The sequence below is a fragment of the Mercenaria mercenaria genome, chromosome 7, assembly GCF_021730395.1.
Source record: "Mercenaria mercenaria strain notata chromosome 7, MADL_Memer_1, whole genome shotgun sequence".
Lineage (NCBI taxonomy): Eukaryota > Metazoa > Mollusca > Bivalvia > Venerida > Veneridae > Mercenaria > Mercenaria mercenaria.
Window position 1 is genome coordinate 86970307 of NC_069367.1, and position 127632 is coordinate 87097938.

Below are 127632 nucleotides of genomic sequence, written 5' to 3' on the forward strand. Positions count from 1 at the left end.
TGTTTAATCAATTGGAAATAGAGCAGACTAAAAATATATCCTTTCTTTTTCAGTGCCTGAACAGTGAGAGCTTCCACAAGGACTGCCTCTTCAAGCCGCTTCGTCAGTACCTGAACCAACATCTTCAGCAGTCTCAGGTGGTTATACAAATAAATACATGATAATGATAAAATGTACACCAAACTACTTTTGATGATCACAAAACAAATTATAGTTGATAATCCTGGTATTAATTTCATCTGGCAAGGACAGAATGCTTAGAATTATATATGACATCTGCTCTATGTTGCTTTTATGACACCAGTGTTTTCATTGTGGCAGCCTGAACACTGCTTCTGAGAGGAAGATAACTCAGATTTTATTAGAATGTTCTGCTGATGATTTCACTGGTAACATGGATTGTTTGCAAAATTTTGATGCAAAGCACTACATTGACTGCATTCCGATAATCTGTGTTTCATAATGAAGATAAGCCTGATGAGCCTGATAGATAGTAGGGCAAGGTCAGCACTACCAGAAAAAAACAAAAAAAGTACCAATCAAAGCCTTGAGATGTCTGATGGTTGTGGGTTTTTCGGTAGATTTATTTTCTGTTTAAATGCCAGTCTATGAATAAATATGAAAATACATGAATGAGAAACAAATACAAATTTACTGTGCCTCATATCTAAGATGAACTCTGCCTGACCTAGTTTGTGATGTAACTATAGGCCGGAATAACTTATCATTGATAGATCTTCTAAATGGTCAGTGTGAGTGGATACAGGTAGAATAAGAACTGCTTGTTCATTGATAATTCATCTGCATCATGAATGGGACTATTTTGTGTAGCACATGAACATCCTTTCGATGTGATTCAGATAAAATAAAGATGCTATGATTGTCAGAAATACACTTAAACTTTGGTAGCAGGATAAACCCGCAACCAAAAATGGTTCTCACATATGTATATGTACAATGAATGTACAGAAAAAGAATTCATTTCATCTCACAGCACAGTATTTTATATCTGTTTTTTTTTTGTCTTTAATCAATTTTTGTAGCAATTTCGCTCTTAATGATAAAGACACTATATTTGAATAGTTAACTGATTCAGAAATGCATAAATGTTACAGACAAACCACTGCTGTATGAAGGATGGCAGTCGGCCTTGACAGCTGTGGAGTGAATTATGTTTGGGTATCCAAAAGATAAAAGGTAAGGGTAGATTTCTTGGAAGCATAGAGCACCACAAATACAGCCATGAGAGCCACGCATTTGCAAAGTAGGCCCACAACAAAAAGAAGCTGTAATGGAAAAATATTATAGATGGGTTGCTTCAAAAATCGAACAAATGCAGGGGAAAGTAGAAGGATGAATATACAAAGGGAATGCTATGTTCCTTTATCACAGTTTCATTACAACGTAAACCACAGTAGCGCAGACATTTATGTATGAAAGACAAACGCACACACACCCACACACAACTAACTAACATGGATAAACAGACAAGTAAGATATAACAACACTGTAAGGCATCGCCCAAGACAAACAGACGCACAAGCACACAAACGCTCACATATAAGTAGGAAAAAACAACAGTCGTGTACCGCCTTAGGATTCTGGCAGCCATAGTTACAGTGGGTATGAGTATTTATTCATAGTTAAGAGGGAGGGGATGCAAAAACAAGGGAGCGCATTTGCAAGGGGAAAAGATTCTTTGCACTGACTGAAAAGAACAAGATCCAGTTCAAGACAGAGAAGATTTGAGCCACTCCAGCCGAGTGTCTACACCAGGGCCAAGAACTGTGTCCAGAGATCCTTTGCTCATCCTTTGTTTCTCTGGATGCCAGTTAACCTCTGGGGTGCCAAGTTGCATTGCCTGCATAAGGATCCAGGAACCAAGGTTGTATGCAATGGTTCCCTCACCAGAGTGGACATGCATCAGATAACTCGCCCTGTGAATGTTTAAGAATAACCTTATTTTCCATGTAAACTACTTGATGCAAAAATAGATAATAACATAATTATTATTTAATTCTACTAAAATTTAGAAGTAGAGGATCTTGTAGTACCTTTTCATTATAAATATATATCATAAAATGTCAGACTCTGGCAAAGAGTTGAATAAATTCCATATAGAAAGACTGAATGTAAGATTTATCTCTTGTTACCTATTGCTGCTTGGACATTGACCTTTCTTGTTTTTTTTTCGTGCATGTTGATATTTTTGCATGAAAGAATGTTTTCTTTTATGGAGCGTGTTATCTCATTGATGGAAGGTTATGAAAATACCTTTGCAGGAAGAAGTGCTAACTTAAAGACTAGTATGTGGGCAACCAATGTCAGAAATGAACATGGACAAGTGATCATGACTTTCATGACTACAAGTGAAGGCTATGGTCTGTCTAACATGATACAAGACCTGTGTGCATGCTACCAGAATGCCTTAGGGCCATCTCCTCGGATCCTGTATGTTGATAGGGACTGCTGTGGTGCTGCATATATTGGAAAATACTTTAAAACCTGGCCATGCATTATAGTGAGATAAGTAATTCTTTTTTATACTTACATAAAACCCCTTTACAAGCTTTAAAATACTTTAAAACCTGGCCATACCTTACAGTGAGGTAAGTGATTCTTTCCTATACTTACACAAAACTTCTTTACAAGCTTTTTCAATAGTTTTCAACTTCATTTAATTCAAAGATTACAGTGAATAGTTGAAATGATTATTTCTTGTGTTCTTTTCAATGTCATTTCTTTGGTATTTCTATTATGTTCTTTGGGCTGGAGTGTGTCTGTGACATAATTCATTTAGTTTTAATTTAGTGTTTGATAATTTTAGATTACAAAATGTCTAAAAATAAAATGTGCACATATTCGGAAAAAAGTATTATTACACAATTGATTAACCATTTTCCTGTATGCTGTCAGTGAAATATCTTTAATACACATACACTTTAGAATATTATGAATACAACATCTAACATATAATCACAAATGCTTCCATGCAGTATTTACAGTAATTTCCTATGAGCAGAAATATCTTCTTATATAATTATTGTCTTGTGATGATAAAGGAGATTTCCAGCCAATAACAGACCTATTCTGGACGTTGCATTTTCATAGAATGCTTGTATTTGATGAATTTAGTAAAATTACATTGGAATGAAAAATATAAGCATTTGATAATTTCTTATTTACAGACTGGATATCTGGCATTTCATGCAGAGATTGTCTGTCGGATGCACAACTGATGCCCATCTATTGTACGGGACCTTCATGGGTTGTCTCAGCCACTGTATCTTCAAGTGGGAGGATGAAGCCATCAAGACACTCCCAGTCCTTTTGACAACTGGCAGGCTCGACATGTTGCCCTTTGGCATCTAGTGTTAGTTTTATAATATTTAGCTAATAAGACTGGAATTTTGACCAAATTCAAAGAATTTTGACTCTAAGGTGAAAAAGTGGACTAACTGCATAATAAGACATCTATACCTTTGCACAGGCTATAAAGAAGTGTCATCTGTTTTCATGGGTAGTTCCGAGTATGTTATTTGATCGAGGATAAATTACATATTATTGTACATTACGTTTTCATCTGTCGGTGATATTTACATATTTTCATGAAATTTCCTTAAAACCATGTGTATTTACAATATAAATATTTCTTGCATGAGTTCTTTTGACCGCTTTTTTTTCTGTCAGCAGTTGAACTTAATTTCATAAAAATATTTCTTATCAAATACTGCAAATGTGATTATTTTTGCACGGAAAATTTTTACAAAATAGGAAAAGTAAGCATCATGATGAATTTCATTCTTTGTGTATGTGAATATTTCAGCATGTTATTCAGACCAGAAGTACCATTTTCATCATTATTTAAAAATTGATACCATGAATACTTTGAGCGTTTGGAGAAATAGATAATTCATCTATACTAGCTTGAAGAATAGTCCTTTTTGTATTTCAGAACAAAAATGTAGCTGATTACAGTTTTTAAAAGTTATCAATTCAAGAACAGGAGCTATCCATATTAGACAGCACGCTGCTTGACTCTGAATTAGAGCTTTGCCAGTAAAAGGGTCATAAATCTGTCAAAACTCTAATCAGAGTTATGGGGATTGTTATGTCTCACCCCTTCTGGGGGAGACATCTTGTTTTTGCCCTGTCCGTCCATACGTACGTCACAGTTCATTTCTTATCAATAACTGGAGAACTATTTGATCTAGAACCTTCAAACTTCATAGGGTTGTAGGGCTGCTGGAGTAGACGACCCCTATTGTTTTTTGGGTCACTCTGTCGAAGGTCAAGGTCACAGGGGCCTGAACATTGAAAACCATTTCCAATCAATAACTAGAGAACCACTTGACCCAGAATGTTGAAACTTCATAGGATGATTGGTCATGTAGAGTAGATGACTCCTTTAGTTTTTAGGGTTACTCTGTCAAAGGTCAAGGTCACAGGGGCCTGAATATTGAAAACCATTTCTGATCAATAATTTCAGTACCACTTGACCCAGAATGTTGAAACTTCATAGGATGATTGGTCATGCAGAGTAGATGACCCCTACTGATTTTGGGGTCACTCTGTTAAAGGTCAGGGTCACAGGGGCCTGAACATCGAAAACCGTTTTCGATCAATAACTTGAGAACCACTTGACCCAGAATGTTGAAACTTTATAGGATGATTGGAATGCAGAGTAGATGACCCCTGTCAATTTTTGGGTCAGTCTATTGAAGGTCAAGGTCACAGGGGCCTGGTCATGTAAAATTCTGGAAAGTAACTTGAGAACCACTTGACCTAGAATGTTGAAACTTAAAAGGATGACTGGACATGCAGATTAGATGACCCCTATTTATTTTGGGGTCACTTGATCAAAGGTCAAGGTCACAGGAGCCTGAACAGTGACTTGAGAACCACTAGGCCAAGAGTGTTGAAACTTAGCGGAATGACTGGACATGCCAAGTAGATGATCCCTATTGCAGCCAACCATCAGTGTCTCTTTGACTTTCGCTCCTGACCCCTATTGACTTCTTGCCTATAGGACTTTGCATTGGGGAGACGTGCACTTTTTTACAAAAGCAATTTCTAGTTTCTTAAAGTGTAGCCTTTGATAGTAAATAACTATTTTAAGTCAATAGCTTTGATAGTAACAGAAATATTGAACGTTATATAAAACTTTAACCAAAAAATTCTAAGTTAAAAAGGGACATAAATCTGTCAAAATTTAAATCAGAGTTATGGGGATTATTTCTCCTGGTGTAGACTGTGAAAGTAGTTTCAAGTCAAAAGCTTTATAAGTAACAGAGATATTTGACTGTATCAAAAACTTTAACCAAAAAGTTCTAAATTAAAAACGGGCATAAATCTGTCAAAATTCAAATAATTTCAAGAAATTTCTATGGGACATTTGCGACTTGTGTGCTAGGAATTTGCACTGTAGTAGATCTATGTATTTATTTCAGATTAAAGAAGTTGTTAATTAAATACAAGTATAGCAACTAAAACTGTAACAGCTTATTAATAAAATTCAATGCAGTTTACAATTGATACTGGGTAATTCGTAGTTCGTTTACTCTACTTTCCTAGTAGAACTGAACAGTACTCCTTTACACCATTGATAATAAATGTAAGTCTTCCGAACAATGCTGTAATCATACCCTGGATAACATTCTTAAAAGAATTTTACAGCATTGTACCTGTATGTGATAAAAGTAAAATTTGTCAACATTTAATACTTTGGAAGAAGAAGCAGACAAAGTGTACTGTTACTTCTATGAACAGTTACTTAAAAGCACAGAGAACTTTACGTGTAGCAGTAGACATCCACTCAGTTTTAGACTAGGTTATACACTAAGAGAACAACCTGCTTCTTTACTTATTATAAAAACTTCCAACAGAAATAAATATATTTAAAAATGGGGTGTTTTCATCACAAGTCAATTTCTCATTATTGATGATATCCTTTTTGTAAAACTTAGAGGTAACTTTTTTTTGCCCTTTTACTAGCAACAATTTCCTCTTTCTTGGGGACAAATTGAAACTGCCATAAAAATCAAAGTCTAGAATAAAATACTATGTTAGCACATGTTTTTATCTATCAACAATATAGGCGTTTTTTTCAGACTTGGATAATTTCTTGTTTTTGAAGCTACACAAAAGAGATTTGAACCACCTGTATAATTTTTTAACAAATTTCAGTACTTATCTTGAAGAATCTTGACCATGACCTTCTCATCTAGTTTTTGTTTGTTTTTGCAGCATTAGCAAAGAAATTTGTTTAACCAAGCAATTAATTTCAGGTTAGCGATATAGGGCCATCATGGCCCTCTTGTTATACCTTTTCGAACATTTAGAATTAGGTAAATCTTTTTTTCCAGCCTTTTTTCTTTTTTTCCACCATGTTTTTCTTCTCCTTTTTAGCTCACCTGTCACAAAGTGACAAGGTGAGCTTTTGTGATCGCGCGGTGTCCGTCGTCCGTCGTCTGTCCGTGTGTGCGTGCGTGCGTGCGTCCGTAAACTTTTGCTTGTGACCACTCTAGAGGTCACATTTTTCATGGGATCTTTATGAAAGTTGGTCAGAATGTTCATCTTGATGATATCTAGGTCAAGTTCGAAACTGCGTCACGTGCCTTCAAAAACTAGGTCAGTAGGTCTAAAAATAGAAAAACCTTGTGACCTCTCTAGAGGCCATATATTTCACAAGATCTTCATGAAAATTGGTGGGATTGTTCACCTTGATGATATCTAGGTCAAGTTCGAAAGTGGGTCACGTGCCTTCAAAAACTAGGTCAGTAGGTCTAAAAATAGAAAAACCTTGTGACCTCTCTAGAGGCCATATATTTCATGAGATCTTCATGAAAATTGGTCAGGGCGTTCACCTTGATGATATCTAGGTCAAGTTCAAAACTGGGTCACGTGCCCCCAAAAACTAGGTCAGTAGGTCAAATAATAGAAAAACCTTGTGACCTCTCTAAAGGCCATATTTTTCATGGGATCTGTATGAAAGTTGGTCTGAATGTTCGTCTTGATGATATCTAGGTCAAGTTCGAAACTGGGTCAAGTGCGGTCAAAAACTAGGTCAGTAGGTCTAAAAATAGAAAAACCTTGTGACCTCTCTAGAGGCCATATATTTCATGAGATCTTCATGAAAATTGGTCAGAATGTTCACCTTGATGATATCTAGGTAAAGTTCCAAAGTGGGTCACATGCCATCAAAAACTAGGTCAGTAGGTCAAATAATAGAAAAACCTTGTGACCTCTCTAGAGGCCATATTTTTTACGGGATCTGTATGAAAGTTGGTCTGAATGTTCATCTTGATGATATCTAGGTCAAGTTCGAAAGTGGGTCACGTGCCTTCAAAAACTAGGTCAGTAGGTTAAATAATAGAAAAACCTTGTGACCTCTCTAAAGGCCATATTTTTCATGGGATCTGTATGAAAATTGGTCTGAATGTTCATCTTGATGATATCTAGCTCAAGTTCGAAACTGGGTCATGTGCGATCAAAAACTAGGTCAGTAGGTCTAAAAATAGAAAAACCTTGTGACCTCTCTAGAGGCCATACTTGTGAATGGATCTCCATAAAAATTGGTCAGAATGTTTACCTTGATGATATCTAGGTCAAATTTGAAACTGGGTCACGTGCCTTAAAAAACTAGGTCAGTAGGTCAAATAATAAAAAAACCTTGTGACCTCTCTAGAGGCCATACTTTTTATGGGATCTGTATGAAAGTTGGTCTGAATGTTCATCTTGATGATATCTAGGTCAAGTTCGAAACTGGGTCAACTGCGGTCAAAAACTAGGTCAGTAGGTCTAAAATTATTAAAATCTTTTGACTTCTCTAGAGACCATATTTTTCAATGGATCTTCATGAAAATTGATCTGAATGTTCACCTTGATGATATCTAGGTCAGTTTCGAAACTGGGTCACTTGCGGTCAAAAACTAGGCCAGTAGGTATAAAAATAGAAAAAACTTGTGACCTCTCTAGAGGCCATATTTTTCATGAGATCTGTATGAAAATTAGTGAGAATGTTCACCTTGATGATATCTAGGTAAAGTTCAAAACAGGGTCATGTACCTTCGAAAACTAGGTCAATAGGTCAAATAATAGAAAAACCTTGTGACCTCTCTAGAGACCATATTTTTCAATGGATCTTCATGAAAATTGGTCAGAATTTTCATCTTGATAATATCTAGATCAAGTTCAAAACTGAGTCACATGAGCTCGAAAACAAGGTCACTGTCAAATAATAGAAAAAACGACGTCATACTCAAAACTGGGTCATGTGGGAAGAGGTGAGCGATTCAGGACCATCATGGTCCTCTTGTTTCTTTTTTTCCTTTCTTTCATTCTTGTGAAATTCAGGAGTCAGATTCCAGATCTTTTTGATAAAATAAATGGACTTGTGTGTTCACATGGATATCATGTTGTTGAGCATGGTTCCCCTATATATTATTAGTCATGGCGAAAATGTTTCAAGACTTGTCTGATGACCCAGGATGAACCGTCTTTACTGAATGGAATCTTGTCTGACCTGATGTAACAACAAGAGCTGTCCGTAAGACAGCGCGCTCCACTATTCGGTGATTTGACAGTAAAATGAATATATGTCTTAGTAAGAGATATCTACTTTAAAAGGAAGATACACCAAGGGGCATAATTCTGTCAAGAACAGATACTTAGTCTAGAGTTCTTGGAATTGTTACCACACATGCAGATCATGATGATAAAATATATTTTGAGTGTCAAGTCATAACCTTATATAGTATCAAAGTTACGTCCAGAAAACGATGTGTCAAAAAATTTTGAGTATGAAAGGGGCATAACTGGTAAAAAAAATACAAATCAGAGTTACGGGGATTATTACCACTCATACAGATGATGATGATAAAGATATAGTTAAAGTTTCAAGTCTTTTATCTTATATTGTACTGAAGTAACACCAAGAAAGCGAAGATTGCCAAAATATTTTAAGTATGAAAGGGGCATAATTCTGTCCAAAATACAATTAGAGTTATGGGGACTGTAACACATATTATAAAGAAATTCAAGTCATTATCTTTTAAAGAACCAAAGATATGTCAAAGGTTGCCAAAAAACGTTAACCTTAAAAATAACCTAAATATAACACCTTGGTGACCTTGACCTTAGGTATAATAGGCCCAGCCCCAACACATACTTTGTTTGTATGCTGGACAATGTTTATGTGAAATTACAGTAAGATATAAGCAATAGTAACAAAGATACAGAAAAACGAAGGTTGCCCAAAAACTTTAACCTTAAAACTAACCAAAGTATAACACCTTGGTGACCATGACCTTTGGTATAATGGGCCCAGCCCCGGCACATACTTTAGTCTTATTATATTGCCTGAATAAAAGTATTGATGTCAAACAATTAAAATCTTGTTTATTTGTTGGTTCTGGTTGTACATGTATGTGCCTGTGGGACACACTGGAAATCGGTCAAATGATTGTCTAGAGCCAGATTATTGACTTTATATTCTCCCTTTGCCTTGTAGAGAAATCTATGTATAGTGATCTCCCTTTGTCCATCCCATAGTTCTTGGTTTTAATAATAGAAGTATGGAATTTTATGTATAATGAACAAGCTAATTCTATGAACTGGTATCCCCCACTGAAAAGGTTTGTTGTGAGGAATTGCAAAAAAATATATCTGGCAAAAAGTTAAGGATGTTACTAAGAAGCAAATAATTTCATTAGTCAAAACCAATTTAACAGAAAATGAATGCTATTTTTTGGTGTGTGTGGGGTGGGGGGAGGTCAGCGGGGATGACTGAGTGGTGATACAAAACATCACATATTGATTATAAATATTGATGGAAAATTAAAGAGGGGAAAAAAAACAAGAAAAAACTGTGTGTTTGGGGGGGGGGGGGGGGGGGGGTGATGCATTATCAGGGTGGTGGACATGACCGGGTGGAGGACTGAGTCTGAGGAACAGTACAACTTAGCATGTTGAACGTGTTGATAAATATTAACTAAAGGTTTGAAAAAAATAATAATAACAAGGCAGTCTGAAGACAGCTAAATCCCCCGTTACTGTTATGGATAGTGAAAGGGTAAACCTTTGACCTTTAGCTGTGACATTGACCTTGAACTGATATGGCTGACTCATGAATTCTGCACAATGTTTTGATGAGGTGATGATTTGACCCAAGTTTCATGAAAATCCTTCAAGGGGTTTAGGAGATACAGAACTCAAACCTTTGACCTTGAGTTGTGACCTTGACCTTGAGTTGACATGGTCGACTCCTGAGCTCTTGATGAGATGATCATTTAATCCAAGTTTGATGAAAATCCTTCCAGGGGTTTAGGAGATACAGAGTGGACACAAAATGGCAGGCTCAAACCTTTGACCCTAAGATGTGACCTTGACCTTGAGCCAGCATGGCTGATTCTTAAGTTCTGCACATCAATTTGATAAGGTGATCATTTGACCCAAGTTTATTAAGTTCCTTGAAGGGAGTTTAGGAGATGTAGAGCAGACACAAAATGGAAGACTAAAACCTTTGACTTTGAGTTCTGACCTTGATGTTCAGCAGGCATGGCTGACTCATGAGTTTTGCACATCGCTTTGATGAGGTGATCATTTGACCCAAGTTTGATGAAAATCCTTCAAGGGGTTTAGGAGATATAGAGCGGGTACAAAATGGAAGGCTCAAACCTTTGACCTTGAGTTGTGACCTTGATCTTGAGCCGGCATGGCTGACTCGTGGGTTCTGCACATCGTCTTGACGAGGTGATTATTTGACCCAAGTTTGATGAAAATCCTTCAAGTGGTTTAGGAAATATAGAGCGGACACAAAATGGAAGACTCAAACCTTTGACCTTCAGTTGTGACATTGACCTTGAGCTGGCATGGCTCACTCATGGGTTCTGCACATCGTCTTGATGAGGTGATCATTTGACCCAAGTTTATAAAATTCTTTCAAGTGGTTTAAGAGATATAGAGCGGACACAAAATGGAAGGCTCAAACCTTTGACTTTGAGTTGTGACCTTGACCTTGAGCCGGCATGGCTGACTCATGGGCTCAGGACATCGTCATGATGAGGTGATTATATGACCCAAGTTTTATGAAATTCCTTCAAGAGGTTTAGGATATGTAGAGCAGACACAAAATGGAAGGCTCAAACCTTTGACCTTGAGTTGTGACCTTGACCCAGCATGGCTGACTCATTGGTTCTGCAAATCGTCTTGATGAGGTGATTATTTGACCTAAGTTTTATAAAATTTCTTCAAAGGATTTAGGAGATATAGAGTGGACATAATATGGAAGGCTTAAACCTTTGACCTTGAGTTGTGACCTTGACCTTGAGCCGGTATGGCTGACTCATGGGTTCTGCAAATCGTCTTGATGAGGTGATCATTTGACCAAAGTTTCATGAAAATCCTTCAAGGGGTTTAGGAGATATGGAGCGGACACGAAAGTGTTACTGACAGACGGATGGAAGGACAGAAGGAGACTATTCCTATAACCTCCACCACTTGTGGCAGGGGATTAAAAAGGAATGATTTGGGGGGGGGGGGGGGGTAAGACCAAGGCAAGGTGGTGTTTATAATAAATGTTCATGGAAAAGAATGAAAGAAGTCTAATGAAATTCTATCAACTGGCTGGTTTGTTATGTACAAATCTGTAGATTTTTAAACAATTAAAGGGCAATAACTCTAAGGAAAATCATATTTATTTCAAGTTTCATGAAATTCTACCTGCTTGTTACTGAGAAATGGCTGCAGACGTGGATTTTTCATTAAATCAAGGGCAATAACTAAGGGAAATTGATCAATAATAAAAAAACAGGCATAATTGTAGTGTGTTGGTGCATGTTTATTTCAAGTTTTGTGAAATTCTACCTGATAGTTACTGAGAAATGGCTGCAGACGGACATTTTTCATTAAATCAAGGGCAATAACTCTAAGGGAAATTGACCGATCAATAAAAATCTTCATGGGCATCATGGCAGTATCTTGGTTCATGTTTATTCTAAGTTTCCTGAAATTCTACCAGTTAATTACTGAGAAATGGCTGCGGACAGACGAACTAACAGACGTGACGGACGGACAAAGCCATTTCAATACTCTCTCCCAATTTCATCGGTGGGGGATAATAATGATTTTACAATAATCATTTTGCACTGAGAAGGATATACCAGTACATCATCCCAAATTTCCATTTGTTTTAGCTGAAAATATAAAGTCATATACCTTTATTGAAACTTTTTGATAAAACAACAGGTGTGTATTGTGAAATCATTAATATTCGAGGGGGGATTAATTTTCGTGGATTTTGTGGTTGAGTCAATCCACGAAATTTAATCCCAAAAACAAGTAAAATTCTCATTCTCACTCATTTTATGTTCAACAGCTGAAATCCACGAATTCATTTCCCCACGAAATTGCCATTTTGACTAAATCCATGAAATTTCATGACCACGAAATTAAATGATTTTACAGTATGTATAAAGACAAAGCCTGTTAACATTTGAGAATAATTTTTACTCATTGAAATGAATGGTTGAAAAAAAACCAAAACATTCAGGATCATTTACATTTGTTTAGACATTTATACTTTTTCATTTATAAACATATTGAACAAACAACAACAATGTAAAAAGATCTTAACAACTTACTTTGAGAGTATTTAAACTTTAAGATAATCAGGGCTCAACCCATTTAAAGATTCACCAAGATTGCTTTTTTTGTAGTCAATTAGATCATGGAATTTCATCCAGGTGAGCTCCTTAAATAGTTCTTCTGATTGTACATGAATGGTTGATCCAGTATAATACATATATATAGCTCAATACATGACACAATATTGGTACTTTTGCAAATGTTTGATCTTATGTCAAAATCTATATTTCATTACACAGTAAATTCTTTAAAAACTACGATGTTACATCAGACTGTTAGGAATGATGAGGTATTGTGATTTTTCAAAGCAGACTCACAAAAATCAAAGATTCCAATCAATACTTTTTGCTGTCTATACAGTCCGATTCATATTAACTCAAAATATGTACTAAAGAAAGAATATAATTAGATCTTTATATTTCGACACAAAACAAGCCTCCATACATATAACGACTGTCAGTTGTTAACTACATCTCATGAGAACTGCAAAACATGTGCAACATTACAAAAATTCAAAGACTGACGTACAAAAATTCGAATACTGACAAAGGTAAAGTCCCTACAGTAAGCCCAAGTGCATCATTTTCACAATACATTGATCAGTTTAAAATTTATGTAAAGCAATCAAACAATATGAAATTTAAGTAATACCCAAGTCAATTAAAGGGCCTTTGGTAAAAACAACTACCAAAATTTTTAAGACGGGACATGCAAGGTATTTTTTTTACAAATAATAAATTTTTTTTTTATTCAAACAACATTATTCCAGTTTTCAGGGTGTCCAGTTTGTGGTCCATCATTATTTTCGACTGTGCCAAACCAAAATGTCACTGGTCTTTGTTCAAATGTCCATAGCTTACTTCCTTATGATTTCTTATTTTCAGTCTCACTGTGATAAAAACATTTCTTGAAACATTTCAAATTTGAACAGTGGCAGTTCATATTCATTGTATTTCACACACATGTCTTCTATATAAGAATGTCGCAGGCTGCACATCTGCAAGATATAGAGAACTTTTAAGCAGTCCAAGTTATTTCTATTTGAGACTGAATCTTGAGAAGGCCATCAGTACAAAAAGAACTGAGATCTCCTGGCTGCATACAACTGTCAATATCTCCGGACTGCATACAGCTGTCAAGATCCCCGGACTGCATACTACTGCTGCGATCCCAGGGCTGCATACAACTGTCGAGATCTCCTGACTGCATATTAACTGTCGAGATCTCCGGACTGCAAACAACTGTCGAGATCTGACTGTATACAACTGTCAACATCTGGCTGCATACAACTGTCTTGATCTCTGGACTGCATCCAACTGTCGCTGAAAAATAGAGAACTAAGATTAACCATTTGATTTTCATTCTTTGACTGCTGGTGGTGTAGTAGTCTTCAGCTATAATATTTGTGGCACCTTGTTATTGAATAAAATTACTGACCTATAAGCCAGCAGGAGGGCTTCCTCTCACAAACCTGAATTGCATAAAGTTTACATGAACCCAAAACATTTATAAAACTTCATAAGACTAAATGTATAATTTACAAAAATATATGTATAACATTAAACTTTCTAGTGCTTATTGTGAAGTTTATCACATAATATATACTTGTTTTCTATATATTTTGATGTGACACTTTCAGAGAACTCTGTAGTTGCTATACTTTGATTGTAAACAGTGAATACAAAAGTCAAACAAGAGGGTCATGATGACCCTATATCTCTCACCTGTTAAACGTGGCTTTGGAATCATCAAGATAAACATTCTGACCAAGTTTCAAGATGATAGGGTCATGAATGTGGTCTCTACAGTGTGTAAGCTTTTCCTTTGATTTTAGCGGGTGACCTGGTTTTAGACTCCACATCATCCAGATTCTAACTTGATCTAGGAATCATCAAGATAACCATTCTGATCAAGTTTCAAGAAGATAGGGTCATAAATGTGGCTTTAAAAATGTTAACATGCTTTTCCTTTGATTTGACCTGGTAACCTAGTTACTGACCCCACATGACCAGTTTCTAACTTGGCCTAGAGATCATCCAGGTAAACATTCTTTACAAGTTTGTATCAAATCAGAGCATAAAAGAAAACCCTATATGGCTGAAAGGGCCAAAATAGAAAATTGTCCCCTTTCAGGGGCAGCAACTCTAGAACCCATGAAGGAATCTAGCCAGTTTTTGAATGGAATTCATATTTTATTGTGACATAAGCTGTGTGTAAATGTGGTTAAAATCAAATGTAAAATGTCACTTCTATCATGTTCACAAGGTAAAAATTAACAAATTTTGGCTCTTTAAGGGGTCAATCAGGGACCATAACTCTGGAACCTATGACTGGATCTGATGGATTCAATAATATGACATGACCTATTGTTGTTAAACATATTTTGCAAGTTTGTGTATCAAATCAAACTATAAACAAGAGCCCGTTGAACACGAAATGCCCCCCTTGATGCATTCAGTAATTGCACAAGGAACAGAAATTATATGCTCACTGTAAACAAAAGTTCTATCGTTCTGGTTCAATCTGACCTTGACCTTTAACCTATTAACCTAACAAGATATCACAGAGTGATCTTGGCACCTACCATTTTTGAATGTTCCAAGTTTAAAGACTTGACCTCAAAATCAAGGTCAAATTTCATATCTGTACAAAACACTGTGCATGTTGTCCAAATTTGAAAGCTGTGGCTTGAGAAATGTGAAAGACGGTCACTAGATCAATATCAAGGTCAAAGTTCATTTCGGTAGACAGAACTATGCATGTGCTTCAAATTTGGAGGCTGTAGCTTGAGAAATGTGAAAGTAAGTAATAGGTAAAAATCAATGTCAAATTTCAATTCAGAACACAACTAGAGCTATCACTAAAGGTGATGAATGTACCCCCCGCATGCACTGACACAGTACATTGCAATTTGACGCACACAAGATTGCATAATTATGTGGACTGTATGTATATAGACTGTATGTATACAGTATAGTAACAAAAAAAGTCCCATAACTATGCAGAATATTTATCTAAAAGAATGTAACATGCACCATGCACAACTAGGGTTGGTACTGATCACTTGTGTGAAGTTTCATTAAATTGTGTGCAAGGGTTTGGTAGATTAGGCATGCACAAGATTGCATATGCAGACTGTATGTACATAGTATGTTAACAAGAAACAAAGTCCCATAACTCTGCAATTTTTGTCGCTGAAAGAACCTAACATGCCCCATGCACAACTACTGTTGTTACTGATCACTTGTGTGAAGTTTCATTAAATTGTGTCAAGGGGATGAGGAGAGATGGTGCACACAAGATTGTGTCTATGTATATAGTATAGTAACATAAAAACAAAGTCCCATAATTTTTTTTTCTAAAAGAACCTAACATGCCCCATGCACAACTACTGTTGGTACTGATCACTTGTGTGAAGTTTCATTAAATTCTGTCAAGGGGATAAGGAGAGATGGTGCGCACAAGATTGTGTCTACGGACAGACAGACAGACAACCTGAAACCAGTATACCCCTCCCTTACAACTTTGTTGTCGGGGGGTACAAAAATATGTATGCAGTCAAAATTTGAAGCTGTAGCTTCAGAAATGTGAAAGTAGGTCACCAGGTCAATCTCAAGATCAAAGTTCATTTCGGTACACAAAACTATGCATGGGGTTCAAATTTGAAGGATGTAGCTTTAGAAATGTGAAAGTAGGTCACTAGGTCAAAATCAAGGTCAAATTTTATTTTGTTACACAAAACTATGCATGTGGTCCAAATTTGAAGCCTGTACCTTTAGAAATGTGAAAGTAGGTCACTAGGTCAGTCTCAAGATCAAAGTTTATTTCAGTACACAAAACTATGCATGTGGTTCAAATTTGAAGGCTGTAGCTTGAGAAATTTGAAAGTAGGTCACTAGGTCAAGATCAAGGTCAACTCATGTCAAGCTTCACCTTGCCACTCAAAACTATACATGTGATCCAAAGTTGAATGATGTAGGTTATGGACATGAAGATTTTTGCCTATACGAGTCTTTATGAACCATGTGACCCCCAAGGCGGGGCCAAATTTGACCCTAGAGGGATAATTTGAACAAACTTGGTAGAAAACCACTAGATGATGCTACATTACAAATATCAAAAGCCTAGTCTTTGTGGTTTGGTCAAGAAGATTTTCAAAGTTTTTCCCTATATAAGTCATGTGGCCCCCAGGGTGGGGCCATATTTGACCCTAGGGGAATAATTTGAACAATCTTAGTAGAGGACCACTAGATGATGTCATATACAAAATATCAAAGCCCTAGGCCCTGTGGTTTATGGACAAGAGTTTTTTTAATCCCCCGCCGTGGCGGAGGGATTATAGGAATGGTCTGCGTCCGTCCTTCAGTCTGTCCTTCCGTCCGTAACAAATTCGTGTCCGGTCCATATCTTTTGAACCCATTGACATATTTCCATTATATTAACAACAAATGTTAAACTCACCAAGGCGATGTGCAGAACCCATATTCCAACTGTGCTGAGTCAAGGTCACACTTGGGGATAAAAGGTCATGGGGCGATATTTCGTGTCCGGTTCTTATCTTTTGAACCCCTTGACATATTTCCGTTATATTAACAACAAATGTTAAACTCACCAAGACGCTGTGCAGAACCCATGTTCCAACTGCGCTGGGTCAAGGTCAAGGTCACACTTGGGGATCAAAGATCATGGGGTGATATTTCGTGTACGGTCCATATCTTTTGAACCCCTTGACATAATTCCATTATATTAACACCAAATGTTTAACTCGCCAAGGCGATGTGCAGAACCCATGTTCCAACTGCGCTAGGTCATGGTCAAGGTCACACTTGGGGATCAAAGGTCATGGGATGATATTTTGTGTCTGATCTCTAACTTTTTAACACCTTGAAGGATTTTGAAGATACTTGACACAAATGTTCATCACATCAAGATGACTTGCAGTGCGCATGTTTTGGATGGCCCGCTTCAAGGTCAAGGTCAGAGGTGAAAGGTCATATATGTATATTGCTCACCACTGCCATGGTCTTGGTTTTTATTAATTTTTGTTTTCCTTTCGCAGATCTCTTTTCTGTTCACTTACATTTCTTTTTATTAAATATCTTCCCTTTAATGATACTATAAATAGCTTTTTTGCAACATTTTTACTATTGGTTGTAGGGAAAAATCGAGACCACTTTTATGTGGTACAACATGGATGGTACTTCCAATTGTTAGGTGTAATTTGACGTTCGGAAAAACTACAGAACATGGACTGGCTATCTATGTTAAACATGGTTTACTGTCAACTAGTCTCATCACCAGCAATGAAATACAAGTTATGGGAAGAACTTTCTTTTTAACTTCTCATGGAAGAGTTCATGTACTGTTGTCGTACAAACAGCCGAATCTTCGATCCACTTTCTTCTTCCAAAAACTGATTGAAGAACTTGAAAAACTGAACAATAACAATAAAATAGTACTTGGCGGTGATATGAACACAAATGATGACCGTGTTCTGTGCAGGCGTGGATTCCATCAACATCTTAATGCACCTACTCATATTCAGGGAGGAAGGATAGATCACATATACTCCAACTTTGTGTGTCAATCTGGAGTATTTCCTTTCCCATATACAGACCATTTCCTCACCTGGATTGTTTTGCCGCATAAAAATTGGATATATATGAGTTAGTAGATTTATTTATAATCAACTTACCTAAGATTGAACAATAAACATTAACCCTTTGGAAGGGTCCTAGTGCTAAACCATAATGTTCCACAAAAAAGAATAACTCTTGCATAGGATTAATTAGGTTTAATGATGGTTTTGAATTGAGATTTCAAAGCCTCCATCCAAACGCATAAACCCCTACATTATCAGTTAATTTGGCAGGGGATTATAGCTGTCTTTTAGACTGCATTGTCCTATATAATTCTATATAAACCATTTGACAACCGGGGTGGGGCCATATTTGACCCCAGGGAAACAATCTGAACAATCTTGGTAGAGGACCGCTAGATTTTGCTACATACCAAATATCAAAGTCCTAGGCCCTGTGGTTTTAGATAAAAAGACCAGAAACCGTTTAACTGTTCCTGGCCAATGTGACCTTGACCTTTGACCTAATGACCTCAAAATCAATAGGGGTCATCTTCTGGTCATGACCAACCTCACTATCAATTTTCCTGACATTAGGCCCAAGCATTCTTGAGTTATTGCCCGGAAACCATTTTCCTGTTCCTGGTCACTGTTTCCTTGACCTTTGACATACTAACCTCAAAATCAATAGGGGTCATCTGCTGGTCATGACCAACCTCCCTATAAACTTTCATGACCCTAAGCCCAAGCGTTCTTGAGTTATCATCCGGAAACCGTTTAACTGGTCAGGGTCACTGTGACCTTGACCTTTGACATACTAACCTCAAAATCAATAGGGGTCATCTGCTGGTCATGATCAACCTCCCTATCAATTTTCATGATCCTAAGCCCAAGTGTTATTGAGTTATCATCTGGAAACCGTTTAACTATTAAGGGTCACTGTGACCTTGACCTTTAACATACTGAACTCAAAATTAATAGGGGTCATTTGCTGGTGATGACCAACCTCCCTATCAACTTTCATGATCCTAGGCCCAAGCGTTCTTGAGTTATCATCCGGAAACAGACTAGTCTACATTCCAACCGACCAACCGACAGACCAACCGACCGACATCTGCAAAACAATATACCCCTCCTTCTTTGAAGGAGGGCATAATGAAGACTCTGAAATGAATTATGGCTACAAAAGCCAAAATAGCCTTAACTTTGACAATGATGGGATCTGGTCAGTTTTGGAAAGGAACCAAGATATTATGCAAATACAAGTTGTGTGCAAGTTTGATTAAAATCTATTACAAAAAAGGTCTTTATCATGTTCACGAGCCATTATAGCAAATTTTGGCCCTTTAATAGCCATAACTCTGACACCCATGATGGGATCTGGCCAGATTTCGATAGGAACAGAGATATTATGCCAATACAAGTTGTGTGCAAGTTTGATTAAAACTGACTGCAAAATGTCGTCTCTATTGTGTTCACAAGAAATTGTGAACGGATGGACCAATGACGGACGAAGGATGATTACAAATGCTAATCTTGACTCTACATGGCAGGTGAGCTAAAAAGACAGTAATTTTTATTTCTTATTTCAAATTTAATAATCCAGAGTTACACAAATTTTCAACATGGATGCCATTTGACCCTATAATAATGCTTTATGGAGTATTTATAAGCAGTAACAATCTTCTCTCTTTGAATGATGTATGATACATTAACAGTAAAACAAGGCTTGCTTGAGCATCAGAAGCTTGAGCATCCAGGCTTCCTCAGCACCTGGTTTTTTTTGGTGGTGTTTAACGTCACACCGACACAATTTTAGGTCATAATTATGGCGACTTTCCAGCTTTGATGGTGGAAGAAGACCCCAGGTGCCCTTCTGTGCATTCTTTCTTCACGAGCGAGCACCTGGGTAGAACCACCGACCTTCCGTAAGCCAGCTGGATGGCTTCCTCACATGAAGAATTCAACGCCCAGAGTGAGGCTTGAACCCACACCGATGAGAGGCAAGTGATTTGAAGTCAGCGACCTTAACCACTCGGCCACAGAGACCCCTACAGCACCTGAAGTGGTCCCTGGGTGTTTTCCTTACATTTTCTATATCTGGATCGTTTGAAAGCCGGAATAACTCCAGCCTTTTGCTCATTCCCTTGCAGCCTCAACTATCTGATGTTTTACTGTATTTCAAAAATACAAAATAACTGGGATGTTACATACCTGGAACAACTCCTCAAAGATATCATCCTCCTGTCTCGAGATGATTCTCAGATCATTGTTAGAGAGGACCACCCTTGTCTTGTGTGTGCGGGCCTACCATGGTGTTCATACTGTTTGTATGCTGTAGTACTTCTGCCGCTGTTTGTGGGCTCAGCAACCTGGAACATTACCAAGAGCATTCTTCTATCAGAAATAAATTAGATTTAACTGAAGATAATTTTTATCTTTTTTTCATTATAACTTTCTAAGTAGACAGAAGAGTGTTTAACTTAATTGCCTGCTTTGCTAAAGTAAGGTAAAATGTATACCACATGTAATGTTGGAAACTCTTACTTCAGGGTCATGCCTACAAATACACTTCACAACATTAAATTTTCTAATTCTTATTCAAAATCACCCATAAATCAATACCATATGATTAGAAATCTCATTTTTGCGAACAACTTTCTCCAGTTTAGCTTGCTAAATTTCAAAAATGGACTGGTCCATCATTCCATTTGGGCAAAACAATTTATTATTAGAAGAGGTGTTCACTGAAAATTAACTGACTGAATCAGACTGCACAGGTCACAAAGGCAGAATCAGTTGCCACCAGCAGGCTGAAGGTTAATGAGTAACAAACAAACACAAACCAGCAGCTTTTCTATATATTTTTTGACTGCAAATAAATCTATTTATATAGACAAATATACCAAAGGACTCGATGATTCACTTTTTTCAGCTTCCGTGTTATATTACTAATAAACAGAAGTAACTCTGGAGACGTCTCCTTTAAAGAGGACGTATCGTTATTAAATGAATTTGACACTGACATTCCAGTTTCTATGATGGACGAGCACTCCAGATGCCACTTTAAGCTGCACTTACGCAAGAGCAGGTTACAACCATGTATTCAGCTAGTGTAGATTTTGTCAAGACAAATCACACAAGGCGCACTAGAGCAAAATGTGATTTGACCTGGCAAATTCTACAAGAGTTGAATACAAAATCCCAGATCTAGCTACTGTGATAATGACCCTTTTATTACACACATCCACCTGCTATGCTTTGCTATGTTGTTTTGTTATCAAACAAAATCTTCAATATGTATTATGTTATTTAACCGAATGTAGTTTTTGTGCATTATTCATAGATCTGTGTCTGGTCATGCATATCAAATAAAGATAGTCCAGCAACGTACAATACAGACATTTTTCTGCCTGTTCGTATTTACTGGTGAAATACAAGCTGTTTTTTTGACAGAATTTATATAGGTATATTATAATGATAATATATATAGCCGTAGCTCTCTTTCCAGTATGACTGTAGTGCAAAACTCCTGAAAATATCACTCATAGTTTAACATAGCCCTATCACCTATGAAAAAGTAACGACTAAATGCAGTATACAAACTAAAAACAAAATTGTAACTGATCCATACCTCCAGACTTTTTGTCAGCATGGACGACAAAATGATTGTTAAATGTCTGACCAAAGAAACCACTCTCTGGCTGGAAATCAAAGCTATTCGCTTCCATATCTGATCCCTGCAAATAGTCTACATGCAGTCTCTAAACAATATCATATTTGAGTCGCGCCATGAGAAAACCAACATAGTGGATTTGCGACCAGCATGGATCCAGACCAGTCTGTGCATCATTGCAGTCTGGTCAAGATCCATGCTGTTCGTTAACAGTTTTTCTAATTCCAATAGGCTTTAAATGCGAACAGCATGGATCCTGACCAGACTGCATGGATGCGCAGGCTGGTCTGGATCCATGCTGGTTGCAAACCCACTATGTTGGTTTTCTCATGGCACGGCTCATTTATAGATTATACAAGGAGTGCGTTCAGTAAACGCTTGATGCCCCCGGTGGTATCCTTGTCGATACAAAGCAACCTAAGTCCAAAACGAGGTCAAGGTCAAACTGAGGTCAGGTGATGTTTGAAGATGAGGAATGGTCACAGGTTTCATCTGTATTAGTATCAATTGTAAGCGGTATTAATGCTAGACGAAACGGTCCCATTTGGTTAACCAAGAGATGGCCCATATAAAGCAACCTAAGTCCAAAATGAGGTCATGGTCAAGGTCAAACTGAGGTCAGGTTATGTTTGAAGATGAAGAATGGTCACAGGTTACATCTGTATTAGTATCAATTCATTCTTGTAAGCGGTATCGATGCTAGACGAAACGGTCCCATTTGGTTAACCAAGAGATGGCCCATATAAAGCAACCTAAGTCCAAAATGAGGTCAAAGTCAAGGTCAAACTGAGGTCAGGTGATGTCTGAAGATGAGGAATGTTCACAGGTTACATCTGCATTAGTATCAAGTCATTCTAGTAAGGGGTATTGACACAAGATGAAACGGTCCCATTTGGTTAACCTCGTACGGACGGATGGACAGATGGACGGAAGTTCCCACAGATGGACCTTTATTGGGTATTTCTTTTGTTAAAAAGTACCCAATATGCTACAAAAAGTACCCAATAAACACTACGGAATGAATAGAATTTACCGTTACCTATTGTTCTCTATACCCAACAAATGTTCATTTCTGGGCTCGGACGGACGGACAGGACTATCACTATATGCCTCCCACATCAGTAGATGCCGGAGGCATAAAAAATTTTATCAAGAAAAAATATCATTATGATGAAAATACAATACATTCTGTAAAAGGTAATAATCAAAACAAAAACCTCCCGAAGCCCATAACTCACATTACCTAGTAAGATTAGATTAAATGCTAAGATGTGCCAAGAAAGTCACATACCAAACTCAGAAGCTATTTTTTTATGACATCAATTACTGGTGAGCTGCTCTTTCCTTCCTGTTTTATATCACTGACCATATTCTGTTTTTGCCAGCTGGTTTAGTGTCTGCAAAAGTGTAAGGTTCATGAGTCTGTTTATTATACATGTACTTGCATTAATTACTGCTTGTACAAAAGTATTTCAACCATTAGCTCAATAAATACATTATATTTTGAAAATTTACTAGGAAAATGTCTGCTTTTTTAAGACAGGAAATTTTTTTACTGGATAAAGCAGTATCAAATGTCCGTCCCATTTTGAACCAGAACACTTAGTTATGTCTAGTATAGGTAATCTATATACAGCACAATACATCAATCTTCAGTATAACAGCAATAACAACACTCTATATCAAATATATATATGTAGTTCTTGTAGCCCCTAAAATAGCAAAGTGAAATCATTAGATCAAATTGAAGAGAAGTTCATACAAGGATGCAGCTTGCTAACAACAAGGTCTGATGAAGTTCATCAATGGGTTCATGAAAACAAATTGTTAAGGTTTCTTTTCTTGTGTTTTTCGAATGGTTATGGGAAGAAGTATGGTTGCAATAAACTCAGTGCACTGAGGTGAGTATCAGGCAGTAATGTATCGGTAGCCTTCTACTTGAACAAAGAAATTCAGAATTCTCTAGCTGATTTTGAGACATTTCAATATTGGTATCCAAGAACTCCATAATCCACCACTGTATCAAATGGTTATGGGAAGAAGATAGTTTTTATGTAACAGTAGCCTTATGTCAGTATCTGGTAGCAAAGAGGCCTTCAACTTAATCTAGGAAATTCATAATTTCCCACCTTATGTGAAGAAAATAGCTATTAATTAGGGATGGGAACGAATATTCGGATATTCGAATATTCGAAAATCGGCCGAATATTCGAATATGAAAATCAAATTCGAATATTCGTAAATTAATTTTTCAGAATAAAACCGTTTGTTCTGTCGTGTTTGTTAATCGTATATCAAAAGATGTCCAATTAACAAGAAAAATGCTATGCATAATTGTCAGGGGCTACCGTTACGGATTAACAGTTTGCAACAGATGTAAATGTGATACATGTCAAAAATGGTCCAATTAACAAGAAAATTGCAATGCATAATTGACAGCGAGGGGTACTGGTCAGGAACCAAGGCAATCCTTGCGTGTATCAGTGCTATACACTGGGCACGTTAAAGAACCAGGCTGTCTATTCGAAACGAGCTAGGCTAAGTTAGCCGGATAAGCCTGTATCTGATTTCTGATCTCTCTGTCGTGGGGGCTTTGTCTCACTCTGTCCCTCTGGTCAGATCGTTCTGTGTCTGTACTAGTAGAGGATGAATTGTGCGCCCTGTGTAGCTGCATTTGAACTATGTAAATCTGGTATAATTTAATGTACAACGCCGGTGAATATACTATGTGTAAAATTAGGCGTTTAATCAAATAAAAGCAGTTTCAGTTTCAGTTTCAGGGGTCATCGTTACGGATTAACAGTTTGCACCAGGCGTAAATGTGATATCTTTTTATCTTTTGTTCATTTTTATTGGCGCCTGTTTTATGTAACAAATTTTAGATTTTTTTTTAAAAAACAATACCAAACTTGTAGATATTGGCGATCTTTTTGCAAAATTTTGGTTAACATTTCATACCGTCCACTGAAACGGTTTTCATCCACAGCGCCCGGGCAATCGGTCGTATTTGAAATAAATTTTGAAGTAGTTTATAATAAAATCAAGAAATAATATATGATCATGTTGAAGGAGGTTAAGTCTGCCTTCGTTAAGTTTGTCGGCTTTTTACACGCCGATTGAAAATTTTCAAAATGGCGGCGGTAATACAACAGCGCGACACGTGCTTGAATTGGACGACGTGCAATTTTTAGATAAAGTTGCGACGGTCTAAATTTTAATCGATTTGAATGTTTCTTCTAAAAATCTGAATTAGTTAAATATGTTCATGATTATACTCACAGAGTCGTGAAATAAAACACTAAGTTGGCGGGTCTAACTAGGTAGGATCGGGTTACCCGAAACAAACATTTTTAGGCCTTATTACGTACGATGATTCACGTTTTAAACAGCGGAATATATTGTGTATATGCCAATCACTTAATAAATATTTTAAAGTTCCATTAAAACATGCCGAATATTCGAATATATTCGAATATGGCAAACCGAATATTCGAATATTGATTTCAGTATTCGTTCCCATCCCTACTATTAATACTTGGTGCTAAAATAAATCACTATCAACACACTGTTACAGACATAACTTCTCTTACAATAACCAATTAGCTCTACTACTTACTTTATACTACTACACACATTTCAATTCAGTCTTAAAACTTACCTAATCATCTTCTTCTTCATTATCATCATCATCATGATCATCATTGTCATTTTCTTCATCATCATCATCATCATCATTTCCATCTTTACGATTATCATCAGGGTCCGAGGCACTATCTGAGTCTCCTCTGCATCATCAATATGGTCTGCCTATCTGAATCACTTAAAGTTTCATAAAGCTTCAACTTTCTGTTTCAGAAATACTTCATTTTTATATTGATAATATGTAGGAAGACCCCAGGTGCTACCCTGTATCAGGACTAACAGGCAATCCATTTTTCCCTATAGTCTGAACAGTTTCCTCAAACTCTGACACGGCTTAAACCAACATCTGCTTGGATCAAATGACTGAATATTGTTGTAACTTTGGTTAGAAAAATCCTCTTTAAAGAGGTAGATTATTGTAAACAACATGTTAGAATTGATATACATATGCCATTTATGCCTTTTTAAACTTTTGCATTTTTTTAATACTTAGTGAAAAACTATCCCCACAAAACTTGGGTTTCAACTTTTAACTGGAAAATTTAAGGCTTATATAAAGATAAAACCTTATAAGCCCGATTTAAGATTTTCTTAGAATGTTGCTCACATGTAAATTTATGATACTACATATTGTATGAATTTAATAAAGGTTATATACCAACAAATTATTTAAAACAAGAGGGTCATGATGACCCTGAATTGCTCACCTGAGTAATATGAGCCACATGTTTAAAATGGCAAACTGATGCTAAAATATTAGAAAGTAGGTCAGTAGGTCACATTCATGGTCACTGAAAGTCAGTTTTAAGATCGGTGTGCAAAACTGTACATGTCATCCAAATTTCAAGGCTGTATCTTAAAAAACAAGAAAGTAGGTCAGTTGGGGTCATCAGGTAATTATAATCAAACAGACTAGGAAATTTTATCTGATATTTTTGGAAGTATTTATTCCTATATAACTCATATAACAAGTGACCCTAGGGCGGGGCCTCTTTTCACCCCAGGGACATAATTTGAACAATCTTGTTAGAGATCCACTAGGCAATGCTACATACTAAATATCAAGGGCCTAGGCAATGCCCATACACATTTAACCCTTTGTCATGTATTTGCAGAATATATTTTAAATATTTGTTTTCTCAGAAACTATATTCCAAGTGATTGCAAAGTATTTGCATCAGACTTTCGCAAACAGTCTGCAAAACGTATCACACTGAAGCAAAGGGTTTGCAAATAAACACTTAGATAAATTACAGACTGCAAAGGTTTTGCAAGTAAATACTTTATTAAATTAGCAGACAGCAAAGCATCTGCAAAGAAACACTTAGCTCATTTACTTAGCAAAGGTATTGCAAATAAACACTTTGTACAGAAATTAAAGAGCAAAGCATTTGCAAATAGTTAACATAGATGAATTTGCTTTCCTGGTAGAATCTAGGTACAGAAAGTAATTAACCATTCTGTTTTCTGATTGGTCTATATTCAAATGGCAGGATTTTTGAAAATATTGTGAGGAAATGTTTACACATCAGTTAGTAGAAATATTTTGGTGATGCAAACTTAATTGTGTTAAACAGATTATTTATATAATATTCTAAATTTTTTTCTGGATATAAACTTTGTTGAATAAGGATAATGCAATACCATGTTGTTAAGCAATAAGACTTCTAAGAACCAGAGAATATTGCAGCATGTGGAAAGGTAATGTTAATCAATGATAGTTATATAAAACACTTTTTACTCAAGCAATTGTTGAAACTTACATTATTACATGATTTTAGTTATTGTTACTGAATGATCACTGAAATGATTGACTTTTAATATTTATTTAAACTGCAAAATTTTAATGGTTTTGTAAATTTACACCAGATTCTGTTTTTCAGATATTAAACAAAATCCTTTTCTTTGAACCTCAGAAATACATTTTATTGTGTTTGTTACGTATTTGCGAATACTTTGCATATTATTCGCATGCAAGTTGCAAATACTTTGCTATCAGTTTGCGCTTACTTTGCTATCAGTTTGCGATTTATTTGCCGAAGTTTCAGCTGCAAATTGTAAATTGTTTGCAAAGTATTTGCATTCTGTGTGCGTTATGTATATTTGCAAAAGCTTTGCAGAATAGTTGCACGTTTCGTTCCATTTCTACTCGTCTGTGGAATATATTCAGCAATCATGTGCTGCAACTGTTCTGCAAAGGTTAAGGCAAATATTTGGCAAGGATAAAAAGTATATTCTGCAAAGGCCCTGTTTTTTGCATGGGTGACGGACATTGAGTGGTCACAAAAGCTCACCATGAGCCTTTGACTTTGGTGAGCTAAAAAACATGATCCTTTGCATAAAACGTAAACAAAACTTTTGAAAACTTACTAGTTGTATCATTAATGTCCAGGTCAGCTTTGGACAAGATCTGACTGATCATTTGTGGGTCCTGATAATCATCAATCTCTCCCTCATCTATATCAACATCAACCAACACATCAGGCTCCTGATTCTCATCTGAAACAACAGTTCACAATCATGAATTGTTTGCACTTTGTACTTTCAATTGTAGCTGAAACAAAGTGACATCCTCTATTTTCTCCACCAGACTAAAATATTACCAAATCATAGAAAGTTAAATTACCTATGCTAAAATATTAGATAGACGAATACTAATCTAAATGCACATGCCAACCACTGAAATTCCAGACTATTTTTTGTTTATTTACTGGCTGACTCCATGCAAGAGATCGCGAGGCTATTGCCTGTTCCATATTTTATATAACAAACTTATTTGAGAAATACTTTCTCAGAAACTGGTTTCTTTCTTAAAAGCTGGTATTCATACACTTGAGGCATATGAGAGAAGAAAATAAATCAACCAAGGCAACTAAGGCAGAAAAATTGACTGAGGCAAATAAGGCAGAAAAAATGACCAAGGCAAGTGCCTTGGTTGCCTTAATATTTGTTATGGCTATCTTGGCCGCAAAAGTTTGCAGGAAATATTAATACTGTAACATCTAATTTTAATTATTACTATTTATGTTTATCATTTCTATTTATTTATAATTACGACTGCATCTATCATGTTTCACCCATTTGTTTCATTGTGTGAGATAGTGTATGTTTCTGAAATATTGTCACACCAAGTCTTATGTGGTACATGATGGTACATAAGTCTTATGTGGTACATGATGGTACACAAGTATTATTTGGTACATGATGGTACATAAGTCTTATGTGGTACATGTTGGTACCTAAGTCTTATGTGGTACATGATGGTACCTAAGTCTTATGTGGTTTTGTTTGTTTGTTTTGAGTTTAACGCCGTTTTTCAACAGTATTCAGTCATGTAACGGCGGGCAGTTAACCTAACTAGTGTTCCTGAATTCTGTACCAGTACAAAACCTGTTCTCCGCAAGTAACTGCCAACTTTCCCACATGAATCAGAGGTGGAGGACTAATGATTTCAGACACAATGTCATTTATCAAATAGTCACGGAGAACATATGCCCCGCCCGAGGATCGAACTCACGACCTCGCGATCCGTAGACCAACGCTCTACCTCCTGAGCTAAGCGGGCAGGCTTCTTATGTGGTACATGATGGTACCTAAGGCTTATGTGGTACGTGATGGTACCCAAGTCTTATGTGGTACTTGATGGTACATAAGAGTCTTATGTGGTACATGATGGGACCTAAGTCTTATGTGGTACATGATGGTACCTAAGTCTTATGTGGTACATGATGGTACCTAAGTCTTATGTGGTACATGATGGTACCTAAGTCTTATGTGGTACATGATGGTACCTAAGTCTTATGTGGTACATGATGGTACATATGTCTTATGTGGTACATGATGGTACATAAGTCTTATGTGGTACATATTAAGTCTTATGTGATACGTGGTAGTATTTTGAAACTTGCTATTAATACAAACAATACTAAATCAAACATGGCATGCAAGATCACAACCCCTCGACTGATGCCAAAGTCACATTGAACAGGTCAAACATTTAAGGTCTTTCAGCTTAAGGAGGTAGGTTACCTTGTTACCAGGGTAAATTCCAATTAGTTGAACTGGCACAATTTTTTGTATTTCGTTTAATTTAATGTTTTAGCTGCTACAATCTCAATTTCGTTTATCTCTGTCTCTGAAAGTAAATTTTTTTATCTTGGTTTGAAGTACATGACCCTCCAAAGATATTTTATATTAAAAGAAGAAGGAAAATATGGATATTTAACACTTTTCATTGTATTGGGGTTTCCTTGTTATCCATAGAAGCCTTCACATTTGAAAATTTTACTAGTATGCGCATTAGCTTTCTAAAATAAGCTTAAAATGTATATGTCGCGGGGCTTGTGTTTCCACGGTAACGCATTTTCATTCATTTTTAAACAACTATGTATGAAATTTTTTTTTTTTCGAGGGCTTCAGTGTTATTCTGTTAATAACCAATATGGAATACGATATTTAAGTAATATTATCAGCAAAATACCAAGCAGTTTACAAGGTACCCTATTTTTCTTAAAGTTTAAAGTAACCATGGCAACAGAGATGTTTAAAATCGCTTATGCCTTGCATTTTATCACAATTTCTTATAAAAGATATAAAATCAAATTATCTTTCTTGTTAATGTAGCTTTAAAACATCTTATTTCTAATGTAAATAATATTTTCGTATTATTTGCATTTTTTAAAACAAATTTCACAGCTTAAAATACTTACAGCAGTACCCCACATCTGACATTTTTTACGGAAAAATTGTTCTGCATGCCGCTATTGTTCTCATGGATATTGTCGAAATGCAAATAAAAAGCTGAAGATTTGTTACTTAGATATACCAGTGTCAATGCTTTTGAATTTTACATTTAGATATATAGGTCACAGGCTTCGTTTCCATGGTAACATCATTTTAATTCAAGAAACCACAATTTTCTACTGAAATTTGAACAATTTTAGAACTTAGTTTTAGTATATAAGTAATAAATTATCAACAGAATCTGAAAAATAGGTATTTCAAATCAAACTGCCCAATATTTATTTGAAAATGGCCGTAAAAAAGTAACCTTTCATCCAACTATATTCTCAATAACATCAGTTACCATCATCAATTATCTTACATTCCGCCAACATTTCAATATAACTACATAAAAGAAGCAAAATATTGGTAATTATGAGCGGAAGAAAAATATTTCAGCAAATATTGGCTGCTTAAGAATAGTTCAAATAAAGACAAGAGCTGTCCGTAAGACAGCCAAGCTCGACTATTCGAAATATTGTCCCAGAGGCAGGGAAATATTACCTAAAAAGGTTAAATATCAAAAGAGTTTTAAGTTCAAAAGGGGGAATAATTTGACCAAAATGCATATCAGTTATGGGACTTGCTGCTATCAACTAGTTTTATAACCCCTAAGGCACATGTGAAGTTTCAATTCAATATCTGCATTAGTTTTGGAGATAGAAACTCGCATGTAAAACTTTAACCAGAATTTTCAAAGTCCAAAAGGGGGCATAATTTGCCCAAAATACATGCCAGAGTTATGGAACTTGATCCAGTGAGGTTAGTAATTGATCTAGAAAAAGAAAAAATAAGTTTCAAATCTATAATTTTATTCTGCCTTTTAGTAATAGCTGTATGTACTTGCACGCAAAACTTTAACCAGAATTTGCTAAGTCCAAAAGGGGGCATAATTTGGCCAAAATGAAGGTCAGAGTTATGGGACTTGCTGCTATCAACTAGTTTTATAACCCCGAAGACACATGTGAAGTTTCAAATCAATATCTGCATTAGTTTTGGAGATAATAACTTGCATGTAAAACTTTAACCAAAATTTTCTAAGTCTAAAGGGGGCATAATTTGCTCAAAAAACATGTCAGAGTTATGGAACTTGACCAAGTGAGGTTGGTAATTGATCTAGAAAAAGAAACAAGAGGGCCAAGATGGCCCTAGGTCGCTCACCTAAGAAACACTCCATAACAGTGTAAAACATGTTTGACCTAGTGATTTCATGAAAACAAATATTCTGACCAATTTTCATTAAGACTGGACCAAAAAATTGGTCTCTTGCGATAAAACAAGCATTTTCTTAGATATGACCTAGTTTTTGACCCTAGATGACCCATGTTCAAACTCGACCTAGATTTTATCAAGGCAATCATTCTGACCAAAATTCATGAAGATCAACTGAAAAATACAGCCTCTATCACATACAGAAGTTTTTTCTTTGATTTGACCAAGTGACCTAGTTTTTGACCTCAGATGACCCATATTCAAATTCGACCTAGATTTCATTAAGGAAATCAACCTGACCAAATTTCATAAATATCAACTGAAAAAAACAGTCTCTATCGCATACACAAGATTTTTCTTTAATTTGACCTAGTGACCTAGTTTTTGACCTCAGATAACCCATATTCAAAACTGACCTAGTTTTCATCAAGGCAATCACTCTGACCAAATTTCATGAAGATCAATTGAAAAATACATCCTCTATTACATACACAATGTTTTTCTTTGATTTGACCTAGTGACCTAGTTTTTGACCCCAGATGACCCATTTTCGAAATCAGCCTAGATTTTATCAAGGTTATCATTCTGGCTAAATTTCATGAAGATCTGTTGGAAAATACAGCCTCTACTGCATACACAAGGTTTTTCTTTGATTTGACCTAGTGACCTAGTTTTTGACCCCAGATGACCCATTTTCGAACTTGGTCTAAATTTCATCAAGGCAATCATTCTGACCAAAATTCATGAAGATCAATTGAAAAATACAGCCTCTATCGCATACACAAGGTTTTTACGCGATATGACCTAGTGACCTAGTTTTTTACCCCAGATGACAAATTTTCGAACTCGGCCTAGATTTCATCAAGGTAAACATTCTGACCAAAATTCATGAAGATCAATTGAAAAATACCGCCTCTATCGCATACACAAGGTTTTTCTTTGATTTGACCTAGTGACCTAGTTTTTGACCCGAGATGACCCATTTTCGACTTCGGCCTAGATTTCATCAAGGCAATCATTCTGACCAAAATTCATGAAGATCAATTGAAAAATACAGCCTCTATCGCATACACAAGGTTTTTCTTTGATTTGACCTAGTGACCTAGTTTTTGACCCGAGATGACCCATTTTCGAACTCGGCCTAGATTTCATCAAGGTTATCATTCTGACCAATATTCATGAAGAAGAATTGAAAAATACAGCTTCTATCGCATACACAAGGTTTTTCTTTGATTTGACCTAGTGACCTAGTTTTTGACCCGAGATGACCCATTTTCGAACTCGGCTTAGATTTCATCAAGGTTATCATTCTGACCAATATTCATGAAGATTAATTGAAAAATACCACCTCTATCGCATACACAAGGTTTTTCTTTGATTTGACCTAGTGACCTAGTTTTTGACCCGAGATGACCCATTTTCGAACTCGGCCTAGATTTCATCAAAGTTATCATTCTGACCAATATTCATGAAGATTAAATGAAAAATACAGCCTCTATCGCATACACAAGGTTTTTCTTTGATTTGACCTAGTGACCTAGTTTTTGACCCGAGATGACCCATTTTCGAACTCGGCCTAGATTTCATCAAGGTTATCATTCTGACCAATATTCATGAAGATTAATTGAAAAATACAGCCTCTATCGCATACACAAGCTAAATGTTGACAGACGACGGACGACAGACGCCAGACGACGGACATCGAGCGATCAGAAAAACTCACCTGAGCATTGCTCAGGTGAGCTAAAAATAAGTTTCAAATCTATATGCCTTTTAGAAACAGCTGTATGTACTTGCACGCAAAACTTTAACCAGAATTTTCTAAGTCCAAAAGGGGGCATAATTTGGCCAAAATGAAGGTCAGAGTTATGGGACTTGCTGCTATCAACTAGTTTTATAACCCCGAAGACACATGTGAAGATTCAAATCAATATCTGCATTAGTTTTGGAGATAATAACTTGCATGTAAAACTTTAACCAAAATTTTCTAAGTCTAAAAGGGGGCATAATTTGCTCAAAAAACATGTCAGAGTTATGGAACTTGACCCAGTGAGGTTAGTTATTGATCTAGAAAAAGAAAAAATAAGTTTCAAATCTATAATTTTATTTTGCCTTTTAGTAATAGCTGTATGTACTTGCACGCAAAACTTTAACCAGAATTTGCTAAGTCCAAAAGGGGGCATAATTTGGCCAAAATGAAGGTCAGAGTTATGGGACTTGCTGCTATCAACTAGTTTTATAACCCCAAAGACACGTGAAGTTTCAAATCAATATCTGCATTAGTTTTGGAGATAATAACTTGCATGTAAAACTTCAACCAAAATTTTCTAAGTCTAAAAGGGGTATAATTTGCTCAAAATACATGTCAGAGTTATGGGTCTTGACCCAGTGAGGTTGGTAATTGATCTAGAAAAAATAAGTTTCAAATCTATATGCCTTTTAGAAATAGCTGTATGTACTTGCACGCAAAACTTTAACCAGAATTTTCTAAGTCCAAAAGGGGGCATAATTTGGCCAAAATGAAAGTCAGAGTTATGGGACTTGCTGCTATCAACTAGTTTTATAACCCTGAAGACACATGTGAAGTTTCAAATCAATACCTGCATTAGTTTTGGAGATAGTAACTTGCAAGTAAAACTTTAACCAAAATTTTCTAAGTCCAAAAAGGGGGCATAATTTGCTCAAAATACATGTCAGAGTTATGGAACTTGACCCAGAGAGGTTGGTAACTGACCTAGAAAAAGAAAAAATAAGTTTCAAATCTATATGCCTTTAATTGATGGCTGTATGTACTTGCATGCAAAAACATAACCAAGGTGTGACGCCGACGCCAGGGTGAGTAGAATAGCTAGACTACTCTTCGAATAGTCGAGCTAAAAATGCATGTAATTAATTACTTTCAAAATAAAATCTGTTGTTTTTGTGCAGTAATCGACACGTAATGTCATGAGGTCAATGACGTCATTTTAAGGCAACAATGTTTTGAAGCATTTCTGCGGCAATTTAATAATAATTTCTGCATTATTAAACCACAAAGCATCAGATCGGAGACAGGTCCATGATTATTTTTAGAAGAATGGATATTCAAACACATTTAGTTTGTCGTAAACGTTGTCATAAATTGTTATGTAAGCTTTCGGTTGGGCATGCGCACATACAAATATTAAGGTAACCTACCTCCTTAACTATTCAGTTCAAATGTACAGGATTTTTTTTGCAATTTTTCTTGTATAACTGGCGATTTATATATTTGTATGTTTTGTAATCTTCATAATTTCATTTTCCTGTATTACTGCATTGTTAGTTATAACCCTTACCATCATGGACACAACTGATTCTGCCTTCCGTGCAGTCTGATCATGATCTGCACTGTTTGTTATTAAGCCAGTATTTTTTTGGTATTCAAGTGTCAGTGCTTGTGGCTGGCAATACTGATTTATCTTGGCATTGTTGTCTCCTTTTCATGCTTATTTCTGCATATTTGACAGTATGGACATCAGGTGTAAGTCCTGTATTACAGCTCACCTAGGTGACAAATGGGTAAAAATGTCAACAAAAACTTGTAAATGTAAATATTACAATGTCTTTTAATTGACCTAAAGGTAAAATTACTATGCTAAAATATCATTTGTCTTTACTTTCTTTCTATTATGAATAATGAATAAACACCCAGCCTGCATGATGCTATCTCATGATGGTTAACCACTAAATTCTTCTACACATAGTAATGACAGTATTGTTCGAACTTTTTAAGATAAACTTACTTCTACAAATAACTCCTGGAACTGGGAACCAACTGCAGAATAAAACTGGAACAAACTAATGGAACAAACTGCAGAACACAGCTGGAACAAACTGCTGGAATAAACTGCTGTGGCAGACTGCCAAGTTATTTAAGAATTCCTTGATCCGTGGATAAGTTACACCTCGGACAAACTCACATGGACGGAAGAACATTGACCGCTGCAATATTATTGGTGTGGTAACCATTATCATTAACATTCACTCCGCACTAGAAGTTATAAAATATACACAAATAAACATAGAGTAAATAAATCTATTAAGATTTTGTTAATATAAACTTTCAAATCACTTGCACTGATTATTCAAAACAAATGTATTAACTTTTATGAGCAAATCTTAATGATTAGATCATTCATATAAATTAACAAGTTTTACAAGAAATTAAAAATTGCAGTTTACATATATTCCGTAATCAAAATTTAAAACTTTGGTATGTATAACTACCATAGTAGGAGACAGTACCGTTGTTAAGGAGAGATCTCTGCAGCTGAATCTGACCATTGTTGCCATGGATACAGAATGTCTCTCTACAGTCACTATTTCTGTCTCCAGTCAAAAAGTATGTCAGATAATCCTGGAAAGAAATTTTGTAATAGTATTTTAGAGATGAGTACTTAAAACTGAAAATGTTACTAAGTCATCTTATTGACAATATATTTATATCCTGTAATGTACAATTCATTTCAAAACATTTTGCTTAACATCAATAAATGAACTGTTCACAAATTAACATTGTAGAACTCTTTACAATATTATTTACAGGTCTTCACTTGATGTAATATTCATAAAGACAATTATAGCTGTCACTATTAGTGAGAAATGCCCAAGAGCATTTATTAATTTTATGCCAATTAATTCTAAAGTCCCTTCACTGATGGCAGATGAATGGACTGAGCAAGAAACAGACCATGTTAACCTTTGACCTCTGCATGACCTTGACCTTAGAGCTAGAGGTCAGAATCTTGCCCATGACACGTAGTCTCTTAAAGAGGAATATTTTCGCTGATTAAATTCAAATCCCTTGATGAATGGCAGAGTTATGAACCTGACACAAAACAGACCCTGTTTACCTTCGACTTCTAAGACTGACCTTGACCTTGGAGCTTGGGTCTTGTGCATGGCAAATCGTCTCATTATGGTATTTACGCCAAATTAACCCTTATCATGCTGGACACGACTGTAACTGCCTTTGTGGCCAGTGTAGGTCATGATCAGCCTGCACATCCATGTGCCATTCAGCCAGTATCTTTTTGGTAAACACTCCTTTAAACTGTTAATGGTAGACTACTAGAGTTCAAACTGAAAGAAAGACAGGTTCATTATAGAAATTTAGCAGGGTAAGGGTTAAACATACCGTAAGGAAAAATATTCCACAGGAGCCAACTGCCTGTCTGTTCCTATCAGTGCGGACTGCAGTCCATGGCCGAAGTTCTTCATCTCTTTCAGTGTGTGAGTCTCAGATCTGCATGTGCTGTCTGTAACAAAGCAAAATTCATCACTGATTAAAGTCAAAATGTGTAAGTAAATGACCACTTTAACCAACCATTCATTATCAGTGTCTATTTTGCTCAGCATAGTATTACATGGCTTCTTATGTAATAATACATGTATGTAACAAGAGGGCCATGATGGCCCTATATCGCTCACCTGAGCTTAATTGCTTGCTTAAACAATTTTTTTTGGCTAAAACTTCACTAACAAATACTTGGTGAATGGGTCATGGTAAAGATTATTTAAGATAACTCCTGAAATCTGATTAAAAATCAAATTGGTGGTACAAATTTCTTTGCTGTAGCTTCAAAAACAGGAAAGAAGGTCAGCAGGTCATTCAAAATGAATATTGAAATTTGTATCAAACATTATGCTTGTGATCCAAATTTCTTTGCCACTGCTTCAAAAACAAATAAATCTATGTAAAACAAGGGAGCATCCGAGCGTAGCTTATACTGACACCAGGCTCATGATTTGAACAATCTTGGTAGAGAACCACTAGAGCATAACAGATACTAAATATCTAAGCTCTAGGCCTTATGGGTTAAGACAAGATTTTTGTAAAGATTTTTCCCTGTACTGGTCTATTTAAACCATGTGTCCCTAGAGCAGGGCCATCCATATTTGACCCCAGGGGGATAATTTGAACAATCTTGGTAGAGAACCACTAGATGATGCTGCATACAAAATATCAAAGCAACATGCCCTGTGGTTTTGACCAAGAACAGTTTCAAAGTTTGCTCTATAAAAGTCTGTATAAACCATGTGACCCCTGGGGCAGGGCAATAGTTGACCCTAGGGGGATAACTTGAACAACTTGGTTGAGGACCACTTGATGATTCTACATAACAAATATAGAAGTGCTAGGACCTGTTGGTTTGGACAAGAATAATTTTACAGATTTTCCTTTCGGTTGCCATGGTTCTGTATGGAATTCAATTCTTTGAATAATTTTTAAAGAAGACCATCCAAGGAACATCCCTCTGTGTAAAGTTTCATCAAAATTTGCTTGGTGGTTTAGGGGGAGATGTTGTTTAAGGAAAGTGTGGATGGACACCAGACAGCAGACAGATGCACAGAAAAACGCCAGACAGTGAGCAATCACAATAGTTCAACCTGAGCACTTTGTACTCAGGTGAGCTAAAGACACAGACCTGCAAGGGAGATATGGAATACTGTCAACATAAGTAAACAAGAGAGTCATGAAGACCCTGGATCGCTCACCTGAGGTATATGAGACACATGTTTCAAATGTCAAACTAATGCTAAAATATTAAGAAGGTAGGTCAGTACTAAGGTTACATTCATGGTAACTGAAAGTCAGTTTGTGCAAAACTGAACATGTCATCCAAATTTCAAGGCTTGTCTTAAACAACAAGAAAGTAGGTCAGTAGGTCAAGGTCCCTGATCACATGGGGTCATCAGGTAATTATAATTAAACAGTCTAGGAAATATGATCTGATAATTTTTTAAGTATCTTTTTTCCTGTATAACTCTAATCTTAACAAGTGACCCCCAGGACAGGGCCTCTTTTCACTCCAGGGGCATAATTTAAACAAACTTGTTAGAGATCCACCAGGCAATGCTACATACCAAATATCAAAGGCCTAGGCCTTGAACTTTCAGACAAGAATATCTTTTTTTTTTCCCTATATAAGTCTATAATAAATTTGATACCCCTAAAGCAGAGCCTCTTTTCACCCCAGGGACATAATTAGAACAATTTTGGTAGAGAAATACTAGGAAAGGCAACATACCAAATATCAAAAGCATAGGCCTTGCAGTTTTGGGCAAGAAGATTTTTAAAGTTTTTTTTCCTATATAAGTCTACGTAAATTGGAGACCCCCTGGGGCAGGGCCTCTTTTCCTTCAAGGGGCATAATTTTAACAATTTTGGTAGAGGACCACAAGGCAATGCTACATACAAAATATCAAAGGCCTAGGTCTTGTGGTTTTAGACAAGAAGATTTTTAAAGATTTTTCCTATGTATATCTATGTAAATCTTGTGACCCCAGGGCGGGCCTCTTTTCACCACAGGGGCACAATTTGAACAATCTTGATAGAGGACCATAAGATGATGTCATAAGCCAAATATCAAGGCTCTACGCATTGCGGTTTATGACAAGAAGATTATTAAGGTTTTTCCTTTTTCGGTTGCCATGGCAACCAGAGTTTTTGAATAGTTTTGAAAGGGGACCACCCAAGGATCATTCCTGTGAAGTTTGGTGTAATTCTGCCCAGTGGTTTTCAAGAAGATTTTTTTATAAAATGTTGACGGACGCACGACACATGACACACAACGCACGACGGACATTGAGCAGTCATTTTCAATACAGACTCTGATACAGATGATGGAAGCATACATGGATGACATAGGTTTGGTTGTTTGTTGTCAAACTGTCATAATTTACGTACATGCACAGGTCAATGGACATGTCTCCATTACTTTCATTCATGGAAACCGTTAAGGTTCTGTCTCTCACACTTGCTACTTAAAGTACCAAATGATTGTTGCTGACATCTACAGGCATTTTGTATCTGTACTTTCTAAACTGCACCTAAAATACAAACACAGATTGCTTAGAAAGATGCTTTGACAGGTCAATTGAATATAAAATCTGTTCTAAATGTATGTCATTTCAATTCTTCGAAATCCATTGTTACTGCAATTTTTAATCTTGCATACTTGAAAAAATGTAAATAAAGAGTAAAGAAATTATGTCCCTTAAGTCAATTTTGCCTTCATTACTTTGAGTGTTGGTGAAAAGTATGCTCGGTCTTCAAGCATGGTATTTTCTTCTATACAAGGATAGTTTTATGCCTTGAAATTGTATCAAGTGAGCACTACACTGATGCCACTGCATTGTGTGCATGTAGTCCGGTTTAACGCCTTTTTCAACAATTTTTCAGTCATATAAATGACGTTGTCTACTTGTAGCAGTGAGCACAATGCCCAACTTTATAGCGCTGCCTCACAGGAATATCACGCTGTAGACACGTGACAGGATACCCCGCCCAGTCACATTATACTGACACCGGGCTGACCAGTCCTAGCACTACCCTCTTAATGCTGAGCGCCAAGTGAGGAAGCTGCTAGTACCATTTTTTACGTCTTTGGTATGACGCGGCCGGGGATCAAACCCACGACCTCCCGCACTCGAAGCCGACGCTCTACCACTAGGCTACCGAGGCAGTTTTGCCACTGCATTGAACCATGCATCAGGTTTATCACTGGTATGTATACATTTGGCATATTACTGTAAAATCTGGTAAATAAGCGTATACGCTTATAATAATTTTAGTGACACTTTTATGCGCCTATTTTTGATATGCGCTTATACTTAAGCCAAAACTATGCTCTTATATTTGATATACACTTATAGACAAGCTGTGTGCGCCTATTTTTGATATATCAAGACTATTGACGGTGCTTACCTTGGTTGAGAAAACGAAAGTAAAACATGGTCATGGACGTGCGCAGTGGACTACCTCCTATTATTGCATACATTATTTAGACATAATGAAAGCATAATGAATACATAATTTGCAAATAATGTTCAATCTCTCGGACTATTCAATAATTGTTCAACACTAAGATTGTAGTATTTTATCCATATTCTTTTCACAGATTTACAAAAGAATGACAAACAAACAACTTATTCGTTATTCAAACTTTCATTTACTGAAAACAATTCTATTCAAAAAGCATGATTATCGTAAACAATTATAGTTTTATGAGACAATAGACGTTAAAATCTTTTAACACCTATCGGCTTTTCAAAGGTAAGAACACTTGCGGTCTTATTTATGATAAAAAATTTTACGGTATAATACCTTTAATTAGTCTTTGTGCTTTTTTTTACCAGTAATCGGAATGCGCCTATTTTGAGACAAAATTTGGAAAGGGCATGACAGCGTTATTATCCCCATCGGAATAAGGGGTAAGGCCTATGCGCTTTTTTTAATATGCGTTTATATTCGAATTACACTTATTACCAGATTCTCAGTATTTATTATTAGGTAATATCTGACATTGAAATTAACAAGGCAGTCAGAAAGACAGCTATACCCCTCACCATTGTTATGGAAGTAAAGGGGTTGATGGTATTGGGGGAAAGCATGGAGGTTTTTTTAAGTATATTTTTTATTCCGAGAGCCCATTTATGAATTTAAAAAACCTTTTAGGGGGTTTTTGGAAATCCCGGGCTAAAATTTTTGACCCCTAATTGTGAATTGACCTTAAACCCAACAGCCGCACGGTTCTGCACATCGTCTTGATAAAGTGATTTTTGCCCCAAGTTTCATGAAAATCCTTAAAGGGGGTTTTTGGAGTAAGAGGGAACCATGTGTTACGAAGGAGGACAGTTAGACCATTTTTTAAAAACCCCCCCCCCACTTGTGATGGGGGCTTAAAACAAGAGCGTCACAGGAGACAGCGCGTGACTTTTGGATGCTGGATAGTGAAACTGGGCAATCTGAGGAAACTAGAGCTGTCACTGGAGTTTTTAAATGACCCAATTTGGGGGTGAAGATTGCACATAGCCGAGCCTATGTAAAAAATATCAATTAAAAGAAATAAGAGAGGTAAAGATAAAATGTTCAAAACATTTATATAAAAAATTCCTAAGCAAAAGGGGAAAAAGTCATTAAATACTGGTCCCCATAGTTTTCCCCTTTTTTCTATGGGTTGGGTGATTGTGTTGAACAAATTTTTAAGTCGGAACCCAAATCCTTTAGTAAAAATGGGACAGAGTGAAAGTGCTCAAAACTTTAAACCAAATTTTTTTTAATAAAAAGGGGAAATATTCATAAAAAAAATTGGTCCCGGTTTTAGGCACCCTTGTTCTTTAGAAAAGGGGGCAATGATTTTTAACAATTGTTTAATTTAAATCAACCATTATTTTATAACAGAGATAAAATGAAATGCAAAAAACCTTTTAAACCCCGGGAAAATTAAAAAAAAAAAGGGGAATAATTCATAAAAAATTGTTCCAAGTTATGCATCATGTGTCAATGATGGGGGTTTGTAAAAATTTTAAGTTTGAATCAAATCCATTCGTAAACTAAAACAAGGTAGAAGTGAAAGTGCACCAAAATTTAAAAACCCTGAAATTCTAAGTAAAAAAGGGGGAAAAATTATGAACAAATGGTGCCAGAGTTTTCCACCTTGTGTCATATGATGTGGGTGAGGGTTTTGAACAACTATTTTAATTTTTGAATCAAATCCAGTCAGTAATAACTGAGATAAAAGGAAAGTGCTCAAACTAACCCTAAAAAATCTGGTCCCAGGTTAGGCCCTTATTTTTAGATGATGTGGTGATGTGGGAAAGGTTTTAAATTTGAATCAAATCCACAAGTAATTAAAAGATAAGTTGAAAAAAGGAATGTGTAAAAAACCGGTGGGGCGCGGAAAAAGCCGACACCTGGGCGAGGAGATAGCTCTCCTTATACTTTTTATAGTCGAGTAAAAATTTTCTTAACCTTTTTAAATAGCCGTGGTCTTTGTCACTAGCTCCCCCAATGCTGGTAAGAAGGGAGCAAGAAAATGGGGGTCTTGTGAAAGACTCGCACCTTAATCTCCCCAGGGGTGCATTTTAATCTGAAAAAAAAAATTTTGTTTACCCCTTTTGTTTTTTCCCGGGCATCAACTAAAAATACTAAGGGGAAACACATATAAAGAATGTCAAAAACTGCCTAAAAAAAAACACCCGACCCAAGTGTTATATTCAAAAAATTTTTTTTTTTTTATGTTAACTTTAAGTTTACATAGCAAAAAATGATATCTGAAATAGGGTTTTAATTTTGACAAATTTTGTCAATTTTTGACCATCCAAAACAAAAAATTCAAAGACTGTATGGGAATCTGGTGGTTATTGAACCTTTGTGAGATATTTTGCCAAGCAATTGGGTAATAAGTTTTGGATAACCCCGTGAAAAGTTCCACTAAAAGATAATTTCAACTGTTTTACAGAGACCTTTTCCACGATGTTTCCTAATAGGTCCCCTCTTATGAATGTGTTAACAATACTTTTCAAACCCCAAAAAAAGCCATTGTTTAAACCCTCATATACATTTTACAATGGTTGCACAAAAGTTAAAAAATGTCCTAGTCCTGAAACATTTAAAATTTAATTTTTGTGTACCCTTCTTTTTCCCCAAAAGTAACTTTTTATTCTGACTGATTATGCTGCCTTTTTCCCGTGGAGGGAATTCCCCATCGGGAAAACGGGGCTTTCCCCTTTTTTTTTTTCTATTTTAAGACTATTTTTCTTGTTCGGGAAAAAAAAATTGCTGCTTTTTAAAGGGTCAAAAAAAATGATCGTGCAAAGGATATTCAAGTTACAGAGTAATGATAAATCAGTGTACACAAGAAATGTTGTTCTATAAATTTACTGTTAGAATTTTTCTAAAAGGTCTTGTTTTTTTTTTTTTGTCATCGAAATAACATATTTGCTCAAAAGCCTGCATTTCCCGAATTAGAAAAAGCAACTTTTGTTTGGAAAGTAGAGTTTACTGTTTTACCTTTATTTCCCCTTCATCACGTTGCATATCTTAATTTTTTGCCGTACAAACAACCCCAATTAAATTTTTAAAATTGCTTCTTAACTGGTTATTTATTTCTCTCTTTAGTTAGTCTTTCAGTGGGTGGACTCACAGGACCTCGCCATTCCTGTGATATTACATTGTCAAGATTAACGTTTGAGATAGAAACCAGAAAACAAAAAATTTAAAGTGTTAACTGGCTTGTGATTTTTCCCTTTTGGGTTTTCTTCCCCTTTAAAAAATGTTCCATATAAAAAAAAATTTATTTTAAAACTAAATTTGTTTTTATCCAAATGGGTTTGATAATGATCATTAGGTTCATACTTAACCTTCTGTCGGTTTATACAGTGATTGGTTTTTTCCCCTTTACTCATTTGTTTTTTATCCCTTTTAGAAAGTGATGTTTGTTCTTAATGACCTCCGACATAAAGGTAATGATCCAAAAAGAAATATTTTCAGCATCGCCCCGATTTTTTTTATTATCACGACAGGTTTTTGGGACAATTTAAAGCTTTTTAGACTTAAACTAATCAAAAAAAGCAAGACTTTTTAAATGGGGTTTAAATTTAATAAAAAATCATGTCCCTTTCAAGTGACCTTAAGGTAAAACAGCCCCCCAAGTTCAAGATACATTTATGCAAGCTCCGTGCATTGCCCATTAACCAAGGGATTTTTTAAACTCACTTTATGAGCTCTGTTTTATGATGTAGTAAAAACAATCAAAAAAACCAAAACGTATCTTTGATTGAAATATGTCATTTAATATTAAATGACGAATTTGAAAACACAATTAACAATAAATGGTTCTGTTACAGCATCATACATAATTGTGATAGGTGACTAATTTTATCAAGAAAAGACAAATATTAAACAGTTGATATGCATCATCAAAGGTGGGGATCTAACCTTTATGCCAATAAGCAATGAATGATAGCTTACATCTAAGAAAATACTGAAATACATATTTATTAATTAACAATGATCAGTATAATATTATGTTGAATGTCAGTCTTATAGTCAAGAAGTAATGGCACAATGACTAGCATTATAATAATAGTACGATGAATGTCAGCCTTATAGTTAAAAGTAATGATATCAATATATAATATATTTACATGTGAAGTACAATACAGCATTTATAAATGTATGTTGTAATGTCATTCTAACAATTAATAAGTATGAGAAATATCTATTATACAATGACTAGCATATGTTTGAACATCATTTTTTACAATGAAATTGTAATGGACATATCTATGAAGACAACAAAAATGACTGGCACATGTTGAACTATCTACAACTATTGGTATACTGAGCATACTAGGGACGGGGAGGGAGGGTTTGGAAGTTTCTTGATAATTTGCGCGTAAGCTTTTCGTGCTCCGCAATTGAATAATATTAAAACCCGTACCGTCCTGTACTTGCATAAATATATTTATTTTTCAATAAAATCTGTATTTATGCAAGCTCCGTAGCATTAGCTCCATATAACCAAGGTATATATCTTACACTCACTTTATGAGCTCTGTTTGATGATGTAGTAAATCAAATCAAAAACCAACACGTATCTTTGATTGAAATATGTCATTTAATATCTAAATGACGAATTTGAAAACACAATTAACAATAAATGGTTCTGTTACAGCATCATACATAATATGTGATAGGTGACTAATTTTATCAAGAAAAGACAAATATTAACAGTTGATATGCATCATCAAAGGTGGGGATCTAACCTTTATGCCAATAAGCAATGAATGATAGTCTTACATCTAAGAAAATACTGAAATACATATTTATTAATTAACAATGATCAGTATAATATTATGTTGAATGTCAGTCTTATAGTCAAGAAGTAATGGCACAATGACTAGCATATATAATAATGTACGATGAATGTCAGCCTTATAGTTAAAAGTAATGATTATCAATATATAATATATATTTACATGTGAATATCAAACAGCATTTATAAATGTATGTTGAATGTCATTCTAACAATTAATAAGTATGAGAAATATCTATTATAACAATGACTAGCATATGTTTGAACATCATTTTTACAATGAAATTGTATATGACATATCTATGAAGACAACAAAAATGACTGGCACATGTTGAACTATCTTACAACTATTGGTATACTGAGCATACTAGGGATGGGAGGGAGGGTTTGAAGTCTTGATAATTTGCGCGTAAGCTTTTCGTGTCCGCAATTGATAATATTAAAACCCGTACCGTCCCGTACTTGCATAAATATATTTATTTTTCAATAAATCTGTATTTATGCAAGCTCCGTAGCATTAGCTCCATATAACCAAGGTATATATCTTACACTCACTTTTGAGCTCTGTTGATGATGTAGTAAAATCAAATCAAAAACCAACACGTATCTTTGATTGAAATATGTCATTTAATATCTAAATGACGAATTTGAAAACACAATTAACAATAAATGGTTCTGTTACAGCATCATACATAATATGTGATAGGTGACTATTTTATCAAGAAAAGCAAATATTAACAGTTGATATGCATCATCAAAGGTGGGGATCTAACCTTTATGCCACATATTGCAAAAACATAATAAATGGATTTCATTTATTAAGTTATTAGCAATAACCCCATCCGAAGAAAGTGAGTGTATCAATTATTATCAACAGCTTACTCATGTGTTGTGTTACACCCTCTAACATGCAGAATTGTAGAAAATGGTATATTTAACATGACAAATAGAGGTGAGCAACCTTTGGCACCATCACTCAAGCAAAATATCAGTAACTCTCATAAAAACATGCAAAATTGACTACTATTAACTTTATGTACATGTAACATGATTAAAATAAGTGCGAGAGACCCATGACCCCATCGCACCATTAGCAATAAGAATTATAAACATAAGAAAACTAAATATGTTACTTGATAAAAATCATCCACACCAAACAAAGGTGTATGATTTCTAAAATCCAATACTGATATTTGTCTTAAGAGGATAACAGATAAGTGCGAGAGGACCCATGACCCCATCGCACCATTAGCAATAAGAATTATAAACATAAGAAAACTAAATATTTACTTGATAAAAATCATCCACACCAAACAAAGGTGTATGATTTCTAAAATCCAATACTGATGTTTGTTTTAAGAGGATAACAGATAAGTGCGAGAGAGACCCATGACCCCATCGCAACCATTAGCAATAAGAATTATAAACATAAGAAAACTAAATATTTACTTGATAAAAATCATCCACACCAAACAAAGGTGTATGATTTCTAAAATCCAATACTGATATTTGTCTTTAGATGATAACAGAAGAATACTTGTTAAAGTGATGCACCCTCTAACATGCAGAATTTGTAGAAAATGGTACATGTATATTTGACATGACAAAATAGAGGTAAGCATCCCTTGGCACTACCACACAAGCAAAATATCAGAAACTCAAAAATACATGCAAAATTGCCTACTAATAAACTTTATGTACATGTAACATGATAACTTAAGTGCGAGAGACCCATGACCCCATCGCACCATTAGCAATAAGAATTACAAACATAAGAACACTCGATATTAACTTGATAAAATCATCCACCCCAAACAAAGGTGTATGATTTCTAAAATCTAATACTGATATATTTTGTCTTAAGAGGATAACAGAAGAATACTTGTTAACATGATAATCACAAGGTGAGAGGACCCTTGACCCCATCACATTTTGTGATCATGATGTACCTATATTGTTGGAGCTTTGGACCCCATCTGATTGTTCTCCCATAGGAATGCGAATATACTTTTTATAAGCGTTTGAAAACCACCTGCCCAAAGGTCGTTTTTTTTTTTTGAAACTCCCCATAAACCTCTTTGCAATGCCGCTGCAATGCCGCACCAATGCGGAAACTATGACCTTTGTAAAAGTCAGTACTATAACCTAACCGAGTGAGTGACATTTGCAGCTTGGTACAAAAGAAAGATCTTGTCACTGGATTATTTTCAAAAACGAAAATAGTGGGCCAAGGTTGGAGCGTTACTTAATGTATAATACGAGTACAATGCATGCAATGGGCGCATACTTAATTCATGGTGACAACATGATATATACAGTTTATGGGTCTTGCCTCGACTATTATTTATAGCTTTTCAAAACCAAGTCAAAGCTATTTAGTTCGATTGAATGTTATACATACATGTTCTACTACTATAATATACGAGTTCAGGAGAGGAAGAAATAAATTCTCCAACTCGAAGGAAACATGAAAGGTCAATAAATAAATAGCTGTTAGCAGTATACGTAGGAATTGCGAATTGCAAACTACGTCCATTGACCGTATTAAGTTATGCAACTGGCAACCGTGTGTCTGTTTCAGGAACTAAATTATGATAACCTTGCAATGCTTTTAAAATGCGTGTCTTAAAACAAAAAGTTATATTTCAAACATTGTAGAACTAATCTTCTGACCATGCATATAATACTTAGGTCATGAGATGTTTATTTACCAAGCCTACAACTGCATTGGAATGATTTTAAATGCACTTTGGACATAAATTTTGACAGAAGCGCACCAGGTCCAATAGTTTTCACAAATTCTACTGCATCATCAATATTTTGATATTGAACAGAACGGATTTCTGATGGGATTCCAGCCTTAACAGATTGACCTTCTGGAAAAGATAAATGATGTATTCCACGAAATTCACTGGGTTCCTGTTTTGGTACTAAACCCAGAGTTGAGGTCAGGTGGTTCATTGAAAGGAACCGGAACACGATCCGCATCAATTTCAACAGTGATTTATGCCCTCTAAATTTTCAGTCGCAGATTTGAAATTCCCAGGAAATTTATTAGAATGAGTACCTGTAAAAGGTATTTTAAAGCCCTTTGTGAAACCGTTCATCAAATATTCAGTTAACTTCAAGTCGTACCTTGGAGTCAGTATCATAGGTTCTCAGAACTCTCTGAAATTTGATTGCACCTTTTTAAAACATACAATTCGTCCAGGACCGGGACACTTTTGACATCTGTGCTGAAAGGTGCACTATTTTCTTACACAAGACCCGTTGTTGAAATCAAAGCACGGTTTGTTTTGGTGGGATCTTGCGCCAAGAAAGGACTATTTTTGTTTTGGGTTAATTAACCCCATGGCCAGTGCCTGCGTTTATAAATGGGTATCGACTTCCCCATATGAAATCAAAGCAAATCTTGCTTCTTTTAAGAGACGAAATTGTCTATCGTAAAAATGGCAGCTGAATCCCCCGATTGCTTTGCAAGTTTATGAACTGTGTCGCAATGTTTCATTAAAGTAGCAGCAGATGTTGGGTGTCTGTCTGTGTAAACACTTGTAGAAATATGAAATGTATTAAACCCTTGATCCGTTTTTATACTGGTCGGGGATTTAAAACTTTTTTGAACGAGGGTTCCCCACTGCCATTTTCGACTAAACGATATTTATAATCACCTTAAAGTTTATTTTATATGGAATCTAACTCCACAAACTGATCTGATACAATCTTAGCTTTGATTTTTTCATCAATACCAAGAAAATGTGGACGCGAAAATGTGGCAGAATTTAGATTCATAACTGAAACTGCCAAAGTTGGTGTTGGAGCAGATGTTGAAGTGTTTAGTGTGGATTCCAAAGGTATCTGTTGTTTTCCGAAGTTTTGGTTCTGAATAATGTCAGGCGGTAGTATCTTCAAGTCTTTTAAAACCTACAACATACCTTGTGTGACAGCAGGAACAACATGTGATATAATTGTGTTCAAGTCTTTTTCTGATAAATACGATGTGTTAGCTTCTGAAACCTGCTCAATTTAGTTTGTTCTTCGTTTGGTTTTTGCAGCTTCCTCAGCTGCAGCAGCCTTCGCTGTCTTGGTGGCATATGAAATAGAAAACCATATACGAGAGCATGTAAACATCAACTTCCACGAGAAATACTGTATTTACAACAATCTCTTCTTGTAACATTTTACAAGTGTATGGCAGTAATCCTGTGTTTAACCATACATCAAAAATAATCCATCGACTAAATAAAATAGTCCATATGACTACATATAGTCCATTTGACTATACGAAGAAGTCCATCTGACTTTACAAAGTAGTCCATCTGACTACACTGTAGTCCATTTGACTACATTAATACGGACATAATATCTGAGTAACATAGACTTAGTAGCACGTTTGACTCCATGCAGTCCATTTGACTACATAAATGTAGACAGCTGTCAAGTACAATCATTTTTTGTTGTTGTTGTCCATTTGACAACTTGCGGTGTATTTGACTGTAGATTATTTGTCTATAACCATTATTTATAGAGTGGAACAGAATATAAGAAAATAAAGACAATGTGTCTAGATTTTATAATTCTAGTAGACCATTTAACTACATTTAAACTAATCGGCCACAAACGTATAAACAAATACAGACAATCTGTTTAGACTTTATAATTCTATTAGTCCATTTACTTACATTAAGTCTTTTACCACAAACGGGCAGAAAATTTGTGATAGACAAGATCTGCCATGTTCATAAGCCTGCAGAAAGACTTGTTTATCTAACTGAAATGGACCCCATATGGGTTTGGTTCTATCATATATGACAGGCCAATACACTTACTATGTCTATACTTACTAAAAGAGCATGTAAACATCAACTTCCACGAGATAATACTGTATTTACAACAATCTCTTCTTGTAACATTTTACAAGTGTATGGCAGTCATCCTGTGTTTAGCCATACAGTAAAAATAATCCATCGACTAAATAAAGTAGTCCATATGACTACATATAGTCCATTTGACTATACGAAGAAGTCCATCTGACTATACAAAGTAGTCCATCTGACTACACTGTAGTCCATTTGACTACAACAATACAGACAAAATATCTGAGTAACACAGACTTAGTAACCCAATTGACTCCATGCAGTTCATTTGATTACATAAATGTAGACAGCGGTCAAAAGCGATCATTTTTTGTTGTCCATTTGACAACTTGCGGTGTATTTGACTGTAACCATTATTTATATAGTGGAACAGAATTTATTTTATGTTTTTCGGTGGTTTATCGAAATATAACGGTGAATTATATCCTGATAAACTCACTGGCCACTCAGTGAAAATTATCAAATCTGATACCCGGATTAACGTCAAAAAGTTTACCGAGCGTACTGAAAGCCGAAAACAATATGACGATGACGTCGTTAAAATGACGTCATCTTTGCGATGCTTCCTGATAAAATTTCCCGCAAATTTCGACACTTTATTGAAATAAACACAACAAAAGTAGAGTTTTAGACATAAAATAAACAGAAAAATTGTTGGTATCGATGTAATATCACGGTAATTTCACTCGTGAACACCAAAAGTTGTTATTTTCACTCGTGGCTGCGCCACTCGTGAAAATATCACTTTTGGTGCCCACTCGATGAAATTATAACGTGATATTACACCGAAACCAACAATTATCCTCTATATAAACAAATACAGACAATGTGTCTTAGACTAGCTCCCAGACTATGATATATATATATATATTTTTTTTTTCCCTACATTTTTATGATTTCATGTAAGGAGCTGAGCCAGTCTATATCCTATGTCCAATATCATGATAATTTTAACATCAGTCCTCTTAGAAAATCTCTAGAATAGACTGGCTTTTGTCTCTATGAACATAAAAAAAGAAGAAAAAAAAAATCATAGAAATATCTTAATTATCAGTCTAGTGGCTAGTCTAAATGTGTCTAGATTTTAAAATTCTAGTAGTCCATTTAACTACATTTAAACTATATAAACAAATACAGACAATGTGTTTAGACTTTATAATTCTATTAGTCCATTTAACTACATCTAGTCTTTTACCACAAACGGACAGAAAATTTGTGATATACAAGATCTGCCACGTTCATAAGCCTGCAGAAAGTCTCGTTTCTCTAACTGAAATGGGCCCCATATGGGTTTGGTTCTATCATATATGACAACTCAACTAATACACTTACTATGTCTATACTTACTGTTATATGATAATATAGATACAGATGTGCCACCAATTATAATACAGTATCTTCCAGTACATGTGTGAATTACATATCTGTTATGCACTTCAAAATTATTCCTCTCACATTGCGGAAAAATTTCAAATCCCAGGTTGTTGAAATGAACACCATCTATCTGTAAAATGTTAGCATTAGAATGTTTCATTCTTTTCAAATTTCAGTACGTTCAATATTCCAAGTTCTTGCTTAAACACCATGTCTGCTTCTCTCAGTAATAATAAAATCATTGTATATGTACACTGGGATGTGGCGGGTGTGTTGCCTTAGAATAAATTGGCAAATAAAGATATGTTTCGGTTTGTAGCAAGTAAGAAAAGTTTAGCAATTGTAACAATTCGTAATACTATGGTCTCTGCATTTACTGCAGTAGAGCCTGGTTAATCAATGTCGTTACCACCAATGAACATGACACCATAGTCAGGACGGTGCTTCACTAATCAATCTTGAAAGAACAGGACATGGTTCGAGTTTGTTAAACAACCGCCACTAATTCCACAGAACTTCACGTCAATTGCTGAATGAATATTAAATAGATCATATCTTTGCAGTTTAAAAATATACCCCACAAATTGAGCTCTATGAGCATCTCTCATGAACAGCAAAGACATCTCTAGCGCCAAGTAAACTATATTACTGGGTCGAAAATGACCGAGTACGAAAAAGAAAATTAAAACCATACAAATACGATTGTCCCGAGTTGTACACTACGGCGATGTCAGCAGCATAACATTACATTGCGTTGGACATCAAAATGTAGTAAGACATCAGAACTGTACGCGCTAGAACCTCTTCTATTGACAATTTTGAAGTTCTTGATAATTTGCGCGTAAGCTTTTCGTGCTCCGCAATTGAATAATATTAAAACCCGTACCGTCCCGTACTTGCATAAATATATTTATTTTTCAATAAATCTGTATTTTGTGTCATCCCTTTAAGTTGTGCTGTTTAGTTATAAACTTTCAATACCACGGATGGAGTCACTACATTTTGTCATGTATAAGCTTATTTGCACATATGGTAAACTGTCACACAATACCGAGAAATACCCAGTGCCAACTCTATTTTGGTTTCTAGTGACATAGAATATCTTTCAACACCAGCTTCTAAACCATTTCAACGATAAAGTACAAGTCTAACTGAATTGTATCACTAACACCAGTGACATGACTGTGTACCTGCGTTTGCTCTTCATTAATGATATTTTACAAAATTGTACAAACTTTTATGTAACTCAAGCATTAGCTACTATACAGTCAACATTTAGGAAATGTAATGTAATGTAATGTAATGTAATGAGACAGTTGTTGGATAACTGACAGAAGGACCTTATTTTGCATTCAGATTAATGACAAATTTACTCTGTGCAGTTTCATACTGAATTAGGTTCGAAATAAAAGACAAAGTTGCTACTAAGTAAGAGTTACATAAACTGTAAATATGTTCAACTGCAATGCACTTGTTAAATAAACAAGGCTTAATGCTAATTTCTGAAGTAATGCCCTCTAAAAAGGCAATAATAGCTTTACTCCACTTCCATTTATATACTTTCAAGTTGAACTGCCATAACAAATACACATCTTTGTACATGGAAGATACTATTTTAGAGTTATCTGTTACAGATTTGCTTCTGATTTTCCAACGGGGAGGACAAGATTTTCTTTTTCCAGACCAGACAGAGATCTAGACAGAAAAAAAAGGTTTAATATATTTTGACATCATCAACTGGAACAAAATACCTTAAATATTTTACCCAATACTAAAATAATCCCATTAAAATGCTATTTTCATCAGAGCATATATTATATTCTATAATTCTGTGGTCTCATTAAGTCCTTTTATTTGCTTATATGACCACCTGTTTCAATGCAAAATGTACACAATACCACACACTGTAAAGTACCATGTACATCTGCCATATCTGCAAAATTCATAATAATTAAATATTCTAGATGGAAACAATTGTTTCATATCTATGTCATTTGATTTGATCAAACCTGAATGATTTTTCATCGCAGATATCAACACCTAGTATTCGTGAATTATAATTACTTTTTAAAAAAAATCTTGGATGAAGAAAACAGATTTAAAATAGAATTCAATCAATAAAAAGTTTTGAGGCAATCAGGGATCATCCTAGGTCAAAATTTTAGGGAGAAGTGACTCTCCACAGAATTTAGGGAGAAGTTGACTGTTGAGGATTTTAAGGAGAAGAATCGGCATAGCATTCAGTTTCCTGACTATATATATCCACTTTCTGTCACAGGGTCTAGCTGTAACTTATAAACTGTAATTATTTAAAGAAACAGATTCTTGCATTTATTATCATTTTCATGAATTTCTAAATAAAATATAAACTTAGCTATAAAAAAGTCGCCTTTAAATTTTTATCCGAAATTTACATGTCCGAAACTCGTAAAAATAACAGGTGCACGATCAAAACACCGTAAAATTTTCATTCATGTTTCGATTCTCGTGCTTTTATAATGCCCGATTTTTGCATCAACTTGTTCAGATTTATACATTTAATTTATTTATCTATTATTTCTTTTGAAAATAATATCAAACTCGTAGATAAATGGCGATCTTTTTACAATATTTTGTACGGCAGTTCTGACGTCCGCGAAGTCATTTTTATCCACAGTACCCGAGCAATTCATTTACAAAAATTGACCGAAATCCTGGTAATTGAAATAATTTTTGAAGTAATCTTTAATAAAATGAAAGAATAATATAAAATTGTTGCATAAGATCATGCTCTCGTTAAGTTTATCGGCTTTTTACACGCCGATTGAAAATTTTCAAAATGGCAGCAGATTACAATATTATTGATTGACACCGTGGGATATTAAAGCTACGCTTGGCTGAAGTTTGACAGGCGAGTAGGCGGGGTTGACTATGGATTTATCGATAATTTTATCTAGAATATGCATCAAGTTTTACAACTTTAAGTAAACAGATAATAACTCGCTGAAAAACTCAGTGATTTGGATTTCGCCTGGAGGCGATAATTAGGCGAAGTGGCTGACTTTAAAGCGACTATATCGCTCAAATCGCCTTGTAGGATGATCCCTAGCAATACGAACAGACCCTAGTAAATTATGGTTTGTTTTTCTCAAGAAGATAAAACATGTATATAGCAAAAACAGTCATACAGAAAACAGACTTCTTATTTCAGCTAACAATAGTATGATCTACATTTTCTATACCCCCACAAACTTATGTGAAGGATTTTAATGTTGCTGCTGACCGTACGTATGTCCGTCTGTCGGACCGTACGTCCCGAAATCTTGTGTGTCGAACTCCTCTCACGCTATAAGCCTAATTTGCTATTTTGCTTCATACTTTCACAAATGAGCAAGCTAGATATGCAGATAAAGGAAGCTATTTTTACTGCAGTTATTGCCCTTTGATGTTTTTGTTTGCTATACTGAATGAAGAGAAAAGTCTTGTGTGTCCAACCTCTCCCATGACATTAGCATGATTTGCATCAAACGTTAACAGATGAACAAATCTGATGTGCAGATGTCCGTAAAGGAAGGCTTGTTTTCTGTGAATGTTTTACTGCAGTTATGGCCCTCTGATAGTTTTTGTTATACAGACAGTATGAGGGGCATGGCATCTGTGTCCTATGGACACAATTCTAGTCCTATGTAAGTTTTTATCTCCATAACCTTTGGTTGGAATGGATTGAAACTTCACACACTTGCCCACTGTACAGGTTTTGTAACTCTTGCTTTTTTACAAAATTATGTCTTTTTTCAACTTTAAGAGAATTTTTTTCTTAAGTTTTTAGCTCAGAGTGCTCTAGTTTAAAACAGGTTGATAATCAATGCACAAACAGACTGAAATGTCAATGGCTTTTGAATGCTATGTTTCATTTTTCATACCAAATGAATGAGTGGTCTAAGTTCTCAAAATGCAAATAATGATTTCACTTCTTACATTAGAAAAATACTCGTACCGTACTAATCGCTTTAAGATAAAATTTACATTTCTACATCATTTGAAAAGGAAACTTGATTATAAGATCACCCAATTATTTAAAGAACAGCAGTTCGGACCTGAGAAAATTATGGTAAATTGTATATAAGCTGCAACTATAGCAACTTAATCACAGCATTTGCAATGTATGTAATTCTGTAATGACAGTGATCTTTATATCAGTAGTTACATTGCTATTAATTATATTTGCCCATCATACCAAGCCTCTGTTTGTGTTTCTAAGCTGCTGTTGTTGAGTATTGTTCAGCTGTGCAAATTCTATACAATGGCATCAACGTACTTCAACGTACAATCGACTTTGTATATTTCACTTGTTTCTCCGTATTCCAATACTTCCGGCATAGCTAATATTTCACAGAAAATAAATGAAATGGGTTCCACTTTATTTTAGCAAAATTATATCCAGCACTTTTGGAAGCCATTTACCTTTCCCAAACGGGAAATTGCATTTCTAATTCGGGAAATGCATATTTTGCACTAAATCTAAGTAGAAGTGCTAACTTTTGAGGACAATATAAAGATAACAAGAACATTAAAACAAATTCTGAACGGTAGAATTTTAGAACTACATTTCTTCTGTACAATGGTACCATCAATATTTCTGTAACTTGAAAATCCTTAAGCACTGATCAGTTTTTCTGACCCTATTAAAAAACTGGGATTTTGTTTCCCGAACGGGAAAAATGTCTTAATATAGTAACAAAAAAGGGGGAAGTCCCGATTTCCCGATCAGGCAGTTTCCCCCACTGTTTTCTATACTTACATTGTTTACAAATTCTTTTCCCTGGTCAGTGAGTTCACAGCACCACATCTAGAAAAAGCTTTTGGAAGCACTTAACAACATCTGAGGCCTGCTTTGATGGAATAAGAAATGCCTCAACCCACTTTGTGTAATAGTCTGTTGCAGTGAAGATGTAAAGACTCTTGACTAGTTGTGAAAGATCCTATCAGGTCAACTCTAATCAGTTCAAAAGGACTTAACACCAGCCTGTAAACATATGAAAACGTGTGGTTCATCTATGCTGTCAATAACTATAGGTTATTTACTTTGTATGTGGATATATGCATGAGTTCTGCAGTGGTAATATTGCGCGACTTTAGGAGCGCAATATTATCCGCGAAGAACAAGTGCATATATCCACATACAAAGTTGATAACCTTTTTATTACATACCCACTGTCAAATAATTGATTTGTGTCTTAATTATCGTTCTGTAACGAAAGACTACGACTAAAATTTCTCCGAAAATGCAATGAACAAATCAAACTGATGTGCATTAATATTATTCCGCAAAAAATGTTGACGTCAACTTGTTGCAGCAACGTGCGCATGGACGCCATGGACGTCACGCGATTCTTTCCATTACAATGTTAATAAAACATTCCACGTCCGATAAGAAAACGTTCCACATCATGATATGGAAAAATATTACACGATCGTTGTCCATTGAAACTCAATGGAAAATAATTTTAGGTATGTAATAATGAAGTATGTCTATCTGTTTTGATTTTTACGTTAAATATGACCAACACTACAGATGAACAGTTACTGTAGTTAGAGACACTACCGGTTCTTCATCTTGTCAGACAAAGGCATCCATGCATTAAACCTCAGTCCAAAAGACTGTAAGTAATTCACATGTAGTTGGTCAGCCCCAAGTATCAAACGTGCAAATCGGAGATAAATAAGTAACAACTTTATGTATAGTAGATGACATATTTGGCAGAGCCAATTTACAATATGGTCCACTGTATAAATATGTACAATATAAATGATTATTGACAATAATGAGAGAAAATTTTACAAAAAAACATGACAAAGTTATGATATGATCCATAACCACAATTACAACACAAGCAATATGTACTGAAATAAAATTATATACATGACTATTATTAAGTAAAATATTCTAAGTAAAGTTAATGACATACTGTGAAATCATTTAAATTCGCTGGCATGAAATTTCACGCAAACGTGAAAAAGGACTGTTTCATGCGGGCTTTAATTCGCACATTTTCAATTTTAGTAATGAAAAAATAATAGCGCGGTCTTAAATTCGCACATTGGTCCTTGCGCGAAATATGCAAAAATTCGTCCTACGCAAAAAATATGATTTCACAGTACTGCAAAATCATTTAAATTCGCTGGCATGAAATTTCGCGCAAATTGTAAAAGGACTGTTTCGCACGGGCTTTAATTCGTGCATTTTCAATTTATAAATGAATTTTTTTTTTAAAAACTAGAGATGCTTTTGAGAAAAGTGCATGTCTCCCACAACTACTCTTATGAAAAATGTCTAGTGTCTCTAGATGGCTTAGATGAGTGGATCCAATTAGATGGTCTGGATGAGTGGATCCAATCAGTAATTCAAGGGCCATAAATCAAAAAAGCCTGGGCGGATTTGGCTAGTTATCGAACTTAGCTAAGGTCTTATGGCCAAACACATTTTGTTCAAGTTTGGTGAAGTTCGGATGAGAAATGTTCGACTTAGCTCAATTCGCCGTAAAACCAACTTACTCACTAAGTAAACCAACGTACAACAATGTCATTTGAATATAAATAATCACAATGTCACCTATTTTCCCATAAACAGCAAGATGAAACCCTGATTTATTGTTGCTGCTTTTAAATTAATGTTCAATTACCTTTATTTGCTGCAGTTCAGGTTTCTGTGCTGGTTTAAGTGGATCTGACTTCTTGCAGGTTATACATCACTTTACCTAATGAAAAAAATCAGAATATGAAATAAAATCAAAGCAATTTGTAACATTTATTTTTCTTCAATTTCAATCTCTAGTTCTAAACTTTAAACTTTCTTAACAGATTAAATTTGTTGAAACAAAGTCTCAGTTAAGGTCTGAAATGAAGATTAACGTGCTTTAATATTATTCTACTCCAAGATTAAGGTTCTTGTCAAGTCTTGAGACCACCCCTCGAGTGAATTTTTGTTTTAGTTTTTTACACCACATATACCTTGGTTTATCATATACAATATACCAAACTATTTATAATAAGTAGAAGAAACTTTCACAACAGGTTATATTTTATTAAACAGCACATTTTGTCCTATATCACATGTACTTTGACTGTTCATGTTCTATTTTGTAGAGGATATCCAGCTTCTTTTTCGGAAGAATTTGTCATTACTTTTATGAATACCGAGTGTCTAAAATATTTCTCCAGGTACTCCAGGTGTTGAAAGTGTTACAATGTACATTTTAAAAAATACAAAAGTTGCAAAATGAAAGTGAAAGTTACATTATTATAGAGCTGTCAAAATGACCAAAAACTGCAATCAGTTTTCATTTCCTGCAGTACTTAGGTAAATATGTTAGACACACAAAAGAAACATTTAGAGAAAAAATTTGTTTAAAAAAGAACTTTGATATTTTCTATAAAATAGAATATGGACAATTGAAGTACATGTGTTTTAAGAAAAAATACATGTTACCGAACAAGGTAACCTTTACAGAAAGTATTTTCTACCCCTTCTGAACAATTCTGTATATATGTTATGAATATTACGGGTCTGTCAGTATGATTTCCAAAAGGAAGTGTCTAAGGGTACGGATCCGTACCTCTAGACAAGACTGTAAAGGGTTTTCTAGGGGTACGGACCTCCATTTTTCTAGAGATTAAGTGTCCTTTACATTTAAAATTTTATTGAAAATGAAAAAACAAATAAGACTTCACCAGTATTCACCTTAAACTTGGATCTAAGTGGTTTATAGATAACAACATTCATCCGATTTGTTACATTTTCCTTTGAAACGTAAATAACCGAGGAACACCAAATAAATCACGAGGATTCGAACTGGCAGAAAAAAAAGATATAAAGATTTATAAAAAAAAATAGCAATGTAATTCTACAACATACACAGTATCTAGGTTTACACGCCACTATTGTTTTCATTTATTTTTACCGTTTAAGGGAGTTTACAAGAATTTATCTGTAAGTAGTCATTAGTTTATATATTGAAGAGATAATTCGTCTTAGATTTCATCAGAAAGTGTGTTAAGTACCGTCGTTATGTTACCGTAATCAAAAACAATCACCAATTTCTGTTGAAACTTCAGAAAGTGTCACACGAATAAATAGTTTTCCCATCCAGTTGATAATGGACATGTACAAGATTCATATTAAATAAGTTCAGCTTTGAAAGTTTGTCAATAAATTGTTCTTGTACTCATTATTTTGTTGCTAGGTATTTGTCATTCATGTAGAAATATACCGATATCTGTAGTCAAGGTTTGTGAACGATATGTTGCGATTTTATTAATAAAATTATAGCGAATAACTGGGAGTGATGACAGTAATTCTTTTTCATTTAACTGTTGAAATTGCCAGAGGTATTGGACCTGAAAGAAACTTAAACGTTTACATGCAGTTCTATCAAATACAAATGCACAAACAATAACTAAGTTGTACAATATTTGTTTGTAATTTGGCAGCTGTTTAGTTTTAGTGCCAACTGGGTAACGTTTAGATACATATAGTTATAGTTTACTAAATACATGTATATAAGAACAAAAAGGCAATTAGATTCTTCGAATTCGGTCGGCTAGTTCACTTTTCTGTTGTTCCATACAATCTAACCAGGTATAAGAATTCTATCAACAGGCGAATGACTCCTTTCCAAGTTTTGAAATGTGTAAACTGCGGACAAATTTCTGTCCAAAATCTTTATCAGACAATATTGTGTGTGTTTGTCATCTATTTGTTTTGGGGTGAGGTCTTAGTGGCTTTTTTTCTCTTCCTGGGTTAATCTTTTTATCAAATGGCGAAAACACACCCTGTAAACACTGGCTCCACCTCATTTTCATGTAATAGTCTACAATATGAGTGGTATTCCAACATATAGATTGTACATCATCCTTAGCATTTTGAAAATTTAAGTCATTTTAAAACACTTTCTCATCTTGTGTTTTTCTATTTCTCAGGTTATAATTAAGCAGCTTAATTTTTGCGGCGGGCCGCTTGCGGCCTCTGCCGCTTAGTTAACACTCACAGTTTCAAAGTGTGTCATCGCGCGGAAGATCGAAAATTGGAGACAATCCGAATAACACATCAAATTGAAGCGTAATAATTCTTGTAAAACGGATAGTTTAATGAGAAGAAGGGTTAGTGGTTACTGCGTGATGATTTATAAAGTATTTATGTCTTGTATGGTAAACCTATTTTATACAGTAATAAACCCGTCAAACTAGTTCAATAATAGAACTATTTGACTTCGCGGAATGTCATTGGACAAAACCAAACAACACACTGAGACAAAATAGTCCAAATTTTCATTGTTATTACACCGTAAAAATGCATTTGATGAAGTTTGTGTATTATCCTACTTTCGTGCATTTTAATAAGAATAAAGAAGAAAATCTAGGCGAATGATATTTTTTGTTTTAATAGGTATTACCGGACTTCTTTAATTATTGTTGTTTATGACGCCATCTTGTTTTTGTGAATGAAACAACAACAACAACTTTTAAAGGACATATCTGTTTATGCGGTGATTTTTTTTATGAAATGAGCTTTTAATAGGAACGTGAGACCGTGTCAAGGTGTCACTAATATATAGCGTATGCCTGCCGTATTTGCAATTACCACAAAATAGTTTTTACAACGGAAACGTTCGAAGAAGCGGAAAATGACTCATCGATAGCATTATAGATTTCTGCACTAACAGTTTAAAAAAGTCTCAAATCAAGGAATATTGCATTTGGAATGGAATGTTATTGAGGAAAGGTTATCTATTTTTCTATCAAGCAGCGTTATGGCTTGTGTATAGATTTAAATCGGGCCTTACGTTTGCTTGGTAAGAATGGGTATTCCAAATTGCAACTAGCAGAACTTCGGATACTTCACAAGTTTGGCATCAAATTAAAAGAAGATTTCTACGTCATTCATGTTCAGCAGGACACAGATTGACAGAAGGTTGTTAGCCATTGATTTTTTTGCTTTTATTTGTAGATATTTGGGATTTTTTGTCAGAGCTATTTTATGAAGGTTAATAATTTGTAGGGTGTATTGATTTTTAGCAAAGAAGTATAACTATAAATATAGCAATGCAAACTCCGCTAGATGGCGCTGGCGTAGTGTTTTTCCCGTACTATTTTTGGCTGACCTCATTTTTGGTATCATTTCTTACGGTCGATTTCGCTTATAAAACATGCAAAAAGCTGGGAACCACCGTGCCATATATGGAGAAAAAAGAAGTCCGCAGCGGGAAATGGTATCTCTTTGTAAATTATTGCGCAAAAACATAAACAAATCATTATATAAAGTTTTCATCAAGTCGGAAATTTGTGAAAACGGTGCCTTTCGCGGAAATTTCTGGCTTTAGGAGGTATATCGATCATTGTTCTACTTAAAAAAACATAGTTTCCCAACGGAAACCACCGTAAAAGAGTAGTATTTTGTCATTTTCTGAAGCCTGTGCAGATAGCCACGAACGGCAACTCTTCATGTTCCGAACGTAAAACGCGCACCTGCTACTGACACCGGTACGAATAATTTCATAACATTGAATCGAGTTTGCAGTATTTTATACCATTGAGAATTAGTTGTAAGTGTTTTTACTGGAGTTGTAAATGCAAGTGTACATAAATTACACAATGCAAATAGAAATTAACAAAGTAAACGAGAGAATGCAACAAAATCACGGGTAGAAATTGTCGAGTTGTTTCGTCACCATAAACTTTCGTTCCAGTTATGTAACAACTACGCCGTAGTAAATATTTACGGTTTTTACAGCTTTCATGTAGAGTAGAAGCCCGGAACGTCATTAGATATTAAGCGTTGTCGCTTCTTAGGCCCATTTGTATTTGTTTTCCCAATTTGGTACTAAATTATTTTAATTATGGTTATTATGAGTTATCTTTATATTTATTCTATTCCATTTAATTGTCATAATATTGGTATGTACATTCTGACATATATTATATTACTACTATTTACAGTTAAAATTCCTTATAATGGTGTGTTCTTAAAAAGATAAAAAGTCACAGCTATTTAGCACAGTCTATACAATATATACTTGTGTATGTACTATCAATTGCGTATTTGGGCACAGTATGATCTATCCATTGTTTGAATTAGACTGCTTTACATTTATATAGTAAAAACAAGTTATTTTGGTGTTTGTTTTTGTTGTTGTTTTTTTTTAAAATAACATAATTTATCTTCACAGTCATATAGTCTAGATTTTACAAGTTAAGACCATAGCACCTATGCTTGGGTTCAGACTGGCCTGACATTTAAAAATATCTATCAATAAAATTTCTAAAAAGGAACATTGTTCCCTAGCACAGTCTTATCACCCTTTATGTCAATATACAGAACTTTTACTGAAAGGGGCTGTAGCACTTAGCTATGAATTTTGACCGCCCTGACCAGTGCTTATTTAGCCTTGATTTGAATTTGAAACTGTTGAGAGTTGGAGCTTCAATTGTACGGGAGGGGAGTGCATTCCATGTGTCAATTACTCTGTGACTGAAAGTATTTTTTCTTGTGTTAGAATTGGCTCTAGGCTTGAATAATTTCTGTGTGTTCCCCCTTGTATTAGTATTAGTAAGTTCTAACAGTTAGCAAGTTTGTGGGAGTTTTATCTAATTCATTCTAGCTTAAACAGTAATAACAACGCATAATACATGGAAGACTATTTAAAATGTTAAATACATCATGTTTTTTACATTTAATTTTACCTTTTTCAGTGACAATAAATTGAAAAAATGTTGTTCCCAATCCACACCCCGTCCCAGTCTCATAACCTCTCACTTCAGTGACTGCATGACTGTCTGGTATGTGTTATATCATGAATCTAGCATGACCCAGTAATGAAGCCATTTGTGAAATTTACTGAATGTTATGACAAAATAATAAGGTTCCATTAATGTCAAATTGTTAAAATCTTTATCGACTGTTGAAAGGAAAAATGTATTAAGAAATGCTAGAATCAAAATATAGCATGACATAAAGCCATATTAGAATAATCAGTAATACATAATTTAAGTCATTACATTTTCAGCGCTGTTCAACTTGTTCTAGTTGAGTTTTTAATACAATCATTTTTGTTCATGTTACAAAGCATGCATTTTCCATCAGTTCCAGTTAAACAATTCTTACAGTCAAACTGTGCTAAATACCACCCAGAACAATAGCATCTTTCCAGAAAGACCACTCTGAAAGTCTCCCTGAATATTACTCTTCAGTAAGTTATACTGCATACACAATATATACAACAGCCTGGCTCTTTTAGTAGTTCACAGGGTGGTCTTTAAAGACAGATTTGACTGTAAATACATTGGATAAGATTATAATTTTCTCAAGAGTTACTAAATTAACCCCTCTATTGAAAACTGGACTTAAAAACTTAGTTTTGGCTGTGATTGTTTCATCAGATTTTCACACATAAAAAAACACCATAATTTTATATAATTTCCTATGATATTTATTGATAATGCAGCAAATAAAACCTGATCTTAGACAATATTCCAATGAAAACAACATTCAATAGTTAGTGATAGAGTAACTTTTTTTGGGATTTACTTGAATATTTGTGGCCTACTGAAAACACGTTGTCTGATACACTATATTTGTGACCAGAATACGACCAAGGAATAACAGAAAAGGCCTAGGTATATAGACTTTTGGTGCTCTCTTATACTATATATACTACTGGGGTCAAGTATGATTGTTTTTGTGTCAGATTTTTAGCTCACCTGAGCACGAAGTGCTCAAAGGTGAGCTTTAGTGATCACCCTGTGTCCGGCGTCCGTCGTCCGTCCGTCCGTCGTCAACAATTTGACTGTTAACACTCTAGAGGTCACATTTTTGACCCAATCTTAATGAAACTTGGTCAGAATGTTACCCTCAATAAAATCTTGGACGAGTTCGATATTGGGTCATCTGGGATCAAAAACTAGGTCATCAGGTCAAATCAAAGGAAAAGCTTGTTAACACTAGAGGTCACATTTTTGGCCCAATCTTAATGAAACTTGGTCAGAATGTTACCCTCAATAAAATCTTGGACGAGTTCGATATTGGGTCATCTGGGGTCAAAAACTAGGTCATCAGGTCAAATCAAAGGAAAAGCTTGTTAACACTCTAGAGGTCACAATTTTGGCCCAATCTTAATGAAACTTGGTCAGGATGTTACCCTCAATAAAATCTTGGACGAGTTCGATATTGGGTCATCTGGGGTCAAAAACTATGTCACCAGGTCAAATCAAAGAAAAAACTTGTTAACACTCTAGAGGTCACATTTTTGGCCCAATCTTAATGAAACTTGGTCAGAATGTTACCCTTAATAAAATCTTGGACGAGTTCGATATTTGGTTATCTGGGGTTCATAAACTAGGTCACCATGTCAAATCAAAGGAAAAGCTTGTTAACACTGTAGAAGCCGCATTTATGACTGTATCTTCATGAAACTTGGTCAGGTTGTTAATATTGATGATCTTAAGGTCCAGTTTGAATCTGGGTCATGTAGGATAAAAAACTAGGTCACCGAACCAAATCAAATGAAAAGCTAGTTTACACTGTAGAGGCCACATTTATGACCATACCTTAATGAAACTTGGTCAAAATGTTAATCTTGATGATCTATAGCTCAAGTTCAAATCAGGGTTAGGTGGGGTCAAAAACTAGTCACTAGGTCATATCAAAGGAAAAGCTTGTTAACACTCTAGAGGCCACATTTATGACTATATCTGCATGAAACTTAGTCAGAATGTTAAACTTGATGATCTTTAGGGCAATTTTGAATCTGGGTCATGTCGGGTCAAAAACTAGGTCACCAGGTCAAATCAAAGGAAAAGCTAATTAACACTGTAGAGGCCACATTTATGACCATATCTTAATGAAACTTGGTCCAAATGTTAATCTTGATGATCTTTAGGTCAAGTTTAAATCTGGGTCAGATGGAGTCAAAAACTAGGTCACTAGGTCATATCAAGGAAAAGCTTGTTAACACTCTAGAGGCCACATTTATGACTATATCTTCATGAAACTTAGTCAGAATGTTAAACTTGATGGTCTTTAGGTCAAGTTCGAATCTGGGTCATGTCGGGTCAAAAACTAGGTCACGGGGGTCAAATAGAAGGAATAGCTAGTTAACACTTTAGAGGCCACATTTATGACCATATCTTAATGAAACTTGGTCAGAATGTTAATCTTGATGATCTATAGGTCAAGTTTAAATCTGGGTCAGGTGTGTTAAAAACTAGGTCACTAGGTCAAATCAAAGGAAAAGCTTGTTAAGACTCTAGAGGCCAGATTTATGACTGTATCTTCATGAAACTTAATCAGAATGTTAATCTTGATGATCTTTAGGTCAAGTTTAAATCTGGGTCATGTGGGGGCAAAAACTTGGTCACCGGGTCAAATCAAAGGAAAAGCTAGTTAACACTTTAGAGGCTACATTTATGACCATATCTTAATGAAACTTGGTCAGAATGTTGATCTTGATGATCTTTAGGTCAATAGGTCAGGTGAGCGATACAGGGCCTTCATGGCCCTCTTGTTATATAAATGTCATTGTTTTGGAATCAGGTTGTTTTTCGGGCTAAATTTTTGAAAAACGGCTTTATGAGCCTTAAAACGCCCATATTTGCATGTATATATTTTTTCTAAGTATTGTGGTAACTTTTTTTTTTCACTTCCATGTTGTTCTGGGGTACAAACTCTTATGAAAAAATGACATTTTAAGCGTAAAAGTCTGGTTTATAAAAATCTCATTGCATTGCTAATAAATATACAGAATCACAACTGGAGATCATCTCCCGCAGGCACATATCCCCGCGATAACAGGTGTTATCATCTTGAAGGGTTAATGCAGACTTGATCACTCCTGATCAAATTGATAGACGCTTATTAATTTAAAACTGGTGATACATGTACGGCCGTCACCTAATAAACCGAATCGGGTCCAATTTTCAAACGAGCACTGTTGATTTCTCAGACTTCCAATCATAAACTCATTTCTTCCCTGTGATCTTGTAGAAAATACTAACAACATTAAAAAAAAACACCATTAACATTATAACAAACAATCTTAAAATAGAAAGTTTTTCACGATACAAATTTTTATCCTTCTGCTTTCTGTTTCATACACTGGTAACGGCTGACCGAATCGGGTCCAATTTTCAAAAGACCACTTCTGAATTTCCAGACTTCCAATCATAATTTATTCCTTCCTTCCCTGTGTAAAAAATACTAACAACAATATATATATAATATATAGACAACAGGGCTCCGGAAATTTTGATAACTCAGTCGGTCCAAAACGAAAATCCTGACATCGGCGCTACCCCACCCACTGCATTCCCAATATTACATATTTTGTAAAACGTGATAGAGTAAAGATATAATCATGTCATGCATTAAAACTGAGTTACCGGTCACCGCGTGTTTCCATACAATGAAGACAGTTATTCAGTGTTATGTGTGATTGTTACTTTGTTTAAATTTCGATTTTTTTCCGAGAAAATACTTGTAAGGATAAAATTACCGAGGCATTGACACCGTGTGCGTAACTAGTCTAAAAGCCAACGCACGTGACCGGTACCGTATACACGGCAGATACTTTGTGATGTTTCCTCATTCTTTGACGGAATTCTATAAAATACAATTATATGACACATATTCTCTGCTAAACAGTCTTGGTATTTTAAGAATACTCTGCCGCGGACCGAATGTGTACGTTATATGAACGCTGAGATCGAATTTCCCGCATGTATAGTACCGAATGGTCACGCGTGTTGGCCATGGATATTTCATTTCACTTATGTTGTACTTCAATAAGCAGCTACATTTTAAAAGTTATATGTTCTCTTCTGATGTAAACAAAATTTCATTTTGAAACGTTTTTTAAAAGACCGATTTGATAAACAGCACCACTCCGGTTTTCTTTATCATGAACGTGTTTGCCAGTCCATTTTTTTTTCTTTTTCTTTTTTGCACCGTCGGGTTGCAAAGACGATTTTCTGCACTTGTTTCAACTGGAGCCCCAACAAATGAATCTTGTAATTTTTTCAAATCAAGTAATTATAAAAAAATACTTTGATTGGTTTTCCGTGTGATGTCTCATTAAATCAAAGACCTATAATGTACAATTATAGCTTTTTGATTAAATGCAGTGACCATTTGTTTTTTACCATGATGAAACATAGCCTTTTGAAATAAACCATCCGTCGGATTTTAAATAAAAGAAGTGGATCCCAGTCGAAATGATTTGGATCCAGTCAGACATATTTGGAAACCAGTCAAAAATGTTTAATACATTGCAGTCGGCTGTCTGCAAACATTAAAGGATGTGCCGCGCTAGTACTGATTGCGTCACGTGCTAATTACGGACCGATTATCAAAGTGACAGTCAGACTGTTTGACACGTTTATTGATTATCTGAGGGTGCGACCAACAATTTCCTGCTTGGCAGTAGATGGTGTATTGAGATATCAGACAGAAATTTATACTTTTCTCCATTTTTACGGGACCGATTTTTTTTGTTTTTTCACTTTATGAATCGGTCTGAAAAGTAAAAAATCGATCCAAAACCGACAAACCGGCAAATTTCCGAAGCCCTGATAGTCAACATTAAAAAACACCATTATCATTATAAACAAACAATCATGACAATCTAATAGAAAGTTTTTCATGACAAATTTTTATCCTTCAGTTGTATGGTAAAAAATTTCATACATTGGTAAAACGAGATCTCATTCAGTTACCACGTGATGTTTGTGAGATTAGCTCTATGTGCCTTTCAAGTTGTGGGTCTGTTTATTCTTATAGGCTTAGCGCTTTGTTTTTAGGCAATGATTAGGGGTCAAGACTCCAGTACCAGACATCTAGACAAGTTCCATTTATCTCTGGACAGATGAATTAAAAATAAAATAATAAACAATGTTTTCTTTAGTATTTAAGACATGGATTGTGCTCATGAATTGTTGAATTGGTTTAAATAATGGTGACAGTCATTAATTGCTGTTAAAATTTTCTATTCAATATGCCTCAGACCTTCGAGTGAGAGCAACATACATGTAATTATGATTATAAGATAAAAAGAATTAAATGAAGGCAACTTTAGGCTAGGCTTAATATACTCGTTTGGTTTATTGGGATGACTTATTTTATGATATGATATTTTTTTATCCCTCTAAGCCTTACCCATATCAGCATTTTAATGTTAGGAAAACGAAGACATTAAAACATAAAAAAAATGTCATATATACTGGTCAGACTTACTGCTACAGTACATTAAACATTAATATATTCATGTTGAATTTAACTAATAATTTTAAATAACAGACATAAATCAATATAGACATAAATCTATATAATAAAATGTAAACAGGTGTGAGGAGATATTTACCCCGACACCTGTTTCAATACGCAGCGGACGTGAACAACACTAACTTGCAGAAAGAAAACACATATACATTAAGAAAATGTCAGTGATGCAATTTTATGCTTTAATGTCGACATAAATTCATTATCAGAGATGTAATCTATACAAATACATTGTACGTGTACCAGAAAACATTCACAACAGATTTCACTGGGGATTTCTTAAGTTTGGACGTGACGGGACAGCGACAGTCAGATTTATGTTATCACGCTGTCCCAAAACGTTCTGCTTTATGACAAGAAATCAGAACTTTTACCAGCAATTACCTTATACACAGTAATACAGTACATAATAAATTAATAGTACATGTACATGTTGTATATTGATGCCCGGACTAGGGTGTAGCGATATGCTTAGTCTCACAATACAATACATATCATGTGACAAAATTAAAAAAAAAATAATGTTCCTTCTCTTGGAAAGTACTTGAAATTTTGCTTTAAAGTTAAAGAAATTGTAATAAATGATACATTTGTTTAGTTGCTATCTTCAACAGTGATTGTATGGAAGTTTTCATTCAATGTCGATCTCTACTTTCCACTGTATCGTAAAACAGACCTATGATACGATACGCCAGACTAATATATAATGTATCGTGATACAGTGAATTTCGATATGTCGTTAATTACACCCTTAGCCCGGACCTCTAGACCTTAATGTCTTTATTGTGTGAAGTTGTGCATTTCCGTTTTGCTAAATGAACATGTACTATGATCCATAAGACATAACGTGATGAAAAACAAAAAACTTAAAATGTCATAAAAAATGATGTTTAAAGGTAATATTAAGCATGTTATACTAAGCTTACTTATAGAAGTAACACATACCTGGATACCAGCTGCTAGTTACTCTGGTTGTTGGGAAATTTTATATTAAATCAGACGATAAATAGAACAGTAGGTTTTTATAGTCCCCTACAGGTGGAACACCAGAGTGGATTATAGGAATGATGCCTATTAGAGCGCAATAAGTAGATATGCATGTACTTGACTTATGCTTATAGGTCAAAGGTCAGTGTCACTATTGAAGGTCAAGAAAAATTTGTTTCTGCTGATGGATTATCTAGTGCTACACAAAAATGTTCCCCATGATGAGACAGTGTGTCAATGCTTGATCTATGCTTGTCAGTTAAAGGTCAAGGTCACTGTTCAAGATCAAGTAAAACTTTGTTTCGGCTACATTAATTGCATCAAAGGACATTTTTAGTACTACACAGAAATGTTCCCCATGATTATGCTATATGACATTGGTGTTGGTCTTGATGTTCCAACTTCCAGCCAGATGATTTTTCACTGACTTATTGCCCTTTGGTAATTCAACTTAGTTTACTATAGTACTATTTCTTGTCCAGAGTATTCCTCAGCAACCACTGGCTGGAATTTATAGTAGCTTTATAGGAAGCTTCACTGCCAAGAGGAAATGCGCGTTCGAGTCAGATGATTCACTGAGTTACTGCCCTTTGATAATTCAACTTTAGTACACTATAGTACCATTTTTTTGTCCTGGACTGGAATCCATAGAAACTTCATCGGAAGTTGCATATTATCTTCATGTTTTGGTCGAATGATTATCACTGAGTTACTGCCCTTTGATTATTCAACTTTAATGAACTATAGCGCCATTCTAGTCAGGATATTTCTTGGCAACAAAAGGTAGTGCGCATTTTTAGCTCATCTGAGCACAAAGTGCTCAAATGTGAGCTTTTGTGATCGCTCTGTGTCCGTCGTCGTCCGTCTGTCTGTCAGTCGTCCGTTGTCAACAATTTGACTGTTAACACTCTAGAGGTCACAATTTTGGCCCAATCTTAATGAAATTTGGTCAGAATGTTACCCTCAATAAAATCTTGGATGAGTTTGATATTGGGTCATATGGGGTCAAAAACTAGGTCATCAGGTCAAATCTAAGATAAAGCTTGTTACACTCTAGAGGTCACAATTTTGGCCCAATCTTAGTGAAATTTAGTCAGAATGTTACTCTCAATAAAATCTTGGAAGAGTTCAATATTGGGTCATCTTGGGTCAAAAACTAGGTCACTAGGTCAGATCAAAGGAAAAGCTTTTTAACACTCTAGAGGTCACAATTTTGGCCCTATCTTAATGAAACTTAGTCAGAATGTTACCCTCAAAATAATCTTGGACGAGTTCGATATTGGATCATCTGGGGTCAAAAACTAGGTCACCAGGTCAAATCAAAGGAAAAGCTTGTTAACACTCCAGAGGTCACAATTTTGTTCCAATCTCAATGAAACTTAGTCAAAATGATACCCTCAATAAATTTTGGACGAGTTCAATATTGGGTCATCTGGGGTCAAAAACCAGGTCACCAGGTCAAATCAAAGGAAAAGCTTGTTAACACTGTAGAGGCCACATGTATGACCATATCTTAATGAAACTTGGTCAGAATGTTGATCTTGATGATCTGTTGGTCAAGTTCAAATCTGGGTCAGGTGGGGTCAAAAACCAGGTCATATCAAAGGAAAAGCTTGTTAACACTCTAGATGCCACATTTATGACTGTATCTTCATGAAACTTAGTCATATTGTTAAACTTGATGATCTTTAGGTCTAGTTCGAATCTGTGTCATGTCACTTCAAAAACCAGGTCACCGGGTCAAATCAAAAGAAAAGCTAGTTAACACTTTAGAGACCACATTTATGACCATATCTTAATGAAAACTTGGTCAGAATGTTAATCTTGATGATCTTTAGGTCAATAGGTCAGGTGAGCGATACAGGGCCTTCATGGCCGTCATGTATCTTCATCTTATGGTGGGATAATATTCTGGACAGTGAGATTCTAATATTTTATTAATTCAACATGAGTATTTTTTAAAACTATATCTGCCCAGTCAGCGGATTCCACTTTTTAGCTCACCAGAGCACGAAGGGCTCAAGGTAAGCTGTTGTGACCAGTCATTGTCCGGCTGCGTTCGTCATGCGACATGCATCATCCGTCAACATTTACCTTGTTAACACTCTAGAGGCCACATCTGTCACCCAATCTTATGAAACTTTGTCAGAAAGTTTGTCTTGAAGATCTCTTGGTCAGGTTCGAAACTGGGTCATGTATGGTCAAAAACTAAGTCAGTAGGCCAGATCAAAGGAAAATCTTGTAAACACTCAAGAGTCCACAGTTTAAGTTGGAAATTCATCAGAATTGTTTAAAGTGTTTGTCTTGATGTCCTCTAGGTCAAGTTCGAATCTTGGTCAGGTGGGATCAAAAACTAGGTCACCCGGTCAAATCAAAGGAAAAGATTGTTAACACTCTAGAGGCCACAGTTGTAACCCAACCTTTTGAATCTTGGCTAGAATGTTTGTATAGATGATCTCTAGGTAAAGTTTGAAACTGTGTCAGTTAGGATCAAAAAACAGTTTAGCAGGCCAGATCAAAGGAAAATCTTGTTAACCTCCATAGTTTAAGTTTGAAACTCATAAGAATTGGTCAGCATGTTTGTCTTGGTCAAGTTCGAATCTGGGTCATGTGGGTTTAAAAACTAGGTCACCCGGTCAAATCAAAGGAAAAGCTTGTTAAAACTCTAGAGGCCACAGTTGTAACCCAATCATCATGAAACTTTGTCAAAGTGTTTGTCTTGATGATTTATAGGTCAAGTTTGAATCTGGGTCATGTGAGGTCAAAAACTAGGTCAGAAGGCCAGATCAACTCTGGTGAGTGATATAGGGCCATCATGGTCCTCTTGTTTCTTTTAATATGCAATAATCTTATTTTGGTGAGCATCCATTGGGTTTACCATTATTTTCTTGTTATTCTATGCCTTTTATTCTCGGTAAAAAAGGAAAAAGACAATCAAACAGACATGAACTCATCTTTAGACGTATGTAACATTGCATTAAGTTGATATTCATGCGGATACTTTCATCGGTTTATGGCTTTTATTGTTTTGCTAACATGCAGATTAGAAAAAAAAAATTGTCTAGTCAAATACGGAATATATAATTGATCCAATACAGTAATATATTGGACAGTCACGTGGTACAAATGTGATTCGCTGAGAAAAATATGTATTCAATGATATGTGTATATTCTAGATGCAAATTTATAATTAAAATTCAAAATCTCACTGTTTTGAGAAAGAGAAATTTTAAAATATAATCTTCCGTTATATTTCATGTCTTCTATTTAAGCCCGCCGCATTCAGCACTTTTAGTGCTTTGATTTCGAGTGTTATTAGTTTGGACTGCTTAACTTGCCAAAGCCTTGTTTTTTAGTTTAAACATGGTTTATTCCCAGTAATACATGTACAAATTACATTGTAGTCTGAACAAGATAAGTAGGAAAGGATAAGAATTAAATTCACATTGTTGTTGAATTCTTCTCCTTAAATTTTTCGAGTGTTATTAATTTGGACTGCTTAACTTGCCTTAGCCTCTGTATTCGTTTGCTCAGCACCAGTATAATTTGGTACATTTTTCAAGGGTGAATCCAATTTACTAGCGAATTTTGTTATTTTTATAGTTCCTTTTGTTTCTTTAATTGGTATTATCATTCTATTAATTGCTATTGTTAACTTCTTTTAGGATTATTTGGAAATCTTCTGTGAATAAAACTGTCATCTTAACGTTGTTGTGTGTTTCAATGTTATTCTATGTTTTCGTCAGTTTTGAATCAAGTTGTGTTTAATTATGTTTTCAAAGCCTGGTGTCATTTCTTTGCAATAATAACACTTGTATTGCTTTACTGTACATAAAACAGACAGACATCAGAATTTAATCGTAATAATAATAACAATATGCCATTCAGTATGGACACAATCGTATCAAAATATTTGCAATAAATAGTACAATCTTGTATGTAAGAATCAAAATAACAATGTCTGGAATAAATGGAATACTAGTTAATGGAACCAAAACTAACTAGAAAATGCTTTTGTAAAAAAGCGCATGTCTCCCCCAATGCAAAGTCCTATAGGCAAGAAGTCAATAGGGGTCAGGAGCAAAAGTCAAACAGACACTGATGGTTGGCTGCAATAGGGATCATCTACTTGGCATGTCCAGTCATCCCGCTAAATTTCAACACTCGTGGCCTAGTGGTTCTCAAGTCACTGTTCAGGCTCCTGTGACCCTGACCTTTGATCAAGTGACCTCAAAATAAATAGGGGTCATGTACTCTGCATGTCCAATCATCCTATTAAGTTTCAACATTGTAGGTCAAGTGGTTCTCAAGTTATTTCCAAAAAATGATTTTACATGAACAGGCCACTGTGACCTTGACCTTTAATAGACTGACCCCAAAATCAATAGGGGTCATCTACTCTGCATGTTCAATCATCCTATGAAGTTTCAACATTCTGGTTCAAGTGGTTCTCAAGTTATTGATCGGAACTGGTTATCAATGTTCAGGCCCTTGTGACCTTGACCTTTAACGGAGTGACCCCAAAAACAATAAGGGTCATTTACTCTGCATGAACAATCATCCTATGAAGTTTCAACATTCTGGGTCAAGAGGTTCTCAAGTTATTGATTGGAAATGGTTTTCCATGTTCAGGCCCCTGTGGCCTTGACCTTTAACAGAGTGACCCTAAAATCGTTAGGGTTCATCTACTCTGCATGACCAATCATCCTACGAAGTTTCATCATTCTGGGTCAAGTGGTTCTCAAGTTACTGACCAGAAATGGTTTTCAATGTGCGGGCCCCTGTGACCTTGACCTTTCACAGAGTGACCCCAAAATCGTTAGGGGTCATCTACTCTTTATGACCAATAATCCTATTAAGTTTCAACATTCTGGGTCAAGTGGTTCTCAAGTTACTGACCGGAAATAGTTTTCAATGTTCAGGCCCCTGTGACCTTGACCTTTAATGGAGTGACCCCAAAATCGATAGGGGTCATCTACTTTGCATGTACAATCATCCTATGAAGTTTCAACATCCTGGGTCAGGTGGTTCTCTAGTTATTGATTGGAAATGGTTTTCAATGTTCAGGCCCCTGTGACCTTGACCTTTGACGGAGTGACCCCAAAATCAATAGGGGTCATCTACTCTTCATGACCAATCATCCTATGAAGTTTCAACATTCTTGGTCAAGTGGTTCTCTAGTTATTGATCGGAAATGGTTTTCAATGTTCAGGCCCCTGTGACCTTGACCTTTGACGGAGTGACCCCAAAATCGATAGGGGTCATCTACTCTTCATGACCAATCATCCTATGAAGTTTCAACATTCTGGATCAAGTGGTTCTCTAGTTATTGATCGGAAATGGTTTTCAATGTTCAGGCCCCTGTGACCTTGACCTTTGACGGAGTGACCCCAAAATCAATAGGGGTCATCTACTCTTCATGACCAATCATCCTATGAAGTTTCAACATTCTGGGTCAAGTGGTTCTCTAGTTATTGATCGGAAATGGTTTTCAATTTTCAGGCCCCTGTGACCTTGACCTTTGATGGAGTGACCCCAAAAACAATAGGGGTCGTCTACTCCAGCAGCCCTACAACCCTATGAAGTTTGAAGGTTCTAGGTCAAATGGTTCTCCAGTTATTGCTCGGAAATGAAGTGTGACATACGGACGGATGGACGGACAGGGCAAAAACAATCGGCCATATTTCTCCATCTGATCGGCGTAAAATTCACCGCTCAAACAATGTTGGAACCACTTGATCTGATAAAGCTATGGCCAGTGTGATCAGACATTAAACTTAATACTCATAAACTTTATTTTTACTCATGACATTAATAGTGTCAGGAAAACTTAAAACAATTTGGGCCGAATAAGCCAAGTAAACTTGGTCCGAATCAACCATGGTCCGAGCCAGCCTGTATTCCTTTTCTTTGAACGACAAAAGTGGGACATTTACCTGACCAGTGTTTTGATGTCGCTGACAAAATTTATGACGTCATGTACTAGTCATAGCCTCTATGCCGTCTAAACAGCTGATCGCACATATTGACATGCTGCCGTCTGACTGAGGCCCGATACGGGTAGCCGAATTCAGAGCTCTATGTATAGATCTACTTCGAAACCAGTAAGTCAGACACGCCAGTCAGAAATGCTAAGTATAAAATCATTTTTATATAACTCTTTGGAAATGACCCCGCTCTACTCCACAGTATATAAACGAACTGAACCCCAACCGGATCTTGCGAGCAGATTTCAGATTGCAATAATGCTAAGGCGGTATGTAAACGATTGTATCATATCAAGAAATACTTTATCTTTCCGGATAAATACATTCTTTACCAGTTTTTGTCCTATAATTGCCGATAAAACGCTGTACTCTTCTCCACATGTTTTGTTTATTTCAACACTCGCCGATTACACAAGGAATTTTATGCATAAAATCGTTTATCTATGCCAATACTCTTGTTTGAGGTGTTGTATAAATGTATTTCCTTCACTAAACTGGCGACATATACCTACCAGGACATGTTTGTTATGTAGAAAATTATGGAAAGTAAACAAGGCAACTGTTTGAATACTGAACCTGTCTTGCAAATATCAATCTAATGATCTGTACCTCACTTTTGAGTTCACTGAACGATATCTTGCGAGTCACGTAGGGGGATTTCCATTGCCTTTATATCCACTTTTTGTCTTTTATCGTACAGAATGTGAAGTTACTGTGTCCACAAACAGTTATATGGCGCATCTGAAGTTGTTTTCTGGTACTATATGTACTATAAGTAATGTTTAGCATTTAGCTGCACATAGAATGACTGGTTATTGCTTAAACGCTTCCATACCTGGAAACGAAAATATTTACATGAAGCTGGTAATTGATTATGGAAAGAGAAATTATATCTTGATATGATAACTAGAGCTATCACTAAAGGTGATGAATGTACCCCCCGCATGCACTGACACAGTACATTGCAATTTGACGCACACAAGATTGCATAATTATGTGGACTGTATGTATATAGACTGTATGTATACAGTATAGTAACAAAAAACAAAGTCCCATTACTATGCAGAATATTTATCTAAAAGAATGTAACATGCACCATGCACAACTAGGGTTGGTACTGATCACTTGTGTGAAGTTTCATTAAATTGTGTGCAAGGGTTTGGTAGATTAGGCATGCACAAGATTGCATATGCAGACTGTATGTACATAGTATGTTAACAAGAAACAAAGTCCCATAACTCTGCAATTTTTGTCGCTGAAAGAACCTTACATGCCCCATGCACAACTACTGTTGTTACTGATCACTTGTGTGAAGTTTCATTAAATTGTGTCTAGGGGATGAGGAGAGATGGTGCGCACAAGAGTGTGTCTATGTATATAGTATAGTAACAAAAAAACAAAGTCCCATAACTCTGCAAAAAAAATTTCTGAAAGAACCTAACATGCCCCATGCACAACTACTGTTGTTACTGATCACTTGTGTGAAGTTTCATTAAATTGTGTTAAGGGGATGAGGAGAGATGGTGCGCACAAGATTGTGTCTATGTACATAGTATAGTAACAAAAAAACAAAGTCCCATAACTCTGCAAATTTTTTTTCTAAAAGAACCTAACATGCCCCATGCACAATTACTGTTGGTACTGATCACTTGTGTGAAGTTTCATTAAATTGTGTCAAGGGGATGAGGAGAGATGGTGCGCACAAGATTGTGTCTATGTATATAGTATAGTAACAAAAAAAACAAAGTCCCATAACTCTGCAAATTTTTTTTTCTAAAAGAACCTAACATGCCCCATGCACAACTACTGTTGGTACTGATCACTTGTGTGAAGTTTCATTAAATTGTGTCAAGGGGATGAGGAGAGATGGTGCGCACAAGATTGTGTCTATGTATATAGTATAGTAACAAAAAAACAAAGTCCCATAACTCTGCAATTTTTTTTTCTAAAAGAACCTAACATGCCCCATGCACAACTACTGTTGGTACTGATCACTTGTGTGAAGTTTCATTAAATTCTGTCAAGGGGATAAGGAGAGATGGTGCGCACAAGATTGCGTCTACGGACAGACGGACAGACAGACAGACAGACAGACGGACAGACAACCTGAAACCAGTATACCCCCCCCCTTACAACTTTGTTGTCGGGGGGTACAATAACTACTAGTTATATGTCTCCTCTGCATTTGCAACCATTGTTCTTTTGTATTTTAGCTGGACGATTCAACGAATAGTCTGAGCTATTCTGCATGTGTTCATGCATCGTCGTTGGTGTTGACGTTGGCGTAATGCTTTGCTGAATGCTTTGCATGAAACTTTATATCTTCAAGAAAACTGAAGGTATTTGGTTGAAACTTTGCACATGTCTTCGGGGTCAACAGTATCTTGCCATCAAGGTCCATAACTCTTGCCAGCATTTGACTGACTGATCCCCTTTCTACATAGTAATGCTGGTTCAAGTTTTGCGTGCCACTTCATGTCTTCAGTACTGCTGAAGGTAATTCAATGAAACGGTCGGAGGGCAGTGTCATGCCATCAAGACACATAACTGTGTCAGGCATATTTACTGGATTACCCCCTTTTTGCAGTTATAAACTATTCATCCGAGGTTTGCTTGCAGGTTCAAGTATTAAACTTGCTTAAAAATTCCCATATATGTCTTCAAGGTCAATGGAAATTTCCATTCCATCACGGTCCATAACTCTGTCAAGCAATTTTACCGAAATATATCCTCTTGTTTGACAAAAAAGTATTGGCTCAAGGTTTGATGCAAGTGTCCAGTACTACTACAGGCTGAATTCCAAATAAATGTAGATCTTTCGAAAGCAAAGACATCAAACAATATACAGAAAATAGCAGACTCGGTTTTATTGAGTTTATTCATGGGAATTATTGGGCAGTAATGAATATGAAACACTGCCCATGCAACTTAACACTTATCTACGAAGTCAATGGACCTTTCAGTCCCATAGAATTATCCGCTAGTGTTTTTGATTTTGGAGCTTTTTTAATAGCTAAAACGTCTTCTAGCCTTGAAACTCTCACTGTTTTTGTGTCATCATTTGGAATTAAAGTCCTTTTTGAGTGTTTTAAATCTTTTGGAATAATTTTGAAGTCTTTTGAGTATGAAATAATATCCTTTCTTTTTGAGTCGAATTTTGAAATTTTGATCTTTAAATTGTTCTGTTCATGGGTTTCCAGATTGTGAAAAACGATATCGCTAAAGTTGTCAATAACTTGCAGTTTATGCAGCTGAATTCTTCCATTTTGCCTAAAAATAAACAAAAATGTTTTAAATCATAAATGTCTTCTCCCAAGAAACGAACAGAATCTTTGAAAATACTCCCAAGACATGGTACAGATAGATCGCGTAAACTCACAAGCGAGGTTCAGAATCACCGGCAAGAAACGTACAGTAGGCCTATTTTACACCCTGGCTTTAAATCTTGTTTTTATGTTCAAAATCGTTCATTCATATTACAAAAAACCACAATTCCTTTTGTTATTAAATAATTGCAGCGGTACAAACTCAAAACTCAGTTTTCAACCAATCTAAACTTGATAAAACCCAATTTTCTTTCGTGTGTAGTGCTGATCTTGTTCTAGCCTGCGGCGAGTTTCATAATTTTATTGTCTTAATGCTTAAAATGATAATGTTGCGTATCATAGGTCAACAATAAAGTTTGTTGGCTACAATATATATACAGATTGACTTACGCACCATTCAACAGTATCCTCATGAACACGAATCTTTAACTCAATTGCCTCGACGCAAAATGGCTGACACTGAAATCCGCTCGCAAGATCCGGTTGGGGTTCAATTCGTTTATATACTGTGTACTCGTAACAAATTGATGTTATCAAAAAATTCAAATAAACTGGTAAGTTTTTTTTTTTCATCCAATGTTTAATGAAAAACAAAAATCCGACTTTCTTAGCAACTTTTAAAGTCCTTTGTGCCCATTGTGTGGTCAAGAAGATGAGACATTGGAACATTTTTTATTACGTTGTATCAATCTGCACTCAGTTCGTGATCCAATTATACACAATATTTACAACATATTGAGAGAAAATGATTTGTGCTGTATTGAAAGCCCATCAGATCTTGTGAAACTGATTATAGACTTTTCGTGTGTATTGCCAAGTTATTTGCAAATAGACAGCTGTGGTAATGAGATAGAGTTCAATGTTAGGAGGTTAATTTATAACCTAGATGTTATGAGATATCGCCTATTCAGAAATCTGAGGTAGAGCCCTCCTGCATGGTCACTTGCTATTAATGTGTGATCTTCTATACAAGTAAAGACAGCTTTTATGATTTTTAGTGACTGAGCTCAGTTTTTAATGTACAGTGCTTTAGTGTATATATTCTATTCTGTGGTGGAGGTTTATATCTGGATTTACCAAGTTACCCAGCAGAACTGGTTGGGGATCGTCATTTCTGGCGGTCAAGATTTCAACAACAACAATAATGGCGTAACAACATAAAGGGGAAATAACTTTCACGCGACTAAATAACTTTCACGCGACTAAAAAGTAAGTAGGGCATTGTAGCGTAACACAACACAACACGAAACGAGTCTGAACGTTTTTGATGTTTATTTGCACAATGGAATATTTCGTACATACTTTCATAATTTATTTCGTAACTTCTTAAGCCTTAACAAATGTCATATCTAAAGCCTAACTTAATATCCGCGAGACCCATTCCTAGGTCTAAGTCCAGCCGGACTTCTAAGCCCTTCTGACTTCTTCTCCCCGAGATATCTAAAAACAGCCAAATATATAGCATTCTCTAACATCATATATATGTACTGTCTGACAATTTGACGTATAAAACGTGTGGGTTTGATATAATAAACAATTACAAACATGCATCATATAACAACTTGACAGGTGTGTAGCTGGTGTACTGTCTAACCCAACTGATTATTTTACACTCGTTACCCACCGAAAGAAAAAATTTGAATTGCAAATTTAAATTTTTCAGACTTGAAGTACTATCTCTCGCCTTACAATATGACATGTAGAATACTATTTTATGTAATCAAAAACATTAGAATACTATCTGAAGGAATGATATTAAAGAACAGTGTTAAAGAAAAAATCTTAAGTCATTTATGCAATTAATGTAAACAAGAACAAAGGAGAATAGTATTTAGAACTAAACAATTTTCACATTTCATAGAAAGTCTTTTTATTTTTTCATTTTATATCGGCCTTTGTAGTGGCACTTCTCCTTTCTTCCTCCAAGACTTTTTCTTTAACCCGTGTTACATCCATATTTCACAAAACCAATATCTGTAAAATAAAGCAAAACACAGGTGAGCATCTTTTAGAATATATGCTATATAAGAGTTAGGAAAAAGATAAAAAGTCGTTTAGTAACATTGCTAAATTGCTTGTTATTATTGTCGCGTGTATAGAAATTTATCATATTTAAATTTCACTTATTTATACAAAGATTTTATTCAGCATATTTATCTTACTTTCGAAATATTTTGATATTTGACTACAGGTCTTAAATAAATTGTAAAATCGATATGTAATGACCAAAATATATGGATTATGTACTGATAAGTAGAAAGAAAGAAAAAATAATAAGTTGTTTTTCAAGTGTTCTGCAATTCTCCAGCTGGACCATTTTCTTCGCCAAACTCCACAGGCTTCCCAGCTTGCAGTCCACTTTCGCCATTGTCGCTTGGTTTCGCCATCTTTCTACACATTTGTCCTTGGTTCCGACATTCTTATACAGCGTAACGCATTACCATCAGTCCTCAGTAGCTAAAAATCTCCCGTCATAGGCCGTAACGTTGTACTGGGACTATCCAAGTTTATGATGTTCATTCCATCTAATTTCATTTGCTAACTTCTGAAATTATCTAGAGCTCTCCAAGTTATAATATTATTGTTTCATTAACGTAATGTTCAATATTTCAGATGCATTTTCTAGAGTTCTCCAAGTTATAATATTACTGTTGTATTAAAGTCATGTCCAATATTCCGATGACCTCCGAAAATACTTTGTTATTCATTGTTCCCATTTGTCATAAATGACAGTTTATGACAGATAAAATCAAGTCTGCAGTTTACACATTGTCATAATACACAATGCAAATGTCATCATTTTGCTTTGACGGGTTTACTTCTCATATGTAACCGTTAGGTATAATTAGTTTCCCTTTGGCTATTACATAATGACATTCACAATACGACAAGACTTTAATGTTGATTTGGGAAATACACTTTTTCCCATGTAATTGACAGTTTGTTGGTATTTTATTTCGGACAGTTCGTATTTTATTCAAGGCAGTTCGTTCGCTACTTTCTTTTCATAAGTGGTATCTGTACTTCGAATAAACCGTTTTTGTTACCGAAAACCTTTACTTCTTTGTACTTTGTTTGCAGCAATGTCCTTTACGTTTTACATTATTCGAAAAATAAAGATATCAGCCAAAATAGTTTCAAACAAAAAGCAAACATGTTCTCAACTTTAAAAATATACTTTTTAAAAATGTATAAGAAAGCTATAAAAATTCAAACAAAATAAAGCATTTAGTCTTTTCCCAAATACAAACAGACATACATACAAACCAACACCAATATATAAACAGAATAACTGTTTAATATTTCTTCCATGCTTATTTTTACACAATGTAACCTTTCTAGATGATTCAACAAAAAATATTATGTCGTCGCGAGAAAAAAAAAAAAATTTTTCCGGCAAAATTCCCTGCTTAAAACCATGAAGGTAACCTAAAAGTAACAGCACATTCGACTGTTTTTGCAACTCTTTGACAAAAATACTACATCAGGTCTCATAAAACAAAAAGCTATTGCGCTTAAAATTTTCTGGTACACACATGTACTCATAATGCAATATATGCATCGATTTCACCTATGATAGTAATGACTCCGATTTAAGATTTCGGAAGACAGTATCGTGCCCTTTTATAATAGTATACATCTTACAAAACAACGGGGTAACAACTTCCAGTCTCACAAAGACAATAAAAGTAACTCTTAGTATCTCACAATAAAATATAAATTTAACCTTAATGGAATCCATATGTTCCAGCGACAATATCAAATCATTTTTTACGTAAAAAATATATTCCCTTTTGCCATATCAGGCTTCAAAATATTTCCGCGCAACGACCAGACCAACCTTTTAATTTACTGAGACCTGAAGTACCATATGGTTAGAAATAACCATGTACAAATTTTTATTCAGCAATGAAATTTAAAACCCCGCAACGCATTTTCATGCATAAAACATCTTAAACACGAATTCCACGTATTTAACTAGTTTTCAGCCGTTCCTTTATTTTCACATATATTCGTGATGAAATATTACCCATAACCTCAACAGAAACTAATTTACAACTCATTTGGCGCTATCTATGACTATAACAAAAAGTTTCATAGGACAATCCATCTTCCTTCATTTAAACAATTTGTCAATGCGGGGAAAGCTCAAAACTGTTTAAATGTGGCCATAAGGGAATACAAATTTCATATGGAACAAGTAAAATAAAACATAATAACAAGTAAAATTTCGAAAAACAAATATTTTCACATTTGCATTTCTTAATTCAGTGTCCTGGTATTTTCCTCCATGCATTGTTTCTTATTGTTTACGTTGTTTTTTCTATTTATTACTCTTTTTTTTAAGAATTTTGTATTTATGAGTTAGGTTTTAATTTATTTTATAAATTTGAATTTTTTTTCATGTCTAACAATTGGGTCAAAATAAATTTACCTTTAAATTTTGTTCAAAAATAGAAACCAAAATTTAATAAAAAAAAAGACTAGCTTGCAAAATTATACAAGAAAATAGGTAAGGGTGGTAACTTACAGTTTCTCTTCATTCGTCTTGGCAGCGTGCCGTCGTTGGGAGTAGTAAATTCGCTTGGTAAAGTCGCAACAACCCATCTTGAAATTCGACATCCTGGTCACGGCACCAAAATTTAATGAGGTTGTTAGCGTAACACAACACAAAAAAAGAAACGAAAAAAGAAATTGGGGATAGAAAAGGTAAAAACCTGAATTTTTCGAACATATAATAAAAAAGGATACAGTCAAAATTATGTGAAGGGAATAATTTTAAAGGAACCCGCTTGTACAGTTTTTTTCTGGGAAGAACTCTCGCGAATTTTGAAAAAAATTTATTTTTAAAGGGTAATTATGTTTTTTTTTCTTAAATATGCAAATAGGGGAATTTTATATTTTTTGGCCAGCTTTTACAGTATTATACCAGTTCATTTTTCATTCAGTTTGGGCTGAAAGGGTAAAGCAAAAATGGTGTCAAGTGTCCCCCAAAATGCAGTCCTGGTTTTTCCGGAAAATAAAAGAATGTTGGAAAAATGACTGTGTTCATTTTACGTTTTAAAGTGAAAAAATAACAAAAAATTTAACATTGGATTATACTTTTTGTGGGGTGGAATTTTCCCTGTAAAAACCATTTTCCCCACCTACCCTTACTCCACCAGGCCCACCCACCCCGTTTGGGTTCCCCGTTATTTCATATAATAAATAATATAGCATATTTAAAATTAAAATATAAATGTAGAACAGGCCACAAATAAACAGAGAAAAGATGTGTATAATAAATTTTAATATGAAATATGTTGATATAAAATCATGTCTTATTCATGCAATTGACACTTTCTATATTCAGACTAATGAAGTGGGAAAAGTACACTTTTTTATAAGGAAAAAGTATGTATATGATAGAAAAGTCGAAAACTTGAATTTTTCGAGACATTCATAATAAATTATTATGGTACAGGTCTATTATGGAAGTGGGAATTTAATTATTAAAATCTGGAACCAAAGCTTGTACAGTTTTTTTAGGAAGTTACACTCTCGCGATATTTTGAAAAGAATATTTTTTAAAGGTAATTATGTTTTTCTCTTTCTTAACATTTTATGCAATTACAGGAGTAAATTTATATTTCTTGAGCCATGCTTATTTACAGTACATATATCAGTTCATTTTCATTCATTTGAGCTGCAAGTGAAGCAAGAAAATGGTGTCAGGTCAAGGGCAAGCCCAAAGGATGCCGTCCTGGATTTTCCTTGGAAAGTATGAAAGAAAGTCTGTAAAAAAAGTGACTGTGTTGTTCATTTGCAGTGTTTTAAAGTGAAGAAAGAAAAAAAGTTTAAGACAGCAAAGAAGACCATCGAACTTAAATAATTATATCCGATCTTGTAAGAAAGAAGCAATATAAGGCAGTGAACTGGAATTTATTATGAAAGCAAAGAAAAGACATCAAAGTGCAGAGGGACGGAATAATTAAGGAACACAAAAGGCTGACACCAAGTACAGTGAATGGAAATTTTATTATGAAGAATGGAAAATATACACCAAAGTCCAATGGACTGGAGACTACTTTGCAAGAAGATTTGGCTTTAGTGTTTTATTTGGCAGAGTTGCTTATGCCAACAGGTCAAAGCCTGAACAGAATTCCTTTACTATTGATTGAGACATGCTAAACGTTGCCTCCGAGGACAAATCCGTGGTCTATATGTCCGCTAGATTGGCGTTTTTTGGAGCGACTAACTGGTCTGCAACATTGTGCCGGCAATGTTGTTAAGATAATGGTTTTCCTCTGTTTTGAGAGAGGAATCAGGGAATTGTGAGGATTTGCATTTCTTCCATATCCAACAGAACTTGCCTGAATGACAACTGACCTTTATGGTCCGTTACTATGTCAGTCAGCGATCGATTTGACTTATATGAAGGCAGTAAAAATATCAACAAAGTGCAATAACTGGAATTTAACATAAAGCAAGAAGGGATTATCAAAGTGTTATGATTAAAACTTTTTTCAGGACAGGATCGAATAAACAACATCAAATTCTTATTGACTGCATTTTATCAGGAAGATAATAAAAACATGCGAAGGAATCATAAAAGTGCAATTAATTTCATTATTATTAATGGAGCAAGGGAAGAAACATCAAAGTGCTATCTGACTTGAATTTTATTTAAGTGCAGTGGATGGACTGGATTTTCCTCAGAATAGAAGAGAGGATATTCGAGTGTTAATGTGACCCATAAAGCTGATTGTATTCCCATGTTTAGTGGTAGAAGTGAAAAATAATATACAAAATGTTAATCATAGAATTGATACTTTTGTGGGGTGGAATATCAGTCCATGTGTAAAACGCATTTTCGTCCCATTCATCCTATCTTATTTCGTCCTGAACCAGGCCCCATCCCCATTCCTGATTGTAACCCCTCCATAAATGATTGGTACAAATTTAATATATAATATAACATATTTGAATTTAAAAATATAAATGTCAGACATTGGCACACAAAATAAACAGAGAAAAGATTTAATATGAAATATGTTAGTGTGAAAATATAAACGTAATTCATTGCCATTGACACTTTCTATATTCACACATTATATGAGTAGTGTAAGTACACTTCTGATATACAGTAGATGAATTAAATGATAGAAAAAACATGATTTTTTCGAGACGTTCATAATATTAATTATGGGAATACAGTTTTTCAGAGTTTACACTCCAATGATATTGAAAAGTCTGGAAAAAAAATTGTTTGAAAGGTAATAAGTATATTCTACTTGATACATATATTCAGAATTACTGAGAAATTTTATCTGTGTTGTGAGCATGCTTATTACGTACTATATACGCAAGTTCATTTTTCTTTCAGTTTGGAGCTGCAAGTTGAAGCGTGCAGGAAAATGTGTCAATGTCGAGGGCAAGCCAAAGAGCATACGGATTTTTCCCCCGGAAAAGTATGGAAGAATGTTTGTGAAAAAGTGACAGTGCACGAATTTTTAGTATTTAAAGTGAAGAAAGAACATCAAAATTTTAATCATTGGAATTGATACTTTTTTTGTGGGGTGGATCTGTGTCCTTATGTAGTCCAGTTCCTTCCAATCAGTTTCCTAAACCTCATTTCATCTTGACCCGGCCATCCCAGTTCCTGATTTATAATCCAGTATGAAATGTACAAATAATATATATATGATTTAAATTAAAATATATTAATATAGAGCATGCACAAAATAAGCAGAGACTATGTATATAGATGAATTTAATATGAAATATTTAGTTTTGAAATATGTCCTTATGCATGGAATTGACACATACAGTAGTAACCAACTTATAAAAAATTGATAAAAATACACTTTTCTTTGTAAGTAATTTATTGTAATGATAGAAAAAAAGGTTGAAAAACATGAGTTTTTTAGGAGATGTTTTTATAATATTGTTACGGATTCAGTAAATTATAAGAATAATTATTGAAATCGTAAATTTCTATCCGACCCAGGCCCCATCTCATCATTTGTAAGTAAATAATGTGTATGATAGAAAAGGTTTTGAAAAACCATGAGTTTTTGAAATGTTTTGTAATATGTTTCATGGAGATTCAGTCTATTATCTTATATGAATAGAACCAAAAGTGGAAAACTTCACAAGGTCGCTTCAACAGGATAAAAACAAAATGTTGCAAGGCTAGGTTGGATTTGAGCTGGTTCATAGGACTGTGAGTGGAAATGCCATGCTACGTTCCCATGCCCTCGATAATAGGTGTTAGCCCTGGTTGAGCAGAACTCAACATTACACTATGCCTAAAAAGAAGTACAAAAAAAGCAATAATTATTGAATCTGGAAACCAACTCTTGTAAGAGTATTGAACAAAATAAGCAGAGAAATGGATTGTATAAATGATTCAATATCAAATAATTGTTCATCTGGAAAATATGTACTTATAATGCAATGAACATTTGCTATAGTTTAAAACCTTGATTAAAGGGTAAAAGGTAAATTTCTTTGTAAAAAATGTATATATATATAGAAAAGGGTTCCAATAGACTGCCAATGACAACTGACATTATTTCCCGTTCATATGTATAGTCAGCATTGAATGACATTATTATGAGGGCAGAAAAGGAAAATTAAAGTGCAATAGAAAAGGATTTTAATATGAAGCAAGAAAGATAATATAATGTTATAACAGTGACATAATAATTTAAAAATGTAAATTATTTGAAATTGAATACTTTGGTGTGTGCATCTCTTGTCCTGTCTATACCATTAAGTTCTATTCATCCCTAATCCAATTCCAACATGAACCCTGGCCCATGCTCCCATTTCTGATTGGTTACCACCCTGATATGAATTGTATTAAATAATACATAATATAGCATACTTGAATAAAAAATTAATGTGGAACAATGGCCCAAAAAAATAAGGTCGCGAAAAGATTGTATAATCATTTAAAATATGAAATATGTTATGTGAAATCCAGTCTTAATCATCCATTTGTGACACTTTCTATAGTCACAACATTATATAAAGTGTTAACTTAACACTACCTTTATAAGGTAAGATAAATGTATAATGATAGAAAAGGTTGAAACATGAATTTTTATTCGAGACATTCTTAATATTATTATGAATAGTTTTATATCTAAAGTGGAATAGTTATTCAATCTGGAACCACACTTGTACAGTAGGTACGCACCAACAATATTTTGAAAGTCTTGGAAAAAGAATTGTTTGAAAGTAAAAAATGTTATTCTACTTAGTACTATATGCAGAATTTACAGGAGGTAATTTAATATTTCTGTTTGCCATGCTAGTATACAGTACTTATACGACCAATTTTTTTTCTCTTCAGTTTCGAGCTGCAAGTTGAAGAGAAAATGTGTCAAGTGTCAAGGCAAGCCAAAAGAACTGTACTGGATTTCCTCCCCCCAGAAAAGTAGGAAGAATATCTGTGAAAAAATGACTGTGTTCTTTGTAGTATTTAAAGTGAAAAAGACACATAAAAATTTAATCATTGGAATTGATACTTTTTGTTGGGGTGGGAATCTGTTCCTTTGTAGTCCAGTTCCTTCCATCAGTAGGACCTGGATGGAAGGAACTGAACTACCCCAATTCATCTTGACCCAGTCCCATCCCATTCCTGATTTTTTGTAACCAGATATGACTGACAAAATTATATATATCATAATTGAATTAAATATTTATATAGAGCAGGGCCACAAAAGAAGTAGAGAGATGTGTACAATGAATTTAATTATGAAATATTTAGTATGAAAATATGTCCTTAAGCATGCAGATTGTCACAAGTCAGACAACCGTCGTTTGTATTATATGACCTGAAAAAACTGTTGAAAAAGACGTTAAAACCTGAACACAACACACACACACAACACTTTATAAGAATTATAAAGTACACTTCTTGAAGTAATATATGTTAAAACAAGTAATTTTAGTAACAGAGTTTTTGGAGACATTATAATATTGTTACAGATTTCAGTCTATTATCTTAATGAATAATTTTTGAATCTGAACCACTCTTGTGTAGAGATGTAGTAATAAAATAAGCAGAGTATGATTTTGTCTATAAATGATTCAATATGAATATTTGTTCAATGTGAAAAATATATGGATTTGTATAAATGAATTCAAATGAAAATAATTGTTTCATTGAAAATATTTCTTATTAATGCAATGAACATTAAATTTTTGCTATAGTAAACTTGATTAGAAGTGGTAAAAGTACATTTCTTTGTAATAAATGTATATATAGTATAGAAAGTCAATATACTGCTGCCAATGACAACTGACTTTAATGGTCCCGTTCTTATGAATATGTCATGATTTAAATTGACTTTAATTATGAAGCAGAAAGGAGTATTAAGTAGCAATAGAAAGGATTTAATATGAAGCAAGGAAAGATAATATAAATGTTATAAAAAGTGACATAATTAAAAATTGTTAATTATTTGAATTGATACTTTTTGTGGGTGAATCTCTGTCCTGTCTATACCCTTTATACCTGATTATCATCCCGTTTCCCATTCCCCAACTTGACCCTGCCCATCCCATTTTCCTGATTGTGATCGAGAATGATATGATTGTATAAATAATACATAATAAGCATACTTGAATTAAAATATTAAAATATGGAACATGGCCAAAAAATAACAGCGAAAGATTTGTAAAAAATATATAAATCAATTTAATATGAAATATGTTAGTGTGAAATCATGTCCTTATTCCCCATCCATTGGACACTTTCTATATCACACATTATAAATAAGTGTGAGAATAGTAAGCACTTACTTTTATAATTAGATATATGAAAATGATAGAAAAGTATGAAACCATGAATTTTTTCTAGACATTCTTAATATATTATAAATAGTTTAATAATCTAAAAGTGAATAGTTATTCAATCTGGAACCACACTTGTGCTCAGTTTTTCAGAAGTTACGCTCCAACGATATTTTGAAAAGTCTGGAAAAAAGAATTGTTTTGAAAGGTAATATGTTATTCTACTTGGTCATATATGCAGAATTACAGATTAATTTTAATTTCCTTGTTGCCATGCTTTATTTACAGTACTTATTAACCAGTCCATTTTTCCCTTCAGTTATGAGCTTGCAAGTTGAAGAGGAAATGGTGGTCAAGTGTCCAGGGGTAAGCCAAAAGAAGCAGTACTGGATTTTTCCCCCAGAAAAGTATGAAGAATGCCCTGAGAAAAATGACTGTGTTCATTTGTATATTTAAAGTGAAGAAAGAACATAAAAATTTTAAATCATTGAATTGTCTACTTTTTTTGTGGGGTGGAATCTGTGTCTTTGTAGTCCAGTTCCTTCCCACAGTATAGGACTGTTGAAGAGTCCAGATTCCTCCATCAGTTAGGACTGGATGGGAAGGAACTGAACTACCCATTCATCTGGCCCTCAGCCCTCCCATTCCTGATTTGTAATCCAGAATGGACTGTACAAAATATTTAAATATACAGCATGACCACAAAATAAGTAAGAGATGTTTACAGATAATTTATTATAAATATTTTAGTTTGAAAATATGTCTTATGCATGCAATATTGGCACATACAGTAGTAACACCTTTTATAAAAGAAATTGATTAAAAGTACACTTCTTTTGTAAGTAAATATTATGTATATGAAGAAAAAGTTGAAAACATGAAGTTATTTGGGAGACATTTATAATATTGTTACAGATTCAGTGGTCCTATTATCTTAAATGAATAATTATTGAATCTGGAACCACTCTTGTGTAGAGCATGGGAACAAAATAAGCAAGTAAAATGATTTGTATAAATGAATTCATATGAAATAATGTTCAATGTGAAAATATGTCTTATTAATGCCCATGAACATTAAATTTTGCTATAGTTAAAACGAATTAGAAAGTGTAAAAAGTATACATTATCATTGTAAAAATGTAAATGAAAGAAAAGGTCAATAGACTTGCCACTGAAACAGACTTTTAAGTCCCGTTCCATAATGTATAGTTGGTGATTGATGAACATTTAAAAATTATGAAGCAGAAAAGGAGTATTAAAGTGCATTAGAAAGGTTTAAAATAAGAAGCAAGAAAGAAAATATAAATGTTATAAATTGACATAATAAAAAATGTAATTATTTGAATTGATACTTTTGTGGTGGAATCTCTGTCTGTCTATTTAACCATTTATTTTCCGATTCATCCTATCCAATTCCAACTTGACGCCTGCCCATCCCATTTCTGATTGGTTACCCAGAATGATAAGAATTGTAATAAATAAACTAAATATAGCATACTTTGAAATTAAATATGAATGTGGACATGGCCAAAAAATAAGCAGCGAAAAGATGGTGTATAAATCACTTTAATATGAAATATGAAAGTGTGAAATCATGGTCTTATTCATCCAATTGAACTCTTTATATAGTCACACATATATAAAGTGTTTAATAGTAACACTTCTTTATAAGTAGATATATGTATAATGATAGAAAAGGTTTGAAAACATGAGTTTTTCGAGAACAATTCTAATATTTTATAAATAGTTTATTATCTAATAGTGGAATAGTTATTCAATCTGGAAACCACACTTGTACAGTTTTTCAAAAGTTACGCCGCCAACGATATTTTGAAAAGTCCTGGAAAAAGAATTGTTTGAAAAAGGTAATATTTATTCTAACTAGGTACATATATGCAGAATTACAGAGTAATTTATATTTCTTATTGCCAATTTGCTTATTTACCAGTACTTATAACCAGTCCAATTTTTCTTCAGTTTTGAGCCTGCAAGTTGAAGGAGAAAATGGTGTCAAGTGTCAAGGGCAACCAAAGAAGCCAGTACACGGATTTTCCCCCAGAAAAGTAATGAAGATGTCTGTGAAAAAGTACTGTGTTCATTGTAGTATTTAAAGTGAAGAAAAGAACATTTAAATTTTAATCATTGGAATTGATACTTTTGTGGTGTGAATCAGTGGTCCTTTGTAGTCCAGTTCCTCCCATCAGTGTAGGATCATTAGGACTGATGGAAGAGGTCCCATTCCTTCCCATCAGAAAGGACTGAATGGGAAGGAACTGAACTATACCCCATTTCATCTTGACCCAGGGCCCGTCCCATTCCTGATTTGTAATTCCCAGATATGACTGTACAAATTGATATATATCATATATGAATTAAATATTAATAAAGAGCATTGCCACAAATAAGTAGAGAGATGTGTACAGATAATTTATTATGAAATAATTTTAGTATGAAAAATATGTCTTAATGCATGCAATGTCACAATACAGTAGTAACACTTTATAAGAATTGATAAAAGTACACTTCTTTGTAAGTAAATATTATGTATATGATAGAAAAAGGGTATGAAAACATGAGTTTTTTTTGGGAACATTTATAATATGTTACAGATTCAGTCTATTATCATAAATAGAATAATTATTGAATCTGAACCACTTCTTGTGTAGAGCATGGAACAAATAAGCAGAGTAATGGCTTTGTTATAAATGAATACAATATGACATAAATTTTCATGTGGAAAATATATGGGATATTGTATAAAATGAATTCATATGAAATAATTGTTCATGTAAAATATGTCTAATAATGTCCCATGAACATAAAATTTTGGCTATGTTAAACATGATTAGAAGTGGTAAAATTACATTTCTTTGTAAAAATGTATATATGATATAAAAGGTCAATAGACCTGCCCAATGACAACTGACTTAAATGAGTTTTTTTTTGAGATGTTTATAAATATTGTTACGGGATTCAGTATATTCTAAGGAATAATATTGAAATCGTAAATTCTATCCTAACTCCTGCCCCATCACATTACTGATTGGTTGTCCTGATATTTTGTCTATACAAATAATATATAATATAAACAAACCTGAAGAAAATATAATGTAGAACATAGTTTTATTTATAAGCAATAGAAAAGACCCTAGAATAGATAAATAAATAAATTATTGTGTGAAAATATGTCCATATTCATGTAGTTGACACTTTTTGACACTTCTATAGTCCACAGCTTTTATAAGTGTAAAAGTATACCTACCTGTATAATGGTATAAATTATATGATGTTTATAATAGTGTTTAGAGTGAAGAAAGACCATAAAACTGTTAATATTGAAATGATACTTTTGTAGGGGATGGGACCATTGTCCAGTCTATTTTTCCAGTTTCCTTCCCATTCAATGCTATCCTAAGCCAACATGACCCGTACCATCCCATTTCTGATGGTAATTTCGTGTGCGAGATAGACAAATAAATATAACAATAGCGTATTAGAATTAAATATTTAGTTGGAGCATGCCCCAAATGAAGGAAGAGAAAATATGTGTATAAATAGAATAAGGATGTTGAGGGGTAATTGTGCATGACAACTTACTATGGTTTACACTATATAAGAAGTGGTAAGTACACTTCTTTATAAGTAGATATATATTTTGATAGAAAAGGTTAAAACATTTGGTTTTTGAGCTGTTCATATATTATTATGGAAACCCTCTATTACCCTAAAGACAAATGATTGTTAAATCAGAACACACTTGTATGGGCAAATGAAGGTCCCCCAATGTACAGTTGTTGATATGACAGATCCCTTGCTGTATTTTTGAGAAGTATGGAAAAAAGAATTGTTTGAATAAGCGTAAGAATACATTTTTTTTGTTTTAAGTATCTTTACTGAAATTGCTGACAACAATGTTTGAAGCTGTGGATGATTCCCTGGGGAAAGAATGAAGAATGTTTTACAAGAAGAGACTGTATTCATAATTAGTAGTGTTTTGAAGTGAGGAAAAGCATAACAGATTGGTAACCCTACTGAATATTATTTTTTGGTGGAGTTGGGAATCTCTGACCTGTCTATTCCGTTCCTCCCCATTTTGTCTTGTCCCATCCTGACCTGGCCCCATCCATTCCTGAATTGATAAGTGCGTAGAAGTGTTTGTAAATAGGAACATTTTGCATATTTTTGCATGGATTTGCATACTGTAGTTGTGTTTTTAAAATATGCCACAAAATATACTGGAAAAAAGACAGTGTATAAAAAAATATTATACCAAGTGCGCTTTATTAAGCTATGGATACTTAGTTTAGATTATTATTAGTATAAACTAAAGTGTGTTTCAGGAAAGTATAATTTATAAGTCTTAACGATTTTTGTTCAAACATATGGATACAGATATACATATTATAGTATATTACAGGATATAAGATAGAATAAATATTAAACCTGGAATGACATTTGGAGCAATAGTAAGGAAACTATTGGGTATATTAAACATTGAATTAACAACATGAACAAGTCTCCTTACATTTATCCTGTTTTCTAGAGAACAAAGACCAAAGATAGTTGAATGAGACAGCTGGAAATGTAAGTAGCAGGCTACAAGACTGATTTTCAAAACCAAATATGATAGCAGCTGTATGTATTGGCTGTTTATAATTATAACTTGTAGTGTTGTTTTTAAAAAAGGTTTCATCATGTGATATGTTTCACCTGTTCAAACACAAGTTAAATGTTAACTTCTTCTCTTCTCCTCCACTCATTAAATAGAGGTGGAGGATGATTGATTTAGACCTTAGTTTAGGATGATTTAACTAATATATTCCCATGTAACCTTTTTAACCAAGATTTAGATGCTAAGTTCCAAAACATAAACAACCTTATTAGCAGAACGCCGATGATGAGAAAACAGAAGGCCATTAATCAACGGATGGTGAAAATGGTCACATGCTGTAAGAAAAATGCCCAGCTGGAAAAGTATAATTCCCTCACACACCATACGTAGCCAACTCGGACAGATGGTATCTCACATATCGTAAGATTCACGTGATAAAACATCCATAGAACAGATAAAAGCTGGTCACATCTACAAGAAAATGTTGTTGTAAATGAAACTAAATTCATTTTAAATTATTACTTCATAAACAGGCCATTTTTAACCTTTGAACTTCTGCAGAAAGGAGTACACACGAGACCATTTTAAACTTTCACCTCCTGCCGGCATAATGAGTCTGCTTTTTTGTTGATGAACAGTGCAGAACCAAGATCAGCCCGTACCCTCAGTTGGCTATACACAGTAAATTTCAGCAGATGGACCACCCCATTGAATCAAAAAGTGGTACTGCCGCAAATAAAATTGATTGACCATCCATTATAGAAAAAAAGCAGGTAAAGGTTAAAGCATATTGCCATTGCCAAAAAAGGTGAAGTAAACTGTTAAAGGTTCTAATGCTCACTGCTACAAAGTTTTTATTGCAACAGAAACTACAATCGTTATTAAAAAATTCAAAATTGAATCAATTCTTTGTCAATACAGGAACTCTCCGAGTTCAACTTAATTAGAAATACAATTCAATCAGTCACATTCATGGATTGTACAGGTATAGCTTCCTCTCACGTAGCTATATGCTGTTAATGGAGATAGTTTTAACAAACCAAAAAAAAAAAAAACCCTGTAACAACTAGAAAGGTACATATATCTGTATTCGTTGTCTATTGGGTGCTAAAGTTAAATCTGTTACTAAAATACTGAACTTATTTCACATTCTTAAAAATGGTGGGTTGAAAGCTTTCGTATGTGTGCAAATTGACTTAAAAACAGCATTAATGTAATTAGTGTCTCTGCGCAATGGCCGCTTTACTGCTGACAGGCCGCCAGATCCAAATCACTTGAGCAGAAAGTTTTACTTTGGACAATCCGCCATAGCTACAATTTAGCATACTGTAAAAACCACTGCTGGGTTGCCTCATTTAGCAGCCCAACCTGTCTTAAGCTGCCAGTGCCGTCATTTTCCCCTTCATTTTATAAATGACATGCATTAAGCAGCGACATGCGCTAAACAGCCACTTTTTCCCCTCTCTTACTGTATGCTGATTTTAAAGACAATGTCACTTCTTTTAGAAATGTTGTTGCTTTTTTTGTAAAAATAGAGTGTTGATGATACCTGTTCTGTTTCTGGTAAAGGACAATGAATGCTAGGCAATTTTCTCAAACATTATCTTCTTTCCCAGACAAAAAACATTGATACGAACAAAAACATTCATTACTTCAGACATGATCGTTGGTTTCCTGCAAAGAAGAATGTAATAAAGTAACACCAGTAGCCCAAGAGTTCGGAGAAGGGGATCAGCTCAAAGAACATTGGAGGGTCTGAATGACAATATTTGATAAAGGTTTAATGAAGGTAGTCTGGTATCATTTAACGCAAGGTTTTTTTTGTTATTAAAATACTTGGTGCGGCTGTATATTTACTTTACAGTCTGAACGGAAGTGTGCACACTTAGTTTCCCAATTTTCAGCTAATTGAATTATCAAGTTTCATCATCGAACCTTTTAAAGACAAGAATGGCGACCAAAGCGTAAATAGTAGCAGATAAACCAAATATGATAATACCACTGAACAAATTCTGTGAAGATTCATCCAACCCATTTGTGCATTAAAGAACACAGAGTTGTGTTTTGTCTTGATCGTCATTTCTTAATTAATAATTATTAATATAATGGCATGTAACCAATTAAAGAAGTACTTTTGTTATTTTTTGTAGTAACTTTAACTCATCTGGCCCCTAAAACCTTATCGCCACAATAGAACTGCTATTCTGAAGTTTCCCCCTTTCACCCACGTTGACCAAGGAGGTATATTGAAAAAATTGTCAATACATAAAATTGTAAGCCAAACCAAGAGTGGAAAAAGTGGCTGCATAATACAGTCGTTTATAGAATGATGACCATTTTGGAAAATGAGACACTGGCTGCTTAAGACAGGTTGGCTGCTTAATAGAGGAGACTTGCAGCAGGTTTTAATGTATACCACTGAATACCTGGAGATATTATGAGATTTGTAGTTTGTTGCTTGGGGTATTTTTGTTAATTTGCAACATGACATTGTATATCAAATTTTAATAGGTATGGAATTTGTACTGTGAAAATTAATTTAATGCAGCTGTGCAGTACAGTAAGTTTTTAATTGTATCATGTTGGACGTGTGACCAGTGCAGATCAAGATCAGATTGCACATCCATGCAGTCTGATCATGATCTGCACTGTTCGCCATTTAGTCCGTACATTTTAAGTATGTACCCCATGTAAATTTAGCAGTGTAAGGGGTAACAGACTGTTGAATTAAAAGACACATGGAAATAACTATAATCTCTCATCAGAATTTGTTGGGCTACAAAATAAACAGCTATGATAAATTGCTAAGTTTCATTATGCACAGATTTAAGGAACAAAATTTTAATGAAAACATTATTCTTAAAAATGATTTTAAATAGGTATTATTGTAATTTTATAACATTGATTTTACTAAGTGAATAATACATCCAGTCAATCAAAACACATCATAATATAGAGGATATTTGTTTTGAAAGAATATGGAATATATCTCACTGAGAAGTGAGAAAATTTCAGATATTTTCATGAACGTGTAGCGTGAGTGAAATTGTACCAATTCTCATTGAGATATTCTGTATTCACGAAAAACAAACAGATTTGCTTTTTATTTTATGCTTACCAATACTTACGTCAAGATATGCATTTTGAAATAGATTTTAATCTCGGCATGGGAAATAGACGGACGTATACTAACGTGACATCAGACATAATGTGATTTTAGAAAGACACACACAATATAAAGTTCCATTTTATTTTATTTCTTGCTGCATAACGTTATGAAATTCTTGTTAAGTAAAATAATTTGAATCAAGAAATATACTGTAAAGAACAAAGTGCAACTACAATTATCAGCCTGTTTTAAGCAAATGATTTAAAATTTGTACACAGTGTACAAGTAGATCTGCAAAGCTATATTATTTTTACAAGGAGTGATAAAGGGTAAGTGATATGGATTATATCTCACTGATAGAATACAGTATTTCATCTTATTCATCTTAAATATTAACCCTGACCTGCTGACCTACTTTCTTGTTTTTGAAGTTACAGCAAAGAGGCATGGACCAACTGTATATTTTTTTAACAGATTTCAGTACATATCTTGAAAAATCTTCACCATGACCTTCTCACCTACTTTTTTTTTTGTTTTTGAAGCTTTAGCAAAGAAATTTGTTCAAGCGAGCAATTAAACTCTGGTGAGCAATATAGGGCCATCATGGCACTTTTAAGAGCATTGAAATGTGATGACTGAAAGTGTCACTCAGAATTTAGAGCTACTGCTGTAATGACACATTTATGCAGCATGCACTGGCCTAATACCACTGAGAATTGGAATGCAGTACACTGATAACAGTGGGACGATGCATTCATACAAAATGAGTTAAAAGCACAGGACTAAACCATGTGTTAACAAATTTTGAAATTGTTTCAGAAGATGATAAAGGAAAATTGGCAGAGGTAAAGGAGACAAATTATGGTGCCAAAAGTATAAATATCACAAGTTAACAGTCAATAAGGGATTTGACTCCAGCCAGTAACTCCACAAGTCGTGAGCTTGCAAGATATGTCACAGAAAGGCGGGTTTATGTAGCTGCTGCAGATTAACCCAGTCTTGCTGAAACCAGAAGTTGTGAGTATTTAGTCAAACATTTAAGTTAATCCATTAGCTCACCTGATTTACTATGTCTCCCCCATAGGTCAAGAATGCTTACTGTTTTTGCCTTCGACGTCTGAATGTCCATCCATCTGCATTAAGTTTGTTCAGTGTTCACAGGTCAAACTGCTTGCCAGATTTCGGCAGAGCTCCAAAGGAGTGATCAGTAACAGCTTTGCATATTGCTAAAAATAGAAAATCTTGTCCAGCTTTCACAGGTCGAAGTGCTGGCTGGATTTCATCAAAACCACAGGAACAATCAGTACCAAGCTTAGTTATATACGTCTCTGCTATGTTCCACTTCACTGCACAAAATGCCCGCCAGAGCTAAAAATAAAAAATCTTGTCCACCTTTCACAGGTCAAACTGCTGGCTGGATTTCTACAGAACATCAAAGGAGTGATCAGTACCAGCCTTAGTTTTGCATATCGCTGGCACGTTCTGCTTCACTGCAAAATGGCCACCAGAGCTCTAATAAGAAAAATCTTGTCCGACTTTCACTGGTCAGACTGCTAGACAGATTTTGTCGAAACATCACATCAGTACAAAGCCTAGTTGTGCATACTGCCGACATGTTCTGCTTTGCTGCAGAAAATGGCCACCAGAGCTAAATGTATACATAGGGGTGAGACATATGTTTTTGTGTCAAAAACACCTAGTTATATTTCTGTTGTCGAGCCCGCTTGCGGATGCGAAGACATAGTTGTCCAAATGGCTGTTCGGTGTATGTGAGTGCGTTCGTACGTCCGTCCGGATTTGTTTGTCCAGACCATATCTTTGATATGCTTGGAGCAATCTTGTTTATATTTGGCATGGATGTTAACCTCAGTGAGACGAGTGTTATGCGCAAACCCCAGGTTCCTATCTTAAAAGTCAATGTTACAATTGCAGGTCAAATTCAAAAATGACTGTCCGGAGCATTTCTTCGTCATGCATGGAAGAATTTTGATGTTACTTGGCACGATTGTTCACCATCATGTGACGGAGTGTCATGCACAAGAACCAGGTCCCTAGGTCTAAGGTCAAGGTCACACTTAGAGGTCAAACGATACAAGAATGACTGTCCGGAGCATTTCTTCTTCATGCATAGAGAGATTTTGTTGTCGCATGGCACAAATTAATGTTCACCATCCTGAGATGGAGTGTCATGCGCAAGAACCAGGTCCCTAGGTCTAAGGTCTAGGTCACACTTAAGAGGTCAAAAGTCAGATATAAGAATGACTTTGTCTGGAGCAGTTCTTTTTGATGCATAGAGAGATTTTGATGTAACTTGGCATAACTGTTCATCACCATGAGAGGGAGTGTCATGCGCAAGATCCTAGAATTACTTCCCTTTTGTTGTTACTTTAAATAATTTATATTGTAATATTTTGCAATCACTTTTTTTTTTTTTTTTGGCATAAATGTTTGCCTCCGTGAGACCATGAGTGTCATGTGCAACTCCCAGTCCTTTTGACAGCTGGCGGGCTTGACATTTTGCCCGAGGGCATCTAGTTTTCATTTTATTTTTTAACACTATGTTACAGTATATTTGTAAGGTGCTGTAGTCAGAGTATGGTAATCACTAAACTGAACTTCCTTTGACATGGTCTGCAATTGTCCTTTAGACTGATTAATTGAAATGCACTTGCATGTTGATAATGGACTCAAATGGAAATACAAGTTCACAAAACACTTAAGAAATGCAATACACAATTATATTTACACTATCTTGATCTGAATACAAGGAAACTATTTTGGAATGCTTATAATACTTCCACACTTGGACTATTGCTGCACAATTTGGGGAAACTGCACTGACGATCATATCTCAGAAGTGATTAAATTCCAAAAGAGCTGCTCGATTAATTCTTGATAAAAGTTTTGACCCCACATCTGCAGCTTTATTCAAGGAACTTAACTGAATGGAATTAAATTTTATTGAATAAATAAAAAAGGCAATATTTATGTATAAATCTATAAATTTTGAATTAATAAATGAAGGCAATATTTATGTATAAATCTATAATTTTTTGAAACAACATCTGACTATTTGAAAGAAAAATTTCAAAATGAAAATCAAATTCATAAATACAACCTACGAAGAATAGGGGAGCTATCCTACTTGCCCCGGCATCGGCGTGAGCATTAGCGTGAGTGTAAGCGTCACACAAATGTTAAAGTTTGCGTACCACCACAAATATTTTCGAAGTCCATTGAGATATTGCTTTGAAATTCATATTTTGCATACTTGTTTACTATCATGACCCCAGTCTGTAAAAAGGAGGAGGCAACTCTATCAAGCATTTTGACTGAATTATGGCCCCTTTTCGACTTATGCTTATTGTAATTTTAAAGTTTTACTCATAGCTTATATTGTACTATCGAGCACTGAGAATAGTCGAGCTCACTGTCATCTGACAGCTCTTGTGCATTAAACAGTTAAAGGAACCATCGCTATCTCAAACAGTAATTCCAAGTCAAATAAGAATGCATTTTTATGTTCCCGAAGGGAGGCATATTAGTTTTTAGCTCGACTATACAAAGTATAAGGAGAGCTATCCTACTCGCCCCGGCGTCAGCGTCTTTCCGTGTTAAAAGTTTTTTACACTTTCTCTTTTTTCAACTTATCTCTGTAATTACTTGATGGATTTGATTCAGACTTGGAAATACTTATTCCTAATTATCATCTACATCATCTGACATAAGGGCCATAATTCTGGCACTAATATTTCATTAATTATCCCCCCTTTTCACTTAGATTTTCAGGTTAAAGTTTTGATGCACTTTCACTCTATCTCTGTTATTACTGAATGGATTTGATTCAAACTTGAAATAGTTGTTCAACATCATCACCCACACCATAATTTATGATGCAAGGTGCATAACTCTGGCATCAATTTTTCATTAATTATGCCCCTTTTTGCTTAGGATATAAAGTGTTTTGATACATTTTATCTTTACCTCTCTTATTACTTTAAGTTGATATTTTTGACATAGACTCAGGCTATTGTGCAATACCTTCATCCACAATTGGTGTCATTAAACACTCCAGTAACAGCTCTGGTTTCCTCAGATGTGCAAAGTTCCACTATCCAGCATCGAAATAGTCGACAGCTGTTGTAAACTGTCTGTTCGTTCGTTAGTTTGTCACAATGTTAAACTTTTTGCATGTAGGCACTTTACTCGCGAACCACTGCACCCAGGACCTTCAAACTTTACTTGCTGATAGTACTTATTGAGTACACGAACCATACTGACTTTGGGGTCACCAGATCAAAGGTCAAGGTCATAGGGGCCAACGTTAACTTTTTGCATGAAGGCACTTTACTTGCGAACTACTGCACCCAGGATCTTCAATCTTCATGCTGATAGTACTTATTAAGTACACCACCTCTACTGACTTTTGGGTTCACCGTTTCAAAGGTCAAGGTCACAGGGGCCAACGTTAACTTTTTGCATGAAGGCATTTTACTCGCGAACCACTGCACCCAGGACCTTCAAACTTCACTTGCTGATAGTACTTACTGAGTACACCACCCCTACTGACTTTGGGGTCACCAGGTCAAAAGTCGTGGTCACAGGAGCCAACGTTAACTTTTTTCATGAAGGCACTTTACTCGCGAACCACTTCACCTAGGCCCTTCAAACTTCACATGCTGATAGTACTTATTGAGTACACCACCCCTACTGACTTTGAGGTCACCAGGACAAAGGTCAAGGTGTTGTGGGGGCATTTGTCACCATTAGTGACAGCTCTAGTTTATTTTTGTTGTTGGTTTTGGATTATAACTACCTCATTCTATATCTTTTTTCTTTGGCTTGCTTGTTTAAATCCTGTATTGTACATTTTGTATTAATGATATTCTATGCTTGATAATGTTTGTCTAATGATGTGTATATACTGTATATATTATATTGAGGCACACATGGCAGATGGGGAAACCCAATGTGTAGCCTCTGGAAATAAAGTTGTTACTTACTTACTTACTTACTCACTTTACTTACTTACTTACTTACTTACTTACTTTACTTACTTTACTTACTTACTTACTTACTTACTTTACTTTACTTTACTTTACTTTACTTTACGTTACCTTACCTTGCCTTGCCTTGCCTTGCCTTGCCTTGCCTTACCTACCTTACCTTACCTTACCCTTACCCTTAGTATTAGTATTAGTATTATGTTTCAGTGCAAGCTTAAATTGTGTGATGCAATAAGGTCACAATTTAGAAATATTTTTTTAGCATACAAAAGAAACAGCAATATTTTCTGGTTTATTCAAAGGTGATCTACAACATGATTCTACAACTGCCAATGAACTTCGGTAGAAGAGCTCGAGGGGAGTGGAGTGAGCAGATTGCAGTACAGTCAAACCTGTCTATAAAGACCACCCTTGGGAGAGTCAAAATGTGGTCTTTATTGGGAGGTGGTCATTATTCACAAGTTAAAATATAATGTAAATGTAAAAATGGGAAACAAAACATGTGTTCTTTAGAGCCATGTGGTCTCTGTTCAGAGGTGGTCTTTAACACCGGTTTGAGTGTATACACATCAGTGGGAGTGAAACAGGCAGATTTCAATACATACTACATCAGTGGGAAAAGCACAATGAAGTTCAGCTGTTTCCAGCTTGAAACACATGGTATGATTTGTTTTTAGCCCAACTATATGAAGTATATGGAGAGCAATCCTACTTGATTCAAACTTAAAACAATTGTTTCATATCATCACCCAGATCATTCGACACAAGATCCATAAATCTGGCATCAATATATTATACATTATGCCCCATTTTTTTCCTTAATCGGGAGGTTGTAAGTTTAATGTCACAAATGCAGAAAGTTTACCTCCTTGTGAGACACCTGTACGCTTCTTATCCCACTGCTAGAGGAATCAAACTTATGAAAAACGATTTCAAATTTTCTTCACAGTCCAGCTAAAATACATTTTAGTAAACTATTAAGATAAAAGAATTTGTATACTGTGAAATCATAAATATTCGTGAGGGACTAATTTTCATGGATTTCTTGGTTGAGTCAATCCACGAAATTTAATCCAAATGAACAAGTAAAATTCCTATCCATTTTATGTTCAGAATTTGCCTCCCTTTGTTTCAAATTAAAATGGCTGTATCTCGGTAACCAATAAAGATACTGATTTGAAATGTCATTTGTGCCATCGGATTGACTCGGACAATCAGAGTAGATAACTTGACTGAATTTTTGACAAATTAATCTCCCTTTATTTTATGTATTAAATGAATATACCTCAGCAGCATCAAATGAGGTTGGTTTTAAATGTTATTTATGTCTTCCAGGGTAAGGAATGGTCATGCTAGTACAAAAATGCAGCATTTGAACCTTGGACCCTCAAACTTTGTTTGGAGATTGTCCCTGATTAGTGACTCATAGGTCAAAAGAGACTGTTACAAGAAAATATTTAGCCTGATGATATTTAATGTGTATGCCTATGTGATCTATGTCAAAACTTCTTATCATTAAGAGCAATGGTACTCAGGTGAGCCATATAGGGCCATCATGGCCCTCTTGTTTTAGTAGGACTGGGATGATTTAACCAGTAAATCATTTGTTTGAAATTGTATCGAACTGGTCAATCAGCCGCTTATTAAAATACTGTTTTCTTTCCTGACAACCGTATCAAGGTACTTCCAGCAGCAACTTCATAAGAAACTGATATAAACATGAATTCTGGGAGAGGACTACCCAAAGGGGTCACACTTCCGGACAGTCAAACGCCTTTAAAAAATCACCATTTTCAAAGAACTGTTACATAATGTCGTTTTGATGCATTTGCAATAGCGTACAAATTTCACATAACTAGGTGGATCACAGTTTTCAGCAATTGTTTATTTTTATTTCTTTACAAATGGCATTCATTTTCAAAGGGGGCCAATTTTTATGCCCCCGAAGGGAGGCATATAGTTTTTGAACTGTCTGTCGGTCTGTCAGTCTGTCGGTCTGTCCGCAATTTCCGTGTCCGGTCCATATCTTTGTCATCGATGGATGGATTTTCAAATAACTTGGCATGAATGTGTACCACAGTAAGACGACGTGCAGTGCGCAAGACCCAGGTCCGTAGCTCAAAGGTCAAGGTCACACTTAGACATTAAAGGATAGTGCATTGATGGGCGTGTCCGGTCCATATCTTTGTCATCGATGGATGGATTTTCAAATAACTTGGCATGAATGTGTACCACAGTAAGACGACGTGCAGTGCGCAAGACCCAGGTCCTTAGCTCAAAGGTCAAGGTCACACTTAGACGTTAAAGGATAGTGCATTGATGGGCGTGTCCGGTCCATATCTTTGTCATCGATGGATGGGTTTTCAAATAACTTGGCATGAATTTGTACCACAGTAAGACGACGTGCAGTGCGCAAGACCCAGGTCCGTAGCTCAAAGGTCAAGGTCACACTTAGACGTTAAAGGATAGTGCATTGATGGGCATGTCCGGTCCATATCTTTGTCATCGATGGAAGGATTTTCAAATAACTTGGCATAATGTGTACCACAATAAGACGACGTGTCACACACAAGACCCAGGTCCGTAGCTCAAAGGTCAAGGTCACACTTAGACGTTAAAGATCATTTTTCATGATAGTGCATTGATGGGCATGTCCGGTCCATATCTTTGTCATTCATGCATGGATTTTAAAATAACTATGCATGAATGTGTGACACAGTAAGACGATGTGTCGCGCGCAAGACCCAGCTTCGTAGGTCAAAGGTCCTAAACTCTAACATCGGCCATAACTATTCATTCAAAGTGCCATCGGGGGCATGTGTCATCCTACGGAGACAGCTCTTGTTTCAGAATATTTTAAGCATCTGCAGCATGGGACAGTACGGCAGAACATGTAATGGTCAGGTAAAATATTGGTAAAGATGGTGTTCGTTTATCAAATATTTCTGTGTGTTGATGATAATACTCCTAACCCTTAAATATGATAAAATCCTAGTAAGTTTATTAGTGTATTACTGTGAAATTATTTGTATTGCCGTAGGACAAATTTTTGCATATTTCGCACGAGGACCGATGGGCGAATTCAAGACAGCACTATTATTCTTCTTGAAAACCACTGGGCAGAATTACACCAAACTTCACAGGAATGATCCTTGGGTGTCCCCCTTTCAAAATTGTTCAAAGAATTAAATTCCATGCAGAACTCTGGTTGCCATGGCAACTGAAAGGAAAAACTTTAAAAATCTTCTTCTCAAAAACCAGAAGCCTAGAGCTTAGATATTTGGTGTGAAGCATTGCCTAGTGGACCTCTACCAGGTTTGTTCAAATCATGACCCCGGGGTCAAAATTGACCCCGCCCCAGCGGTCACTTGATTTTACATAGGAAAATCTTAAAAAATCTTCTTCTCAAAAACCAGAAGCTCTAGAGCTTAGATATTTGACATGTAGCATTGCCTAGTGGACCTCTACTAAAATTGTTCAAATCATGACCCCGGAATCAAAATTGACCTCGCCCCAGGGGTCACTTGATTTTACATAGGAAAATCTTCAAAATTTTTCTAAAAATAAACCAGAAGGCCTAGAGCTTAGATTTTTCACATGTAGCATTGCCTAGTGAAGCTCTACAAAATTTGTTCAAATCATGACCCCCGGTGTCAAAATTGACCTCGCCCCTGGGGTCACTTGCTTTTACATAGGAAAATCTTCAAAATTTTTCTAAAAATAAACCAGATGGCCTAGAGCTTAGATATTTCACATGTAGCATTGCCTAGTGGACCTCTACAAATTTGTTCAAATCATGATCCCTGGGGTCAAAATGACCCAGCCCCAGGGGTCACTTGATTTTACATAGGAAAATCTTCAAAAAATTTCTAAAAATAAACCAGAAGGCCTAGATCTTAGTTATTTGACATGTAGCATTGCCTAGTAGACTTCTACAAAATTTGTTCAAATCATGATCTCCGAGGTCAAATTGACTCCGCCCCAAGGGGTTTTTTTTTTTTTTTTCTCTTTGGAACCATAAGATATGGCCCGTTTATTTTGTAAAACACACACATACATATATACATACAAAAAAAAAAAAAAACCAAAGCATAAAGTTTGTACTACATGATCTCACTTATTAACTGAAAAAAAATCCAACTAAAATATATAGTTCTATTTTCAATTTTCAGTTCTAACTCGTTTTTATATATAATGTACAGTACTTGGATTAACGAGACATTTCATTCTGAATAAGAAAATTTGATGTCTTGTAGAGTGTTATAACATTTCCAGACATAACAGAATGTAGAAAATTAAAGTCTTTAAAACTAATAATCAATTAATATTCATCTTCGAAGGTACAGTTAATCTTACAATTTTCAAATGTGTGTACGATATTAATATTTTGTTTTAAATGAAATATAGTGATTAGAATATACAGCAACTTAAAGTACAAAATAATCAGACGTTAGACTAAAACATTATTATAGATTCTATTAGAATTTAAAATACAAGTGGAGGTACTGAAAAAAAACATTAATGCGACTGTTACAGAAAGTCTTTACTTTAAAGACATTCACGACGCAAAGTTATGTTCCTTCTTACAGACAGTAAGGACATCAGATTAAGTTATCTATTGTCGAAATCGAAATAATAGAGTAACAAGATGTGCACAATTACTGTGTGTCAGTACTTAAAATATACTTTATTTCTAATCAGTATGTGCTTCTTTCAAATACTGGAAAAATTTATTCAGAATAGGATGATTGTACTTCTTATTCTGATAATAATTTTCCAATACTAAAAATTCATTATACAGTACTTTCATCATATTAATAATTCTTGCCCTGTTATCACTTATCATATAAGATTTATAAATACTAAAGCCAATATGACTTAGAATAATATTAACATCTTGATAAGCTGTGAGCTCTGTTTTATATCCCACGACAAAGTATTCTAGATCATCAAAACGTTTACATATTTTAAGTTTTTGGAAAATGGAATGAATTACATCCCAAAGTGGGGTGACATATGGACATCTAAAAAGAAAATGTTCAATTGTTTCAACGTTCTGACAGTGATTACAACAAGGGGAGTCAGATATTTTCCAAGTAAAAAGATTTTCTTTTGTTGCAATTATTCTATGTAAAAGTTTTAATTTAAATTGTTTCACCCTATTGTCTATGATAATCCTATTCAACATATAATATACGGAATTCCAGTGTATAGACCTTTTAAATGCCTGTTCCCAATATCTATGAATATATGGTTTTTCACTCTTTTTTGATAAAAACATGCTTTTTACTTGTTTATTAGTTAAATTGTGTAAATCAATATGTGTCTTTAAACAAGTTTTAACTTTAGTTTGCTTCGACGCTGACTGTTTCAAAGTATTTTTCCAAATTGAAGGAATAGCTTTAACAATCCTAGAATATTCTGAAATCCAGTTAGATTTGTTTTTTAGTTGATTTAAGATAACTTCTTCTTTAATTTCACCATCTTTAATTATTTGATCAATAAAGAGTATATTGGATTCTATCCAATTATTATATATTAAACATTTTCCTTTATATTTTATAAACTGATTGCCCCATATTACCTGCGTTCTTATATCATAAAATGATTTTGGATTACAACTTTTATTTACATTGCATAATTCTATGTAATCCATAACTACCTCTCGATAAAACCGTGGTATAGTTCTTTTTGCAGGGAGGGATTTAAAGGAATCAATATTCATCTTAAAAATTAAAAGATCTCTGCCATACTGGTTTAAAAACAAAGTCGGGATAATTTTCCAATTTGCACCATCTTCTATACATAAGGATCTAACCCATTTCATTTTTAACGTTTTTATATGAGATTAAGTCAGGTACTTCTATTCCACCATCACTTTTATTTCCAATCAAAATTGATCTTTTAATTTTTTCTTTTTTATTACTCCACAAAAATTTAAATATCATAGAATTAATTTTATCTATAACAAACTTGGGTGTTGGTATTGATTGAATTAAGTAGGCAAGTTTTGGTAGGATTAAAGACTTTATAACCGTCAGTTTTCCAAAGAAAGTTAGATATCGATTACTCCATCTATTAAACAAACTTTGACAAGTTTCAAGTTTATTGTTCCAGTTTAACTGTTCACATTCAATAGTATTTGTTCCAAAGTACGTTCCAAGAGCTTTAACATTTTTATTGAACTTAATGCTGTGCAATGGCAATTGGTGAGCGTTTTTTGATTTCCCAATTAAAAGGCCTTCTGTTTTAAAATTATTTAATTTTAGTCCTGAATGACATCCAAATTCTTCAATTATTTTTAACGCTCCTAATATTTCATCTGTATTTTTCAAGAACAGAGTAGTGTCGTCAGCTAACTGTGTTATTTTGATATTTTTTACGTTTTCTGGGTCTACTTTTATAGATATTCCATTAATATTGTCAGATTGTCTTATTTTGGTAGATAAAATTTCAGCAACAGTGATAAATAAAAGAGCAGAAAGCGGACATCCCTGTCTAATGCCACGATGTACTGGGAAAAAACGTGATTTCCAACCATTATTTATGACCGAAGAACATATATTATTGTAAAGCACTTTTACCCAATTTATAAAGTCTTGTTTAAATCCAAATTTTACCAAAGTATCTATCATGAAGTTCCATTCGATTGTATCAAAAGCTTTTTTAAAATCAAGAAATAATATTACCCCATCTATATCGAACAGTTCTGCGTAATCGATGATGTCTTGTATTTGTCTTATGTTGTAACCAATGAATCTATTTTTAATAAAACCTTGTTGGTCTAGACTTATAATTTTTGGTAGTATCTTTTGTAACCTCTGCGCTAATACTCTGGCAATAATTTTATAATCTATATTAAGAAGAGAAATCGGTCTCCAATTTTCTAAGTTTTCAGGGTCACCCTTTTTATACAATAAAGAGAATATACATTGTTTCTGACTTCTTGAAAGCTCTTTTTCCTTGAAAGAAGTTTCATAAGATTTTAGTATCAGAGGTGACAATTTAGTCCAAAACTTTTGATAAAATTCCACTGTTAGGCCATCAAGTCCTGGGCTTTTATTTGTTTCATACTGTTAATAGCTTGGGTGCATTCCTCCAGGGATATTGCGCCTTCACAAATATCAGCTTCAGCAAGGGTTAGTTTATTTTCTAGATTTAATTGATTGAGATATACGTCATGGTCACTAGCACGTATAGACGACTTATATAAGTTTTCGTAAAAATTAACTTCTTCGGACAGAATGTCTTTAATACTTGAAACACGTTTATTATTTGTTATCAATGAAGTAATAGTTTTTCTATTTTGTCTAGATTTTTCAAGGTTTAGGAAATATTTTGTATTTTTTTCTCCTTCATTTAAAATTTGTACTCTAGATCTAATTTGGGCTCCAAATAATTTATAATCATAGACTTTTTTTATTTCGCTTTCAACCTCAGCAATTCGCTTATTATCTCCTTGTTCTGTATACAATAAATTTAATTCCTTTTCTAAATGATACAGTCTATTGTGCCTTTCTCTTGATTTCTTTTTTGAATATTTAATGGAGCATTCCTTTATTTCATACTTACAAATTTCCCATTTAACTTTGTTATCTAGTGTTAAGTTATTACATCTGTCAATAATGTCATGAACAAGTTTACAATATTCTTCATCTTCAAGATAAGTATTGTTAAGTTTCCAATAGCCTGGGCCTCGTTTTAATGGAGTTTTTAATTTGATGGATATTGCTAAATGGTCAGTACTTTGAATTATTGCAGGTCTAATGTCTGTAGAGTAAACCAAAGGGATTATATTTTTATCAATTAGCCAAAAATCAATACGACTCTTTTCAGTACTGTTTTTTCTCCGCCAAGTGTATTGCTTTTTATCTTTATTAAACTCCCTCCAAATATCAGAAAGGTTATTACTCTTAATTAGTTTGTTAAGGTTACTACTAGAAACTATGTTCTGATTATTTGTATTCGCAGACTTTGTAATTCTATCTTGAAGCTCAAGAACTTCATTAAAGTCTCCGCCAATTACCTTTATACCAAAAGAATGATCTTTTAAAACTGTTAAGATAGTCTCAAAAAATAGGTTTCTTGTCTTTTTATCGTTTGGTGCGTAAATGTTTAATAAAGAATAAAGATTATTATTTGCTTCTATATCAATAAGAACATATCTTCCATTTTCATCACTTGAAGTATCAATTACATTAAAATTTATCTGTTTACTTATTAAGACAGTGCACCCTTTACTATTAGTTTCTCCAAAAGAATGAAGCATTTCCCAGTCACTCAATTCTTTATTTAAATTTGGCATTAAGTCTTTCGTAAAGTGCGTTTCTTGCAATAATACAATATTAGCTCTTTGTTGCATTAACCATTGGTGAAGTCTAGCACGTTTTAACCTGTCTCTTAGGCCTTGCACATTAAGTGAAATTATATGCAAGATTTCATTAGAAGAAGTCATAAAAAGGTTATTTACATTGTTAATTTAAACTGAAAGATGTATTTTTTTTAACTACATGACATCCTTAATAGAACATAACACAAAGGTTACATGACACTTCCGTATATAAATAACTGTTAAAAACATGTACATAATTGCATATTCATACTTTGAAGCGAATAACAAGTAATGGCATTGCAAAGTTAATCATTTTGGACCTTGTTTTCATTAAAATTGTGTAAATTAAAATATAAAAGGTCTGAACAATGCGCTGTGAATAAATGAAAAAAAAAATGTACATTTATCTATATCAAGCGCGTGATATTATAGGCTACTATATACACAACCGTGCCTATTAAGTTCACGGTCAATACACATGTGCTTTAAATGACATTTAAATATACAATACAATAAACTGTGCTTTAAGTGACTATATATTAAGATTTTATCATACATGGTCTGGTCTATACAGTAAATAAAGCTATCGAGTTCATGGTCAATACACTACTGAATTTACAGTCAGTACACATGTGCTTTAAGTGACTATATGTTAAGATTTTATCCATACATGATCTGATCAATAGACAGTACATAAAATTTATCCAGTTCACGGCCAATACACATATGTGCTTTAAATGACCTTTATATATACAGATGTAGAGTAAGGTTTTATATATACATTCTAAGTTTTTTAACAGAATATTTAACAACGTGATTTTATTTATGTGCAATATGTAGAGTAAGGTTTTTTTTATATATGCAATACATATGCAATATATCTATCATATTACAAACTAAGTGCAATATAACTTTTTTAAATAGTTTTAATACATGTCCTTTTACCTATTATTACACTTGTCGTATCTATCAAATAGATCACGACGAAATTCTAACTGTATAACCAAATCGTTTGAGCAGTATTCGCAGTCGATAATACATATCATGAAAATCAAGTAACAAATTATGCTTTTAACAGTTACAGCCGACTGATAGAATCATCTGATCGCGATTTTTTTGCATCATCGTTCATTTTCTCCGCCGGTGTAGGAGGTGACCTTTCTGTGACAATGTTCTTTTTTCCTTTATTTGGAGTCTCATTGTTATTGCTCGTGCTTTTCATGAAGCATTCAATATTTTGCTGGCCACCGATTTGCGGTTTTCCTTCCTTTCGCCTGCCTTTGCCCGATTTTTTCTTCTTTTTCACTGTGTCATCCTCGTGACACTCGTGATCGCTAGCTAACGGATCGTCTGTCGGATTAGGATCACATAGTTGTGTCTCATCTATGTATCGCACGCGCTCATTTTCGGAGGGCGGGGGCTCTGAAGGAGATTTGTCAACGATGCATTGGCCTCTTTTATGACCAAATTCATTACAGTCAAGACACTTCCAATTGTTTGTACATTCCGATGCTTTATGCCCATCTTCAAGGCACTTTTTGCAAGTGATAGTTTTGCCAGTATTATTTGTTTCTTGTCCTTGATGGAATACACGACCCGTAAAGTGACCGAAATGCATAAATTTTGGAAGAGGGTCCTTGAGGGTACTTGCTTTTACAACACATAATCTATCACCTGTGTCACAATTTGTCAACTTTCCTTTAAAACGTAATTTCTCTCGACTTGTCGAGATAACTTCGAGATCTTTGAGCACTAATGAACGAGTTATTATACCGTCATCTACAGACAATGGAATATCTTTAATTCGCACCCGTACGGTGTTTTCTCCGTCAAGTCTGTTCGGGTTTGTATTCAATAGCTTTACCTCCTTACCCCTTAAGCGTACCCCTTCAGTTAATAAGGCAATTTTATCGTGAATGTTGTCTATATATATTCTCCACATACCTCTTACTCTCTGGATCCCGGTAATATGAGAACAATCAATATTTTCAGACAAAGCTTCATAAAGTTCCGCGTGTTTGATCCAATCTTGTTTAGCAGGAGGCGTATGTCCAAAGATACTACTCTCTTGCATAAAAACAACAGGCGGTCCGCCATATTGATTTTCCTTACCACTATCACCAACGTGAAAAGGATAGTCACTGGTCGTATTTTCAGTCATTTCGACAGTTTCAAACCTCCGAGTATCAAGCAAAAATACTCCAGAATTCAAAGCAATGAAAATCACGATGAATGTTTTGATTATATCCAAAGATATATGATATATTGTGAGACCATAAACAATCACTACCTTAGTCAGTGGTCGCTTATATCTTACTCCGCCCCAAGGGGTTACTTGATTGTACATAGAAAAATCTTCAAAAATTTCTAAAAATAAACCAGAAGGCCTAGAGCTTAGATATTTCACATGTAGCATGACCCTGCCCCAGGGGTCACTTGATTTTACATAGGAAAATCTTCATAAATTTTCTAAAAATAAACCAGAAGACCTAGAGCTTAGATATTTCACATGTAGCATTGCCTAGTGGACCTCTACAAATCATGACACCTGGGGTAAAATTGACCCCGCCCCAGGGGTCACTTGATTTTATTTTTCTTTTTGGTTAAATTTTTTCAACTTCTTGTCCTTAAGTGCAGTGATAACAGGTGAGCGATATAGGGCCATCATGGCCCTCTTGTTACTTTATTTCTTCATTTCTAAAGTAAAAAATGCGCGAATTAAAGCCCGTGTGAAACAGTCCTTTCATTTCAGCCAGTGAATTTAAATGATTTCAAAGTATATGTTTATTTTGATGGAATCCATTTTACAAGCTACATATTTGTATTCTGCAGTATGTATGTACAAGAATTATTTTTCTTCAAAGGTTGAAGTTGCAAGGAGAGACTGATGGAAAATGACAGTGACTGGACAGACAATGATGATGGTGAAGAACTATAGAAAACTTTGGAAAACTTTTAATAGCAAGCAGTCATTGATCCAGTATTCCAGCCAATGTATCCCTCTCGTAGGTAGCAACATGATTAAGATACTGTTTGTCAAGTTGTTTTTTTTAGACTGCTGTTTCAGAATTTTATTTTTTTACATTAGCCATTACCCTGCTAAATTTCTATAACGAACTTGTGCATCTTCCAATTTGGACAGTGCCATTATCTTTTAAAAGGGTTGCATACCAAAAAGATACTGACTCAATGACTGTGCAGGCTGGTCATGATCTTCACTGGTCACTAAGGCAGAATCATTTGTGCCAGCAAGGTTAAAATTATAAGATTATTAAATTTAATGCCAGCTTGCACATTTTTTAAAGCTCATGAAATTCTCTGTGGAATAAATTCTTTGTTGAGTTTAAAAGAATATTGTAGCATGTGTAAATGTTGAGTTCTGCTCACACAGGGCTAGAGGGTGTGGACAGTAGCACTCACAGTGTAAACTCAGAGCCTGAAACATTTCCATTTGTGTCAAGTTGCACGACCAGTATTTTTCTACTTTTTCTATTTTATTAAAGTTTTTAATGTTCAGTTTATGTGGAGAACTTGTCAGTTACTTGCTCATATTCAGAGTTCAGGAATCTTGGTTAAAGGTGGTCAGTCACATTTGAGCAACATGTTATGGTATTTTTAACATTTTTAATCCCCCGCCACAAGTGGTGGGGGGTTATAGGAATGGTCTCCTTCCGACCGTAACACTTTCGTGTCCGCTCCATATCTCCAAATCCCCTTGAAGGATTTTCATCAAACTTTGGTCAAATGATCACCTCATCAAGACGATGTGCAGAACCCATGAGTCAGCCATGCCGGCTCAAGGTCAAGGTCACAACTCAAGGTCAAAGGTTTGAGCCTTCCATTTTGTGTCCGCTCTATATCTCCTAAACCCCTTGAAGGAATTTTATAAAACTTGGGTCAAATGATCACCTCATCAAGACGATGTGCAGAACCCATGAGTCAGCCATGCCGGCTCAAGGTCAAGGTCACAACTGAAGGTTAAAGGTTTGAGCCTTCCATTTTGTGTCCGCTCTTTATCTCCTAAACCACTTGAAGGATTTTCATCAAACTTTGGTCAAATGATCACCTCATCAAGACAATGTGCAGAACCCATGAGTCAGCCATGCCGGCTCAAGGTCAAGGTCACAATTGAAGGTCAAAGGTTTGAGCCTTCCATTTTGTGTCCGCTCTATATCTCCTAAACCCCTTGAAGGATTTTCATCAAACTTGGGTCAAATGATCACCTCATCAAGAACTCGTAAGTCAGCCATGTCCACTCAAGGTCAAGCTCACAACTCAAGGTTAAAGGTTTGAGCTCTGTATCTCCTAAACCACTTGAAGGATTTTTATGAAACTTGGGTCAAATGATCACCTCACCAAGACGTTGTGCAGAATTTATGAGTCAGCCATGTCAGTCCAAGGTGAAGGTCACAGCTAAAGGTCAAAGGTTTACCTTTCACTATCCATAGCAGTGGCGGGGAATTTAGCTGTCTTTAAGACTGCCTTGTTACAAAATAATGATTGCAACTAACTAAAGATATAGCTGGTAAATTTTCTGAAGTGGAGCATACAGAAATTAATTATTGCAACATAATACATTTTCTTCAATTTCCTTTACAGGAATTGGCCAAAAAGGATGTTGATATTGATGCACTTCCTTGTAGCAACTTCAGTCCTACAGAACTATAAGGGGAGGCAACAATTATCACTATTGACCTAGAAACCGTTGACCTAAGTAAGTTGCTTCTAATGCTTTTTAGCTCACCTGAGCCAGAGGCTCAGGGTGAGCTATTGTGATCGCTCACTGTCCGGCATCCATCTGTCCACACTTTTCTTTAAATAACATCTAAACCACCAAACCAATTTTGATGAAACTTCATAGGGATGATCTTTGGAAGGTCGTCTTTAAAAATTATTCAAAGAATTGAATTCTGTACAGAAAAACTTGAAAAATTTGGTTGTGCAAAATCACATGACCTAGGGATATTTGGTATGTAGCATCATCTAGTCAGCCTCTACCAAGATTGTTCAAGTTATCCCCCTAGGGTCAAATATGGCCCCACCCTGGGGGTCAAATCATTTATATAGACCTATATAGGGAATAACTTTGAAAATCTTCTTGTCCAAAACCATAAGGCCTAGAACTTTGATATTTAGTATATAGTATCATAATAGTGGGCCTCTACCAAGATTGTTCAAATGATCCTCCTAGGATAAAATATGGCCCCGCCCAGGGTGGTCACATGGTTTATATAGACTTGTATAGGAAGAAAACTTTAAAAATCTTTTTATCTGAAACCACAAGACCTAGGCTTTTGATATTTGGTGTGTCGCATTGCCATGTGGTTCTCTACCAAGATTGTTCAAATTATTACCCTGGAGTGAAAAGAGGTTCCTAGTTTTTTTATATAGTCTTGTATAGGAAAAACTTAAAAAATATTTTTGCCTGAAACTGCAAGGGATCCGCCCACTTAGCTCAGTAGGTAGAGCGTCGGTCTACAGATCGCGGGGTCGTGGGTTCGATCCTCGGGCGGGGCGTATGCTCTCCGTGACTATTTGATAAACGACATTGTGTCTGAAATCATTAGTCCTCCACCTCTGATTCATGTGGGGAAGTTGGCAGTTACTTGCTGAGAACAGGTTTGTACTGGTACAGAATCCAGGAACACTGGTTAGGTTAACTGCCCACCGTTACATGACTGAAATACTTTTGAAAAACGGCGTTAAACCCAAAACAAACAAACAATCAAAATGAAACTGCAAGGATTGTGCTTTTGATATTTGGTATGTTGCATTGCCTAGTGGTCTACTACCAAAATTGTTCAAATTATGCCCCTGGAGTGCATAAGGCCCTGCCAAATTTTACATAAACTTATACAGGAAAAACTTAAAAAATCTTCTTGTATGAAAATTCAAGGCCTAGGCCTTTGATATTTTGTATGTATCATTGCCTGGTTGATCTCTAACAAGATTGTTCAAATTATGCCCCATGGGTAAAAGAGGCCTCGCTTCAGGGGTCACTTGATATATGAGTTATATGGGAAAAATACATCAAAAATTATCAGATCATATTTTCTAGACTGTTTAATTATATTCACCGGATGACCCCATATGATAAGGGGTCACCCCACTGTGCCCTTGACCTACTGACCTACTTTCTTGTTGTTTTTTTTTAAGATAAGCCTTGAAATTTGGATGACATGTACAGTTTTGCACACCCATTTTAAAACTTGAATGTGACCTACTGACCTTTCTAATATTTTAGCATCAGTTTGCCATTTTCAGCAGGTGGCTCATATTACTCAGGTGAGCGATTCAGGGTCATCATGACCCTCTTGTTTAAGCTTTAGCAAAGAAATTTGTTCAAGCAAGCAACTTGACTCAAATGGGTGATATAGGGCCATCATGGCCCTCTTGTTTTCATCCATTACAGCATCAAGTGAATTGATATGCAGTGTGTGCCATGGTCAATGCTTCTAGGGCTTATACCATAACTATTTTAGTCGCATTGTGTTTTGGTGGAGTTAAGATTTAATGTTTAATTTCATAGCTGTATATACATGTAATTGATTTTCAATTGGTGGAAATTTATTGGTTTTCAACCAATTATTCAACCAATTAAAGAAATAAAACTTGTTTCTGCTCTTTTAAAGATTTGTCTGTTTTGAATTTTATACATTTTGTCTAAGTGCTTGTCAGTTTTACTCGTAGTTTATTTTATAGTGATATACAGTAAATTGAGATATTTCTTTTATATAGTTCAATATGGGAAGATTTCACATCATACAAAGCCACATACCACAACAAATCACTGTAGCATAGATATCTATGTTGCGCCTAAAAAAGGAAATTTAACCAGAGGCACAAAGGATCCCCAGGATTGCATGGAATATTCAGACACTATGATGATAAAAAGCACAATAGTCCAACACATCTGTACCTGGAATTAAGTTGACTGTAGAGAAATTGTGTACTTGACTTGAAAAGATCCTAAAGTGATTTTGGTAGCCCATTATGGAAGACAATTTGATTTTCCAGTTCTTGTCTCAGCTCTACTGTGCACAAAAATAACTAGGACAATATTCAGCTGAGTTTCATCTATAGAGTATTCTTTTACCAGTTTTCAAAAAACTGTACCCTAAACAGTCATACTTGCTATGACACTACTTGGTATCAGGTATAATGCCTATAACTGACAGACAGATAGACAAATTTATTATGAAAAACTGAGAAGGCCTGCCAATGGTTTTTTAGATGTTAAAGAGAAATTTTAAGCAATGAGGTATACTCATGATAAACTTGATACCATAATGTTCATTATCTAAAGTAGAAAATGACAATTATAATTTGAAATTCGAATTTTGTTATTTAAGTCTATATTTAAGAAAATTAATATATCCAGACTTGTAAATTTTACCATTTTTTACAGTGTTACATTATAGCTTTAAGCCTCAATACCCTCTTTTTACAATCTGCCTAAAAAACACTTTAGTTGTTCTTGTTTATTATTTAACCATTTCCTTGATTAAAAATACACAACAAATTTCTAGCTTTAGACTGCCTAAGGTTGACAAGTTTACTTTCTTTGATTTTGCTTAAGTTTGTTAATTATTGTTAAATACTTTTGTTCAGAATTTATTAAGGTGTATAATGTTATCTTTTAATAGTAAAGTAAGGAGAAGACAACCTTTACTGTAAACTTTCTGTACAATGCCTGAAATGTTTTTTTGTAAATATTTCTCGACTTCCTGAATGAAAATGTTTAAATTAAAATTATAAGTAAAGTATATAAACCCAAACTTCTATGGAGCAAGAAGACAAAATTCCATTTCAGCTCTTGTATAAAATTAACTTTGTGATATTTTTCTTAGTGATAAGTTTCTCAGTGATAACTAGACATTTAATTTTATATCTTTGTAGATTTTTGTACAGTTAATTCAGGTGTATACAAGACAATATTTATAAAGATTTTTTATATGTTTTAAGCTACCTAATTATTTATATTAGAGAAAACTGTTAAATTTTAATTACTTTATAAGTGTACATGTAAATTCTACTTCACTATACTTACATATTACTGAAAATTGGAAATAAGCGAAATTGTTACTTTCATGGTTTATCCCAGGCAGAAAAATCATCATTTTTTCCTGATATTTATGTATTAGTTTGATTACACTTGTAAAGTACAAACATATAAGGGTTTACTGCATATTTATTATTTCTAATATTTTTATGCCCCCGGCATCTACTGATGTGGGGGGCATATAGTGATTGTCCTGTCATCAATACCCCTGACTAGAATGACTTGATACTAATGCAGATGTATCCTGTGACCATTCCTCATCTTCAGACATCACCTAACCTTAGTTTGACCTTGAACTTGACCTTGTTTTGGACTTAGGCTGCTTTGTATCGACAAGGATGCCACCGGGGGCATCAAGCGTTTATTGAACGCAGCTCCTTGTTGATTTCTGTACCAGGTTGTATTTCTGTTATAATTGGATTTTATGCCTGAATAAAATTGAATTGAATTGAACTGAATTGGATTTTAAACTGAAACTGAACTGAATTTTAAACTGAAACTGAACTGAATTTTAAACTGGAACCGAACTGAACTGAGCTGAACTAAATTTTAAACAGAAACTGAACTGAATGAAGGGAAGGAAAAAACATGGTCTGTTTATGCAACATAGCTTCTTTGATAACATAAAAAAAGGAACTGAAAAAGTTGTCTCTTAATGTAAATAGTTTCTAAATCAAATGTACTTTATGAAACTTATTATGCTTTTGTGCTGCAAATTTTGTAATGTAGTTTTGTTGTGTCTATGATGATTTCTCTAAATAAACTTTAAACATTATTTCTCTTTACTTATTACAATATTTACAGTTAACAGATGCATACAAGTTCAAATAAAATGACGCGAGATTTGTGTGCCATTTACCAGTCCATTTACTAAGGCATCATTTTCATCAAAATTTCCAGTAATCACCTTCTTTTTTAGCTCACCTGTCACATAGCGACAAGGTGAGCTTTTGTGATCACCCTTCGTCCGTCATCAGTCCGTCCGTATGTCAACAATTTCTTGTCTGCACGATAGTGGTTTCATTGATTTTATTTTAACCACAACTTGTATCACCATAAGAGCTTGGTTCCTTTCTTGAACTGGCCAGATCCCATTACAGGTTCCAGACTTATGGCCCCTGAAATGGCCAAAATTAGCTATTTTGACCTTGTCTGCACAATAGCAGCTTTATTTATAATTTGATTTTTACCAAACTGGTACACAACTTGTATCACCATAAGATCTTATTTCCTTTCTTGAACTGGTCAGATTCCATCATGGGTTCCAGAGTTATGGCCCCTGAAAGGGCCAGAAATAGCTATTTTGACCTTGTCTGCACAATAGCAGCTTCATTTATGATTTTATTTTAACCAAACTTGCACACAACTTGTATCACCATATGATCTCGGTTCCTTTCTTGAACTGGCCAGATTCCGTAATGGATTCCAGAGTGGTGGCCCCTGAAAGGGCCAGAATTAGCTATTTTGACATTGTCTGCACAAAATGAGCTTCATTTATGATTTGAATTTAATCAAACTTGCACAAAACTTGCGTCACCATAAGATCTCGGTTCCTTTCTTGAACCGACCAGATCCCATAATGGATTCCAGAGTGATGGCCCCTGAAAGGGCCAGAATTAGCTATTTTGACATTGTCTGCCCAATAGCAGCTTCATTTATGATTTGAATTTAATCAAACTTGCACAAAACTTGCGTCACCATAAGATCTCGGTTCCTTTCTTGAACCGACCAGATCCCATAATGGATTCCAGAGTTATGGCCCCTGAAAGGGCCAAAATTAGCTATTTGACCTTGTCTGCACAATAGCCGCTTCATTTATTCATGAAAATTGGTCAGAATGTTTAACTTGATAATATCTAGGTCAAGTTTGAAACTGTGTCGCGTGCCATCAAAAACTAGGTCTGTAGGTCAAATAATATCAAAAAACCTTGTGACCTGTCTAGAGGCCATATTTTTCATGGGATCTATATGAAAGTTGGTCTGAATGTTCATCTTGATGACATCTAGGTCAAGTTTGAAACTGGGTCAACTGTGGTCAAAAACTAGGTCAGTATATCTAAAAATAGAAAAACCTTTTGACCTCTTTAGAGGTCATATTTTTCAATGGATCTTCATGAAAATTGGTCTGAATATTCACCTTGATGATATATAGGTAAGGTTCGTAACTATGTTAAGTGCGGTCAAAAACTAGGTCATTAGGTCAAATAATAGAAAAAACCTTGTGACCGCTCTAGAGGCCATATTTTTCATGCGATCTTAATGATAATTGGTGAGAATGTTCACCTTGATGATGTCTAGGTCAAGTTCAAAACTCGGTCACATGTTTTCAAAAACTAGATCATTAGGTGAAATAATAGAAAAACCTTGTGACCTCTCTGGAGGCCATATTTTTCAATGGATCTTCATGAAAATTGGTCAGAATTTTTATCTTGATGATACCAAGCTCCTAACTGGGTCACATGAGCTCAAAAACTAGGTCTCTATGTCAGATAATAGAAAAAACGACGTCATACTCGGTTCAAAACTGGGATACGTGGGGACAGGTGAGCAATTCAGGACCATCATGGTCCTCTTGTTTATTATTGGCCGTAGGGAAAAACCGAGACCACTTTTCTGTGATACAACATGGATGGTACCTTCAATTTTTAGGTGTTATTTGACATATCTGTACCTTGTAAGATTTTTTTTTCTTTTTGGTTAAATTTCTTCCCTTTCTTGTTCCTGTCCTTTGGACTGAGATATTTTTCCTGAGGACCTTCTTGTCCTCAAGTGCAATGATAACAGGTGAGCGATATAGGGCCATCATGGCCCTCTTGTTTAAGAGTATACTCACAATTTGGTTAAGGTAGTGTTCTTGCATGGCTGTCTCTGATTTACTGCTGTCTGTCAATCGGTTACATCTTGTTCGCAATCTTAAAGGTGATCAATCACATTTAATCAACATTTAATGACATTTTTTACTTTTTGTATATTCTGGTAGAGAATTATTTAAGGAACAAAAAGACCGATTACATAGAGTTAGATTCCGATTTGAAATGTATATTTTATTATTTTTATAAAATTTTGTAATTACTCCCCTTTAATATGAAAGTATATAAAAAGCTGGGTATTTCTTTTTATTTCGATACAAGGTCTAGTTTTACATTTGCATTTGATAGACATATCAACTATTGAACAATCTGAACCAAAATGCAAGTTTTAAAGCTGTGTGTAGCTTCCGAATTCATTTATTTCCAATCTATCTTGGTTGTGCAACCAAGATAGGCAAAGGGAGGTAATAATAATTTTTCAAACTTGCGTTTCTAATGAATTCCATCTAAATACATAATTTTTAATGCAAATATTTTACAAATATATTACAATATGTCTAATATTTATACATTTCCTTAGGCAAAGTATGTTTATCAAATTTATACTTATGATAAAATAACTCTATCTTGGTTGGGCAACCAGGATAGGAAAATGAAATTTTAAAAATACCTCCAGTGAAAATCTAATTTGTATGAAGTGTTAAGTGAACATAAATGAGTGTAAACGATCAGATGCTAAAGTTTCGAACAAATCCGTTACATGGCCAAAATCTGATTATCCACCTTTAAATCAAACATTTCTCATGCAATCGGCACCAAATTTGAACAAAATGTGTCTGCATGACCATAAGTTCTAATACTAGCCATATCTGCCAAACCACTTTGGAATTATGGCCCTTGAATTACCAAAACATCAGCCTTTTTACTCTTGTCCGCACTCTAAATTGAACATTTCTCATCTGATCTTCACCAAACTTGAACAAAATGTATTGGCCAATAAGTCCTCTGCCAAGTTTGATTACTAGCCGAATCCCCCCAGGCACTTACTAATTATGGCCAAATTGGCCTTTTTACTCTTCAAAAGTATATTTGTAGTGAGTAAACAGTACATTTGTTTATGAAAACTGACATACTATTCAGATGATTAGGCAGTTGTGGGAGACATGCTTTTCTCAAAAGCAGTTCTGGTTACTAATTAATCTAAAACGTTTCATTTTTAGCTCAACTATACAAAGTATATGGAGAGCTATCCAACTCTCTCTGGTGTCGGCGTTGGCTTCTTTCCACGTCCCCACCTTGGTTAGTCCTTTTATACACTATCTCGTTTATTTTCTCCTTATCTCTGTAATTACCTGATGGATTTGCTTTAAATTTAAAATAGTTTTTCCTCATTATCACCCTTATCATCTGGCATAAGGGCCATAACACTCACACCAATAGTTTATTAATTATCTCCCCTTTTTACTTAGAATTTCAGGTTAAAGTTTTCATGCACTTTCACTCTTATCTCAGTTATTACTAAATGGATTAAATAGTTGTTCCACTTTATCACTCACATCATATAGCACAAGTTCCATAACTCTGGTATAAATATTTCATGAATTAAGCCTGCCTTTTACATAGAATTTCAGGTTAAAGTTTTGATGCACTTTCACTCTTATCTCAGTTATTACTAAATGGATTTGATTCAAACTTAAAATGGTCATTTAACAGCATCACTCACATCATATAACTCAAGGACCATAACTTTTGCACTAATATTTCAAGAATTATCTCCCCTTTTTACATAGAATTTAGAATTTCAGGTTTAAGTTTTGATGCACTTTCACTCTGTCTCAGTTATTACTAATGGACTTGATTCAAACTTATAATAGTTGTTCCATGCACATCATATGACACAAGGTCCATAACTCTGGTACCAATATTTCAGGATTGATACCTCCCCCACTTTTGCCTAGACTTTCAGGTTAATTTTGATGCATTCACTATATCTGTTATTACTGAATGGATTTGGTTCTAACAAAACCAAAGGGCCTAGGGCTTTGATATTTTGTATGAAACATCATCTAATAGTCCTCTACCAAGATTGTTCAGATTACCCCCTAGGACAAAGTATGGCCTCGTACTGGGAGTCACATGGTTTATGTAGACTTACATGGGGAAAACTTTGAAAATCATCTTGTATAAAACCATATGGCCGAGGGCTTTGATATTTGATATGTACCATCGTGTAGCAGTCCTTTACCAAGATCATTCAAATTATCTCCCTGGAGTTAAAACTGGCCCCGCCCTTCCGGGCACATGGTTTGAATAGACTTGTATACGGAAAAAACTTTAAGGCCCGGAGCTTAGTCTTAGTATGTGGCAAGTTCCAATAGTTCTCTACCAAGATTGTTCAAATCATGAACTTTGGGTCAATATATGTCATGCCCAGGGTGTCCCTTGTTTTACATTGACTTATGTAGGAAAAATCTTGTCCAGAGCCATAAGACCCAGACCTTAGATATTTGGTATTTAGTATTGCCTAGTGGTCAACTAACAAATTTGTTAATCCCCCGCAAAGTGGTGGGGGGTTATAGGAATGGTCTCCATCTGTCCTTCCATAATGTTTTGTTTCTGCTCTGTATCTCCTAAACCCCTTGAAGGATTTTCATGAAACTTGGGTCAAATGTTCACCTCATCAAGACGATGTGCAGAACCCATGAGTCAGCCATGTTGGCTCAAGGTCAAGGTCACAACTTGAGATCAAAGGTTTGAGCCTTCCATTTTGTGTCTGGATGTGCAGAACTCATGAGTCAGCCATGTTAGCTCAAAGTCAAGGTCACAATGCCGGGTCAAAGGTTTTAGCCTTCCATTTTGTGTCCGCTCTGTATCACCTAATCTCCTTGAAGGATTCATATGAAACCTGGGTCAAAGACGATGTGCAAAACTCATGAGTCAGCCATGCTGGCTCAGGGTCAAGGTCACAACTCGAGTTCAAAGGTTTTAGCCTTCCATTTTGTGTCCGCTCTATAAAACTTGAGTCAAATGATTACCTCATCAAGACCATGTCAAGGTCACAAGAGTCAAAGGTTTGAGCCTTCTATTTTGTGTCCACTCAGTATCTCCTAAACCCCTTGAAGGATTTATATTAAATTTTGGTCAAATGATCACCTCATCAAGAACTCATGAGTCAGCCATGTCAACTCAAGGTCAAAGGTTTGAGCTCTGTATCTCCTAATCCTCTTTTAGGATTTTCATGAAACTTTGGTCAAATGATCACCTCATCTAGACGATGTGCAGAATTCATGGGTCAGCCATATCAGTTCAAGGTCAAGGTCACAGCTCAAGGTCAAAGGTTTACCCTTTCACTATCCATACCAGTGGCGGGGGATTTAGCTGTCTTTCAGACTGCTTTGTTCAAATCATAACCCTGGGGTCAAAATTGACTGTGTCCAGAGGTTTAACAGTTTTTGAATTGGCATATATGCAGAAAAACTTTCAGAAAAATCTTTTTCTGAAATCAAGGCCCAGAGCATAGATATTTGGTATAAAACATGCTCTAATGGTTTACCACCTAGATTGTTCAAATCAAGTCAAAATTGACTGTGCCCCAGGGTCTTCTTAACCTTGACTTGAAGCTACAGCAAAGAGATTTGTATATAATTTATGACAGGTTTCAGTAGTTATCTTGAAAAATCTTAACCATAACCTACTCACCTAGATTTTTTGTTTTTGAAGCTTTAACAAAGAAATGTGAATTCTCTTGAAGAATCTTTTTCTGTAAATCTAAGATACAGCCTATCATACACCAACATACATGTATCCTACATAGATTTCAATCACAATCACCTTTTGGTTATATATGTTTAAATTTCATATCTTATCATGACAGGAAATTTATTCATGTTCTTCAAAATATAACTTTGGTTTAGAGATTATTTTGATCATGTGATTCCCCACAGTGAGTTTGCCATTCGAAACATGTGGCTCATATTACTCATGACCCTCTTGTTACATTTTCAGAGAAATTCTTTTCGTATTTTCCTGTTAGTTACAGAATGATAATTTAGACATTAAGCCCGCCCGCTTAGCTCAGTAGGTAAAGCGTCAGTCTACAGATCGCGAGGTCGTGAGTTCGATCCTCGGGCAGGGCGTATGTTCTCCGTGACTATTTGATAAACGACATTGTGTCTGAAATCATTAGTCCTCCACCTCTGATTCATGTGGAGAAGTTGGCAGTTACTTGCGGAGAACAGGTTTGTACTGGTACAGAATCCAGGAACACTGGTTAGGTTAACATCCCGCCGTTACATGACTGAAATACTGTTGAAAAACGGCGTTAAACCCAAAACAAACAAAAACAAAATTTAGACATTAATTATTTGATTGTTGGTATGTAATAAAAAGCCTATCAACTTTGTATGTGGATATTATGCACTTGTTCTTTCGCGGATAATTTTCTGCTCATAAAGTTGGGCAATATTACCGCTACAGAACTGGTGCATATATCCACATACAATGTAAATAACCTATAAATATTGAATTTATTAAACAAGTTTAATAAAATAATAAAATGCGAGGCACTTTTCGTTAAATAAATGTGGAAAGTCACAAATGTAATGTTCTTATTATCACATGTTAGCTTTTTCTGCTGGAAAAAAAATTCTACTTTCTTTTACTATGTAAGCAAGTCAATTTGACCAACATCTCATACTATGAACGAGGTTGACATCAAAGCATTATTGCACTAGTGTATTATCATTTTCATGTAATGGCTCTATTACACTCCTGCGATGTCAAACGTGATAAAATATGGTTATTATGGCTCTCTTGTTTGTTTATGTACGGACCAATAAAATGCATTGCGCATTTACAAGTACATAATTTACAGCTATATATCATTAACCGTTTTAGTATTAGTTACTGTTACAACATTGACATTTGACACCCCTAAACACCATTTAACCCCAGCCCTGGTTAAAAAAAGTAGAAGTTGTCACAGTAACATAGAAAATAATGTTAAGAATGTTGGCCATATGCAATGACCACTAAACAATATGGGTTATAAACTGACAACTGGTAATCACCTCATGAAATTTGATGGTTCTAATTATGTCCCTCTTTCCACCCCCCACCCCCCACATACACACATCCGGGGGAGACATGTTGTTTTTGCCCTGTCCGTACGTTACACTTCATTTCCGATCTATAACTGGACAAACATTTTATCTAGAACCTTCAAACTTCATAGGGTTGTAGGGCTGCTGGAGTAGACGACCCCTGTTGTGTTTTTGGGGTCACTCTGTCAAAGGTCAAGGTCACAGGGGCCTGAACATTGAAAACCATTTCCGATCAATAACTAGAAAACCACTTGACCCAGAATGTTGAAACTTCATAGGATGATTGGTCATGTAGAGTAGATGACCCCTCTTGTTTTTGGGGTCACTCCGTCAAAGCTCAAGGTCACAGGGGCCTGAATATTGAAAACCGTTTCCGATAAATAACTTGAGTACCACTTGACCCAGAATATTGAAACTTCATAGAATGATTGGTCATGCACAGTAGATGAACCCTATTGATTTTGGGGTCACTCTGTTAAAGCTCAAGGTCACAGGGGCCTGAATATTGAAAATCTTTTCCGATAAATAACTTGAGTACCACTTGACCCAGAATATTGAAACTTCATAGAATGATTGGTCATGCACAGTAGATGACCCCTATTGATTTTGGGTCACTGTTAAAGGTCAAGGTCACAGGGGCCTGAATATTGAAAACCATTTCTGGTCAGTAACTTGAGAACCACTTGATTTAGAATGTTGAAACTTAATGGGATGATTGTTCATGCAGGGTAGATGACCCCTATCGATTTTGGGGTCACTCTGTTAAAGGTCAAGGTCACAGGGGCCTGAACATGGACC

At 35.0% G+C, this 127632-nt stretch overlaps 2 long non-coding RNA genes across 6 annotated transcripts; both read right to left on the reverse strand.

The window, feature by feature from the left end:
• Window positions 1–12486: 12486 nt before the first annotated feature.
• LOC123543884 (uncharacterized) lies at window positions 12487–39407 on the reverse strand. 4 transcript variants are annotated; one of them, XR_008371894.1, is made up of 11 exons: window positions 39247–39407; window positions 36694–36814; window positions 35802–35913; window positions 35300–35547; window positions 34853–35060; window positions 27912–28040; window positions 25558–25718; window positions 23191–23296; window positions 21858–21974; window positions 20438–20595; window positions 12487–13967 (listed from the first exon to the last, which is right to left on the reverse strand). It is a non-coding gene; the product is annotated as an uncharacterized LOC123543884 (long non-coding RNA). The 4 variants fall into 4 exon arrangements; XR_008371892.1 differs by having other exon boundaries at window positions 21858–21963; window positions 35300–35498; window positions 39247–39406; XR_008371891.1 differs by having other exon boundaries at window positions 21858–21963; window positions 39247–39406.
• A 7993-nt stretch (window positions 39408–47400) lies between these two features.
• Window positions 47401–80165, reverse strand: LOC128558711 (uncharacterized). Of its 2 annotated transcripts, XR_008371896.1 has the most exons (5): window positions 80091–80165; window positions 58071–58145; window positions 56189–56413; window positions 51382–51538; window positions 47401–49240 (listed from the first exon to the last, which is right to left on the reverse strand). It is a non-coding gene; the product is annotated as an uncharacterized LOC128558711 (long non-coding RNA). The 2 variants fall into 2 exon arrangements; XR_008371895.1 differs by lacking the exon at window positions 47401–49240 and having other exon boundaries at window positions 50848–51538.
• Window positions 80166–127632: the final 47467 nt, after the last annotated feature.